The 144,179-nt window shown below is 33.7% G+C and overlaps 1 long non-coding RNA gene across 1 annotated transcript; it reads right to left on the bottom strand.

Moving 5' to 3' along the window:
• Positions 1 to 41,022: 41,022 nt before the first annotated feature.
• LOC141559529 (uncharacterized) lies at positions 41,023 to 95,116 on the bottom strand. Its single transcript, XR_012487464.1, has 4 exons — positions 95,068 to 95,116; positions 56,901 to 57,026; positions 56,010 to 56,161; positions 41,023 to 41,446 (listed from the first exon to the last, which is right to left on the bottom strand). It is a non-coding gene; the product is annotated as an uncharacterized LOC141559529 (long non-coding RNA).
• Between the last annotated feature and the right edge of the window lie 49,063 nt (positions 95,117 to 144,179).

Raw genomic sequence — 144,179 nt, 5'->3', positions numbered from 1 at the left:
TGTCATTGACTGTTCAATTTATCACATATAATATCTTCTAATTTCATGTACTTTCCTTGATTGTTCTTCATGCCTGGAATGCTCTCCTTCCCGGTTTCCAATTCCTGGCTTCCTTCAAGTGAAAGCTAAAATCCAACCCTTGTAAGAAGCCTTTGTCAGTCCCACTTAAATCAATGCCTTCTCTCTGAGATTACCACAAATTCATACTGCGTATATCACAATTGTACATGTTGTACTTAATTGTACAACAGACAGTTGTACAATGTCTTCCCCACTATATTGTGAGCTCTTTGAGCTCTATTTTTTTCTTTATGTACCGAGACCTTACCTAACACAGAGCAAGCATTTAATTAATTCTTCATGATTTCACTTTACTAAATATAGCTTCTTTATAACTTTAGCCCATTGCTCCTTATTGTGCCACATGGAACAAAGAAAACTTAGTCTGTTTTCCACATGACTCATTCAAGTAGTTGATGACAGTTATCATTTGACTCCAAGTCTTTTTTTAGCTAAACAACTTGACTTAATAGCTCCACATAAGACCTGAAATTAAGGGTTTTATCTATATCCTGGCCTCTCTAGGACAAATTCTAGTTTACCAATCTCTTTTCCAATGTGTTATCTAGTACTAAATACAATAGTCTTGATGTGGTCAAGGTAGATTGTAGAAGGATGATCAACTTCCTTTGTCTTGGAAGCCATGCCTCTCAATACAACCTTTGAGAAGGCTAATTTTTTCATTCACTTTATTGCATACTTTACACATCTTGAACTTACAACTCACTAAAACCTTGTGATCTCTTTGAGCATTCTTTGACATCTTGTACTATAAACTACTTTTTTTGTGCACAAGGATAAAATTTTACATTCATTTCCATTCAATTTAATCTTATTTAATTTAGTACACTATTCTAACTTGTCATGATTTTTTTGTTATCTTGACTATTGTTGATTTTGTTTGTCCTTCATTTTCAAAGGATGTCACAGGCCTATGTCTTCACTTGTGTGTGAATTAGATTTAAGTGAGACATAATTTCACAGAGTTCTCAGCTTCACTTGGTCTTGGTAAGATAAACATCAAGATGACTGGTGATGATCTAGTTTGTAGTGGATGACTGATATCTATCTTTCATGTCCAACCAAACTATAAATGCTTTACAGCTCTTGCTTTGACCACCTTCAAGGTCATTGGTTATATTACAATTCTTATAACAAGGCAAAAATCTTATTAGGATGCTACTTGATAAATATCTCTAGTGATTCATTTAATAGTATTCTCCTACATAAAAAGACAACATCTTGATTGACATTCAATATGTTAGCTATCTCTTCAGCTTTGCTTTAACTGAAGTTTTGATAATCTTTCTACATCCAAATTAAAAACAAAAATGGCAAATGGTATAGGACCAAAGATCTTCAGGGGTCTCACCTGGAAACTTTTCATGCTGATGTTGAACCATTCATTCAATTTTATGTTCATCTAAGCTGCCATTTCTCCCTCTTCTCCAGAAGTTAACATCACCTAAATGTTTTGATTAAATATATTCCCAAGAATTCCATTTTTCTATACTTTTAATGTTACTGTCAAAGAATGATGTAAGTCTGACATAACTTGGTCTGAATGAGTCATGTTGAATCTTTGTGATCACTACCTTGTTTTTATTCTAGATATTCACAAAGTATTCTTTAAATAATAAACTATTGAATATTCTGGGATTCAAAATCAATTTAATTGTTCTATGGTTCCTATAGTCCATTCTCTTCCTTTGGTGACAATCAAGACATTTGACTTTATCTAATCATGGAAATAACTCATTCTCCATGGTCTTTACCTTTTTCTCATCTCTAATGGTATCTGTTATGTCTCTTTCTGCATATAAGATGTCTAGGCAACATGTTGTACCCTTTTCACACATAACATAAGCCTCTCTATTTTCCTTTGGGTGATTGCTAATTTCTTTCTTCAGAGATTGTGGTATGTCAAGATAATGTTTAAAGATAGGTTTTTTCAATGAAGGAACTAGAGAATCAGATAAAATAATGAAACATTTTGGCATAAAAGTGAGGATATGCTAATATAGAATGTTTTATACATGATCAGAAAATTTTGCCTAATTGCTTTTCTTTTGTCCAGAGAAGAGGTTAATTAAAGTTTGGTTTTGTCTTCCCTCTCCCCTCTTCACCTTAGAAATGATTATATTGTAAAGACAGAATTCATCAATCAAATGAATAAGAATAAAAATTTAAATAACGTTTTGTTTTACAAAAATAAACAAACAAACAAACAAACAAATAAATAAATAAATAACTATTGTATATTTTCCCAATTCCATCACTCCTCTATTTTTTCTTCTCTCTTGCTATCATATTTGTTCAAAATTTCAGGAGTTCTAGATGATCATGTGCCAAAAATTGTCATTCTCCATCTGTTTTTTTTTTTTGTTTTGTTTTGTTTTGTTTTGTTTTGTTTTCCTGGGGTGGATGAATAGTCCAACTTTTAAAAAGTGATTGTGGATTGAATTTAGGAAACTGTAATGTTTCCAGATTTGATGCAATAAACATAATGTTAGTCACAAACAAGCTTCTGGAGGACTTTTTGATTTACAGCAAATCATTTTTCCATTTGATCTTTGTATTGACTATATTTTATGACAATGACAACATCTTTGCTGACTTCCTACATATGGCATTTGAAAATGGTTCTGGCTCTTTCAAAATATTTATTCCTTTCCTTCATTATTCTTATGACTTTTGCTAGTATTTCTAAAACTATGTCAAATATTAGAAAGGAAAGATTTTTTTATCTATCTCTTTTGGGAAATGTTTGGTATTTTTACATTGCTAGTTGTACTATCTTATTCCATTATCATAACTTTTTCAAGAAAATCCATCAATGCATCTCATTTTTATGTTTTGTAAAAAAGAGAAAGCAGTCATACTTTAATTTCTGTTAACTATAAATACTGACCTCTTTCATGCCTTTTAAAATTTATATATGATTCACTTCTATCCCTTTCTTTTGAAAAATATTATTACTATTGCTAGTAAAAATTCTCTAACATAGGTCCTGTATGAACCTTCACAGCCCAAATTAAAAGAAACACAAAATCCAAAAAAAAAAAAAAAATCTTTTCTTATCTTCATTAGCAGGTAATATGGAGAAAAGATTGGGTTTGCCAAAGTATCAAAACTATTCTTTGGAGTTTTCATTCTCCCTGATTTCTAGTTTTAACCCTATACCTGGTGATGTATCCTGAAATGAAACAGAAATTGTTTTCCTCTTTTAAGCTCTCCTATTTCTCAATTTGACTACTTCTTTTGCAGATACTCCCATTCAGCCACACATTTACAACCCTGGATTTCACTCCTATCTCTCCCTCACCCTTCACAATGAATTAGTTGCCAAGTCTTGTAGTTTTTTTTTTTTTTCCTAAGCAACTTCTCCCACATCTGTCTCATTCTTTCTTAACTAACTCATACAAAATCTAGCCTATTTCAAACTTTTATTACCTTGCACCTGAATTACTCTAAAAGCTTCCTAATTGATCTTTTTTTTTTTTTTCTTTTTTTTTTTTTTAGTCTCTTCCATTCCTCTATGGCACCACAGGCAAGTTAACATTTTTAAAGCAAAGTTCTGATCACATTAGTCTTCTACACATGAAGCCCAGAGGCTCCCTGTTTCTGTTAGGTAAAATATAAACATCTGATTCTTGTTTATCTTCCAAATTTGTTGTATATTATTTTCCCACAAACACTGACAATTAGCCAAATGGACTGCTACTCTGCACACAACGTTCTGTATTCCTTTTTTTTTTTTTTTTTGTCTTTGTACAAATTGACCTTCATACTTGGAATGAATGTATTCTTTCCTTACCTCTGCTTATTAGATGGAAGGCTAACCTTGGTGTCAAGAGGTTCTTAATAGCTGTGATATTAGACAAATTCCTTCACTTCTTTTAAACTCAAAACATAATAGTAGTATTTATTTCACTTAATGGTTGTGGAGATCACATGAGATAAGGAAAATGAGATAAAAAGCAATTTTAAAGCACTATGTAATTGTAAGTTATTATTAAAATCCTTTAAATCTTTCAAAGCTCAGATCAAATCCCATCTTGTTTAGGGAATTGATCCTAATCTCTCCACCTTCTAATATCCTGCTTGTACATGTTGTACAATGATAAAATACTATTGTATTTTACTTTATTTTTTAATTTTTGTTTTTATTTTTCTATGTGTATGGCATTCCCTTTCCCACACATGATATAGCACATATCTTTGAAATCATGGATTATTTAAAAAAAATAATTTCCTACATGTAGAACAGGGTTTGTCTCATAGTTTACACTTAATATGTTAAATGAATGAGAAAGATGAATCAGACCCTAGTCAAAAGATTTCCCTACAACTTAGATTTTAAAAATAAAAATAAAATTGAGCCCTTCCTTCATGGGAAAAACAAAAACAAAAATAAAAACAAAAAACTATGAGGCAACATAAAGATGGTAGCCAGTTAGTTTCACAGGGTCACTAGAAATTAGCAAGGCAGGACTTTTTCAGAAGTGCACATACTTCTCATTTCTCAGAAGGGTTGAGCTCACTGGGATAGGGTAGGGCCAGAGAGAAGATATATGACATTCATTGAGGTTGGGATGGACTGCTGACTAGTCACTGAGTTGAGTAGGGTCATATGTCATTGAGAAGCAGGTGGGGACTGAGGTTCAATGCTAATAAGTCCTGCTCATGCATTCAAGAGCAAGTATCTAGCCAAAATGTCACATAGCATAATTTCAGGGAGTGGCAACTCTGACTCCAAAAGCCCAACTTGGGTCATTGGGACAAAAAAAGAAACAGAAAGGAAAAAAAAAAAAAAAAAAAAAAAGGAAAAGTTATAGAATAAAGATGATTTCATCAAACAACTGTAATTTAATGGAATTATTTATTTTTGGAGCATCCAATTTTTTCTCCTTATATATTTAACAACTAAACTTTTGATTAATAATTGTGTTACCTAAATAGTCTTAGTTACCAAAGTGTATTCATGATACCCATGATAATCAGTAATTATTATCATTCTTACTAGCATCATCATCACTGTCTTCATCATTATTGTTGTCAACATCATTGTCCCAGCTGTTACATTGGCCCTTTAAGCTTTGAAAGGTGTTTAGAACACATTATTATTAATTTTGTCATTTAACCATTCTGTGAGGTAGGTATTATAAGTATTATTATTCCCCAATTTTACAAAGGAAGAAACTAAAGCTGAGAGAACTTCAAGATTTGCCAATCTCACATAAGCTAAGAGGTGTCAAAAGCAGGGTTTAAATTTAGATCTCACCTGACTTCAAAGCCAGAACTCTTTTTACTATCTTGTCTTCATTCTCTAGAAAGAGGAACTGTACTCAGGCCCAGGAAGATATGAGTTCTGTTCCTGCCTTAGAGACTTTTTAGATATAGCTATCTGATCTTGAGCATTGTCATGATTTCTTCATCTTTAAATTTAGAGTTGTTGTGAAGATAAAATGAGATTCATAGTGTTTAAGTCCTCTAAAATGATAGCTATTACATAATCGATAAATTTGATTTTATAGAAATTAAAATAAACTCTCCTAAATAAAGTAAGTCCTCAGTTCTCGCAGAAAATAAGATCGGCAAAAGTCTCCATTTTCAAATTAAGAAAGGATGACATTTACTGGTGATGGTTTACAAGAAGTTATATTTGCTGTATGGGATTTATCTGCTTAAGGAATACCTTTATAGTTATCTAGTGTGATTTGGAAATAGATTCTTGATAAAATTAGAGAATTTAAATGTTCTGAGAACCATGGAAATATAGGATTTAGAACTGAAGGAAATATTAATGGTTATATAATTCATGTTTTTAAGTGTATAATAGACATGTTTACAATCTAATAAAGCCTATATAACACCTTACTATAATTTTAAAAATAATAGTCTTTTATTTTCAAAATACATGCAAAGATAGTTTTTAGCATTTACCCTTACAAAATCTTGTGTTCCAAATTTTTCTTCCTCTCTTCCCCTTTCCCTCCCCTAGGCTCAGTATAATTTTTAAGTCAAAATTTAGTAAAACAAAATATATAGTATTACAAAGGAAAACAATTGTCATTCTTGCTTTCTCCATATATACATATATATGCATGCATGTATATATATGATATGTATATATGCATTTACCTGTATATACAATATACTCTATATATAAGCATATATGTGTTTATATGCATGTGTATGGGTATATATATGCATATATGTGTATATATCCACATAGACACATTCACATATTTAAAATTGACAGACCCCTGGTTAAAAACTCCTGAAGATTTTGTCTAAGGGTATTTTTTTAACAGATGGGAAAACTGAGGTCCAAAAAATTAAGTGATTTGCTTAGTGTCAGAATATGTATCAGAATTAGGAGGCAAAATCTAATATTCTGACTGCAAATATAAAAAATTTCTTTGTTCTGTGGAAATTTCTCATAGAAATAATCCATGTACATGTAGGACCTCTACAACCAGACTCTGACATGGAATGTCATACATTTATGGCTCCTCATTGTAGGGCCTTTTATTACCTGATAGAGGAGTTGGGATCAGATGCTAATCAATCCACATGCTTAGACAATAAAGGGTCCTCATGGGGCTGTGAAATGAAATCTCCTCCATGTGTCAATATCCCATTTCATTATGTAGGCACATGAGTGCTACGTGGAGACCTACAGAAAATTTAGCCCAATGAAGGAAGGAATTAAGGAGATAAGTAATGCTACATGAGCCTTTATCATCAATAGTTTAATTTGCAACTAGTGACCAAATCTTTAGGAAAAAATTGTAGATAGCTATAAGACAACCATAAAATTTTCTGAGTGTTATTTTAGTCATGTATGTATAATTGTGACATTTATATTAATTTCATTTACTTTTTTCTTAATTATATGAAAACATGCTTATAAAAATTTGGGGAGATTGTGCTTTTAAATTTCAAATAAACAAAAAAAAGTTACCCAACAAAAATTTTAGTGGGGCATAATAAGCTATTTATTTAGAGGCTATGTGGTCTTGTTGACAGGGCTATGGACAGGGAATCATGAAGATCTACATTCTGATCCTGATTCTGACAGTTTAGAGCTGTGTGATGACAGGCAAATAGTTTATCCTTTCATAGGCTAAGGAAACACCTTAGAATTTATCTATTAAATAATAAATTATGATTTACTTTAGAAAAGGAAATTCCCACATTGAAACAGTCCAAATTGGTGAAGCCACATATCTTTATCATATTCTGTAATCTTTATTTGGGGATATTTCCCCATTCTCCCTCCCCCATTCCCCATTCTCCCTGAGCCTGATTATATGCAGTTTTTTCTGGTCATCTAATGGGGAGGGAGTTGAAGGAGCAATTCCACCAAGAAGAAGATAACAGCAGACTAGTGATTCTATTTTAAGCCCCTGACTATGAAGGAACTGGTGACCGCTAGGGAAGGGCATGGATGCAGAGGCCTGCTTGCTTTGTTTCTGTGTTGGCAGAAGTGGATTTTTGCTGACCTCATCTAGGCTTTGGAATCTCTAATTAAAGCAGCATGGCTTCTGCAAAACCAATGGAGGTCATGCTAGTTGCTGGGAGACAGTGTCAGACATACATGATCTCTTGTCTTCTGGCTCCCTTGAAAGGAAATGGGCACTGTCTCCGTGGTGTTAGGACTGGCTAACCCAGAGAAGTATCCATCACCATTTTTAGGTACTTGAAGAAATTAAGCAACTTATTTGCACTAATAGAGGAGAAAAAAAAAATCTTAAAATGATCCGTCATACAAAATTTACTTATTCCTTCTTCCCAACTTAAACTGTAGCTTGAAGATTGTGTGCTTTCTAGTCTTCTATCTTTATCTTGTCCTTTTTTTAGCTTATAAAAAAAATTACTGTCCCCAAAACATGTAATTTATGAGTGTTTCAACCTCATGGATTAGCACCTGGAAAACATTCCTGGGAGTTCTTTCTCTCAAAAAAGTTTCATAGTTGTTTTGTTTTTATTTTTTTATTTTGAAGGAAACTGAGAGATTATATAGATATAGTTCAGCCTTTTGATTTTAAAGATCAGGAAATTGAGGCTCAGAGAGGCCATTGACTTGTCTCAGGCCCTACAGGTCATAAACAGTGAAACTCAGAGTGAAACCCAGCTTATCTGATTTCATAGCTCCTGTTCTGATCACTCAGATACAGCTGTCTCCTCCAGCCCCTGTTTCTTTCTCATCAGTGACCTGTCTTATATCAGCCTAGCAAGCCAACAAGTCAGCAAGCTTTCATCATGTGATCACTATATGCTAGGGATTAAGGATACAAATAAAAGCACAAAGAAATATAGCCTCTGCCTTTGAAGTACTTGTACTATAAAGGAGGAAAACTGCACATAAAAGGGAAAATAAAAAATTACGTGGCTGTGTGTGTGTGTGTGTGTGTGTGTGTGTGTGTGTGTGTGTGTATGTGTGTAGCAGGCAAAATTTCAGGGAGATACCCAGAAAGGAACATGCTGGAAAAGTTGAGAAAATAAATGATGGCTGGGCAGGACTTTCTCTTCCAAAGGGTAATTTGATGAAGAACTCATTTATGGGACTGAGAGAGCCTCAAAGACAGAAAGAAAAGGTAGCTGAAGTGGCAAAGTCCAAAGAGGGAAGCATGACTGGTCTGGGCTGTTTCTCAAATTAGAGGTTCCAACAAAACCTCACCTGTGAGAGAAGGGGCTTGTAGGTACAGTGAGAGAAGGAATCCACAACAGTGGTAGCCAAACTGGAGAGAGAAGTCAGTTTTATAAATGTCTATTACAATGTGCTGAGTATTGAGTTAGGTGCAATACATATGAGGGAATCCAAATTAAGGATGAATGAAGATAGAGGGGAGAGGGAAAAAGACAGATAGGCAGATAAAGAGACAGACAGAAGCAAAGACAGAGACACAGAGAAACAGAGAGAGACAGAAGAAGAGAGGGAGGGACAGAGATAGACAGAGAGACAGAGATAGAGAGACAGAAACAGACAGAAAAAGGGAGGGAGAGGGAGATGGAGAGAGGGAGACGAGAGAGATATAGAAAGGCACAGAGACAGAGAGACAGACACAGAGAGAGACAGAGACAGAGGAGGAAGGGAGGGAGACAACAAGATGGAGACACAGAGACAGAGAGGAGAGAAGGAGGGAGAGAGAGAGAGACAGAGAGAGATAGAGAAACAGAGAGAACAGAGACGGACAGAAACAAAGAAACAGAAAAACACACATAAAGCTTCAAAGAGATAAGACAGACAGAGACAGAAATAGAGAGACACTGAAAGACAGAGAAATAGAGACAGACAGACAATGACAACGACACAGAGAGATAGAGACAGAGAGACAAAGAAAGACAGACAAAAAGAAAAAGAGAGACAGAGAGAAACAGAGACAGAGACAGAGAGACAAGAGTTTCATCTGAAGGAGTAAGGAAGGTGTTCTAGGCCTTTACATTGCAGGCCTCTGTCTGAAATACTATCGTTTCTCTTGGAAGTACCATATAACCCTGTACTGGCTGAAGATGATTAGTTCAGCTGTGTTCTAAGCTTCCTTTAGTGCTTGATGTGCTCCAGCAGTGGTTCTGTTGGTTGTCCACTTGCTTGTCCACTCCTGGAATGCTTCTGATAGTATGTCTATACAGAAGAGGTAGAGAGAAAATGGTATTTCTGTGTGGGGAACACTAATGTGCTACTTCCAGGAGAATCACAATGACATTTAAGGGAAGCAGCATGGAGAGACAGATTGTGGGACATGTGTGAACATTCTGTAACTGATTCCAGTTGACTAACCCTGTATTGAAGACAAGGATCTTTAATTGACTGTGGAAACAGATCTATTAGCTTCGGTTACAGCCTCCCTTCCTCTTTTGTTCCTGAGTGATCTCTGATTTCTTCACTAATAGCATTCTTTGAAGGGAGTGAAACTTTGGACCTTGAGAGTTTTAAAAGTGAGCCACAGGCATCTAGGAGTCAGAGACTAGCCTTGTTTTTTCAGAAGATACATCGTTGGTTCTAGTGGGAGCAAGTAGCAATATTGGTGAGTGACCTCTGGGCCACTAGCCCACTGAAAAGATCCAGTTGTTCAGTTGTGCTGCCATCTGGACGTGAACTTGTTAGGACCAAGGCTATATAGGAAATGAGTTAAGATTTGAACTTTCTTTCCAGATACCTACAAGGAATAGCAGAGAGTATAACCTAATGATAATTGGGATAATGTGTATACATTTGTTTTAATAAATCTATAAGTAAATATCCTGTGTTAAAGCTATCCAAAATTAAGTGGTTAAATGGAAATGGAAGCATTAACCATTGCTCTAACAAATTAGGGAACACAATAAGCAGTGGCTTGAGCTGGTGCTCCAGAGCAAGGGTTCTCAAATTATGGCCCGAGAGCCAGATGCAGCCCGCTGAGGATCTTTATGCTGCAGGCTGGGTTATGGCAAATGGGCTGAGGGGCGGAGACAGAATGTGAGTTTTTGTTTTTACTATAGTCTGGCCCTTCAACAGTCTGAGGGACACTGAACTGGCCCCCTATTTAAAAGTTTGAGGACCACTGCCAGAGTTTCTCAGGTGGACATTTAGTTGCTGAAAGAGTATGGCTAGAGAACGTAGTCACTATACTTATATGGAGTTTGCTTTATTATTTCTTGGCTATAATCCCCTTTCTTTATTTGGCTTCTTTAATTTTGATCCTATCTCTATGCTATAAGTCCCATTTGTGGGACCAGCCATTCAGAGCAGGGTTATTCCTTGATTTGTGTTCCACTCTTTATTTTTGAATACCAAGATATCTTATGAGATAATACCTTTCCTCTTTACCTCACAGAACAGGTATGGAATTTGATACATATCAATTCAATTCAACACTCATTGTTTAAATCCCCATGAGTGCCCAGCCCTGTGTGAAACCCAGAGGATATAAATACAAAATCAGAACCATCTGATTCTGAGCTTACTGTGGGGAGTCCACTGAGCACTGGGGTAAGGTTATGGATGGATGGTTAGTGCACAATGGAATAAGCAGTAGCTTGAGAGTTAGAAGACCTGGTTTTGGATCCTACTTCTGACTCTACCTATGTGACCTTAGGCAGGCTTTTTAAACTCCGTGGACCTGTTTTCTCATTTATAAAATAGTACAGTTCAGCTGAATGACCTCTGAGGCCCTTATATCTCTCAATCTATGATCCTATAATTTATCCAAAGAAATCTTATTTCAATTGAAAATTGTATTAAGACTCTAAAGCTTTATATAAATGGATTATTATTAATTTACCATATCATTATTCATTTCTTAATTTTTAAAAAAGAAAGGCCACATGACATAGTGTATAGAAAGTTGCCTTTTAGTTAGGAAAACCTGATTTTAAATCTAGTCTATATCCTTTGGGATCTTGGGCAACCCACAACTTTTCAGATCAGTATCTAAGATGATTAGTTGCAGCACAGGTGGTCCATATTCTAATAAAAGTTGACATATGTCCAGTCTCAGTAAGGAAACATGGAGCAGACAGAATCTAAAATCATTCACTTGGCTTAGAAGTTATTTATTCTTCTCAAAAAAAATCAGAAACTGAAAAAGGAGATGATTTTAAATTTCATAAAGACTTTTATTCTACCGATCCTTTATCTGGGATTTAAACCAACATTCTAAACACATTCTGCACAACTCTATCATAGGTAATGAACTAGTTGGCTGTTTAATGAATCTAAACCATTTCCCTCCAATCTTTATATTGTGCCATTACCTTGTTTACTCATTGGGATCAGATCAGTATTTCAGTAGTGTTTTTACAAACCATTCTGTTATATCCTTATGTTAAAGAGTACAAAAGTACAAATGTAAAGTAGGAAATAAGTACAAGCATGTAAATGTATAAATAACAAAGGAAAAGTCCCTTTTAGATGCTGCTCTCACATTTATGTGTTACATTGGCTATGAACAGATTCAAAATATGAGACTATCTGCCCCCCACCCATACTAGAGTAGATGATTCTCTTTTAGTAATCATGCAAATCCATGAAACAGTGCTTTCATTTGGATGTTCCATCACTTGAGCTATCTTCGCAGTTTTTCAGGGAAATATTATTTCATCAGAGAATCTGTGTGGCAGTCTGGAAGATATTTTTACCCCCCAATAAAGGTCTAACTATCAAATGTTCTCCTGAGCCATGTCTTAATATTACTGAACAAACAGCAGTTATGACTATCATTCTGAGCTGAAAGTATTCCAGATTTTAAACATTACCACTAACAGTCTTCTTAATTAACCTTCTGGCCTTTTCAATAATCAAATGGAATTTATTGTATAAGTATTATTCCCCTTTCTCTCTCAGTGTTCCTGCAACTAGAAGCCCTAGAGAGTTTAGCAAATGGGTGTAATAAACAGGCATTTAGCAACATCTTTTAGGAGGGGGCATTTCCAGGGGAAATTTAAGGATTGTAATTTTACCTGAGATATGGGAGATTCAGATTTGTTCAAGGATTGAAGGGATTTTTGCAGCCTGATATCCCTTCTCTCCCACACCTATCATTTGTGTTAATTGCAATGTGATCTCCTTAACTAAGAAGCTGAAGAATATGAGGAATATTCCTATCTACCCCATGATTTATTAGAAGGAATAATTACTTCGTTGGTTGGTTGTTGTCCTTTGTACTTGAATAGGACCAAAATGACATCCCTATGTAGGAGTCAAGGTAGAATGTGTTTGACTATGGCTGATAAGATTAATTCAAGCTCAGAAGACTCTACCATAAGTGAACAATATAGTTTATTTGAACATTTGGTGTAGTGATATCTCAAAATTTGCGTGTCTCATGTTTCTTTTAAGCTACTGAAATTCTGCTTTGCTTATAGTGCATGGAAATTTGTTCTACTAATTCAGGTTGGTATAAACTCTACAATTTAGTTTTATCCCATTTTAAAATTCTTTTAGAGATCTTAAAGGAGGGACAGTGACCCACATGTGCAAAAATGTTTGTGGCAGCTCTTTTCGTATTAGCAAGAAACTGGAAACTGAGTGGATGCCTATCAGTTGGAGAATGACTGAACAAATTATGGTATATGAATGCTATGGAATATTATTGTTCTATAAAAAAAAAAAGATGAGCAGAATGATTTCAGAAAGGGCTGAAGAGACTTACGTGAATTGATGCTGAATGAAATGAGCAGAACCAGGAGATCATTGTACATAGCAACAAGATTATATGATGATCAATTCTGATGAGCGTGGCTCTCTTCAACAATGAGATGATTCAGGAGCATTCCAATGATCTTGTGGTAAAGAAAGCCATATGCATGCAGAGAGAAGACTGTGGGAAATGAATGTGGTTTACACAACATAGCATTTTCACTCTTTTTGTTGTTGTTTGCTTGCATTTTATTTCCTTTTTCATTTTTTATTTGAGCTTTCTTGTGCAGCAAGATACTTGTATAAATATGTATGCATATATTGGATTTAACATACATTTCTACCATGTTTAACCTATATTAGACTACTTAACATCTAGGGGAGAGGGTGGACTAAAAAGCTTTAATAAAAAAAAAAAAAGAAACATGCTTAGGATACAATCGGTATGCTATTAAAATTATTTTAAGATATTTTTATTAAATTAATGAAAATCTGACTTTTCTTTCTTCCATTTTCCTCCCCAGCTAAGAAAACAGGCAAGCAAAATTCCTATCATAAGCATGTATATAGTTGAGCAAAACAAATCTTCACATTGGTAAAGTTCCCTCAAATATATCTCAGTTTGAACTCTATGTCCTTTAAGATTTTATTAAGAAGTGAGAAGCATTATTTATTATATGTCCTCTGCAATTTTGTAATTTTGTTAATCATTTTGTTGATCAGAGTTCTTAAGTCTTTCAAAGTTGTCTTTACAGTATTATTATCGTATAATTTGTTCTCTTGATTCTGCTCACTTCATATCAATTCATAGAATTTTTCCTTCTGAAATCATCCTTTCATCACTTCTTATAGCACAATAGTATTCTATCACATTCATATATCATAATTTGTTCATACATTCCTCACTTAATATAAATCCTTCCTCAGTTTTTAATACTTTGACATCACAAAAAGATACAATAGAAATTATTTATAATACAGGGATTCTTTTCCTTTTTCTTTGATCTCTTTGGAGTATAAGCCTACTAGTAGAATCACTGGTTCAAAGGATCTGTACATTTGGCAATCCTCTGGGCATTATTTTATATTGCTTTTTAGAAAGGTTGGATAAATTCACAGCTCCTCTAATGATGCACTGATGGGTCAGCTTTTCCTCATACTTTTCAACATTTTTCATTTCTATTTCCTTCTAATTTTGCTAATCTTATGGATACGAAGCTGAATTGCAGATTTGATTAAATTTATATTTTACTAATTTTTAGTGATTAGGGATATTTTATATAGTTCTTGCCCATTAACAATTTCTTTGAGGAGAAATATTTCTTATGTTTTTATTTTTTTATTATTTTTTAAAAATAATAGCTTTTTATTTTCAAAACATATGCAAAGATGGTCCTCAACATATTTCCTTGCAAAACCTTGTGTTCCAAAATTTTCTCCCTCTCCTTCCTTCACCATTCTCCCCTGGACAGCAAGTAATGCAATATATTTTAAGCATGTTCAGTTCTTCTATGCATATTTCCACATTTATCATGCTGAACAAAAAAAAAATCAAATCAAAAAATAAAAGATGAAAAAGAGAAAAAAAAGCAAACAGCAAAAAAAAAAAAAAAAAAAAAAAGTGAAAATATGTTGAAAATAAGTGAAAAGTGAAAATATAGATCACTATGTTGTGGTCCACATTCAGTCCCCACAGTCCTCTCTCTGGATGCAGATAACTCTCTCTCATATGTCTATTGATATTAGCCTGAATCATCTCACTGCTGAAAAAACCTATGTCCATCAGTCTTGTCTTGTGTCTTGTGAACCTGACCTATTCCACTGATGTACTACTCTATTTCTTAATCATTACCGAATGGTTTTGATAACTGCTGCTTTATCACGTAGATTTAAGTCTGGTACAGGTAGGCCATCTTCATTTGCAATTTTTTTTCCCATTAATTCCCTTGAAATTCTTGACCTTTTGCTATTCCAGATGAACTTTATTATTATCTTTTCTAGTTTTGTAAAAACAAAAACAAAAACAAAAAAACAAACAAAAAAAATCTTTCCAGAGATATTGCACATTGTTCTCCTTCATACACTCTATATTTTGATCATACTAGATCACTTTACTGTTCCATGTGAATTCCATGTTCAGTCTTTGCCCCATTCCTGGATTACATCCCCTTTTCACTTCTACTTCCCAGAATCCCTACATTTCTTTAAAAACTAAGCTCAATTGCCACATCCTATGAGGATGGCATAAAATTTATATTCATTTCCATTTCTTCTGGTTTTGATTGTTCTCTCTCTCCTCAAATGACAAAATATGCTGAACTATTTACTTGTTATACTTTTCTCCAATTAGAAAGTAAGTTTTTTTAGGTCAAATACTTCTTTATTTTATTTTCATATCTTCAATGCCTAGTAATGCCTTGAATATAGCATTATAATTTATTATAATTATAATTATTTATTATAATTTATAAATAATTATAAAATTGGATTGAACCTTAAAAGGTCAATCAATTTACATGTATTTATTAAGGTCTTGCTATGTTCCAGACATTAGGCATTGAAAGGTATAAAGACAAGTAGAAAGCAATTTCTGCTCTCTGGTGAGTTGCATTTTATTTTAAGCTAAAGGAAGACAATAAGTGCATCAAATAGTAAATGTATAATATTCCAATTGAAATTAAGATAATTTTGAGATGGAAAAGTATAGTAACTGGAAGTATCAGGAAAACTTCATCTTAAAAAGTTGATATTGAGCTGAATCTGGAAAGGAAGCAAGAATTCTAAGAGGTAGAGGTGAGGAGGGAGTTGATTCCAGGCATTTGGAATAGCAGTGCAATTGCATAGAGAGCAGAGATAAAGTGCTATGTATATAGATCAATAATTATTCCAGTAAGACTAGATTGCAGGGTATAAAGAGGACAGTGACATGTAAAACTGAAAATATAGGAAGGGGCCAGGTTGTAAAAAAAATATATTTCAAAATCAAATAGAATAAATTGGATGCAGTAAGGTATTATTGGAGTTTAAGAATAATGTTCAAGTACTTTTTAAAGAAGTTCAGATTTTTAAAAGGGTATGAATAAGAAATATGAGGAAGGGTCACAAGTCAAGGATTAATGTAAAATCAAACACAGGCCTGTATAAATGGTGTCAGGGAGACTAACATCTCCCTATGTTGAGGCTTGTGAAAAAGTCCACTGATAACTACAGAAAAAAAAAAAAAAAAAAAAAAAAAAAAGACATATTTAAAGAACAAGAAATGGATACGCCTATTGCTTGGGGGTAGATTGCACAATGCTAAACATGTCACAGAGCAAAAGAGGAATTGTCAAACTCCTGTTTTTCTTCTTTCTTCATTATTAAAGATGATCAACTTTTAGAGTAGGGGTGGAAAGTTTTTTTTGTGTGTGTGTGTGTGTGTGCCGAGGGCCATTTGGATGTTTGTAACATCCATATAAAACCATAAAAAAATTATAGAATTCAAGTAGTGGGAGGTTGTTGTACCTAGTTTTTAGCTCATCATCATCATTTGATTATGCAGATAATTTCACCAGTTTATATGATCCATAGGCTGGATATTCCCCACCCCTGTTTTAGTGAGAGAAAAGTAATAGAGGAAAAATACTTGAGGAAATTGAATACCAAGATATTTTAAGCCTCAGCTTTTTAAACTGTGGTTTGTGACTCCATAAGGAATCTCATAACTGAATGTGGGGGTTGAAAAATTATGATTTATTATCAGTAAATGTTTTATTTATATATCTATTTTATAGAAGGAACACAAATATTTCTTGGGCAAAAAAGAGTCACAAATGAAAAAAAATTAAGAAACATTTATTTGGGGAATACTAAGAAAATCTCTAGTTATTTAAATGAGCTGAAATCACTTGTTCCATATTATCTCAGGATTCTGGAAGTGATCAAACAACTCTTTTCAAGGATAATTGGGAACCCCAGAGAAAAAGGAATGGTGCTAGAAAACTGAAGTTAGGCAAATGTACCAATCTTTTAAAAAGGGAAAAAATAACAGATTTTCGAGGATTTACCAGTGAATTGGTATTCTTCTCTGATAAAGGTTATAAAGCAGATTATTAGCCAAATGATGTTTGAACTCTTAGAAAGGAAAGTTGTGATTACATATGGACAGCAGAGGTTTATTAAGAATAAATTATGTTTATGGTGGTGACCCATGTCTTCAATTTCTCTTACTGGGGAGCCTGAGCCAGTTCATTGACTTCAGTAGTTCTGAGTTGAAGAGTTAAAGTCTACTGAATGTCCACATTAATTTCAGCAGCAATATAATGAGCTCTACAGAACAAATTCACCTGCGAGGCTGCCTAAGGAGAGACAAACTAAACCAGAGCTGAAATCGAGCTATTCAAAGCTCTCTAGAAGCAGGGTTGGATTTGTGAATGACTGCTATATTTCCAAACTAAGCAAACTAGGGAAAAGCAATCTCAAGAAATTAAAAACATTAAGAAAAATAAAAGAATGAGCTATGTTAAGATGGTTTTGGTTTTGACAACTTAAATTGTGTATCAGTAAAGTGCTATAAAGGAAGTAGATCTGAATTTTAGGAAGTCATTTGACAAATATTTCATTATATCCTTATGTCCAAATTGTGGATGGTGAACATTGTTAGGTGGCCTTATAGCTCTTTGGATGATATATCTAAAAAGAATTAGATAAGTGATTCATTTATAGATAACAAATCTGTATAAGTTGGAGTAATGAATAGTTTAGGCAATAGAATCAAAATATCCATATATCCTGATTGTGTATTTACAAAATTGTATGATATACAAGAATCAACAGTTCTCAAAGTTATTAGGTTCAGGACCTTTTTTTATCCTTAAAATTATCGAGGATTCCATCAATAACTTTTGTTTACTGTTAGAAATCAAAATATCAGTATTACTTTGATGATGGTGTTGACTTTGTATACCTTCTGACATAAACCACACTTTGAGGACTGCTGATGTAGAATAATGAGCTAAATATAAAAAAGATAAAATTTATAAAGGAAAACAATTCATAGCTATGTTCAAAGAATAAATTCTAAAGATGAAAAATAGGCCAAAATGGTCTCAACAGAAGATTAGGTTAAAAAAAAAATAATCACACTTCTCCTATTCAGGTGATCTCTGCTCTCAGTTTTGTGGATAGATATGAACAAACAGATAAATGGTTTAGCCTTTATTAACCACTTTGTTCCAGGTTCTGTTAAAGATAGTGAGGGTATAAATCTGCCTACATCTCTTACCTTCTTTTTTTTCAGGTGGTATTTTCTCCCCTCCTAAGATATTAATTCCAATTTCTTTTTGTTTTTTTTTTTTCTGAGCATTTACATATAACCAAAAAGAAGATTCTGTAATGACATTAGGCTTGTTGTTTATGAACTTCATTTTCTTCTCTTCAGTTAAAAGAAAATGTTTGATTGATGTGGGAGCTCATATTCTAATAGGGGGATTTAACACATCTTGGGGATTGAATGGAACCCATTTTGGTGAGAAATTTGGGTTGGGCAATCAGAAGGATCATGGATGAAGCAACAGAGATAGTTATACTGATTCTAACATCAGTGGTAGTACTAATTTGATTATAATTTCTACAGTAAGAGCAAGCAATTGAAAGGGGTGTGTGTGTGTGTGTGTGTGTGTGTGTGTGTGTGTGTGTGTGTGTGTGTGTGTGTGTGTGTGTGTTTGTAGGAAGGAAAGAAATACCACAAAGACAGACACAGAGAAAGAGTTAGAAAGACAGAAAAACAGAGAAAGGGATATAAACACACACAGATAGAGAGTTAGAGGAAGAGAGAAACAGAGACAGAGAGATTTAGAAATCCAGATCTGGATAATTGCTGTTTCTGGTAGTAAGGAGAAAAGAAGCAAGGAAGATTTTTAAGATTCTCATGACCGTTAATATTAGTTTCCCAAGCTGAGTGATTGGGATTTGAAGTATGTTGAAGTTGGTTAGATATAGTGGGTTGGGTAAATTTGCACTCATTTGACCAAAACGAGGATAGCTAACACCCAGGAATGCTAAATCGAAAGATGGGTGGCTTAACTGCTGGGTTAGGGGTGGAGTTTGGTTTCTGGGGTTCCAAGTTAAATTATATTATCATCTTCTCAACCACATTTTGCAAGAGAACTTATTTTTTTCATTCTTTGTTCTTCTTCTTTATCCTTAAATAGCCAAAATGCTAAAATACAATAAAGATCAAAATCAGCAAGTTTGTAAAGCATTCTTCCAAAAGCATTTTCTCATCTGATCTGTCAGCCTAGAGTACATTCAGTTTAAAGAATTTGTGAAGCTTGCTTATACGGCTCCAAACCTCAGGCTAGAATGAGTTTCATTGTTTACCTCATTCTATACAGGTGTCTATAAAGCTGACTAAGTTTTATTTCAAGGACATTATCAATCTGAAATATGCCTCTGCAAACCACATCCCCTCCCTCCCACCATCTTTTGAAGCCAAGAACAAATCTGTTCCTTCTTTTGTGTGAAAGCCCATCAAATATTTAAAGATGATTTTATTTTTTATTGCTCCATCCCAACCAATAGCTCCCTATCACTTCCAAATGAAATAAAAAAAAAAATGCTCTTTTTTAGAGTTCAAAGTCCTTTAAGTCTTTGTCTCCCTTACCTATATCTTCTTATACTTTTATACACTACAATACCAATGACACTGACTTCCTTGCCATTCTTTTCATCCAAGACTCAATCTTAAAACTCTGGGCATATTCACTTGTTCTTCTGGGCATTTTTGAACTGAGCATTTATATATCACCAACAAAATGCAACAGCAAGAGATACAAAGAGAAATTCCATTCCAAACAAATATAGAGAGTATAAAATATTTGGGAATCCATCTACCAAAGAATAGTCAGGAATTATATGAGAAAAATTACAAAACGCTTGCCACAAAAATAAAGTCAGATTTAAATAATTGGAAAGACATTCAGTGCTTTTGCATAGGCCGGGCGAATATAATAAAGATGACAATACTCCCCAAACTAATCTATTTATGTAGTGCTATACCAATCAGACTCCCAAGAAACTAGAAAAAATAACAACAAAATTCATATGGAAGAATAAAAGGTAGAGAATTGCAAGGGAACTAATGAAAAAAAAGTCAGATGAAGGTGGTCTAGGTGTACCTGATCTAAAGCTATATTATATAGCACCAGTCACCAAAACCATTTGGTATTGGCTAAGAAATAGACCAGTAGATCAGTGGAACAGATTAGATACAAAGAACAAAAAAGGGTACATCTGTAGCAATTTAATCTTTGACAAACCCAAAGATACCAACATTAGGGATACAAATTCATTATTTGGAAAAAACTGTTGGGAAAACTGGAAATGAGTATGGCAGAAATTAGATATGGATCCACACTTAACACCATATACCAAGATAAGATCAAAATGGGTCCATGACTTAGGCATAAAGAATGAGATCGTAAATAGATTAGAGGAACAGAGAATAGTCTACCTCTCAGACCTGTGGAGGAGGAAGGAATTTATGACGAGAGCAGAACTAGAGATCATTATTGATCACAAAATAGAAGATTTTGATTACATCAAACTAAAAAGTTTCAGTACAAACAATATTAATGCAAACAAGATTAGAAGGGAAGTAACAAATTGGGAAAATATTTTTAAAGTTAAAGGTTCTGATAAAGGTCTCATTTCCAAAATATATAGCGAACTGATCCTAATTTATAAGAAATCAAACCATTCTCCAATTGATAAATGGTCAAGGGATATGAACAGACAATTCTCAGATGATGAAATTGAAATTATATCCACTCATATGAAAGAGTGTTCCAAATCACTACTGATCAGAGAAATGCAAATTAAGACAACTCTGAGATACCACTATACACCTGTCAGATTGGCTAAGATGACAGGAACAAATAATGATGAATGTTGGAGGGGATGTGGGAAAACTGGGACACTAATACATTGTTGGTGGAGTTGTGAAAGAATCCAGCCATTCTGGAGAGCAATTTGGAACTATGCCCCAAAAGTTATCAAACTGTGCATACCCTTTGATCCAGCATTGCTGCTACTGGGCTTATATCCCAAAGAAATACTGAGAAGGGGAAAGGGACCTGTATGTGCCAAAATGTTTGTGGCAGATCTTTTCATAGTGGCTAGAAACTGGAAGATGAATGGATGTCCATCAATGGAGAATGGTTGGGTAAATTATGGTATATGAAGGTTATGGAATATTATTGCTCTGTAAGAAATGACCAGCAGGAGGAATACAGAGAGGCTTGGAGAGACTTACATCAACTGATGCTGAGTGAAATGAGCAGAACCAGACGATCTCTGTACACTTCAATGCTGTATGAAGAGGTATTCTGATGGAAGTGGATATCTTCAACATAAAGAAGATCCAACTCACTTCCAGCTGATCAATGATGGACAGAAATAACTACACCCAGAAAAGGAACACTGGGAAGTGAATGTAAATTGTTAGCACTACTGTCTATCTACCCAGGCTGCTTATACCTTCGGAATCTAATACTTAATGTGCAACAAGAAAATGGTATTTACACACATATATTGTATCTAGGTTATATTGTAACACATGTAAAATGTATGGGATTGCCTGTCATCAAGGGGAGGGAGTAAAGGGAGGGAGGGGATAATGGAAAAATGAATACAAGGGATAATGTTAAAAAAAAATTACTCATGCATATATACTGTCAAAAAATTATAAATAAAAAAAGAAAAGAAACTGGGAGAAAAAAAACTTTTTAGTCATAAGATTCATAAGTTGTTAGATTTGAAAGAGATCTTAGAATTCATCTCATTCACTTCCATCTCCATTGTAAAGGTGGGGTGACTTATATAATATTAAATATTAATGAAAGAATTGAGACTTGAACTCAGGTTTCCTGACTCCTAATCTAAATCACAGTGAGACTACATTAGTACAACAGAAATAGGTTTTCCATGATTGTATATGAATACCAAATTGTTTGTCTCAGGGAGAGGGTAAGTAAAGGAGGGAAGGAGAGAGAAAATTTGGAACTCAAAGTTTTGAAAAACAAGTGTTAAAAATATTTTTACATTGCAATTGGAAAAGACATTTTAAAAAGGTTCTGAGTCACATTATCTTGTGTAGATCTTATCAGAATTCTCCTATAAATCCTCAATAATGGACCCATCTACTCCTGTTGATAGTATATTGTTAATAATGGAACACATGGGCTGTCAATTTGGTATTTCTTGCTCTTGCTATAATGAGCTAAATATAAAAAGATACAATTTATAAAAGAAAACAACCTATAGCTATGTTCAAAGAATACATTCTAAAGATAAAAAATAGGCCAAAATGGTCTTAACAGAAGATTAAGTTAAAAAAAAAATACACTTCTCCTATTCATATTTCTCCCTATTTGGGAAAGACTTCAAACCAAGGAGTCTAAGAAGCAGAAATAAAGAAAGAAACCATTCCAAAAATGCCCAGAATACAAGGGAAGATGCCCAAAGTTTTAACATTGAGTCTCTGATGAAAAAATATGCTATAATCAATCAACTTCCTTTTCCTTTGATTTTCTAGTTCTCTTTGATTCCATCTTTTATTTCCCATGGGATGGCAAGGCAGAAAGAACAGAAAGTAGGAGTGCTATTTACACTTCCCCCTTTCCCATTTCTCTGACATTCAGGTCAATCAAAGTCCATGGAACCAACTTTCCCCTTCCATTGCCTCTCTTTTCTCCTGATTTCCCCTCGGTCTTGTATAGCTGAGCAGAAAGAGCAACATATGTTCCTACGGAAACTATTTGTATAATCTCGATTTTACCAACCAAAATTCTTCTAGTGAAATCAAATACCCCACTCTGATCATAAGCCCTGCCATTGCCTTAAACTGATGTGGTTCTTATCAGTTGTCCTGTTGCTAAGACCTCCAGATTCCTAGGCACTGCCTTCTGACCTGTTAATGAACCTTTTGCCCCTCAGGGGTCTTTCCATCATCCATCCTGCATCTGCATTTTTTTTTTTATGTGTCTTTTCCAATTATAGTGCAAGCTGCTTCAGATCCAGGAATATCTCATGTTTTCTATTTTTGCACCCACTGCATAGGACAGTGATTAACACCTGGTAAGTACTTAATACATGTTTTATCACTCATTAATTCATTCATTTACACTATTTCTTGTGAATAATTCTTTATCAATCATATGCTTCTACCTATTTAACCACACTGCCTTTGGGTGACCTTTAACTTTTATTCTTTAAAAATCGTTCAAAGTTATGTGCTATCACAGATATAAAAAAAAAATGATAGCTTTTAATGTTTCAGGAGAAGATTAGGGACAGGAAATTGGTGTAAAATTTACCAAATGCAGATGTAGCTCTCTCACTTTCTCTTTAATTCTTTTTGCAGCCTATTGTCCACCTACTTTGTCCCTCTAAGATATAAATGCTTATGGGGCAGCTCTCTGGGTTCATCTGCACAATAAGCATTGGTCATCCATTTGTTGTGGTTGCTGTTGTTTCCTTTTGGATAGTCTGAAATCTTTTAAATGATTATGAAGATAAATTAGGAGGCTCTTTAGTGTTCCAAGGTTTGATGCAATCAGCCACAAATAGGAACATTGTCATCTACGAGAGAATTGATCTTCTATTGGTAATTATTTTTGGACAATTTTTTCTAATAGAGCGGCAAATGTCTTGGTTGAGTATGCAGCTTATTTTATGCTTTGATACCAATAAAGGATTAGTAAGTTTATTTCTATTGTTAATGATCAACACTTAATTAGAAAACAGTACAACAAGTAAAATGCTTTTTTAAAATCAACAAGTTAACAAGTCAAGTCAGCAAATGTTTATTAAATATCTACTATGTACCAGAAACTGTGCTAAATTTTAGGGATGCAAAGAAAGGCAGAAATAATCACTGCAATGAAGGAACTCACAAACCAATGGAGGACAAAACCTTCAAATAACTATATAAAACAAACATCAAGATAATTGGTTGGAGAGCCAGAGGCAATATGGGCCATATGAATCAAACCATGACCTGTATCACCATTTCTCCTCAAACATTAATGGGGACAGCTCAGTATCCTGGTCTTCCAGAACCTTTGGAACAGTAGTGTCTCCACGCCACCAGATCTGTTCTGTATTACTCACCCTCATAATCATCAGTAAAAAAATCATTTTATCAGTGGAAATGACATTTAAAAAAGACATTACCAACTACTTTGTGGCTGTACTGCAAGGATCAATACCTTTTCTATCTGATGTAGCTGAAATCTTCCATTTGTATTATCTTTTCTACTCTACTATGAGCTCAGCTTTAACTGTACACTATTTGTACACTTAGTACTTAGCATAATGCTTTGCATGTAGGAAGCATTTAATAAATCCTTCTTTCCTTCTTTCATTCCTATATTCATTTATTCATTCAAATTATATATATAGGATAAATTGAAGATAATCTCAGAGGAAAGACTCTTGCATTCTAGGTATCTGGGGAAGACTTAAAACCAAGGAGTCTAGAAAGTAGACATTTCAAAAATGCCCAGAATACAAGTGAAGATGCCCAGAGTTTTAAGATTGAGTTTCTGATGAAAAGAATGAAAAGGAAATCAGTGTCATTGGTATTGTGATGTGTAAAAGTGTAAGAAGACATAGGTAAGTGGAGAAAAGGCTTAAAGAGCTTTGAACTCCAAAAAAGAGCATTTTATATTTTGTATGGAAGTGATAGGGAGGTATTAGTTGGGGTGGGACAATAATATAGTGAAATATGTGCTTTAGGAATATCATTTTTATTGTTGAGGATAGGATGGACTTTAGTGGGGAAAGAATTGAAATAGTAAGACCAACCAAAATTTTATTGCAAATAGTTTAGGTGTGAGGCAATCAAGGGTCTGTATTGAGATGGTCAGTGTCAGAAAAGAGAAGAGTCTACATATGAAAGAAGTTCCTCCATGGATTTTGAGGAAAACCACTGAGTTCAAGTATCTTTTCTAGGCCTTTGACTTTCAGACATTTAATTTGTCTCCTGAATGCTAATACACCATCATCTACTGCCTAACATTTCAAACTAGATATTTCAAGACATTTCAAAGTCAATGTATTTAAATCATAAATCATTGCTGTTCTCCCCAAATCCATTCCTCTTCTGAATTTTCTTATTTCTGCCTAGAGCACCTAGTTATTCAAGTTTGAAACTTTGAATCATCCTTAACTATTTACTCTTCTTATCCTTCATGCACAATCAATTGCCAAGTCTTACCTTTATTATCAAAGAAAAACTCTCCGGTTCAACACTTAAAATTCCTCAGGATTTGGCTCCAAGAGATTGTATGAGACTTATTATATACATATCATGCACTCTATGGCACAGCCAAATTGTACAGATTTTTTTTTTCTTGAATATACATTCTATTTTTCATCTCAATGTCTTTGCATTGGCTATCTCTTTCCCATTACTGCAATACTCTCCCTTTTTATTTCTGTTCCTTATAAACTATACCTTACTTCAAAATCCAGCTCAAATTGCCAGAACAATTGATTAACAAATGTTTCACCAATCTTAATGGCCAGACTAAAAAGATAGTGAGCCTCTTTAAATTAAATTTTTTTCCTCCTTTGAGTTAATTGAAAAGAAAGGCAAACTATGTAGTAGATAAAAACCTGTCCTCAAAGCAAGGACATGATCTGATATTCCTTTGACACATCCTGCCTGTATGGTCCTAGAGAGGTCTCTGAATCTCTCATAGCATTGTTCCCTAGGCAATTCTCAAAGGCTATGTGTTTCAGAAAATGCATTACTTAAGAATTTCCTCTACTAGCAAAATCACAGGGTCATAATATCTCCCTATCCCTTTATTGGTCAGTCAATAAGTAATTATTAAATGTCTGTTGTGTGCCAACCACTCTACTGTAATGCCAGAGAAACTGAGGCCAGATAGAGATGAGAGTTTTTAATATTTTATTTAAAATGGAGAGATTGTGCTGGGGGCATGATGCCCTCAAGGCTGATATCCAAAGCATCCAGCAGCTAATGGTTGCTTCCTATGAAGTATATGCAAGTGGCTCAGCTACTGGTTAGACTGAGGCAGAGACAGAGTCAGAGCACTGAGGGGGGAATGGACTATCAATCTGGTTCTGACAGGGTGGGGGGAGGCACCAGACATTCTGATGATGTCTAAGACAGAAGGTCTTCTTATCTGGATCATCATGATTAGGAGGGAGGGGTGGTGTTGCAGGACTGTAGGATTTGAGCAGAACAATTAGGAACTGAGGCAGAACAATTCAGGGAAACTGAGTCAGGACAATTAGTGAAACTGTGTCAGGACAATTAGTGAAACTGTGTCAGGACAATAAAAGGGAACTGTGGCACAGCATACTAAGTAATGAGTTTATGAACAAAAGACAAATCCCCATACTCTTAGAATTTATAATATAAGGGAGGAAGATATCACATAAAAGAATGATGAAAAATAGGGAGGAAGAATAAATGGTAATATGGAATAGAAATATGAAGTAGATTTGTGAGAACATAATGGTTAGCAACATGAAACAATCAAGTCAGATATTTACCATAGGTAATGACTAGGCAGTGCAGAATTACAGGTAATTAAGTGACATGCTTTTGGAAGAAACAACTTTGAAAGTCTCAGGGGATATGCAGGATCTACAGAGTAAGGAGAGAAAAGGAGGGAGAGTTTGATTGTCTGAAGGTATGCTAATCAAATCAGTCTCAGAGATTTGAAGACAGGATGAATGGATTAAGAATAGACTGTTCCCTGCCATAATTGCCTCAGGAAAAAAAAAATGTACTGTGGTTTCATATCATTCCATGCTAACAAGACAGTCTGGGGAAACTGACCTGATTATGGTTGATAATACAAAGAAGATGGGCTCATTTTAGCAATTTTTGAAAAAAAGCTGGTTTAGAGTTCACATCATGAAGATAGTCTCAATGGTGCAGCTGGTGGAAGATGAAAAGCTGTTCTGTCTGTGAGCCCCTTTTTAAATGTAGGTTTTGCAGGGAATACTTTGTTCTGCTCTCCTGTAAGAAGGGCAGAAGGTACTGAGGTACCAGATATGTGAGTACTGAAGGTGATGAAATCTTGTGGGATAATATATAAGAGATTTCTGTGACCATGATGATGGTGAATGCCCTGACAATACTATTGAAGTCTAACTCTCTTCCTCATCATCCTTAGCTTCCACACTATCTCTTGCTCAGCTGCTGCCTGTGCTGCTGCCTTGTTAATACCTACTGACTTAAAGAGCTCCTGTTGGTTTTCTTCCTTTTCTTTTGTCTCATTCTACCTTTATCATTAGTCTCCTATCTCAGGAGACTATGGCCCAGGAAACAGAGCTTTGGACTTAAAGTCAGGCAGACCTGAGTTCAAATCCTTCTCAGATACTTACTAGCTTTTTAACCTTGTATGATATAGTTAGTGTAATACTCTCAATTTCCTCATCTATAAAATCAGGATAATAATAATAATGATTACCACTTAAGCCTATTGTGAAGATTAAGTAAATGGATACTTGTAAAGAATTTTGCAAATTTTAAAGCACTATGTAAATGCTAACTATTCTGTCTCTTTGGGTCCAGCTCTTTTATCCACTTTATATTTCAGAGGCAGGGTGGTGATATAGGTGGGTGTGGTTGTTAGGATTCTTACAAGTGCTTAATCTCTGGAATGGATATAATTATCTAATTCAGCCTGGTACTTAACAATTCTCTAGTTCAGTAATATATTTATTATAATTCCATTAGATTCACACCTTTAAGAGAACATACTTTTAAGGAGCTCCCACAAGCCCTGGGAATAGCCACAAGCCCATTCTCTGGGAGGAGAAGGAGGATTGAGTCAAGGAGAGAACTTCCCAGGAGAACTTCAGGGAAGCTCGAGGAGATTCAGAGAGCCAGGATTTCAGTGGGGAGATTCGCAAGTCCAGGAAATTCACAAATCTAAAGAAAAAGCCTGCTCATGGACTTCTGGGAGATTCACAACTAGGATTGATTTCCAGGAAGCCCACAATCCCACACTCTTGGAGGCAGAGTCTGATTCATTCTCATGTCTACTTTCGTGTTGATTGGAGACACTCGGACAAGAGCTCTCGGGAACCAAAGAGAGCAAGAGGTCTCTAAGAAAGCTAGCTGAGCCCCAAGTGAAGGAGACAAGACTTGAAAGAGAAAAGAAAGGATCTGGAGATAAGATTTGGAAAGAGACAGTAAAGGACTTTAATTCCTGGCTGTATTTTGGGATTATTGAACTGAACTGAAAGGAAGGCTGCCTCCAGAAGTTCCCCAAAAGATCTGCACCTGGAGAAGGACTATGACTTAGAGAAACAGAGAATTACATGTGGTAGGTAAGATCTCTTTGGAGAGCAATCAGAATTTGCCATTTGCCCCTTTGAAGACTTCCTAGTTTGTTGTGAAAGCCCTTTTTTATAGTGGCAGGAAACTGGAAACTGAATGAATTCCCATCAATTGGAGAATAGCTGAATAAATTATGGCATATGAATGCTATGGAATATTATTGTTCTGTAAGAAACGACCAGCAGGATGATTTCAGAGAGACCTAGACAAACCTACGTGAACTGATGTGAAATGAGGAGAACCAGGAGATCATTGTACACAAAAACAATAAGATTATGTGATGATCAACTGATGGACGTGACTCTCTTCAACAATGAGATAATTCAAACCAGTTCCACTTGTGCAGTGATGAAGAGAGCCATATACATCCAGAGAGAGAACAGTGGGAACAGAGGGTGAAACACAACACAACATTCTCACTCTCCTTGTCATTTGCTTGCATTTTTTTTTCCTGTTTTTCTTTTTCTTCCTTCTTGATCTAATTTTTCTTGTGCAACCAGATAACTTATAAACATGTATACAGATATTGGATCTAATATATATTTCAACATATTTAACATGTATTAGACTACCTGCAAGATGGGGAAGGGGATGGGGAGAAAAAGGGAAAATTTTGCAACAAAAGATTATGCAAGGGTCACTGTTGGAAAAATTACTCATGCATATACTTTGTGAATAAAAAGCTTTAATTAAAAAAAAAGAAAGACTTCCTACTTTAGAATTAAAGAAAAGCTTTGCTTTTCAAGAATAGTAATTATTAGTAGTATTATTTTTGTCTTTTTAACCCTGGTATCTAGAGCATATAGTGGTACTTTAAAAATGCCTGCTAATTGCTTGTTTGATCAATTAGTGGAGCTGATATTCATTCCACAGTTGCTACAAAAATTTTATAAGTTAATCCTAGGAAATGTTTTTTCCCCCAAGTCTTGTGGTTGGGGAAGGAGGAAGAGGGGGATAAGGAGGAGAAGAGAGGAGAGGAGGAGGGAGAGGAAAAGAAAGGAGAGGTGAAGAGAGGAGAGAAGAGTAGGGAAGGATAGGTAAAGGGAGCAGAAGACTGAAGAGAGGGTGAGGGAATGGGAGAGGAGGGAAGATTCAAGAAATGAGGTGAGGGCAATTAAGGAGAGAATGATAGAAGAGGAAATACTTTAAAAACAGAATATAAAGTGATTTTTGCATACACTTATTCTAATATAACTCAATGTATCCTACTTGTCAAGGAAAATCCTGTGCAGGTTTCATTCAGAACAGGCTACAGCAGCTAACTTTTTCAGGATCCCTAATTGCACTAAGTAGACTAAACAATCCCAAGCTGTCTATCCTCATTTGTGAGTATTTTATAAAGGTGTTAATTTGTATTTTAAGACAAGACAAATTTAGGTGAGGGTATAGTTTTCTCCAAAGTCTAAAATAATTTCTATGATTCCCCTACAACAGCTCCTTAGCCTATTCTTTTAAGAAAAGCAGAAAGTGTTTCCTACTGAGACATCTTGCTTTTAAGTTTTCACTCCTTCTCTAGCTTAGTCATAATAAAACATTGCATTTTTATGGCTTTTTTTTATCCATTACTTCAATATCTGACATTGTCTCCTTTGATGCTTACTACAGCATTTTTAGGTAAGGTAGACTAAGGTAAAATTATTCCCAATTTACAGATGAGGAAACTGAAACTCAGAAAAGGGTGAGGGACTTTCCAGGATCACTTAGCTAATAAATAGCAACACTCAAGCTAGGTTCTTTGATTCTCAAACCAATTTTCAGAGTCATAACATGCCAATTTGGCTGCTAGAGAGAGCAACCTACAGCATGATTAAGGTGAACAGGCGGAAATGTACCCTGAAATAAACTATCATTCAAAATGTGAAAAGCAATTCAGACCAACTTGCTTGAACAACAGAAGAAATTAGTTGCTATAATGACAAATGCTGAATAACTGCAGGTAATTAACATTTACAAACACTAAATTTTGGTGCCTTGGGGCAAAACTTCAATTACCCCATCCTAGTTATGGTCTTGCCAAGGGGCTTTCTGTGCACTGCGAACTGTCAGTCACTTAGCTGTCAAGTAATGTTACAAATTATTACTTTTAAGATTGATTATTTTTCTATTAAGTTCTCTATGTGATATATCGTTGCAGGTCACAGAAATTGTGCTATGGATATGGGGTGTGTGTGTGTGTGTGTGTGTGTGTGTGTGTGTGTGTATGTGTGTGTGTGTAGTAGTAGCAGCAGTAAAGGGTTGTTAGCCTAAATTCTCTAGGAACTTGCGGACAACTTTTGCAGTTGAAGAACCTTCCAATATTTATTATTTGGGTGATCATGAGCAACTAAATTAAAGCCTTTGTTTCTTTACCTGTAACATGATAATATTGGAGTAGATGATCACTAAATTCTCTTCCAGCTATAGTTATTATCATTGTATCTGAATTGTCACTATTCTGCATTGAAATAATAAATCCAAAAGGGATGGAAAAGTTTATAAATGAAGAAATGAAATAAACTGCCTTTTACAGATAATGTATGGAGAATGAAAGCACATCTAAAAACAATGAAGTCATTTCAAATATAGCTTATTACAAGTTTTAATATTTTATGATTATATTTTCACTTTATTCATAAATGATTTAAAGATTTACAACTATGTCAAAACTGAATATATTTTGTACACTTAAAAATACATTAACTATCACTAATTAAATTTATTTAATCAAGCTTAACAATGTTACATGCTATTACTCATTAGAAAGTAAGTACCAGATAACTCAAGTTTCTGAGATGTAGCACCAAAGGATTTTTTTTTTTTTGTATCTAAGGGCATAACCACTTGTAATTTATTTTAATTTGTATAAAATATATTATTCATCTTTATTGCTTATCATTTGCCCTGAAAACAAAAGACATATTATTATTACCACTTTAACTTTAGTACAGCCAAGTACACACAAAGGAAAACGGTTTGTGTTAAATTGCAAAATATTAATGTTTGCAAGTGGTTCAGCTTCAGTAGCACAAAGACATATTATGGGGCAACATTAAACAGAAGCTTCATTATTTCAAATTATACACAGGACACTTAATCACTTTGCCCTCTCCTAGGACCTACTGCTTTCAGCATTATAAATTTTTTTTCTACTCTCCCCTCTTTCCTCCCTACTCCTGCCTCAAAGAAAACAATAGTAATCAACTCTTAATACCTTAAACCATAAAACAGGAACTTTTCTTTTTTAATGGTTGTGTTTTGCCCCTGTTTGTGATAAAATGGATGGAATCTTGGAAATTAAAGTGAGACAGAACCTGGGTTCCACTCTCACCTCTGCCTTTTACTAGTTGTATGACCATGAGATCTTTTTTCCTCATTCCTATTGTATCCAGTAGAGTCAATGGTCAACAATTTCCAAATAATTTCAGTATTGTTGAATGACAACATTAACCCAGTGCCTTACCTTTTTCTTCTATGCTAACACAGAGATCATCAATATCTAGGTAGCGTCATTGAAGCAATGGGACTGGTAGTTAATAAGTTATTTAAGTTCTCAAAGCCTCATTTTAAAAATTGTTAAATGGGGATAATTTAAAAAAAATGTTAAATGGGGATAACCTGTAGGTTCTACCTTGGAAGGTTGTTGAAAGAATAAATAAATGAAAAAAAAGTATTCTTAAGTTCTACCTACCTTCTGGCAGCTAAATGACACAGTGGATGGATTGCCATACCTGGATTCAGGAAGATTCATCTTCCTGAGTTCAAATCTGATTTCAAACACATGATAGCTGTGTGACCTTTATCAAGTTCCTTAATTCTGTTTGCCTCAGTTTCTTCACCTTTAAAATGAGCTGAAGAAGGAAATAGCAAACCACTCCAGTATTTTTGCCAGGAAAACCCATGGGGTTATGAAGAGTCAGCCATGACTGAAACAATTGAATAACAATACTATGTTCTCAGAACTGGGGATACAAATACAAAAAAATATAGCTAGTTCTTGCCCTCAACAAGGGGACCCAACTTAGAAAGGAAATGAGTTCTGGGGAAGAGGAGAGAGTGCTATTTTGGTTGAAAAGTTACATACATAGATGTTGACTGAAGTGATGTTGAATGAAGCCATGTAGGGATACATAGTTGCATTCTTTCCAGGAATAATGACAGAGTTCATTTGAATATAGATTTAGAATTGTAAATTGGGAAGGTTACAGGGTATGTGTAAGGTGGCAAGGAGTAGAGAAGATGACCAAGTAGTAAAATGATATGGATTGAAGTAAAGCCTGACTGGAAAAGGTCTGGTGAGAGTAGATGATATGAAGCAAGAAGTGATCAAGAAAATGCATGACCAAAGTGGAACTTCAGGAGGCAAAAAAGTTGAGTCTCCTAGAGAGTGGTTTCTGGTCTTGGTGACAAGGACACTGGCAAGAAGATTACTAGAGAGTCAGGTGAAGCTAGGACTAGATCTAGATTTTGTGTGCAGTATGAAAGCACCATAAATCAGGTTTATAGGGCTCTGGATATAAGGAATTAAGTATTCTAGAAAACAGTTTCTGGTCCAGGCAGCAAAGCAATTGATGGGAAACCAGACTGAGAGTAGGGTGAGGATAAAATAAAATGATGTAAATAAAGCACTTTGCAAACCTCAAAGAACTGTATAATTGTTAGCTGTTTAGTCATAGCAAATAATGTCTTGCCTAATTTAACCTAGACCCCATGGTTTTGTAATAAATCACATCTGATTCATCAAAACAAAATTCTTTTTGATAAAATTGGCTTCTGGGTATAATGACTACAAAAGAAAATAAATTGGGATGAGTGGGAGTGGTGAACAGTGGTCTTCAAGAATTAGGATCACTTTTTTGATGTTAAATAATTTCTTCAAACCTGTATATAGAAGTAGCTATATTAGTAATAGTTCCAAATTAAGAAAATGCATATTGACAAAAAAGCTGCTATAAATTTGGTAAAGCTTTTAAATGAATTTGTACTTTAGCAAATATAATAGACATTTGAAAAAAATGCCTATATGTTTGAGATGCAGTATTCAGTCTGCAGAAAATTCTTTTTCCAAATAAAAACAAGATAACAATGGTTGGTGCTCATATGATTCCATGAATCTTTCTAAAGAACTCCATAATCACTTGAGTGCCCATAGTAATACATTATGTTGTTGAATCCTGTTTGAAATCTTTCTGACAGAATGTGCTTGTGAGCATTTATTGGTTAGAATTTCTTTTGAATGAGGGAAATAAATACTTGTCTTATGCCTAATTCACATTTTATATTGAATACCTTTTTACTTCCCACCTTTGAGAGACCCACAACATTAGCTAATACCTTCTAAGCTTTAAGTAACCAACAAGTAAGTCATTCTTGTCTTTCCATGGTAGGTTGTTTATAAATCAAAGTAAATGAGAAAAAGGTACCTAATTCTTTTCTTTAAAGTTTGGGCTCTCCTAGAATTTAACCTGGTCCTAATTTATGCCCTAAATAACTAGTATCTTCTCTCCATTCTCATATAATTCAATATATTAAATCACTACTCTGACAGCCTAAGCATTATTGATTTTAAGGTCACATCTTTACTCAGGCCTAAGGTGTCCTTAGCAGGAAGTTTTAGAAAGATATTCAATGTACAAAATGAAACAAGGAATGGAACAGGCATTTATTTACTTCTTACATGATAAAGGAGCACAAAGCCCCTCAAAATCATTAAGTACTCATTAACTGAATGACAATGTATGAGAATTACATTCTCCTGAGGTGCTAATATTTAACCTTATCTAAATAGAAGACATTTTATGGGACTTTTATTTGGATACTTTATATTTCAGAGGATTTTATAGTACAAAAGACCCAGAACTGTCCTCTTCTTGGTAGGTAACTTCTGGCAAACTAGACTAGAGATTGGGCTCAATCTTCTAATTGATAATAATATGACTAATAGCTGAATGGATGAATGAGAAATAATTTATTGTGCTTCCTATATACCAAATGCTGTGTTAAATTACGAATACAAAAAAGCAAAGCAGTCTTTGATCTCAAGGAACTTACATTTTTAATAGGGAAAACAATACATTTTTTTCTGTTACTCATTTATTTGTATGTTTGTTTATTTTTTCCTGGTTATACATGGATATTAACTTTTTAAATATACATTTCTTTATGAATCATGTTGGGGGAGAAAAATCAGAACAAAATGGGAAAACCATGAAAGAAAGAAAAAAATCAGAAAAAAGAAGTGAATGTAGTTGATTTATATTCAGTCTCCAAAGTACTTTTCCTGGATGCTGATGTCATGATGTCATTTTCTATCCAAAGTCTGTTGGGATTGCCTTGTATCACTGGAGAAGAACCAAATCTTTTATAGCTGATCATTGCACAATCTTGTTGTTATTGTATGCAATATATTCCTGGGTCTGTTTGTTTCACTCAGTATCAATCCATGTAAATCTTTCCAGGCCTTTCTAAAGGCAGCTTGTTCCATAATTTTTTTATAGAGCAATAACATTCTATTACCTTCATATACTATCACTTTTTCAGCCATTCCCCAAATGATGGGCATCTATTCATTTTCCAATTCTTTTTTATCACAAAAAGAGTGGCTACAACATTTTTGCACATGTGGGTCCTTTTCCTTCCTTTATGATTTCTTTGGGATACAGACCCAGTAATGGCACTGTTGGATCAAAGGATATGCACAGTTCCATAGCCCTTTGGGCATAGTTCCAAATTGCTCTCCAGAATGATTGGATTGTTTCACAAATCTATCACAAGTCTACCCACAATGCATTAGTATTCCAATTTTTCCACATCCCCTGCAACATTTGCTTTTGTCTTTTCCTGTCATCTTAGCCAATCTGGGAGATGTGAGGTGAGAATTCAGAGTTTATTCACATTGCTGTTCTCTAATCAATAGTGATTTAGAGCATTTTTTCATATGATTATAGACGGCTTTAATGGGAAGACAGTACATTTGAGGGAGTTCAGTCACAGGTGATATGGATCTACACATGCTAAAGGTTCAGTAGCAAGGTTGGTGGCAAGACCTTGCAGATTTTTGTGTGAAGTGGAAGATCAAATGATAATTCCTAGGAATTTGGAGAGCATTGAGTCAAGGCAGATATTTAAAACTGTTGGTCCTCAATCTCAACAGAAGGATTATAGTTGAAGACTCCCAGTCCATCAAAGTGGAATAAACAGCCATGGGAGTCCTGATCACTCCATGGGAGTTCAGGCATCCCAGAAACATGAAACTGAGAAAGGAAGAAGCAAGTGAATTTTCAATTGTAACTTTTCTTTTGGTCTGTCCACCTTCATGTTATAAGAAATTGTATGATTTTTTAGAAATTCTTTTGGTTGATAGTCAATTCCAACTACATAATTGAGGACCTCCAGATGTTTAAACCCATACAATATTCTCAAAGCCTGGACATGTCATTTTAGGATTAATACTCTCTCACCTAAGGAACATATACTCTTTTGTCTCAATAAGAGAACTCCTGGTAGAGTGGATAGAGCACTGGACCCAGAGTCAGGAAGACCTGAATTAAAATGTGACCTCAGATACTTATGAGCTATATGACCCTAAGCAAATCTCTTCATCTTGGTTTTCCTCATTTATAAAATCTGGATAATAATAACATCTACTTCCCAAGGTTGTTTTGAGAATCAATTGAGATAATAATTATAATGTATTTAGCATAGTTTATGGAATATAGTAGTTACCATTAGTCTCTTTCCTTTTTTTCTCCCAACCAAAGATCAGAATTGCCTGAACAGAGTGAGATTTGTCTCCCATATGTTCATAGATGCTGTGACAACTGTTTCCTTCACAAGAAGTTCCAGAATTATACTAGGTCTATACCTCTAAAATCTTTTTATATTTCAATCCCCTTTCCACATACTCTCTGATTCAGAGATACTGGCTCCTTAATGTTCCTCAAACAAAAGTTTATGTCACTATTTCCCTGGTTTCCCAGCATCCTTGAAATTTCTTCCCTTCTTAAAAGCCATTCCCCAGTTGATATGAACAAAGGATATGAACAGATAATTTTCAGATAAAGAAATTAGAAGCATCCATACACATATGGGAAAATGTTCTAAATCACTATTTATTAAAGAAATGCAAATTAAAACAAGTCTGAGGTAATACTGCATACTTCTCAGATTGCTTAAGATAGAGTGAAAAGATAATGATAAATTTTGGAGGGTATGTAAGAAAACTGAGACACTAATGTGTTGTTGGTGGATTTGTGAACTGGTTCAACCATTTTGGAGAGCAAATTAGAACTATGCTCAAAGGGCTTATAAAACTGCATATATACTCTTTCATCCAGGGGTGCCATTACTGAGCCTGTATCCCAGAAAAATAGTAAAAGAGAATAAAACCTAGATATGCAAAAATGTTTGTACCAGGTTTGTTTTTGTTTTTGTTTTTGTTATTGTGTTTTTTGTTTGTTTGTTTGTTTGTTTGTGATGGCAAAGAATTGGAAAATGAATAGATGCCCATTAATTGGAGAATGGCTGAATAAGACAATATTTTTCTGTAAAAAATGATGAACAGGCTGGTTTTAGAAAGCTTTGGAAAGATTTACATCAGCGTGAAGCAAGCAGAAACAGGAAACAGGAAAAATGTTGGAAACAGCAACAGCAAGAATATGTGACTATCAACTATGATAGATTTTGGCTCTTCTCAGGGATTCAGTGAACCAAAGCAATCCCATTAAACTTTGGATGTAAAATGCCATCTGCATCCAGAGAGAGAACCATGGATACTGAATGTGGATCAACACATACTATTTTCACCAATTTTTTTCCTTCTAGTTTTTCCCTTTCTGATTCTTCTCTCCTAAAATGATACATATGGAAAAAAAAAAAATATATATATATATATAAGAAGAATTGATTTTCAAATTTTCTTTTTTTTTTTGGTTCCTTTCCCTATTTTCTCACTCCCCAAGACAGCAAGCAATCTGATATAGGCTTTACATGTATAATCATTTATTTATTTATTTTAATAGTTTTAATTTACCAGATATATGCATGGGTAATTTTACAACATTAACAATTGCCAAACCTTTTGTTCTAATTTTTTCCCTCCTTCCCCCCCTCCAGATGGCAGGTTGACCAATACATGTTAAATATGTTAGAGTATAAATTAAATACAATATATGTATACATGTATAATCATTTAAAATATATTTCCATATTAAACAAAAAGAAAAAAAAAACACAAGAAAGAAAGAACAAACAAATTTTTAAAAGGTGAAAATAATATGCTTCAATTTACAGGCTCTGTAGTTCTCTCTATAGTTTTAGCTGGCATTTTTCATTCTAGGTCTAATAGAATTGTCTTGGATCAATGTATTGCTGAGAAGAGCTTAGTTTATTGTAGCTGATCATCACATAATCTTGCTGTTACTGTGTATAATGTTCTCCTGGTTCTACTCATCTCATTTAGCATCAGTTCATCTAAGTCTTTTCTGTTTTGTCTGAAATCATTCTTCTCATCATTTCTTATAGAACAATAATATTCCATTACATTCATATACCATAAATTATTCTGCCATTTCCCACTTGATAGGTATTTACTCAATTTTCAATTTCTTGTCACCACAAAAAGAGCTGCTACAAACATTTTTGCACATCCTCCACATTCTTAAAAAAAAAAAAAAAATGAATTTTTCACTCACAAACACTGGAGCCCAATCCAAATTAATCCATTCTGATTTCCTTATTTTCCACACCCATCTCTACTCAAATATCCCAAGTTCAGGAAATTGACTAAATTCCAAATTGCAGTAATTGAGGGATTAGACAAGTTAATTCAGAAGTGAAGAAGAAAAAAACCACCACTGATTAAATATATCATCAACACATGTGTGCTGGCTGACAGGCTTCTGCTAACCAGAGCAAAATTTTTTACATAGTTCTAGTGTTAATGAATAGACAATACATACACACACACACTGAGGAAAGTGTACCAAAGCATCTGTCTTAATGTGCTCCAAGTGGAGGGGAAATAATGAGACTCTTATCAGTTGTCTTCTTATCTGAATATGAGAGTCTGGGTACCTGAGGAATCAGAGACCCAAAAGGCAGATCACAGAGAGGGCAGTATTTGTTTTTGATCTCTGTGAGGACAAAATCTTTGCTTTTCTCCCTGTGTAGCAGCCAGCATGATAAGGACAAGAATCCATCTTTCAATGGGGGATGGGAATGTTGTTATACTTCTGCTACAAGTATGCTGTTATACTTCTTTCTTTCCTGACCTCCAGGAAGGGAAAACAATCTTTTTCTCAGAATTCAACCTTTAAGGGTTTCTTTATATTATATATGACAATTCTCTTTCATTTGTCTAAGTGTCCTTTGCAATCTAGAAGGGCAAATGACAGAATTCAGTACTTCTTCACAGAGTAGTATCATTAGTTCTCTTTCCTGGAAGAGTAGAAAAATGTCAGTTGCACTTCAATGACATTGCTATATTCTGCCTCTGACTTTCTAGACCCTGGCTTCTATGACCACTATAATTTTTTAGTTGCTTTGCCTTAGTCCCAGGCAGGCAACAGTTTTATCCAAAAAGTTCAATTCAAGGATCCTGTTAATTTGGGATGTTAGAGGATTGAGTTTTTTTTTTTTTTTTTTTTTAAACAAAGATGTGCCTCATCATGGTTGATTTCTTTTGAATTGCTTAACTTGTTTCACGAGGAGTTTGGGGGTGCTGTGAGGCTGAAAGCTGTAAGAAAGAGAAAAGGACATGACTTTTAGGAGTTTTCCACCTCAATTTCTTCTACTCTGGGGCCAACTGCCACAGGAAGGTAATGTTTGAGATTCTCTAGTCTGATCTGAGTGAGTGCCCATCAGTTGGAGAATGGATGAATAAGTTATGATATATGAATATTTTGATTTCAGAGAGCCCTGGGGAGACTTACATGAACTGATGCTGAGTGAAATAAGTAGGACCACATCATTGTGCACGGCAACAAGATTATACAATGATCAATTCTGATGGACATGGAGCTTTTCAACAGCAAGATAATTCAGGCCAGCTCCAATGGTCTTGTGATGGAGAGAGCCATCTGTACCCAGAGAGAGGACTGTGGGTACAGAGTGTGAATCACAGCATAGTATTTTCACCTTTTTTTGTTGTTTTCTTGCATTTTATTTTCTTTCTCATTTTATTCTTTTTGATCTAATTTTTCTTGTGCAACATGATAATTGTGGAAATATGCAATGAAGAATTGCACATGTTTAAGCATATATTGGATTACTTGCTGTCTAGGGGAGGGAGTGGTAGGAAGGGAGTGAAAAATTTTGGACATATGATTTTGTAAGGGTGAATGTTGAAAACTATCTATGCATGTGTTTTGAAAATAAAAATCTTTGTTAAAAAGAATAGAAAAAATAAAAGTAAAAAAGTAATCTTATCTGGAAAAAAAAAAAAAAAAAGAAATTGTCCAGGTTATTTGGAAGCATTAAGAAGATAGCTGAATGTTGTTGATTGGACTGAGTAAATGGCCTGGGAATTGGGAGAATAATAGTTGAAAAGATCAGGTTTGTTTTGGGACTGGGTTCTGGATGTATGTTCAGTGAGAGAATCTGAGCCTGGTGTGAGATAAGAAATTATTTAAGAAGAGTTAGGGTGAGTCCAGTGAGTTTACATTTGGGAATGATTTGAGATAGTCAGTAAGTTTAAAGGTATGTCCGGATAAGGGATAGTGATAGGATAGGACTGCAGGTATACAAGGGATGGTATGCCCCAGTTATTGAATGGACCTTAAAAGCTTGTGACCTGCTTCTTCTCTAAATTTTCTCTCTACTTATCCGTCCTATGTAAAGCAAGAGGCAGTGAAATATTGGATTCTGTCTAGTAGGGCATATCTGAATTGTGGGTTGCAGAGTTCCTTCAAATTTCTATTTCACAGGAAGAAGAGAAGGGGGATTTTTTAAAAAAGTAATTGTCAGATAAAGATCTCTTTTCTGAAATTTATAAAGAACTTTGTCAAATCTATAAAAATATGAGTTATTCCCCAATTGATAAGTGATCAAAGGATAGGAATTGTGAGTTTTCTGATGAAGAAATAAAAACAGTTTATAGTCATATGAAAAAAAAATGTTCTAACTTATTGTTGCGTAAAGAAACAAATGAAAATTAAAACCAACCTTATGGTATCATTTTATACATATGAGATTGGCAAAAATGATTGAAGAGGAATTAGCAAGGTAGTTTTATGAACAAGTGCATTGAGGTCAAGAGAGGGAAGTAAATCACTGTTTGCTTGGAAGAAATAGTGTACCAAGAGAGAGTATATATGAATTTACAATTGAGAATATATTGGAGTAAGACTGATGAGTGCTTTGAATATCAAGATACATAATGTTTATTTATTTATTTATTTATTTGTTTATTTTATAAAAAGTAACAACTGACAGATTTCAAGTAAGGAAGCAGCATAATCAGACTTAGATATACATAATTTTGCCAGTAAGCAATTGATTTAACTGATATTCAAGAGCTATTTTTGAATAGAATTTAAATCAAATGAAGCATTTAAAATGAGTCAATCTTATTTTCTTATTAATATTATAATAAGATCATCGTTATTGAGGACTTCTGGCCAACATGGCAGCGTGAAGGCAGACAGCTGCTTGAGCTCTGCATTTTCTCTCAGAATTTATTTCATGACAAGCCTTGGAGTTAATACTTGACCAGAAAAGAAACCCACAAATAATCACCAATAGAAGATATCATTGAAATTCGCCAGAGAAGGTCTGTGTTTGCTTGGGGGAGGTGACGAGAAGACTGGGCACAGACTGAGGCCAGGCAGCGAGAGCGGGACAGGCAGCGAGAACGGGGCAGGCAGCTCACACTGCTCAGACAGGAGAGGGGAGGAGTGCGATCTCTTCCGTTTCTGCAAAAAGAATTTTATCCCGGTTGCGATACTCCATCTTGGCAGCAAGCCAGGAGCAGCAGAGAAGGTGTAAACACCAAGAGGTAAAGAATAAAACCCTGGAAAGCTAGCATCTCTCAGGACCGGGCCACCCTCACCCAGAGTGACTCAGCACATTCTTAGAGCCTCAGAGCACAGACACAGCACAGCCATCGCTGTCCTGGTAAGGCCTCGCTGCTGTCTCCCAAAGTCTGTAGAGTAAGCTCGGTAACACCATCCAACCCCAAACCACCCAGAAACAGACCAATTGTTTCTCTTGTCAATTTGTTTTCTTCCATTCCCGCTCTGACAAAATGAACAAAAAATTTAAAAGGGCTCTAACCATTGACAGCTTCTGTATGGAGAGAGATCAGTCTTCAAACCTTGAGGAGACTAAAAGCAGACTGTCTCCAGAGGAATCGCCTAAGGGGGATATGAGCTGCTCCTCAATACAAAAGACTCTGATAGAGGAAATCAAAAAGGCTCTCACAAGACAGCTAGAAGAGAAATGGGAAAAGTAAAGGGAAGCTTGGCAAGAGAGTCTGGAGAAGACATCTAGAGTGGATAAAGAGATCAAATCATTGAGAAATAAAATTAGTGAATTAGAAAAGGTAAACAACTCCAAGGAAAACAGGATTAGTGAGCTGGAAAAAGAAAACAGCTCTCTAAAAAATAAAATGGATGAAATGGAAAAAAATTCCATAGAAGAAAAAAATTCACTTAAAAACTCAATTGGACAATTACAAAAAAATATAAAAAAAGTGAGTGAAGAAAATACATCATTGAAAATTAGACTTGAACAAGTAGAAATGAATGACTCAAGGAGAAACCAAGAAGTAGTCAAGCAAAACCAGAAAAACAAAACAATTGAAAAGAATGTCAAATACCTTATTGGAAAGACAACAGACCTGGAAAACATATCCAGGAGAGACAATATGAGAATAATTGGATTCCCTGAAAAATGTGAGGAAAAAAAGAACCTGGACACTATTTTCCAGGAAATTATCAAAGAGAACTGCCCAGACGTTTTGGAAACAGAGGGTAAAATAGACATTGAAAAAATTCATCATTCACCTACTGAAAGGGACCCTAAAAACAGAACACCAAGAAATATACTGGCCAAGGTAAAAAACCATCAGACAAAGGAAAAAAACCTGGAAGCTGCTAGAAAAAAAGCAATTCAGATGTGGAGGAGCCACAAGGATCTAGCAGCATCCACATTAAAAGAACGAAGGGCCTGGAACATGATATTCCAAAAGGCTAAGGAACTTGGTATGCAGCCAAGAATAACTTACCCAGCAAGAATGAGCATCGTTTTCCAGGGAAGAAGATGGATATTTAACAAAATAAATGAATTCCATCTATTCTTGACAAAAAAAACAGACCTACACAAAATGTTTGATCTTCAAATACAGAACTCAAGAGACTTCTAAAAAGGTAAAAAGAAATCTTGAGAACTATACTTATGCCATAAAAATATGTAAAGAACATATGTAGAATTTGTCCTAGAAACTAGAGGTGGAAAGGAAATTATATCATAAAAAAAGATAAAGTGGTGGTACTACATCTCACAAAGAGGCAAAGGTAACCTATTATATCTGAGAGAAAGAAAAGAGGGGGATGAACATAGTGTGTATCAAGAGACATACTCAATTTATGGTGAAACTTCTTCCACTTCATTGAAAAGTGAGAGGGAAGGAGGAAGCTAAGGGGAAGGGAATACGGAAATTGTGAGGAAAAGGTAAAATAAGGGGAGGAACTTTAAGGTGGGGGAGGGATACTAAAAAGGCTGTGAAAAACAAGTGGTGCTCACAAGTTTAATACTGGGTAGGGGGGTAAGAGGGAAGGAAAGGAGAAAAACATAAGCAGGGGTTAACAGGATGGAAAGCAATATAGAATTAGTCATTCTAACCATAAATGTGAATGGGGCAAACTGCCTCATAAAGAGGAAGCAGTTAACAGACTGGATTAAAAGTCAGAATCCTACTATATGTTGTTTACAGGAAATATACCTGAAACAGGGTGATACATTCAAAATAAAAGTAAAAGGGTGGAGCAGAATCTACTATGCTTCAGATAAAGCCAAAAAAGCAGGGGTAGCCATCCTCATCTCAGATCAAGCAAAAACAAAAATTGATCTAATTAAAAGAGATAAGGAAGGGCATTATATTCTGCTAAAGGGTAACATACATAATGAAGCAGTACCAATATTAAACATATATGCACCAAGTGTTGCAGCATCTAAATTCTTAAAAGAGAACTTAAGAGAGCTGCAAAAAAGAAATAGACAGTAAAACTATAATAGTGGGAGATCTCAACCTTGCACTCTCAGAATTACATAAATCAAACCACAAAATAAATAAGAAAGAAGTCAAAGAGGTAAATAGAATACTAGAAAAGTTTGATATGATAGATCTTTGGTGAAAGCTAAATGGAGACAGAAAGGAGTATACTTTCTTCTCAGCAGTTCATGGAACCTATACAAAAATTGATCATATATATACTAGGACATAAAGACCTCAAAATCAAATGCAGTAAGGCAGAAATAGTAAATGCATCCTTTTCAGACCACAATGCAATTAAAATTACATTTAATAAAAACCAGGGGAAAATAGACCAAAAAATAATTGGAAACTAAATAATCTTATACTAAAGAATGATTGGGTAAAACAGCAAATCATAGACATAATTAATAACTTCACCCAAGAAAATGACAATAATGAGACATCATACCAAAATGTGTGGGATACAGCCAAAGCAATAATAAGGGGAAGTTTTATATCTCTAGAGGCCTACTTGCATAAAATAGAGAGGGTCAACGAATTGGGCTTACAACTAAAATTGCTAATTAAGGAACAAATTAAAAACCCCAGACAAACATGAAACTTGAAATTCTAAAAATAAAAGATTAATAAAATTGAAACTAAAAAAAAAAAAAAAAAAAAACTATTGAATTAATTAATAAAGCTAAGAGTTGGTTCTATGAAAAAACCAACAACAACAACAAAAAAGATCATCATTATTGCCAAAAGGTTATGATATTAAGAGTTACACTGGACTTATAGTCAGGATGATCTGCGTATAAATCCCTGTCCAGAAACTTACTGCCTGGTTTCTTTGTTCTCAGTTTTTCTCATGAAAATCTTAGGGCTTGAACTAAATAACCCCTAAATTTCATTCTACCTACCTATCTAGAATCCTATAATTCACAAGATTTTCTAAAAAAAAAAAAAAAAAAAATCTATCAGGTTACCTGGAATGGTTCTTATTACTATATATTAAATGTCTTCACATTTAGATAATTTTATGAGTTTGCCTTAGTTTTCTTTTATAAGAGAAAATTTCTCCACAGAGCTGCTTTCCTCAGAATCAGAGATTCATGCAAGATTAAGATTCAAACCAGAAGCTATCTGCTTTTGCTTATAATTGAACCAGAATTATCTTTGTATCATACCTGATAAGTCTTGAGGCAACTTGTTCAACTTGGGATTTGCTCTCCTTTTTCTGGAAGTTTACTTAAACCAGGCCAAAATTTGCTTTTTTTGCAACTTTTACCCACTCCCCCTAGTCCTGTATTCTGGAACCAAGTATAACCAATCTGATCCTTCTTTTTCCTGATAGCCCAAAAACTAACCAATAAATTGACCAATTTCTATAGCAAATATATTCAGTTCTTTCAATTGATCATTATATAACATAATGCTAGAACACTTCACTTCTATTTTCTTCTGAATGTTCTCCTGCTTAACAATGTCTTTTCTAAAATGTGATTCCTAGAATCTCATGATATATAAGAGATCTTCTGACACTATCCCACGTCTTGAAAGTACAGATGACACTGCAGATTACCTGCTTGAAGACTAACAGGGTCAATGGAAATCTGAAAGAAGCATATTTTGCTGAGGGTTCTATTATATTCTAAATAACTAGTCACTTTTCACCTTATGTTTCATTGTGTCTGTACAAATCTCAATAAATGAACAAGGATCATTTTCGCTTTGTACATAGTAAGGTCAGTTGTTGCCATGTCAGAATGGATTATCATCTTAAGACTTTATATGCCCATGACAATTGTACCTCCTCCCACAATGTTCCACAATTGGATTTTTCTCCTTTCTACCTATTTAGGCTCTTTCCCTCCTTTTCTCAATTATTTATGACATTTCTTCCCACAACTTGGTCAAAGGTTGTTCTGTTACAAGAAGCAAGAGATCTCTTCCTTTTAAAATCTGTACCTGGAGCAGGAAGGTGTTGCAGTGTATAGATCACTAGCCCTAAAGTCAAGAGGACCTGAGTTCAAATGTGATCTCAGATACTTATGAGTTTTGTGACCCTGAGCAAATCATTTAATCATGATTGCCTTTAAAAAAGCACAAAAATGGAAAAAGAGGTACAAAAGATCCACTGTAGTTAAGAACTCTTTAAAATTAGCCAAATGGAAAAGGATATATTAAAAATCACTGAAAAATAATGCCTTAAAAATTAGAATTAGACAAGTGGAAACTAATGACTTTATGAGACACTAAAAAGAACAAAACAAAATCAAAAGAATGAAAACAAAGAAGAAAAAGTGAAATTTCTCATTGGAAATAAAACAACTGACCTAGGATAATTTAAGAATTATTGGCTGAAAAAAAAGAACCTGTTACACATCATCCTGAAAAAACAAAAACAAAAACAAAAACAAAAACAAAAAAACTATAAGAGAAAATTCCCCTGATATTCTAGAACTAGAGGGAAAAATAGAAATGAAAGAATCTACCAATAACCTCCTTAAATATATATCCAAATGAAAATTCTCAGGAATATTACAGCCATATTCCAGATCAAGGAGAAATTATTTCAAATAGCCGGAAAAACATTTTAAATGTTGTGGAGTTACAGTCAGGATAGCAAAGATTCATCAATTTCTACATTTCAGGATTAGAGAATCTACAATGTAATATTCCAGAGGGCAAAAGATCCAGAATTACAACCAATAATCACCTACCCAGCAAAACTGAGTATTTTCCTTCTAGGGTAAAAAAAAAAAGATATTCAATGAAGAAGGGGATTTTCAAGCATTCTTCATGAAAAGACTAGGGCTGAATAAAAAAATTTTGACTTTCAAATATAGAACTCAAGAGAAGGATAAAAAGTTAATAAGGAAAGAGAAATTACAAGAAGCTTAATAAAGTTTATATTCCTACATGGGAAAGAGAAATCATAGGGCATTTGATAAAGTTGTATTCTTACACTGGAAAATATTTATGACTCTTAAAAAGTTCTCATTGTTAAGGCAGTTAGAAAAAAATATAGATAGAGGGAATAGGTGTGAGTTGATTATGAAGAGATGCTTATATAAAAAATAAAATTAAGGTAAGAGAAAGAGAAAGGGATATGTAGAATGGGGTAAATTTTCTGCTATAAAAGAGGCCTAAAATTTTATAATGTAGTGGAAGATGAAGGAAGAGTGAAGAGGCAGAGCACATAAATTATACTTTCCTCAGAATTGCCTCAAAGAGGAAATGACTTGCACACTCAGTTTGGTGTAGAAACCTATCTTACTACATAGCAGAGTAGGGGAGAAGGGAATAAGAGAAGGAAATGTGAGGATAGAAAGTAGAATTGATTAGGAGAGGTAAAAGTCAGAAGTAAAACACTTTTGAGAATGTGCGAGGTGACAGGAGAGAGAGAGAAAGAAGGGTAAAAGGGAAAAAATAGGATGGAGTGGAATACATAGTAATCATTACTATGGGGAAAAATTTATAGCGATTTTCTCTGATAGAGATTTCAATTTTCAAATATATAGAAAACAGAGTCAAATTTATAGAAATAAGATCCATTCTCAATTGATAAATGATCAAAAGATGTGAACAGGTAGTTTTCAGACAAAATAATCAAAACAATATAATCATATGAAAATGCTCTAAATCACTATTATAGAGAAATGCAAATTAAAGCACTCAGAGCTACCATCACATATCTATTACTTGGCTAACAGTGACAGAAAAGGAACATGACAATGTTGGAGGGGGACATGGGGAAACTAAAACATTGATTCACTCTTGGTAAAATTGTATACTGAATCAACCATTCTGTAGAGTAGATTTGGAATTATGCCAAGGGACCATACCATGCATACCCAGGAGTATACTCACCAACATCTAAGTCTATATCCCAAAGAGATAAAAAAACAAAAACAAAAAACAAAACAAAACAAAACAACAACAACAACAACAACAACAAAAAACCATGGAGGCAGGGGGGCAGCTAGGTGGCGCAGTGGATAGAGCACCAGCCTTGAATTCAGGAGGACCTGAGTTTCAAATCTGGTCTCAGACACTTAACACTTCCTAGCTGTGTGACCCTGGGCAAGTCACTTAACCCCAGCCTCAAAAAAACAAAAAACAAAAAACAAAAAAACAAAAAAAAACATGGAGGCAGCTAGGTGGCACAGTGAATTGAGCACCAGCCCTTAAAAAAAAAGAAAAAAAAAAAAAGAGAAAGATATAAAAAACAAGAAAGGAAAATGCCAATAGACACAAAAATATTTATAGCGGTTCTTTAGGGGTGGCAAAGAATTAGAAATTGAGGGGCTGTCCAGCAAATGGGAAAGGACTGAATATTTTGTTGTTTATTATTATAATGGAATTTTATAAGAAATGATGAGTAGTATGCTCTCAGAAAACCTGAGATTTATATGAACTAACGCAAAGTGAAATCAATAGACCAAGAGAACATTATATAGTGAGAACAATATCTTATAATGACCTATTGTGAATCACAGGTATTTTCAGCAATATAGGATCCAAAACAATTATAAGGACTTTTGATGAAAGGTACTATCCATCTTTGGAGAAAAACCAGGAGAATCTGGATACATAGTAAAGATGTTTCTTTTTTTTTTTTTTTTTTAATTTTTTTTTTATTTTACTTTTTTTCTTTCTTTTTCTTTTTCTTTCTTTTTTTTTTGTCTGTTTTCTTTTACAACATGATTTATATGGAAATGTGTTTTACATGATTACACATGCATAAGCTATGCAAAATAGCTTGCCTTGTAAATGTGGGGGGGAGAATTTCTAATTCAAAATTTAAAAAGGAAAGTTAAAAAATTATTTTTATATGTTAATGGAAGGAAATAAAATGTTAATTTTTTTTTTTTTTGCTAGCTAAAATGAATAATGAAACTTCCTTCTTCTTTAATTATCCTCATACCTCATCTTGTTCAAAGGGACATCTGTCAAGTTCTTGTTTTTTTCTATTAGCTAGTTCTTCTTATATAGTTATTTTCTTTTATAAAAAGAAGACCTCAATGATACAGAATTCAAGGAATGAGTCTCCTGTTACTTCATTGACTAAAGTACTTTTTGCTTCATTGAAATAACTGGACTGATCTCTTTCTCTTTGCCTTTTTGTCCTACCCCATTGAGACCACCACATAGTGCAGTAGTTGAACTAGGAAATTCAGGAACACTTGGCTTTGAAGCTTTCTAAGAATTATCCTCAGGCACTTCAGGCTTTTATATTCTACCTTTCTGTGTCCCTGAAGTAACATTCTGGAGGGCTTGAAAGAAGAAAAATATCATCAGTTCCTGTCTCATACATGGTCACCTTCAGGAAAAAATGTAAAGCAGAAAAATTTGTCTTTTGCCCAATAGAAGTCCTCTTTACATGGTTTTCCCCTCCCATCCTTAATGATGCCTGACCTTTAAGCCTTCATTTTCTCCTCATTCCTTTCAAAAAATTTCTGATAAAGAAATGCACATTTCAAAGAAAATGCTTTATGAAGTCTAATATGTCATCTCTCCTGTTTTGTTTTGTTTTGTTTTTTCATTTCTTTTGGACAAACAAAGTTATAATGTTAATATTTCTGACATGATCAGGGAGAGGCATATGGGATAGTTAGGTGCAATAGATAGATAAAGTATGTGACTTGGAATCAGGAATACCAAGGTTCAAGTCTAGCCTTAGACACTTTCTGGTTATGTGCTCGGGACAAATCACTTAAAAATACCTCTTAGCTCCAACTTTCTCATCTGGAAAATAGGGATAATAATAACATTTATCTTACAGGTTGCTTTAAGGAGCAAATAAGATAACATGAAAAACACTTTGAAAATCTGAAAGTACAATGCCAAACTTTACCTATTGGTAGTAATGCTATTAGGAGTAAGACTTTTCAAAGCCTTTAAGTCATGTGCTTATGTAAAGGCATTACACTGGCTACTCATAAGATGGACCTAGATCCATAGATAGAATTGAGTCACAATATATACCCATTTATTTTAACATTAGTTCTACTATACGCATTTGGGAGGAAGAAAGAGACAGAGAAATAAAAAACAATTTAAATCAAAAGTTCATAACCTCAGATTTACTTTTTTACATTTTGAAAAAATAGATTTAGATATAATTGTTTTCCTTTGTAATCCTATGCATTTTATCTTACTTAAAAGAATCTAGATTTTGAGGTGGGTTGTGATCCCTTTAAGAAACTAGTTCTTTCATATTCATTTATTCCTTTCTGATTCCCAACCCCTCCTAGCAGATGCATTATCAATTCAAGAAGCTAGGACCTTTGAATCACAAATCCTGTCAAAAGCATCCCTTTGAATTCCAATAGGAGATATCCAGGCTCTCATAACCCCCACCCAGATCTGAGCCAACTAGGGACTCCACCCATGGGCCCCTTTAGCTAAATCTCTCATTATAAAAGAGCCAAGCTGGAGTCCTCACTTTGCAGAGGTTCCAAACATAGCAGACTTATGCCTGGGATGCCCAGGATCTCTGCTCACTGGAACCCTGGTTCCAGTGCCCTCTTATCTCTACCTTCACTTTTTACTAACTAGACTTTAACCTTACTTCCAAACCCCATAATAAACCTCTTTTATCAATCTAGGTTTTTAGGTCTGTAAATTCCTTTACAGGGGACTCTTGCGTGCCAGTAGACCTCATTTAACTCTATAACCTTGCGCCCAATCCAAAGGGGTTGCAGGGGAGCTCTATTTGACTCCCTGTGCCCCCAATTCTAGACCTTATCAATTTCATCAAACTTCTGAAGGAATTCATAACACAAAACAGGTTAAGGATCTTGGAATTAAATGGTGCTTATAATTCTTTTGGGCAATTCCATTCATTGTATATATGCCCTAAAATGATCATGAATTAGTAGGCCTTCCAGTCCTTAACAGGTCACAGATCCCACTCTTCTCTCTATCCAGGAGGGGATGCAGAACATTTCATCTCATCTCTGAGCATTTGTCCCAACTGATCCCCTTGCCTGAAATACACTCTCTACTCTCTCCTTCACCTCATAAAATCCCTTTAAACATTCCCAAAATGCCTTGTATTTAGTCTTTCTATATTTATTCTCTTTAAACTAATTTGTAAACTTGTATTTTCATTAGAATGTAAGCTACTTGAGAACAGGGATTGTTTTACTCATTATATTTGTAGCTCCAGGTCTCAGCTGAAAAAATGCTTGTTGATTGATTGGACTAGGATTTTAAGGAAAATTTTGACCGAAATTTTGAGATCATAGCCAAACATCACAGCTGATATCCTGAGGCTTGGGTTCCTCCTAATGTGGTACTTCTGTTCAAACTGGTCATTGCAGGGATTGGTTGAATGGGGCCAGGAAACTGTTCCAAACAACTGGACTAATGAACATTTCCAACCAGCAATTTAATCATTTTAAAAGGTTCATAAACTGTTAATTAAAGACCAACACTGAATTCTCTCCAGGTCTGGAGATTTACTTCCTTCTAAATTGCAGAGGGCATGGTATGTGGAAGCATTATGAACAATTGGGGACTACTATGTAAACAAAGCAGCTTTCCTCCCTCCCTCCCTTCCTCCCTCCCTCCCTCCCTCCCTCCCTCTCTTCCTTCCTTGCTTTCTTTTCCTTCCTTCCTTTCTTCTTTCCTTCCTCTTTCCCTTTCTTTCTTTCTTTTTTTTTCCTTTTCTTCCTCCCTTTCTCTCTTTCCTTCTTCACTCCCTACTTTTTCTCTATCTTCTTTTTTCTCTTCCTCATTGTCCTCCTCCTGCTGCTGCTTCCCATCTTTCTCCTCTTTAGGAGAGCCTACCTTCTGAAAGATCACTGATACCTCACAAAAAGATATGATTTAACTAAGAGACAGGATGTTAAAATCAAAGATCATGGTTCAATTCAACTTCTGTTTCTGACCTAACTGTGTGATCTTGGACAACTCAATCATTTGGAGCCTCAGTTTTCTCAGTAGTAAAAAGAGAGTTTTGGATTAGATGATCCCTAAGGTCCTTTCTAGAACTAAAACTATAATTCTATGAACTCATTGATTCAGAGAACTCCATGTCAGTTCAGATGGGACATCTTGTTAAGTATCATAAAGTCCCTCCCTCCTCCCACCCCTCTAGCACATCCCTTCATAAAAAAAAATCCAAGTTAATAACATTAGGAAATTTAAGGTAAGACATAGAGCTTATTTGTTTTGCAGCATACATCAGTTGCTTTAAATCACACTGGAACACTTTCAAGGTTGGATTAAAGTAACATTTGATATAGCAGTCAAAGAATCTTCCCACTTTATTACCTACTTCATAAAAATGAAACTTGGAATAATTACCCAGTGTGCAGTTAGCTCTCTTTGTTAATTATTGTTCAAGACCAGGGCAACCGTTTGCTAAAGCTGAATTTATGGTAATTCAGAGGTCTGTTCTGTTTCCACTGACATTTCAAATAAAGTGGAAACTAAGAGTCTTTGTGTATTTGTTTCTGTTGTATACTTCTAAATGATTTTCAGATGTCCTGGAAACTTCAATATACCAAACATTTATTAAGCTCCTACTATATGCCTAGTACAACATTAAGCTTGTATTCAATAATGTGAGGAGCTTGAAAATACCAGGCTTTGAAGGTTAACAATTAATTTCTTATAAAACAAAAATACTTTGGTTTAAGCAGAGATTTTAATACATTTTCATACCTAGTCTCAAATTTATGCCCTCTTCTTTATTTCTTCTGTAATAGGTATATGTATACACACACACACACACACACACACACACACACACACACACCTATAATATTCTCCAATTTACCTTTTCTCAATTTTCTTACTATATTCCTTTACTTGATGCTATCTTCTTGTAAAATCACATATGCATACATGTATACATGCATATATATATAAGCATATCTGTAGAGCATCCTTAGATGACACCCTAGAACAAATGTTAGCATACTGAGTTTCTCATCTCCTACTGAACAGAGCATGGGTTCTGAAAAAAGGCTGCAAGAATCTGGGCTAAGCAACTTCCATCTGCCCCAGAGCAATAACTTTCATCAGAACTACCACAAGGAAGCTTTTATTTTATAAAGCTTTTTACTTTCAAAACACATGCATAGATCATTTTCATCATTCACCCTTGATGGCAAGTAATTTAATATATGTTTAACATGTGCAATTTTTCCATCCACATTTCCACAATTATTATGCTGCATAAGAAAAATCAGATCAAATAGGGAAAAAATGAAAAAGAAAACAAAATGCAAGCAAGCAACAACAGTGAAAATACTATGTTATGCTCCACACTCAGTTCCCACAGTCCTCCTGTCCCACAGATGGCTCTCTTCATCACAAGACCATTGGTAACTGGCATTGCAAAAAAGTCATGACTGTTAGAATTGATTATTACTAATCTTGCTGTTACTGTATATAATGATCTCCTGGTTTTACTCATTTCACTTAGCATCAGTTCATGTAAGTCTTTCCAGGCCTTTCTGAAATCATCCTGTGGATCATTTCCTATGGAACAATAATATTCCATTACATTCGCATACCATAATTTAGTCAGCAATTCTCTGATGGGCATTTTCCATTTTCTTGCCACTACAAAAGGACTGCTACAAACATTTTTGCACATGTGGGCTCAGTAGAGACACTGATGGGTCAAAGGGTACATACAGTTTGATAGCCAACAAGGAAAGTTTTACATCTTGCTGCCAATTCCATCTCCCAACAGGGATGTGGAAAGCCTCCAATTAAAAAAAGAGCACCTTTATCTTTGACTTTAGGTCTCCCATCTCCTACTGAATCTCTCCTTTAGAAGGAAGAGGAAGAGGAAAGTTGGTAGGAAATGGGACTTTTCCCTCCTTGCTTTGCAGATTGAATTTTCATCTTCAGCATTACTCTTTTCCTGCCCAATTTCAGCCTTTAGCGGATTAGGTCAAGAAATGAAGCCTCCATTCTGACCTTTTGACTATTTACTTCTCATTTCATATTGCCCTTACCTTCAGCCTAATCTCTGACCTCCTTTGGGTAAGAAATGTTGCATCTCACTCAATGTGGAAAATTCTCACATCTGTACATACTCTTCATATCCCAGTGACTCAGAACTCTTGTAGATTATCTTCAAAAAACTTACTGCTCATCCCCAACACTTGATTTCTCCTTCCCACTTCTACTAGTCCCCATTCATTACAAAGTTTCAACCTAAATCTACCCAACCCTCCACTGTATTTGGAATTCCTGTTCCATAAATAAAAAACTTCCTTTCTTCTTAGATTGTGTCTTTTTCCACTCTTTCCACCTACTAATTCTTACTGAATCACAACTTCCTCCCCAACCCTGATGACATAGCTTCCTTATTACCCTTTCTAGTATTGGCTTGCTGATTGAAGTGGTGGAGTTAGAATATTCCTTCCTTCCATTTTCCTTGCCAGTTTCTCTCCCTTTCTCCATTAATGTCAACTCTCTTCCTTTAAACCTCTATATGTTCTTCATATGTACTACCCAATTCTTGTCTATATAGCATTATTGTCACCTTATTCCAGTTCATTCCCCTTCTTACTAAATGAGTGCCTACCACTGAAAGATCCTGACACACCCATAACTGCAAAGGCCTGTGTAAGGAATTCAGTGACTATTCACACTGTCTCTTTTGCTGCTGGTATTGCAAAGGTAAATCGTGAGGGTAGCTAGGTGGTGCAGTGGATAGAGCACCAGTCCTGAAGTCACAAGGGTCCGAGTTCAAATTTGGTCTCAGACACTTAACACTTCTTGGCTGTGTGACCCTAGGCAAATCACTTAACCCCAATTGCCTCAGCAAGAAAAAAAAAAAATCCTGAAAAGGTGTCTGCTACAACATGGATAAAAGACAGATTTGTAATTTATAATGGGTCACATCCATTTGCCAAATTTCATTGGGTCTCAAACCATGAGGAATCTTCTCTGGAGGGAACATAAGAGTGTGGAAAGGAAGGCAAGCTATACAGGCTTTTACTATACTCCTAGCTTCTCTTGTTATTCCAAATTGTAAACGTAAAGCTCAAGCAGCTTGATGATATTTAGAATAAGATTCTTGGGCTGCCTGAAATAAAGCAGTATTGGCTAACATGGTGAGAAGCTAATCTGCCTTTGAATTTCCATGGAAGTCCTGTATGAGAGTATCTGTGCAAGATATAATACTTACCTGGGCATTTTCTCACTTGCTCCTGAAGTTCCTTTAAAAGCTGATATATATTATAAGCAACAAAGTTTATTTGGGTTGTGGTAATTCTTTGTACTGCATCTACTGTATAAGCTGCATCAGATATTATATTTATATCTCTTGGATAATAAGTAAAAGCTAGCATAATTGCATACAATTCATTCTGCTGAGTGGACTGAAAGGAAGTTCTGACTACTCTTTATAGTTAAGTCAGGAGAACATAATGGTATGTTATGTTTGGATGAATATGTAAAGATGGTTGGTCCTTTAAGAGGAATCTTAGAAATTACAAAGTCAAAAATTCTCAATGTAATGCCAAATGCAGTAAAAAGTCTCTTTTCTTTTGCCTTGCCTCAGACAAAGGAAGGAAAAACTGTGCTAGAAGGCTGATGGTGTCACCCACCACCCCTCCTGTTCTTCCTTCTTCTGCCCCTGGAGGCAGAATTGAGGGAGGAGGATCTGGAAGCAGAAGATGCCCCAAGGGCACATGCAGGGATTTAGTTGGAAGTGAAGGTGGACTGAGAAATTGAAAAGCTCCACATCCCTCAAACCTTCCAGAGTAGTCCTTATCTCCCTTCTTGCCCAACTCCCCATGCCTCTCAAATCTTCTAGAGCAGTAACAAACAATATAAATCAAAAAAATACTAAAAAAAGACTTCCTTAGCTCCTTCCTAGGTGCTGTACCTTCCGGGGCTATTGGTGCCAACCCTCTGCTTGTTTTTCTCCTCATACTTCCTGGTTTGACACCCCAAGCTAAAAGCTTTCTTTTTCTTTTTCTTATATGTGAGATTTCTCTAAGCCAATTTTACTCCATTGTATTCAGTTAGTTGTTCTCCTATTACCATCCACATTTCTGGCTCCAAACTCTCTTCCTTAGAAAGCCATGGAGACAAGTACTCCAGAGCATCTGAGAACTCAGTAATCTGTTTCTGAGTTACCAACAGAACTTGCTTCTTTACTAACCAACTAAGCATGCTTCATACTTCCCTGGGAGGGAGGCTCTTTTGTTAGCAGTTGCCCCATTTTGGCTGAACAACTAAAGTGATTAGATTAGCACTTACCAAATCTTCCTGATTCCTGTCTTTATACTTACCCTATGTGGATCATGGAGACTCCTCAACCCAACTGATGATTGTGTCAGTTGGGCTACTTTGTGCCCTGCTTTGCAAGGCCTCCCATTGAATACCAAATGTTGTGCCCAGACTAGCTCTCTGGAGGACCGCCAGACCAGCCCAAGTCCTAGGTCTTAGAGGAAGAATGAAGAGGCAGAAGGGTCAAAGATGGAGTCCATTTATTGCAAATTCTCTTAGCCTTATATACCCTAATATCCTTACATAACTATAGCACACTGCACATATGCTAACTATATACTGCAAATGCAGAACCATATAAACAACTTGCTATTGTATGTAGATGACTCTTCTCCACTTGGTATCATTCTGCTTCAATCACAACACAGGTGGTCATCACTCCTTGACTTCTCAGGAAGGCTGAGAGCCCTTAGGGGAGATGGGGAACTGAACCAGACATTGTCAGCAGGTTCCATCTGGGTTGAAGGGTCTTATACCTCACCCAGAGTTCCTCCACTATCTGTGGTCCCCTACACTTGATGATATGAAATGATATTCCCCAATTTACTTTTTCTCGCTTTTCATAGTGTATTTTTTTCCCTCATCCTCCAGGCCTTCCATTTTACCTCCCTCTATGGCTCTTGATAATATTAGGAGGGAATGCTGGCATTAGAATGAAAGCAACTTATCTTTGTTTAGTCCCTTCTGCATAATTATCTTTTTAGATTTCCCTTAACTCTTATATTTGTATTTCAAATTTCTACTCAGTTCTTGCCTTTCATCAAGAATTTTTTGAAGTTCTCTATTTAGTTGAAGATCCATTTCCCCTTTACCTAACTCCTTTGCAACCCCTGTGGAATTATAGTTAAGTCCGCTGGGTAAATTATTTTTATATGTAACCCTATATCTCTCACCTTTTGGAATATCATATCTAAGTTTTCTTCCTTGAAATATTATTTGCTAAATCTTGTGTTATCCGAACTGTTGTTCCTCAGTGTTGAATTTTTACCTCTTGGCTGCTTGTAGTATTTATTTAGGATCTGAAAGAAAAATATTTTAGCTGTGATATCTTGGGAGTTTTCATTTTCCGATTTTTTTCCAGATATAATTGGTGGATTCTTTCTCTTTTTATTCACTTTTTCCTTTCTTCTTCTAATCTGTTTTCTTTCATGGTTTCTTAAAATATGATGCTAAGGCTTTTTTTTTTTTGCAATTATGTCAGATTATACAATGAATTTTTTTGTTCTCTTTTTTTTCTTTATTAAAATTTTTATTTTTAAAAAAACATATTCATGGATAATTCTTCAACATTAATCCTTGCAAAACATTCTATTCCAATCTCGCCCCTTACTTCCCCCCCACTTCCCCTAAAAGGCAAGTCATCCAATATAGGTTAAACATAGTAGAAATATATGTTAAATTATATATATATATATATATATATATATATATATATATACACATGTATATACACACATATTCATATTATCTTGCCACATAAGAAAAATTAAATCAAACCAGGAAAAAAAAAAGAAAGAAAATAAAATGCAAACAAACAATAACAAAAAAAGTGAAAATGCTATGGTGTGAAACACACTCAGTTACCACACTCCTTTCTCTGGGTTTAAATGGCCCTCTTCATCACAAGACCATTGTAACTGTTTTGAATCATCTCATTGTTGAAGAGAGCCACATCCATCAGAATTGATCATTTGTATAATCTTGCTGTTGCTGTGTACAATAATCTCCTAGTTCTGCTCATTTCACTTCACATTAATTATGTAAGTCTTTCTAGGCCTCTCTGAAATCATTGTGCTGATTGTTTCTTACAAAACACTAATATTCCATACCATCCACATACCATAATTTATTCAGCCATTCTCCAACTGATGGGTATCTATTCAGTTTTAAATTTATTGCCACTATAAAAAAATGGCTGCCACAAACATTTTTGCATATGTGGGTCCCTTTCCTTCTTTAAGATCTCTTTGGGATATAAGCCTAGTAGAAATACTGTTGGATCAATGAGTATGCACAGTTTGATAACTCTTTGAACATAGTTCTAAATTGCTTTCCAGAATGGTTGGATCCATTCATAATTCCACCAACAATGTATTAGTGTATCAGTTTTCCCACAATCCCTCCAACATTCACCATTATCTTTTTCTGTCATCTTAGCCAATCTGAAAGGTGTGAAGTACAATGATTCTTAAGTTATTTCTCCTTAATTTTTTTTCCCCATTTGTTTTTGATAAGTGAAACACCTTTCTTCTCCCACACGCAGGTTTTTGAGTTCATTTGTATTATGGAGTTATTGAGTTCTGTTTGTTCCATTTTAATTTTCAAGAATCCTGTTGCTTTGATAAGATTTCTTATCTTAAACTAATAATTTTTCTTTCCAAATCTTTTCTCAACAGTTTTCATTTTTTCCAGTTTGCTTTCTCTAACTCTCACTTCATTTGTGAAATAATTTTAAACTCCTGTCTTTTTTTTTTTTTTCTTGTGAATTCTTGTTGAATTTGTATATCTCTTTGCTGGTAGAAACTTTAGGGTCATCATTTTTATCTGAGCTTTTTGTTTTTCTTGGATATCTGTCTCACCATAATACCTCTTTATGGTAGGGTTCTTTTTGTTTATTTACTTTTACCTTCCTAAATCAGGACTTGTTAAGGAAAGGCTTTAAGCACTGTGATATTAAAAAAAAAAAAAAAAAAAAAAAATCTAGGTCTTGCCTAAAATGGTTTAGGATTCTTTTGGATCCTCTTACTTTCTCTAAATATTGAGTGCTTTGCTCTTTAAAGATCTTAGAGTTAGCTTATAGTGTGTATTTGCTAGTTTTCTGTGTTCTCAGAGCTTTCTCACAAAGATGAAGTTTGATTGCTATCCTCCTGGTCTGAGTTTTGCAAAGTTTTGATACAGGTTTAGGTCTGGGTAATAGAACTATGGTTCGAACGACCTAGAAAAAATAACAACAAAATTCATATGGAAGAATAAAAGGTCGAGAATTGCAAGGGAACTAATGAAAAAAAAGTCAGAGGAAGGTGGTCTAAGTGTACCTGATCTAAAGCTATATTATATAGCACCAGTCACCAAAACCATTTGGTACTGGCTAAGAAATAGACAGGTAGATCAGTGGAACAGATTAGATAGATACAAAGGACAAAAAAGGGTACATCTATAGCAATCAGATCTTTGACAAACCCAAAGATACCAACATTAGGGACAAAAATTCATTATTCAGAAGAAACTGTTGGGAAAACTGGAAATTAATATGGCAGAAATTAGATATAGATCCACACTTAACACCATATACCAAGATAAGATCAAAATGGGTCCATGATTTAGGCATAAAGAATGAGATCATAAATAGATTAGAGGAACAGAGAATAGTCTACCTCTCAGACCTGTGGAGGAGGAAGGAATTTATGACCAGAGGAGAATTAGAGATCATTATTGATCACAAAATAGAAGATTTTGCTTACATCAAACTAAAAAGTTTCTGTACAAACAATACTAATGCAAACAAGATTAGAAGGGAAGTAACAAATTGGGAAAATATTTTTAAAAGGAAAGGTTCTGACAAAGGTCTCATTTCCAAAATATATAGAGAACTAACCCTGATTTATAGGAAACCAAACCATTCTACAATTGATAAATGGTCAAGGGATATGAACAGACAATTCTCAGATGATGAAATTGAAACTATTTCCACTCATATGAAAGAGTGTTCCAAATCACTACTGATCAGAGAAATGCAAATTAAGACAACTCTGAGATACCACTACACACCTGTCAGATTGGCTAAAATGACAGGAACAAATAATGATGAATGTTGGAGGGGATGTGGAAAAACTGGGACACTGATACATTGTTGGTGGAGTTGTGAAAGAATCCAGCCATTCTGGAGAGCAATTTGGAACTATGCCCAAAAAGTTGTCAAACTGTGCATACCCTTTGACCCAGCATTGCTGTTATTGGGATTATATCCCAAAGAAATACTAAAGAGTGGAAAGGGACTTGTATGTGCCAAAATGTTTGTGGCAGCTCTTTTTGTTGTAGCTAGGGACTGGAAGTTGAATGGATGTCCATCAATTGGAGAATGGTTGGGTAAATTGTGGTATATGAAGGTTATGGAATATTATTGCTCTGTAAGAAATGACCAGCAGGAGGAATACAGAGAGGCTTGGAGAGACTTAAATCAACTGTTGCTGAGTGAAATGAGCAGAACCAGAAGATCACTATACACTTCAACAACAATACTGTATGAGGATATATTCTGATGGAAGTGGAAATCTTCAACATAAAGAAGATCCAACTCACTTCCAGTTGATCAATGATGGACAGAAATAACTATACCCAGAGAAGGAACACTGGGAAGCGAATGTAAATTGTTAGCACTACTGTCTATCTACCCAGGTTACTTATACCTTCGGAAGCTAATAATTAATGTGCAACAAGAAAATGGTATTTACACACATATATTGTATCTAGGTTATAGTGTAACACATGTAAAATGTATGGGATTACCTTGCCATTGGGGGGAGGGAGTGGAGGGAGGGAGGGGATAATTTGGAAAAATGAATAAAAAAAAAAAAAAAAAAAAAAAAAAAAAAAAAAAAAAAAAGAACTATGGTTCGCCTCTGGTTGGAACTCCAGTAGACTGCTACAGGATATAATAATTGCTATATATCTAGAAGGCTTTTTAGTTTGAGAGTGATAGAATTGCACATTTCTGTCTGAGTTCCATGTACTGATTGTTCATATCTGGGCTTCGAAATAGGGCTGAGGGCTGAATTTGAGACATTGCTTAAGGGTCACACCCACACATTGTTATTGTCTGCTTTTGTTCATGATCCTTGTTCAAAACAGAGTTTCAGGACTTCATCTTTGACTTGGTTTGCTACAAGTTCTTTGTCCTTTTAAACTTCCTCTGTCACCTGGAATATATTAGAATATTGGAAAAACAATTTTCTATTCTTTCCCTATTAGAATGCAAATATTTACATTTATAGATTTTACTTGACTATTGTATTTGCATTTTAAAGTTTCTGCCCATCTCTGTTCCTTTTATCAGGAATATTTGAAAGTCTTCTCCTCTATTAAGTATGTATTCCCTTTTACCCTCATAATATTATCCTCAATCATGCAGAATAGATTATACTTCACTGCAAGCTTTTATCTTTTAGGATATTATATTACAAGAATTTTTCTTATTTATAATTGTTGCCTTTGAATGTGGGAAAATTGGGGCATTAATACATGGTTGGTGGAGTTGTAAACTGATCCAATCATTCTGGAGAGCAATTTGGAATTATTACCAAAGGTTATCAAACACTGTGTACTCTTTGATTTAGCAGTATCTCTACTCAGTCTGCATCCCAAAGAGATCATAAATAATAGAAAAGGACTCACATGTGTAAAAATGTTTGTAGTGGTCCTTTTTGTATTGGTAGGGAACTGAAAACTGAGTGGATGCCCAACAATTGAAGAATTCCTGAATAAGTTATTGTATATAAATGTAATGGAATACTATTGTTCTATAAGAAGTTATCAGCAGGTTGATTTCAGAAAAACCTGAAGAGAGTTACATGAATTGAAGCTAAGTAAAATGAGTAGAACTAAGGCAATATTGTACACAGCAACAAAGAGATTATCAGTGATCAATACATTGTATGATTTGCTTCAGATTATGCCAGATTTTAAAAGCAGTAAATCATAGAACTTGAAAAAAGGTTACATTTTATCAAGCAATTAACAAAGTTTTATTAAATGCCTACTATGTGTCAGGCTACATGCTATAAGCACTAGGGATACAAAAAGACACAAAAGAGGGGGCAGAGTCAACATGATGGAGAGGACACGTTTTCTTCTGATCTTCTCCTACAACCCTCAGACTAACTAGCAAATCCTGCCTCTGATTTAGTTCTGGACTGATGGAATCCACAAATATTTGGAGTGTAATAAATTACAAGCAGAGGATAATTTTGAAGATTTCCAGTAAAGGTCTGTTTCAATCAGGCATAGAGGAAGGTAGCCAAGAGCAAGCAAGCTGAAGACAGATTCTAGCTAGGGCAGGCAGTGCACAGACATGGGGTAGTATGAGCTCCACAGGCTGGAGCTGGGAGGAATCAACATCAATGTTGGCTACTCTGCCCTGGATGCAATCCAGTAGATCAGCAGAGAATTATAAAACATTCAACACAAACACAATATGTAAACAGTGAACATAAAATGCCAGAATTCCATGAGATCTAGCCACAACTCTGCACCTGAAGTCAGTCAGCATAGCTGCTCCCACTTGTAATGGAAGCTTAGACAATCTCCCTTACCTTAAAAGCAGATCTCAACTTAAAAAAAAAAAAAAAAAAAAAAAGTAAGAAAGCAAAAAGAACTCTGACTACAGATAATTTTTATGATGAAAGAAAACAACAAATTTCAAATCCTGAGGAGACTTAAAAGCAGATCATCTCCAGATGAAGTCCCAAAGGATGATATAAATAAGCCCCCATGACAGAAGGCTCACCTAGAAGAAATTATAAAATATCTTAAAAGAGAGCTGGAAGAAAAATGGGGAAAGGAAATGAGAACTTTACAAGTGGGTTTGAAAAAGGAAACTGAAATTATCTGAAGAAAATTCATTACAAAATAGATACAGTGAAATGGAAAAAGCATATAATTCCTTGAAAAAAATGAGTTGATAAAATGGAAAAAGAAAACAACTCCCTGAAAAACAGAATTTGTGAAATGGAAAAAGAAAATAGTTCCTTAAAAAACTCAAAATTTTTGAGATGTAAAAAGAAAATAACTCCTTATAAACCAGGATTTGTGAAATAGAAAAAAAAAAAAAAAGTCCATAGAATAAAACAACTCTTTAAAAAATTTAATTGGACAAATAGAATTTTTTTTTAAAGTAAATGTAGAAAATAATTCACTAAAAATCAGAACTGAGCAAAAGGAAATGAATGGTTCAATGAGATATACAAAATCAGTCAAGGAAAACCAAAAAAGTGAAAAAAATAGAAGAAAATGTAAAAAACTACTTGCGAAAGCAACTGACCTGGAAAATAGATCTAGGAGAGACAATCTAAGGATTATCAGACTCCCTGAAAACCATAATTAACAAAGGAGCCTAGACATTATTTTTCAGAAAATTATCAAAGAGACAACTGTTCTATGCTATAGAATCAGAAGATAAAACAGCTATTGCACCAAAAACTACCTGAAAAAACCCCAAAATTAAAACTCCAAGGAATATCAGATTAAATTTCAAAACTATTGGACCAAGGAAAAAATATTGCATGGAGCCAGAAGAAAACAATTTAAACACACAAACAAATCCAAAATAAGGATTACCCAGGACCTAGCAGCTTCCACCTTAAGGGACTGAAGGGCCTGGAATCTGATATTTCAAAAGGCAAAGGAACTTGGAATGTAGCCAAGAATAAACTATCCTACTAAACTGACCATTTTCTTGCAGGGAAGATGGACATTCAATGAAACTGATAAATTTCATTTATTTCTGATTAAAAGACCAGAGCTAAACAAAACATTTGACCTCCAAAGCTTAAAAAGGTAAAAAGAGATCTTGAGAACTGTTATGGGTATACATAGACAATGCATGTATAATTTGATTTTACTGTTATAATACAAAAAAAAAAAAAAAAGAAAGAAAGAAGAAAAGAAATAAAGAAATGAAAGGTATACCAGAAAAGGGGGAAAGTGGAAGTAAAATGTGGGATATTACATATCAGGAAGAGGCAAAGAAAAACTATTGTAATTGAGGGAAAGAAGGGAAAGAGATGAGCATTATGTGAATCTTACTCTCATCAGATTTGGCTCAAAAAGAGAATATTAGACATATTTGGTTTCCCAGAGATACTTCTCTCATCTTATAGGAAAATAGGAGAGGAAAGAGGAAAAAGGAAAGGGTAAGCTATTAGAAGGGAAAACAGAAATAGTAGGGGAAAAGTAAAAAGAAAGGGAGAGGGACTCTAAAGGGAAAGGCCTGCTTGAGGCAAGTGGTTCTCATAACTAAAATACTGAGGAAGAGAGAAAGGAGAAAAGGAAAGAGAAAAGCATAATTTGAGGTAAATAAGATGGTGGGAAATACAGATTTAGTAGTTTTAACCATAAATATGAATGAGGTGAAATCTCCCAGAAATCAGAAATGTATAGCAGACTGGATTAAAAGCCAGAACACTAAAATAAGTTGTTTACAAGAAACACATTTAAAGCAGAGTGATGCATAGAGACTAAAGGTAAAAGGCTGGAACAGAATTTATTATGCTTCAGGTGAAGTAAAAAAAGCAGGAGTACTCATTCTGATCTCAGATGAAGCAAAAGCAAAAATTGATCTAATTAATAGAGATAAGGAAGGAAACTATATCCTGCTAAAGGGTACCTAGATAATGAAGCAATATCAGTACTAAACATATATGCACCAAATGGTATAATATCTAAATTCATAAATAATAAGTTAAGAGAGCTGCAAGAAGAAAAAGACAGCAAAATGTAAGAGTGGGAGATCTCACCTTGCTCTCTCAGAACTAGATAGATCCAACTACAAGATAAATAAGAAAGAAGTTAAGGAGGTAACGAGAATACTAGAAAAGTTAGGTATGATAGATCTTTGGAGAAAACTGAATGGAGACAGAAAGGAGTACACTTTCTTCTTGAAAGTTTATGTAACCTATACAAAAACTGACTATATATTATAACATAAAGACCTTAAAATCAAATGTAAAAAAGCAAAAATAGTAAATACATTTTTTTTTTCAGATCACAATGCAATAAAAATTACATTCAAAAGAAGGCCAGGGGAAAATAGACCAAAAAGTAATCAGAAACTAAATAATCTCATCCTAACGAACAAATGAATGAAACAGCAAATCATAGACACAATTACTAATTTCATCCAAGAGAATGACAGTAATGAGACAATATAACACAATTTATGGGATGCAGCAAAGTGATAATAGGGGGAAATTTTATCTTTAGATGCTTACTTGCATAAAAGAGAGAAAGAAAAGATCAACGAATTGGGCTTGCACCTAAAAAAGCTGAGAAAAGAGCAAATTAAAAACTCCCGATCAAATATCAAATTTGAAATTCTAAAAATAAAAAGAGAGATTAATAAAACTGAAAGAAAAAAAACTATTGAATTCATAAATAAAGCTAAGAGTTATTTTGCCCAATCTTATGCCAATAAATTTGATAACTTAAGTGAAATGGAGGAATACCTACAAAAATATTGATTGCTCAGATTAACAGAAGAGGAAATTAATTATGTACATAGTCCCAATTTAGAAAAAGAAATAGAACAAGGTATTATTAATTGACCCCCTAAGAAAAAATCTCCAGGGCCAGATGGATTTACATGTGAATTACATCAAACATTTAAAGAATGAGTAACTGCAATACTATATAAACTATTTGAAAAAATAGAGAAAGAAGGACTCCTACCAAATTCCTTTTTATGACACATACATGGTACTTATATTTAAATCAAGTAGGATGAAAAAAAGAGAAAGGAAATTACAGACAAGTTTCCTTGATGAATATTGATACAAAAATCTTACATAAAATATTAGCAAAGAGATTACAGAAAGTCATTCCCATGATAATACATCATGATCAAGTAGGATTTATAGCAGGAATGCAGGGCTGGTTCAATAATAGGAAAACTATTAGCATAAGTGACTATGTCAATAACTAAACTAACAAAAAATATGATTATCTCAATAGATGCAGAAAAAGCATTTGATAAAATCCAACACCAATTCCTATTAAAGACCCTAGAGACTATAGGTCTCTATTTAAAACTATTTGAAAAAATAGAGAAAGAAGGACTCCTACCAAATTCCTTTTTATGACACATACATGTTACTTATATTTAAATCAAGTAGGATGAAAAAAAGAGAAAGGAAATTACAGACAAGTTTCCTTGATGAATATTGATACAAAAATCTTACATAAAATATTAGCAAAGAGATTACAGAAAGTCATTCCCATGATTTATTTAAAACATCAGTAACCATCATATGTAATGGGGATAAAGTGGAACCATTCCCAGTATGATCAAAGGTGAAACAATGTTGTTCACTATCACTATTACTATTCAATATTGTATTAGAAATGCTAGTTTTGGCAATAGAAGAAAAAAGAGATTAAAGGAATTATAGTAGGTAAAGAGGAAACCAAATTATCACTCTTTGTAGATGATTTGATGATATACTTAGAGAACCCTAAAGAATCAACTAAAAAAAATTAGAAATAGTCCATAACTTTAGCAAAGTTGCAGCATCCAAAATCACTAAGAAAATCAAACAGCAAGAGATATAAAGAAATTCCATTAAAAAAACAAAAAATCAAAAAAACTTGATAATACAAAATAATTGGGAATCTATCTGCCAAGGGAAGAGTCGGGAATTATATGAGAAAACACAAAACACTTTCCATACAAATCAAGTCAGATCTAAATAATTGTAATAATGTCAAATGCTCTTGGATAAAGTTGAGCAAATATAATAAAGATGACAATACTACCTAAACTAATCTATTTATTTAGTGCTATACCAATTAAACTCCCACAAAATTGTTTTATTGACTTAGGAAAAACAACAACAAAATTCATCTGTGTTAGGATTCTTACAAGGTGTTAAATCACTGGAATTAATAGAGATAATAATTATCTAATTTAGTATGATTGATCTGACCCTACAAGGAGATGTTATGGGCCAGAACTTGAGACAAGGTAAAGTACTTGGTTCACACTTTTAAAGGAGTTCATACATTAAAAGAAGTTTACACCTTTAAAGGAGTTCGTTCATTGGTTCACACATTAGACTTCACACCTTTAGAGAGCATATAAAAGAACAAGCCCACTGGAAGGAGATTCAGAACCAAGATTCAGTGGGGATTCACAAATCCAAGAGATTCACAAGTCTAAAGGAAAAGCCTGCTCATGGACTTCCAGGAGATTAAGGGCCAAAGAGGACTTTGGAAGATTCACAACTAGGATTGACTTCTGGGAGATTCACAAGGCAGAAAACCACAATCCAACACTCTTGGAGGCAGAGTCAGATTCATTCCATTTTCCACTGTTGTGCTGGCTGGAGGGATTTGGACAAGACCTCTAGGGAACCAAGGAGAAAGGAAGGAAAAACCTTTGGATTTGGAGACATTTGGAGGGAGCTCTTGGAACCAAGGAGAGAGATAGGCCTCTAAGAAAGTTAACCGGGCCCAGGAAAAGATTCAAGACTTTGAAAGACACAATAAAAGATCTGGACTTTAATTCCTGGCTGCATTTTGGGATTATTGAACTAAACAGAAACTAAGGTTGCCTCCAGAAGCTCCCCAAGAAACCTGCCCCCAAGAGAACAATTATAGTGTAGAGAAAAAGAACATTACACATCTGGAAGAAAAAAAGGCCAAGAATTTCAAGGAAATTAAGTAAAAAAAAAGTAAATGAAGGTAGCCTAGCAGTACCAGATCTAAAATTATATTATAAAGCAGCAGTCATAAAAACCACTTGGTACTGGTTAAGAAATAGTATAGTCAATCAGTGGAATAGATTAGGTTTACTGGACAAAATGGTCAATGTAGGATTATTACTAGGTGCTAAATCAATTGTCTGATATTTAACAATTCTCTAGCTCAAAGTTCACATCTTTAAAGGAGTTCACTCATTGGTTCCTTAAGGAGTTCCCACAAGCCCATGGAGTACCCACAAGCCTATTCTCTGGGAGGATATAAGGAGCCAACATTGAGTGGGGTCAGTCAGTCTGATGTGAATCAAGGGGAGAACTTCAGGGAAGCTGGAGGAGATTCAGAGAGCCAGGATTCAATGGATTCGCAAGTCCATTTCCAAGTCTAAAGGAAAAGCCTGCTCATGGACTTCCAAGAGATTCACAACTAGGATTGCCTTCTGGGAAACCCACAATCCCACACTCTCAGAGGCGAGGGAGCTAGAGACTGAAGCTGGTTGGAGACATTCTGACACGAAAAGATTCAAGACTTTGAAGGACACAATATAGGATCTGGACTTTAACTCCTGGGTGAATTTTGGGATTATTGAACTGAAACTAAAACTAAGGCTGGCTCCAGAAGCTCCCCAAGAGATCTGCCCCCAGAAAACGATTATAATCTAGAGATGACAGAACATTATGTTTTGGTGCCCAACATGGAGCAAGGACTTTTGTTTATCCTGACTCTGGCTGATTCTGAGCTTTTCAGGGAGCTAGCCTGGACTTTACAGGTCAATCTAATGTTTGAAAAACCCAAAGACTCAAGCTTTTGGGATAAGAACTTACTATTTGACATAAACAGCTGGAAAAATTAGAAACTAATATGGCAGAAACTAGGCATTGATCCACACCCAACATCGTATACCAAAATAATGTTGAAATGGGTTCATGATCTAAATATAAAGAGTGATATTATAACAAATTAAAAGAACATATGATAGTTTACCTCTCAGATCTGTGGAGGAGGAAGGAATTTGCAACCAAAGAATAACTGGAGATCATTTATTGATCACAAAATAGGTAATTTTGGTTATATTAAGTTAAACATTAGATATATTTGTACAAAAATTAATGCAGACAAGATTAGAAAGGAAGCAATAAATTGGGAAAACATTTTTACATTCAAAGATTCTGATAAAGGCCTCATTTCTAAAATATATAGAGAATTGACTCAAATTTATAAGAATTCAAACCATTCTCCAATTGATAAATGGTCAAAGGGTATGAACAGACAATTTTCAGATGAAGAAATTGAAATTAACTACAGTCATATGAAAAGATGTTCTAAATCATTATTGATCAGAGAAATGAAAATTAAGTTAACTCTGAGATACCATTACATACTTATCAGAGTGACTAAGATGAAATGAAAAAGATAAGCACAAATGTTGGAGGGGATGTGGGAAAACTGAGACACTGATACACTGTTGGTGAAACTGTGAATGTATCCAAGCATTCTGGAGATCAATTTGGAACTATGCTCAAAAAGTTACCAAACTGTGCGTACCCTTTGATCCATCAGTGTTGCTACTGGTCTTATATCTCAAAGAGATCTTAAAGGAGGGGAAGGGACCCATATTTATTTGTGGTAACCCATTTTTTTGTAGTGGCAGGAAACTAGAAACTAAATGGATACCCATCAATTAGAGAATGGCTGAATAAATTGTAGTATATGAATGTTATGGAATATTATTATATTGTGTAAGAAATGAGCAATAGGATGATTTCAGAGAGGCCTGGAAAGACTTATATGAAGTGATGCAAAGTGAAATAAATAGAATCAGGAGATCATTGTACATAGCAATAGCAAGATTATGATGATCAATTCTGATGGATGTGGCTCTCTTCAACAATGGGATGATTCAAACCAATTCCAATTTTCAGTGATTATGAGAGCCATCTACACTCAGAGAGAGGACTGTGGGAACCAAGTGTGGTTCACAACATAGCATTTTCACTCTTTTCGTTGTTGTTTGCTTACATTTTATTTTGATTCATTTTTTCTCTTGTGCAACATGATAATTGTATAAATATATGCATATATTGAATTTAACATGTATTTCTACCACATTTAACATATGTTGGACTACTTATTATCTAGGGGAGAATGTGGGAGAAGGGAAAAGGAAAAAGAGCTAATGTTGAAGAATTGTCCATGCATATGCTTTTTTTCCCCCTTTATTTTATTTATTTATTTTTAATTAAAACTTTTTATTTACAAAACATATGCATGGTAATTTTTCAACATTGACCCTTGCAAAACCTACTGCTTCAAATTTTCCCCTTGTTCCCCCCACTCCTTCCCCTAGATGGCAGGTAGTACAATACATGCTATATGTTAAAATAAACATTAAGTGTAATATATGTATACATATTTATACAGTTATCTTGCTTTACAAGAAAAGTTGGATCAAGAAGAAAAAAAAAAGATCTGATAACAAAATAAAATGAAAGCAAACAACAACAGAAAAAGTGAAAATGCTCTGTAGTGGTCCACACTCAGTTTGCAGTCTTCTTTCTTGGTGTAGATGGCTCTCTTTATCACTGAACAATTGAAACTGGATTGAATCATCTCACTGTTAAAAGAGAGCCACATCCATCAGAATGTCATAGAGTATTGTTGTTGCTGTGTATAATGATCTCTTGGTTCTGCTCATTTCATTTAGCATCAGTTCATGCAAGTCTCTCCAAGCCTCTCTGAAATCATCCTGTTAGTTATTTTTTACAGAACAATAACATTCCATAACATTCATATACCATAATATATTCAGCCATTCTCCAATTGATGGGCATCCACTCAGTTTCCAGTTTCTTGCCACTACATAAAGGGCTGCCACCAAAATTTTTGCACACATGGGTCCTTTTCCCTCCTTTAAGATCTCTTTGGGATATAAGCCCATTAGAAACACTGCTGGAGCAATGGGTATGCACAGTTTGATAACTTTTTGAGCATAGTTCTAGAATGGTTGGATCCATTCACAGTTTGACCAACAATGTATCAGTGTCCCAGTTTCCCTCCAACATTTGTCCTTATCTTTTCCTCTAATCTTAGTCAATCTGAAAGGTGTGTAGTGATATCTCAGAGTAGTCTTAATTTCACACATGTTTTGAAAAAAAACTTTAATAATTAAAAAAAATAAACAAAAAGATGTGAAGAATATTTCTGACCTCAAGGAGTTTACAATCTAATGAGTTTGAAGATAAGATAGACAAACTGTATATAACAAACTGTTATGTCCAGGCTAGCTTTCTGAAGGTCTCCTGACGGGCCTTGGTCTCAGCAGAATTGACACCATGAGGATTGACAGGAATAGAGTTTAAAGTCTTTATTGTCTCCTTCACAGTCTGTGTCCTTCACAGTCTGTGTATGTCACAGTCTGATGCAGTCTGATACAATCTGACTCCTCCACAGGTTCTATCCCAGTTTGACTCTGTCCCCACTTCTCTCAACCCTTAAATACTCTATTATAATTACATCAGTGCAGCATACTGAGTATGTGCCAACTGTAGAACTATTACTAAGTTCTAAGTATATATGAACTATATAACCAGCATCTCATCAATTACATTGAGTTAACACCCTGCTTTAAGTACCTTGCTTCAAGTATATTTTTCTCAGAGTTCCCCAACATCTGTGGTCCTCTACAACAAATAAAATAGTTTGGGAAAGAAGCTTAAGGAATAAAGGAAAAGTTAGGTAGAAAATATTATTTGCACTGAAATAGTGTATTGTTGTTTCAATTGGGGCCTTCTAAAATCATAACCATTTAAACCAAAATAATGATTGTAACAGTTGAAAACTGCTGAATTCACAGTCAAAAGATATATATATATATATATATTCAAATTCTACCTCTGTGGTACTGCTTAAGTCAACTACTGCTACAAATTTATTAGTTATGCAATTAGATAAACCACTTTATTTCTCTGGGTCTAAATTTCTTTATCTTTAAAATGAAGGTATTGGACTATATGATTCCTAAATTCCCATTTAATTCTAAATCTATGGTTCTATAACTGTAATTGTAAGCATTCCAGATGCCCTGAGTGTAGAGGCCAGTGTGGAGATTTTTGGGGACTCCTCAACTCGCATAGTGTACAAGTGGATCAGTCCTAAGGAAGCAGGATGAGTTAAGGGCTGTTCTATTGAATGAATGGGAAGCCAACACAGCCATTTTGAAAAAAAAAATGTTCTATTAGAACAGCCAAAAATGGATCTATTTATACAGGACTGTTACTTTTTTCTTTTCTTTTTTTTTTTTTGGAAAGTGGGTAAGTGGGTATATCATGAAAGATATGGAGTGTGGGATCTGATAGTCATCAAAAATAACTTTAATTATGACACCAGAGTGAAAAAGACTGGGTACTTGTAACATCATATCAGGTCACTGTGAATCTCCCTCTACCCAGAGGGAAGTAGCAGAGATCAGTGTACTATAGAGGCTATTAGAGATAAATTTTGCAACATGACCACTTTTTACAGAATCTGTGTCTCAAGAGGCTGAATAATACTTCCTAATCAAGTAGCCCTTTCCAATATGTTTGACAAATATTTATTCTTATCTTCCTTGAATATCTATAATGAAGGAGAACTTATTACCTCTCAGAGCATCAGCACATCACATATGGTAAGGATTTTTCTTCACATTAATTCTAAATTTTCTGCTTTGTATCTTCCATTCACTGAGTTAAGCTTTGGGTTCAAAACTTTAGAGTAGACTAAATCTAATTACTTTGCCAGGTGTATATTCTTCAACTACTCAAAGAAACTTTTTTTCCCTCTCACTCCCACCTCAATCTTCTCTTCTGGGCTAAATATTTGTAATACCTTCAAGCTATTCTCATATGCCAAGATTTCCATATCCTAGTTTATCCACATTTTTTTTTTCTTTTTTTTTCTGAAACATAGCACCTAAAACTAAACACAGCATTGTAGATAAGACCTGACTAGGCAGAATCACAATACAACAGGATTATTATCTTTCACATTAGGGCCAAAATACCTCTCCATGTAACTTAAACAAGCTTTCAGAAATAAGTCTAGCGACTTGATCAGTTTAGATAAGGAACATTCAAAGTTTAGTACTTAAGAAAGTGGGGATATACACCTTTTCTTAAGTAATTCTTCAGTATATATTTGAATGAATAATCGGAAAACAGAATGGCAGCCCAATTTTCTTTGAGCTGAGGGATAATTTCACACAGTGTCCTGCTATTTAAAGGGCTATATTCACAGTATTGAAGAATATAGTAGGAAGGAATAAATGGCGTTTCCACTTGATTTACTGCCTAAGCCAACCTAAGGCATTTTTATTAAAAATCTACCGTGTATTCAGACATCATAAACATGTTTCTGATTAGATGACAAGATAAAGTTGTTAGAAGCTAAAATAGAGAAGAAAATATATTATTTTAGTTTATGGCTTATTTGAAAGCTACTCTTTCCTGGATTTCTTAAGCAGGCAACGGTGATGCTGTTTACATTCTTACTATTTGATGATCTTTTGCATGGGTCTGGAAAAGATCTTTGCTATACTAGCTATCCACAAAGCACATGCGGGAATGTCAGTTCTTTTTTGCTGCAAGCAAGCAATCTGCTGCAGACATCCTGACTTCTGGTTTACCAGCACAATCAAAACCCTAGAATATATTTTCAAGGGAAAAAAATCATCTAACAAAACCCAACCCAAACCAAACAAACAAAAAACCAAAACTCTTCTTCTTCTTTTTTTTTTTTTAATTGTAAAATTTGGGGCCCTCTTTGCCTTTTTGTCAAACATCTTTGTCATATTCCAGAGCTAAATTGGCATTTGCACTAAAATGAATAAAATAAAATAAAATAAATTTGTCTTTTTTTATTCAGAAGGAAATTTTCTTAGTCTTATTTTAATATCATCATTAAATTAATTGCAAAGTCTCCTAAGATGTTCTTTCTTCCTTTCCTCTCTCTGTAGTCATAGTGGGAATGACAATTTAGAATGTGATTATTTTACAAAAAGTATCAGCTATTTCACTACATTTCGTTTGTTGTACATTTGTCTCTGATTGATAATGATGTGTATATGTGTGTGTGCGTGCATGTGTGTGTGTGTGGGGGGGGGGGTTGGTGTTTTCAAGTGAGAATTATGGAAATATCAACCAGACAATTTACTTCAATACAAAACTAATTGTTTTCTGCTTTTCATTATTCAGGATCAAATTTTAGTTTCAGTTTTGTGATTGAAATAACTATTAAATTCTATATAAACAGGGTAAATCAGATACACTAAAGCACAAAACTGAAGACTAGAAAGCCAAAAATGAATTTCTAATTTTAACTTCAAATTTTCTTGTATTTCAATTTCTCATATAGAATGCCTTTATTGTGTGGAAGAAGCTTTTGTTGTTATTGTTTTTGTTTTAGCAATTCATGCTGTATTCCAAAGATTCTTAAATAATCATAGCATATATAGAAAGGTGAGACAAATTTGCAAGAATAAGAACCATTCCTCAATTAACAAATGGTCAAAAGATATGAACATTTTTCTAAAGAAGAAACCAAAGTTATCAACAGTCACATGAAAAAATGCTCTAAATCATTAATAATTTAAAAAAATGCAAATTAAAGCAACACTGAGATATCACCTGGTACACATCAAATGGCCTTAGCTGACAGAAAAGAAAAAAATTACAGATTCCAGAGAAAATAAGGAAACTAATGTTGTGTTGGAGGAACTCAGAATTTGTCTAATCATTTGGTAAGCATTTCAAAAATCTATTCAAGTGTGAGCCAGTGATACCCCTATTAGGTTAATACTCAAAAGAGATCAAATAAAGAAAAAAATTGATCCCATAAAATTATAGCAGTTCTCTTTGTGATAGTAAAGAATAGGAAACTGAAGGGATATTCATCATTTAGGGAAAGGCTGAACAATTTCTAACTTACAAATATGATGGGATATTACTATTGTGTTATAAGAAAAGACAAAAAAGATGGTTTTAAAAAAATTGGGGAAGACATATGAACTGATACAAAGTGAAGTGAACAGAATGAGAGGAATGACTTACATAATAACAACAATATTGTAAAATAATAAACAATGAAATTTAGTAACTCTGCTCAACACAATAACCCATGCAATTTGAAAGGATTCATGATGAAACAGACTATTTCTCTCCAGATAGTGAACTCAGAGTACAGATTAAAACATAGTTTTCTTCTTTCTTTCATCTTTTTCCCCTTCCCACCCATAACCTATCCATAACATGGATAAATATATGTTTTATTTGACTTCACATGTATACATTTAAAAAAAAAAAATTCCCTTGGGAAGAGTTGGAGAAGAGTGGAGATGGAAATACTTTGGAACTGAAAATAAAATAATAAAAAAATACTATTTGTTACATGGAATGAGTTTATGGGATGGGGAGTGAAGAAGGATACATGGAATAACTATGATGATACAATAAATGGAGATATTAATAAAACTACTTTAAAACAAATAAATAAAAAGAAAAATATTATTAATTTACAGAAATAACTAAAAAGTAGATGTTGCTTCCATAATTGTTGGGGGGCTTGGCTAAGAGTTACATTCTTCTTATAGAGTTAAAGAAGTGAGGCTTTAGATATGCTTCACAAGAAAGGTTTAAAGGTACCCAGAATTGTCATCTTTTGAATGATTTTTCCATGAAAACTCAGGGCTTCATCGAATGTTTCCAGGAAATTGTTCTTCACCTCTTATATTCTCTACCAAAGAACACCTGAAAAATATGGAAAATCTGCATCTCCCAAAATTAGAAAATCTCTGTCCCAGAGCAGTAGAGACTGAAGGTCTTTGCTAAGTCATATGAAGATCATATTCTAATTAGGAGAGAAAACAAGAAGTTTAGCAAGGAAGATGTCTTAAAAGATGTATGGTGGGATAATGGCAAGGTCTAGAGGATAGCCATATATATCAAGAACCATTGGACCAAAAGAGTAATGTTGAACAGAGTTCATATGAGACCAGGAAGAAACTATGACTATTAGAAACACCATGATAATATTACTAAGAAGCATTGGCAGTCCTGTTGTGTCAGAGGCACAAGTTGCCATTCCATACATATATTCTGGTTAAATGTACTCTTTCATATGGAGTCTGCCATAGATGTTCCTTAGGATTATGTGTTCTCTAAAAGTAGTTATTTTTTTCTTTTATTGATAATGTTTTCATTTGTGAGAGAATGCGTTCTATGTTCCCAAGAAGTTTTCTTTCTATTATTTTTACTGTGCTTTTACTTAAATTGTTTTGAATTGTATTCTCTAGTTCGTCAGAAAAGCACACAGACTATTAAGATTTGTGAACTAGAATTTTGAGCAGAGTCGATAGCATACCTTGAACCTGTGGTAGCCTTATTTAGGGCATCCACCATTAAGGCTGACTGATGAAAAGTGGCAGCCTTTCAAGAGTCCAAGACTAGTCTTTCATTTGCTATATCCTGCTACCTTTTATTTTTTCTCTCTACTTAATTCAGTTAAAATTCATATCAAACATATATTTAAATGCTGCTCTGACATCCACAAAGTCATGTTTACATGTCTTATCATAGTGGGAAGGCAGCCTTTCATTCTAAAATATTATGGTACTAGAACAAAAATTCTGGCAGGATTTATTTTCCTATAAAGATTTCTAGTATTGACTTAGTGAGAAATTATTCCTGTTTTTCTAAGAACAGCCTAATAAGGCGGCTATTTGGTGATAAATTCTTTGGCTATAGCTACCCATGCAGCAAAGTAAACTAAAAACTGTCCCTCAGTTTTATGTTTAACTTACATGCTTTGCCAGTGACCATGGAAAAGTGGTAGAAAAAAAAAGATAGAAGAAACAAAGAATCACACAGTTTTTGAATCATGTACAATAATGAATCATTTCAGTCTTGACATTCTGACTGAGAATGAAACCATGTGATTATGGTGGGAGGTTGATGTAATAAAGGACACTATCAAAGAAATATATGACCAAAAAGTCAATCACCAAGTGAAACCAAGTTTTAGCTGATGAGTAACTACTATACTCTGTTGATATCCTCTGAATCAACAGAATGTAAGGAAGGCCTCATTATATTGGGTAGACTCTGTGATGAGCTAATGCTAACTTATTCAGAATGAGAAGGAATAAAGGGGATGTAGTCTTTGTTGTTGAAGGAATTACCCACATTGATGAGATCACAGATTCATAAGAATATTAGATTTTGAAGACCTATGCTTATGTGAATCATTTGAAATAAAAAAAAAAGATTTTTTTTCTAGTTTTTAGGAGGCTCCTAGGACCTTCCTAAGAATTCTGATACTATCTCATCTTTCTATGTAACTTTTCTAACCATTCATTAAAATCAAAAGAGCAAAATATATTAGTTAAAGTCACTCATAGAAAGTTAAGCATGGATTTTAGTTTTTAATTATTATTGTCTTATTATTACTATTATATGTAAATATAATAGCACCACTAGATTCTGACTCTCTATTCTCACACTGAGAGCAAGGTTACTATCTTTTAAAGTACCCACTCTAACAGGCAGAGTAAAGAAAATGATGTCCTGTTACCCTGGCAACTGGATGCTAGAAAAATCTGGTGGTGGGGTAAAGGGCTAACAACAGGATATAAGGAGTTTGCCCCATATGCTGAATTTCCTCTTGTATTTGGTTGCTGAGGCAACAAGCTTCTGCCCTCTCTTATCCCTACCATCACAGGAACTGTGGAGGAATCATTGTGACACTTTTAGGAATTTGTCTTCAATTAGTTGGCCATTCTATGTTCTTTTTTGGTATTATTCATGTTTTACCCTTATTCTTTTAAGAGATTTCAGTTTCTGTGTGTATATCCATTTTTCCTAATTGAAGCATCTTTGAGAGTAATGTTATTAAAGAATGATGAATTGTACCATGATCAGGGCTTACAGATTCTTAATTGTCACTCATATGCCACAGGCCATTTTAATAATACTCAATATTGATTGTCAGAGGGAATTTGTGTCAATGGATCCTATGGGATTATGGGACATTTGGGGTTTTAGGCTATCCTAAAATGTAACTCAGTTGATACTAGATTTGAAAAGCTGCTTTAAGAACCTGAGTTTTAAAAATGGGTATGATTTCTCTTCTACAATTCTGCATTGGAATAGATACTGGATAGGGACCTTTCTCTGAGATCCTTAAAAAGTATGGCAAATTCTTACTTACTTGAATGGTGGTTTGATTCTCTTCAAGAGAAGAAAGTCAAATATATGTTTTCTAGGTTGGAACATGTCAAATAGAACTTTATGGATTGACAAGTAGAATTTCCAATTTAAATTTTTAAAAAAAAGTTAAGGAAAAAAGCTTCTTGCTCATGAAAATGTCCCATTATTACCAACTTTCTATTTATTACTCCTTTATTTCTTCCATATGAGAGTTTATTTATAGTGAATATATAAAGATTAGGAAGGTGCAGATTTTTTCTCTCTCTGGTGATCTTATAGGAAAAGAGTGTTATACTATCACAGAATCTTTCTTTTTCAATAAGATAAAACAATGATAAATGTTGGATGAATAAGTAAGATCAATATATAGAGATTTTGTTGCTTCTAGTTTTCCTAGGGAAAATAGATCTAGAGGCTAAAGTAATCTTGGAGGATATCTAGTTTACCTCTTCATTTTACAGATGATATTACTATATAAGAAGGTTAAATGATATGTTACATCACATTGACATCAAATGATGGGATTTGGCTCAATATCTTCTGACTTAAGAGCAAGTGCTTTCTCTTTGTCTCTTTCTGTTTCTCTCAATTTCTCTGTTTTTCTGTCTCTCTGTCTAGATAGCTCTTTGCAGGCAGGGAAAAAAAAGTCCATATATGTTTGACAATGCAGATTTAACAACTTTATGATCCTATATTTTCATGGTTCCATGTGTTGGAAATGTGTTGACTTTTCCTTTTCCCTCCTCTTATTTGAAATAGAAATGCTAAGGTGTCAATCATACATGCCATTAGAAGTCTTTCTTAAGTCCATTACTAGTTTGTATCCTTCTTGATAGAAAAGAAAGCAGAAACCTGGCTTTGAGTGATTTTAGAGTTCTGTGGCTACAATTACAAATAAGTATATTTTAATGCTTAAAGACAGCCTCCTTTAAAGGAAAATGTTTCATATATTCTTTCATTTAGGTTCTTAATTTAAAAAGTGAAAGTATGCCCATTTGAGAGATTTTCTATTGCCATAGTCAACCATTGGCCAAATGAGAATTCATGTTCTCTGACTTAATTCAGTTTTCTGCTAGCTATATCTTATTGGGTCTTATGTGGAAAAAATACAGAAGGCAGTATAGTAATAATATACAACTTCAAAGATCATTTTATTAATTAATAATTATAATTGTTATTAATCCATAAAATAATTACATCATTATAAAATACTCTTCTCTGCTAAATTTTTATGTCAATGTCACATAATGGCATGGAACATCTGCTTTCTTGAATGATATTTTAAGCAAGGTACATAATGCTCAAAACCTGTAATAAAACCTGCTTTGAATATTGTCTGGTGACATCTCAGGTGAAAACCAGAGTAGCTGATTCCAGAAAAGTTTACCACTACAGGACTGTCTATCAGGTCATGTATTAGTATTAGCCATGAAAAGCCAAGTCAATGAATAAGTCCTACTATTCAGAATATAGCATCTTTCTTAATTCAGGGCTATCTGTTCTAGGTGAGTTTGGATGGATAATTAATTGGTAGAGAATTTAATAAGAGAAGAAATTCTAGCAAACTTTACAATGCTTTTAGTGGCAATGGACTTCTCACTGAAATGAGAGTTTATTTTTTATTATCAGCATTTTTATGAAGGCATGTTATTTAATATTTTTATAGAAATAGAAAAGTGTGTATGTGTGTGTTAGTACTTACTGATATTCTTTTGATAGCTCTTTTTTTGGGGGAAGGATGTGACAGATTTTGGAGCTTACCCCCTTATACTTTTAGTATCTTCCCCTCCTTTAATATGAGAATTAGGTCTTCAAAGTTATTAAAATTGCATTATCTCAAACACAGAACTTTATGTTTAGTCTATTTCAGTTGATATTCCATTATTTGCTTTTTTTTGGTGACTTTCAGAAATGAAAATGGCAGTGAAGAAAAAAATCTCAAAGAATTGTTCTTAGCAAATTGTATAATTAATAATATCTCAGAGTTTCCCCCAAAACAAAGACTCATTTTATTTCAATGATGTTTTATGTCAGTGAGTCACAAAGTAATACTATATCCAAAGGACTCAAATTAAAGATTACATTGAGAGCAATAAAAAATGTATTGTGGATATGAAGAGGTTTCATTGAAGTAGGGATTGTATAGTAAAAGTGGTATAAAATATCATGAGAGGAAAAATATGAGATTAGGGATTAGATCTTTGATTTTCTTTTAGAAGGCAACTCATAGACGAAAAACAACTCTTTTTATCAATGTTGTTCTGCACCTTCTCTATAACTTAGTTTTAGAAGTGACTAACTCATATTAGCTTTGCCCCACAGCATTCCAAGTGCAATCTGAAGAAGATTAAAATACAATTGGAGAATGTAAAACAAAATACATAAAAAAATAGAACATTGATGATGTTAACATGAGTTTTCTAAGTCAATACGTAGCTCATAGGGATCCCTTTATACAGTCTAGTGACCTCAATTTCTATTTGAATTTGACATTATTTTAGAACATTAAAAAATTAAGTGACTAGCCTGATTTCACTTAACCAGGGTATATAAGAGGCGGAATTTGAATTCTGCCTCTTATATACCCTGGCTAAATAAATAAATAGAAATTGAGGTCACTAGACTGTATAAAGGAATCCCTGTGAGTTACGTATTGACCTAGAAAACTCATGTTAACTTCATCAATGTTCTATTATGTTTTTTTATGTATTTTGTTTCACATTTTATTTTATTTATCATTCTCTTTTCAGGAACACTTGTGAATGTCATATTGTGATTAAGGATTATGTACTAATGAATTGACAGGGATTTAGAGATCATTTCTGGTTTGTATAGATTTATAAATCTATAAGACTAACTCTACCTAGACCTTGGTTAGTTGGTCACCCCATTCACATTCTCACATGCTGCTGATTATAGATAAGCATAGTAATGAATAAGCACAAATTCATCACTATTATTAGGTAATTAGAGTGCAGTCTAAAATACCTACTTAAAATGTGTCTTACTTGATAGGTCATCTTTGAAATGAAAAACTATATTAAAATTAATATGGCTATAGTCATACTCAGAAAATTCATCTATTCCTCTTTTTTCTAGATAGAATGAAAAGCTAGATTGGGTCAGGGAAAAAAAAATAAAAAGGCTTCCAAACTTCATGGAAGACTATTTGAGCTGTCACACATTGCTAACTAACAGTAAATGCTGTGTAGAATCTAATGAATCTTGCTACAATAGACAATCTATCCCACAATGGAAATAATACTGACTTGGTGGATAAATCCATTTCTTTTTGGTGCAGAGAACAGATTGGTGATTAATGCTATTGAATATGAATGTCTTCATTTGACCATACATATCTATTTGTCTTATTAAAAAAAAAAGAGCCATATCATCTGCAAAAATCTCAATGATTTTTCCCCCATCCTCCCCCCACCCAACTCCCTAGTAATTAGCTGAACATTAAAAAAAAAGATATTGTTTCTATAGTCTTTAAGAATGTGGCTAAATCCTGACAATTTTCCTTTCCTTGTGTTTCATTAAAGTTTAAAAATCATACAAAATGATTGGTGTTAAGAGTGAGAGAAGGAAAAAATAGTGAAAGGACAGAATCAGGGTTAATTAGTTAATAGACATTTATTGACCTCTTACTATGTATAAGAAACCATGGAACAAATGAGATGTCAGATATAGTTATTGATTTCAAAGAGATTGCAATCAGTTTAGAGAGATAAAATATGAACTCAGAAAAAAAAATCACTGGAGAAAGAGTGATACAGAGACATAACATGAGGGTAATCAATGGAATTCCTAGTTAATTTGATGAAGTTTTCTCAATCAGCATAATGATGAAATCTAAGATATGGACCTTGCTATAAGCATGGGAAGAACACCTCAGACTACTTATAAAACTAGATTTGCCTACTAACATCTTGCTTATTGGGTTTCAAAGAATATTGCTTCCTTCTTGTAAATGGTTAACCAAAGTCAGAAAAGTATACTCTTGTCAGAGGAAATAATCCCTATGTGGACTATAAAAGGGATCTGGAAAATGAGTCAAATTCTCTCTTTTTTTTTTCCATGTTGTTTCTTCCCTTAGACTTGGATTGAAGCAAGGAAGAGAAATGACTTTCTTCTTCTCCTAACCCTTAATACACAACAATAGTAAAACATATGGCCAATCACCTATTCTCTCCTCAATCCCAGGAACTTCCATTTCAACACCTGTCCCTTCTGTTGTTTTGTTCTGGGCATAAGAAATAAACTGGTTATCCTGAAAATAGACTTCCATGTAATTTTAAGTATTTCTAGGAAATTGAGTACTTTTGAGTTGGGTACCAGCCTCTTAGAAGAAGATAATTTCATCAGGATCATAATTTGAAGGAAGATAAGGGTAATCCTCATCCTCAAGTAGTAAAGCTTGCCATTAGGATCAAGATGATCTGAACCTTGCTTGCCCTCTGTGATATTAATGTGATAATGTTATCCATGATAATAATACAGTTCCTCAAATGATACAGACCCAAAGTGATGGAAAAAGTAAAGCACTCCTAGACTGTGTCTTTATTTTGTAGGAGTTGCTTAATGAGTCTAATTTTATTGCTTTATGTTACTATATTTGTTAATAAGCATAAGAATATCCTTTGTATCCTGAGCATTGTTTGGTGGTGGGTGAATTAAAGGCTGTCTTGTACTACTTAATTCTTAAATTTGGTGAAGTTGATACATGAGACATACTTATGCTTTATATGAAGATTTTTTTTTTTAGTTTCCTGCATGGGGGTATGGTCCAAACAGCAAAACCACACTTTTTGGGATTAGGTCCTCAAGATCAAATCCAATTCATATCCTTCCAGAACACATGGGAAATCATGTCACCAAATATAGGTAAATTTTGTAGAATTGGGTTATTAGCAATAATTACGAGCACACAAAATTTAAACAGAGGAAATGACTTTCCACCTTTTCCTACTAGTGTCAATAGCTGTCTGAGCTGTCAATATACTTCAGGTCAATCCACAAAGATTTATCATGGCTATTAGACTCTCAGTTGACAATGTAATGCCGATTTACTGCTCAGCCTCTCAGTGAAATGGAATAGAACCAAAAACAAAACAAAACAAATTAAACAAAACCTTGCATAGCTCCCTCCTCTCCTCTTAGTGAACAAGAAGAATTCTGGTCCTGGAATGTACAAATGCCTGCTACTTCTCTCTGAAAATACTAGAGCAGTTGGTATAGCCAGTTTTTTTTTTTTTTTTTTCCCTGAGTCAATTGGGGTTAAGTGACTTGTCCAATGTCACACAGCTAGGAAGTGTTAAGTTTATGAAGATCAGATTTGAACTCAGGTCCTGCTGACTTCAGGGCTGGTGCTCTATGCACTGCATCACCCAGCTGCCCCCAGTATAGCCAACTTTTTAGACTGCTTTTTCGGATTTTTTCTTGAAATCTTATAAACAGCCATACAGAGGACACTCAGATTGGAAGTGGATGGGACTTCAAATGAAACAATGAACTAAATTAACTCAGTGCAGTTATGGGTCTAACCATATTACAATATAATATAATAAGTGCAAGTAAATGTTCTAGATAAAATGTGTCATGAGAGATCTTAGGAAGTAAAGAAATAAATTGAGGTTTCATGGAAGAAATGTGGCTTGAACTAAGCCTTAAAGGGTAGGTAAAATAAGAGAGAAATCAGGAAGCATTCCAAACCAAGAGGGAAAAAAATCAGGTAAAGACATAGATGAGAGAAATCTTAAAAGGGTTCAAGACAGAGTAAATAAAGCCAATCAGGCTGTAATGAGAACAAAAGGTGAGCAAGAATAAATTATTGCAAATGTTGTATGCCAAGCAAAATAATTTGAACTTTATCTTTATACTGCTGGAAACAAAGGTGCTTTAAAGATTTTAAAGCAGATTCATAGCATGGCGAACAATGTAGTTTTTAAGAAGATCAAATTCTGTGTCCAGGAGGTGTGCTAAGGGTAAGGAAAGAAAAAAAAAAAAAACAAAAACTAATGTACAAAGCTTATGCACTGAGAAAGTTTGGTTCTAGGAACAATTGTTGGGCACGAGAATAGGCTGAGGAATAGATATTCAAGTGGGACCCTAGAATGCTATTTTTTTCAGCTTATTGTTTTATGAGCATTTTTAAAAGTGTTATGTTGCTGTTGTTCTTTTGTTATATTATGATCTGATGAAGTACTCATTTCACAAATTCCATATAACTGGGAACATGTGGAATGTGAATAAATGCCAATGAGATACTTAATATAGAGGCTAATATTTGCTTTGACATCTGTTTTAAAGTTTAAAATTATCATGTAAGAGTAAGCAGATCATGTCTAAAACCATGATGATCCATGTTTGGAAACTTCCATATATTGTCAAGATTTATCTTTTCTCCAGTGATATACAGAAGTCAAATTTTGTCAATTTTTTTTAATGTAGGAAAAAATGTTCGTTTTAAAAAAAAATATATATATATATATTCACAGTTACACATACACATATATACACTTTTGCTCATCTCCAAAAGAATGGAGAGAGGATATTGTTGATATTGTCAGTAGATCCACCATAGCACTGGGGCCCCAGAAAGAGGGATACTCTTTTCATTGGAGATTGTTATTTTTCAATGAAGAACAATAATAGCAAATAATGAATGTCCTTTTGTTTTTGCAGGGACAAGTAGGGATATCTATCTATCTATCATCTATCTATCTATCTATCTATCTATCTATCTATCTATCTATCTATCTATCTATCTATCTATCTATCTGTGACAAGCCTGGGAGCTGTACCTGACAGTGAGGGGTAATAGCATCAAGGAGAAAAGTTCAATTCAGAGCAGGACCTCATAAATAGAAGATAGGTACAGCAGATACTTATCCAAGCTCTGAGACCATTTGATGTTGGTATGAAGCAATTCTAGGATTTTGCTGCAGCTGAGTTAATTCAGAGGGTGAAGACAGGATTTTTGCTATATCAAGCTATACCAAGCTTGCTTGCTAGATCTTAATCCTAGAAAACAGGTGACTCCTAATAGTAAAAAGAAAGAGGTGGTCTTGATAAAGGGATCCTAATGGCCCCAAGTAGCTGTTCCTATTTAATTTTACTGGTATATCTTCCTCTATGACAGGGGTTCTCAAACTATGGCTTGAGGGCCAGATGCTGCCCGCTGAGGATGTTTATGCAGCCCACTGGGTTATGGCAAATGGACTGAGGGATGGAGACAGAGTGTGAGTTTTTGTTTTTACTATAGTCTAAGGGACAGTGAACTGGTCCCCTATTTTAAAAGTCTGAGGACCATTGCTTTATGGGAACAAGGAATTTTCAGACTTCTGATCAATTGGCACTAAATCAGATTATTTTTATTAAAGTTTTTTTTTTCAAAATACATGCAAAAATAATTTTTAACATTCACCCTTATAAAAATCTTGTGTTCCAGTTTTTTTTTCTCTCTCCCTTACCTCCACTCCCAACACTAGATGGAAAACAATCTAATGTATGTTAAACAAGGGCAATTATCCTACATATATATATATATATATATATTTATATATCATGCTGCACAATAAAAAAAATCAGATCAATAAGGAAAAATGAAAAAGAAAACGAAATGCAAACAAACAACAACAAAAAAAGTGAAAATACTATGAAGTGATCCACACTATCTTCTCTGGGTGTAAATGGCTCTCTCCTTCACAAGCCTATTGGGATTGGCCTAAATTACCTCACTTTTGAAAAATCACATCCACCAGAACTGATCATCACATATTCTTGTTGGTGTTGGGTACAAAGTTCTCTTGGTTTCTATTCCTATTCAAAACACTAGAGAATATAGGAATAAATGGACTTTCCTTAAAGTGATCAGTAACATCTTTTTAAAACTATCACCAAGCATCATATATAATGGGGACAAACTAGAATTATTCCCAATAAGATCAGGGGTAAAACAATGTTGCTATCACCATTACTATTCAATATCATATTAGAAATGTTATCTTTGCCATCTATACCCAGAGAGAGGACTGTGAATACTGAGTGTGGTTCACAACATAGCATTATCACTCTTTTCATTGTTTGCTTGCATTTTCTTTTCTTCATCATTTTCTTTTCTGTTTTGATTTGATTTTTCTTGTACAACAGAAAATTGTATAAATATGTATGCATATATTGGATTTAACACATATCCCTATCATGTTTAATGTAAAAAAATGTTAGCTTTGTCAATAAGAGAAGAAAGAGATTAAGGGAATTAGAGTAGGTAATGAGGAAGACACATAATCATTCTTTGCAGATGATATGATGATATGCTTAGAAAACCCTAGAGAATCAACTAAAAAACTACTAGAAACAATTCACAACTTTAGCAAAGTTGTAGGACATAAAATAAATCTATATAAATCATCAGCATTTCTATATGTTACCAACAAAGCCTGGTGGCAAGTGATACAAAGAGAAATTAGATTTAAACTAACTATAATTAATGTAAAATATTTGGGAGTCTATCTGCCAAGACAAAGTCAGAAACTATACAATTATAAAACACTTTCTACATTAATAAAGTCAGATCTAAACAATTAGAAAAATATCAATTGCTTTTGGATAGGCCAAGTAAATATAATAAAAATGACAATACTAACTAGATTATTCTACTTATTTAGTGCCATACCAATCACAATCCCAAGAAAGTATTTTATAGATCTAGAAAAAAATAATAATAAAGTTCATCTGGAAGAACAAAAGGTCAAGAATTTCAAGGAAATTAATGAAAAAATACATATGAAGGTGACCTAGCTGTGCCAGATCTAAAACAATATTATAATGCAGTGGTCATCAAAACCATGTGGTATTAGCTAAGAAATAGAGTATTCAATCAGGGGAAATAGGTTAGGTTCACAGGACAAACTAGTCAATGACTACAATCATCTAGTGTTTTACATATGCAAAGACCCCAGCTTTGGGGATAAGAAGTCACTATTTGAAAAAAAAATTTTTCTGGGAAAATGGAAAGCTAGTATGGCATAAACTAGGCATGGATCCACACCTAACACCTTATACCAAGATAAGATCAAAATTGGTTCATGCTTGAGACATAGAGTGTTATAAGGAAATTAGAAGAAAATAGGTTAGTTACTTCTCAGATATATGGAGGAGGAAGGGATTTGTGACCAAAGAAGAAACAGAGATCACTGTTGAATGAAAAATAGATAATTTTGATTATATTAAGTTAAAAACTAAATCAGAAAAAATTAGAAGGGAAGCAATAAACTGGGAAAACATGTTTACATTCAAGAATTCTGATAAAAGCCTCATTTCTAAAATATATAGAGAATTGATTCAAATTTATAAAAATTCAAGCCATTCTTCAATTGATAAATGGTCAAAGGATATGAACAGACAAAGGAAACCACAGGAAACCACTTCTATTCATATGAAAAGGTGCTCTAAATTACTATTGATCAGAGAAATACAAATTAAGACAACTCTGAGATACCATTACACATCTATCAGGGTAACTAAGATGAAAAGAAAAGATAAGGACAAATGTTGGAGGGAATGTGGGAAAACTGAGACACTGATACATTGTTGGTGGAATAGTGAATGAATCCAACCATTCTGGAGAGCAATATGAAACTATGCCCAAAGAGTTATCAAACTGTGCATGCCCTTTGACCCAGCAGTGTTACTACTGGGCTTATATCCCAAAGAAATCTTAAAGGAGGAAAAGGGACCCACATGTACAAAAATGTTTGTTATAGCCCTCTTCATAGTGGCAAGAAACTAGAAAATGAATGGATGCCCCTCAATTGGAGAATGGCTGAATAAATTATGATATATGAATGTTATGAAATATTATTGTTCTATAAGAAATGATGGGCAGGATGATTTCAGAGAGTCCTGGAGAGACTTGCATGAAATGATGCTGAGTGAAATGAGCAGAACCAGGAGATTATTGTACATGGCAACAACAAGATTATACAATGATCACTTCTGATAGACGTCACTCTCTCCAGCAATGAGATGATTCAGACCAGTTCCACTGATCTTGAGATGAAGAGAGTCATCTATAACTAGAGTGAGAACTGTAGGAACTAAATGTGGTTCACAGCATAGCATTTTTACTGTTTTTGTTGTTTGCTTGCATTTTATTTTCTTTATCATTTTTTCCTTGTTTGATTTATATTTTCTTGTGCAGCAAGATAATTATACAAATATGTATTGAATTTAACACATATTTCTACCATGTTTAACATTAAAAAAAAGACTCAATGGTATAAAAAGTTAAAGAGGAAAGAGAAAGCACAAGAGATTCAGTAAGTTTGAACTGTTTATATTCCTTCAAGAGAAGATTATTGTTGTTTTGTCTTTCGTGCTTGTAGAGGATTCTGATATGGGGGAGGGGTGATGCCATGACATACAAGTGAGTTGTGTTGGAGAGAGAGTTGTGCAAAGTCACCTCTCTCACTTTCCCCTCCAGAGCCATCTAGGTCCAGTGGTCAGATAGAGATCAGGATGCTTGGAGATGGCCCTGGATGTAGTACGAAACCTTGACCTTTTTAAGTTAAAGTTTTCAGCAGGTCTCAGTTTGACTGAGTCTATAGCCATTCAATGAGTAAGGCTAGGCAGCAACTGAGGAAATAATCTCCTCTTTCACCTGGTTCAAAAAAAATCTGAATGAATGACTATGGGAGGAAAAAGTATTCCTTCCTTCCTTCCTTCCTTCCTTCCTTCCTTCCTTCCTTCCTTCCTTCCTTCCTTCCTTCCTTCCTTCCTTCCTTCCTTCTTTCTTCCCTCCTTCCTTCCTTCCTTTCCTTCCTTCCTTACCTCCCTTCATTTCTTTCCTCTCTCCTTCCTTCCCTCCTTCCTTTCTTTTGTTCCTCCTTCTGTGCACATAGGGTACCATACCCTTACCTACTGATGGTCTTTTTTTTTTTTATTAAATTTTTTTATTTTATAATTATAACTTTTTTTTGACAGTACATATGTATGGGTAATTTTTTTTTACAACATTATCCCTTGCACTCCCTTCTGTTCCGATATTTCCCTTCATTCCCTCCACCTCTTCCCCTAGATGACAGGCAGTCTCATAAATATTAACTATGTGATAGTATATCCTAGATACAATATATGTGTGCAGAATCAAATTTCTTGTTGCACAGGAAGAATTGGATTCAGAAGGTAAGAATAACCTGGGAAGAAAAACAAAAATGCAAACAGTTTACACTCATTTCCCAGTGTTCATTCTCTGAGTGTAACTGATTCAATTGGAACTGAATTAGATCTTCTCTTGGTTGAAGATATTCACTTCCATCAGAATACATCCTCATACAGTATTGTTGTTGAAGTGTACAATGATCTCCTGATTCTGCCCATTTCACTCAGCATGAGTTCATGTAAGTCTCTCCAAGCCTCTCTCTATTCATCCTGCTGGTCTTTTTTTTTTTTTTTTTTTTTTCCAGAACAATAATATTCCACAACATTCATATACCACAATTTACCCAACCATTCTCCAATTGATGGGCATCCATTCATTTTCCAGTTTCTAGCCATTACAAAAGGGCTGCCACAAACATTTTGACATATACAGGTCCCTTTCCTTTCTTTAGTATTTTGTTGGATTATAAACCCAGTATTAGCACTATTGGATTAAAGGGTATGCACAGTTTGATAACTTTTTGGGCATAATTCCAGATTGCTCTCCAGAACAGTTGGATTCATTCACAACTCCATCAACAATGCCTTAGTGACCCAATTTTCCCACATCCCCTCCAACATTCATCCTTATTTTTTTCTGTCACCTTAGCCAATCTGACAGGTGTATAGTGGTATCTCAGAGTTGTCTTAATTTGCATTTTTCTGGTCAATAGTGATTTGGAACACTCTTTCATATGAGTGGAAATAGTTTCAATTTTATCATCTGAAGATTGTCTGTTCATATCCTTTGACCATTTATCAATTGGAGAATGGCTTGATTTCTGATAAATTAGAGTCAGTTCTCTATATATTTTAGAAATGAGGCCTTTAACAGAACCTTTAACTGTAAAAATGTTTTCCCAGTCTGTTGCTTCCCTTTTAATCTTGTTTGCATTAATTTTGTTTGTACAAAGGCTTTTTAATTTGATGTTATCAAAATTTTCTATTTTGTGGTCAATAATGATCTCTAGTTTTTCTTTAGTCACAAATTCCTTCCTCCTCCATATGTCTGAGAGGCAAACTATCCTATATTCCTCTAATTTATTTGTGATCTCGTTCTTTATGCCTAAATCATGGACCCATTTTGATCTCATCTTGGTATGTGGTGTTAAGTGTGGGTCCATACCTAATTTCTGCCATACTAATTTCTGGTTTTCCCAGCAGTTTTTGTCAAATAATGAATTTTTATTCCAAAAGTTGGGATCTTTGGGTTTGCCAAACACTAGATTGCTATAGTTATTGACTATTTTGTCTTGTGAACCTAACTTATTCCACTGATCAACTAATCTATTGCTTAGCCAATACTAAATGGTTTTGGTGCCTGCTGCTTTATAATATAGTTTTAGATCAGGTACACCTAGGCTACCTTTATTTGAGTTTTTTTTCATTAATTTCCTTGACATTCTTGACCTTTTATTCTTCTATATGAATTTTGTTGTTATTTCTTCTAAGTCATTAAAATTGTTTCTTGGGAGTCTGATTGGTATGGCACTAAATAAATAGATTAGTTTAGGGAGTATTGTCATCTTTATTATTCGCTTGGCCTATTCAAGAGCGCTTAATATTTTTCCAATTATTTAATTCTGATGTTATTTGTGTGGCAAGTGTTTTGTAATTTTGCTCATATAATTCCTCACTTTCCTTTAGTAGATAGATTCCCAAATATTTTATGCTATTGACAGTTATTTTGAATGGAATTTCTTTTTGTATTGCTTGCTGATGAATTTTGTTTGTGATGTATAAAAATGCTAAGGATTTATATAGACTTATTTTGTATCCCTACAGATGCTCTTAAAAGCATTTTTTTCTCTTTTGCACATGGCTAAATTTGTTTCTTAAGGGCCAAGCCTTACACCAAAACAAATCTGATTATAATTGGCCACTAATAGGTTCTATTCCAAACCCCATTTGGTCTTGATTGACTCAGATTGAATGTAAAATACAGTCTTTTCTGCTTTGGTCAGAAACAGAGGGTCTTCCTATTCCAGGAGGGAAGAGATACATTTAACTCCTACAAATTTTCTCATTATTAGGGAAGTTAGAAAAAGTATCTCAACAGAGATTCTGAGCATGTGTTGAATATGATAAAATGATTATCACAAATAAGGGGAGGTTCAGTGAGGAATGCAATGGAAGAAGGTGGAAAAAGAAGAGCTGGAATGAGGTAATTTATCTCACATAAAAGAGGTATGGAAGAACTTTACAATAGAGAAGATGATAGGGAAGGTGTGTGTGAATGCTTGACACTTTCTGTTATCAGAATTGGGAATGACCTCAATTGGGCATAGATTTCTATGCCTTCAGGAAAGTAGGAGGAGAAGGCAATAAAAGAAGATAAAAGAAGGGGGAACCTGATGGAAGGGAAAGGTGATTGGGGGATGTTAGTAAAAAACAAAAAAAACAAAAAAACAAAAACAAACTTTTTTTTTTTTTTTTTTTTTGAGGAGGGACAGGGAAGAAAAAACAGGGGGAAACAGGATAGAGGGACATAAAATTAATTATCATAACTGTGTAAATACTTTATAGCAATTTTCTCAGATAAAGACTTCATTTTTTCATATATAGAAATAAGTCATAGTTATAAAAATAAGAACTATTCCCCAATTGATAAATGATCAAAAGATTTGAATGGCAATTTTCAGATGAAATAATCAAAGCTATCTATAACTATATGAATAAATCAAATCACTATTGATTAGATGCCATTAAAACAATATTGAGGTATTACTTCATACCTATCAGATTAACTAAAATGATAGAAACAGAAAATGAAATGTTGGAGAAGATATTGGAATATTAAGACCTTAATGTATTATTGGTGGAGCTGTGAATTGATTAAATGGTTCTGGAGAGTGAAGAGCTTTTTATAGCCCAAAGATCTTAAAACCATGCATACCCTTTGATCTAACAATATTACTACTACTATCCTAAATATTTTTAAAAAGAAAAAGAAAAATGATCTCTATATAAAAATATATAGAGAATCTCTTTTTGTGGTGTCAAAGAATTGGCTATGGGAAATTGGAGAATGATTGGTTTAACATTCTTTTAAACCATTTTTTGAAGGGGGGTGTCTAATCTTTTTTTTTTTTTACAATCTGTTTTATATAGAAATATGTTTTACATGACTGCACATCATAATTGATATCAAATTGCTTACTTTCTCGATGAGATGCAAGGGTGTAGAGGAAGACAATTTAGAACTCAACATTAAAAATAAAAGAATGTCAAAATTATTTTTACATGTAATTGGGGAAATATAAAATACTAAATAAATAAATATTTGGAAAGAGAGAGAGAGAGAGAGAGAGAGAGAGAGAGAGAGAGAGAGAGAGAGAGAGAGAGAGAGAGAGAGAGAAAGAGAGAGAGAGAGAGAGAGAGAGAGAAGGAGATCGGGAGGGAGGGAAGGAGGGAAGGAGGGAGACACAGTACTTCTTTACCTGTAATAAATATTTGTTGAATGGGTGATAAATGAATTAACTGGTTGGTAGATCCACCTTTCCCTAAAGCTCTAATTCTTTAATTCCTCTTCTTCCTCATCTTAATCTCATGTAATTGTTATCATTTTGGAAGGTCCAGAAATCAAAACATTTAAGGAATCAGGTAAGGGGAAGATTAAATACATTATATGAGAGGGAAAAATAAAGAAGAGGAAAAAAAGCTGAAGTAGGAATCAGATAGACCTAAGTCACTTCAATTCAATTCAATTCTCAAGACACCAGTCAAATTTCTAATAGTAAAAATTACAGATAAATTGTTGGTTGTCATGAGTGGTCAGAATTATTTCAACACTGGGAATTCTTATACTGATGAAATTGCAGATTGGAGACCTTCAGTTTCTTCCCAATCTTCAATTCTAAATCAGAATAATCCTGATATTAATGAATTCTTGATAAATAAATTAATGCATCAAATTAAATTGCTTGTCTCTGAGAATGATCCTGAGTGGCAGAAGAAGGCTGGAACACATAGGACAAAACCCAGTTTAGGAAAAAGGATACATCAAAGAAAGAACTTTCTATTTCTTTCTAGCCTCTCTATGTTTCACTGGGATCTTCACTAAAGAATACATTGCTTCTGTGGAAAGAAAAGCTTTGGCTTAAGTAAAATATTCAAAAAAAAAAAATCCAACAGGTCCATACAGAGTGATTGTATTACTGAAAAAAATTATCTCCCAGGGTTCATTTTTAAATATTAAAGAAATAAATCTCGAAGGAAAAGGAATATTATGGTTTACTCAAAATGAAGCAAATTGTGCCCATTGTTCTAAAACTCCTTGCAATCTGAAGGAATCACAGATTCATAAAATATTATTACTAGAAGGCAGCTTACAGATCACTGTCTATTCTTCCCACCTAAAGATAAAGAAACTGAGATCTATAGAAGTGAAATGATTTAGGTAATTATCTATTTATTTTGAAACCATGAGGAGCAACCAAACATATTTTTATTTCTGGAAAATGAACAAACAAGGAAATCAGGGCTCTGGACTGGTTGTAACCATGCTTCAGTTGCCTTCTCCCTCCACCTTTGTGGTTCCTTTTTTTTTTTTTTTCAAACCTGAGTTCCTCTTTAAATCTCCATTTTGAAGAAGGATTATAACAATCACTTTTCATCCTCTCAAGTTCTCTGCCTTCACTCTTATTTATGCCTTTACCTTATCATCCCAACCTCCAATCCTTCCACTTTCTTTTCATTACTCTTTTTTATATCTTCCCCAATTAGTATGTTAAGTTCCTTTCGACTGGACACTGCTTTTCTCTTTTCCTATTCCCAGCACATGAAAAGAATCTCAGTTTTTTAGCTATAAAATGGGAATAATCATAACTATAACATATCAGAGTATTGTATAAGGCTCAATTGAGATAAAGTATATTAAAGTGCTTTATAAAATTCAAAGCAGAATATAAATGTCAGCAATCATTGTTTCTTCCTTAGGTCCTTTCCAGAAACAAAGTTTAGGAATCTATAAAAATAGATTTTTTTCTAACTTCATTCACTCATAAAATTATCAACTTGACTTATTAAGTTTAAGGATAGTCTAGTCAGACAACTACAAAATTAATTTAATTTACTTTTAATTTTTTTTCCTTTTTGTTACAAATGGAGCTGCAAGCTGCTGACCTTCAAGGAATATGGCATCTCTTAGTTTTTGCCAATTTATTAAAAGGAGGCTAATTTCAAGAACAGAAGAAACAGTCAACATTATGCTAAAACAAAGACAATCACCATATTTTTTTCTGGACACTGTGTCCTCCATTCTGTTAAGCAGATGTCTGAAAAGGAGACAAAGAAGAAAAACAAAAAGAAAAATCCCAAACTCATTGAATATTTCCAAGATAGAATTTTGTCCAATGTATGCAATTTTTGATCTCGCTTTGTTAACTATTCTTGATTTTTTTGATAGTTTTATTTACCAAAGTCCACCTGTTAAGGATCTTTGGTTTAGGGATGTTGAACTTCATTCTTCACTCCCACAAATGAACATATTGAGAAAAATAATTTATATTAAATGCTGTTCAAAATCCTGAGAGACAAGCAAAGTTAAAAAAGGCAGAACTTCTGTCTTCAAGGAGCTAATAATCAGATAGACAATATATTACGCACACAAACAAATGTAATAAGAGAAGGGAATACTTCTTAATAAGAGGTGATCTAACCTTGCTATTCAGACAAATAGCAGATACAGTGCTAAATCCAGAATAAGGAGGATCTAGAATTTGAATTCTGTCATTTTTTTCACACACAATTCATTAAACATCTCTCAGGCTTTTTGATATGATATGAAATGATGCAGCTAATATTATTTAAAGTAAAACTCTCACAGAAATGCTGTAAGAATGAGTTCATGTTAAACCATTTGCCAATCTTAAACATTTTAAATAAATATATATTACTGCTCCAAAAACATGGACAGTAACAATCTATTTAAACTGTAAATAAATTATTTAGACTAAATAGCATCTTCATTTGGGGATTTATATATCACCAGCCTCATTGAACACAAAATGTTTTTTATATGTCTTTATTGCCCTGGATTTTTGTGATTCAAGAACACAAAGACATTACAATTTTCTTAAAATCCAAGTCAAATCTTTGAACCAAAATAAATTTGGGGAAATAGAGGAAATTATTTAAACTTGTTTCTTACCTCACATTGTTGAAAGCTCAGAGTCAAGTGTAAACCTAGAATCTGGAATATGTAGTTAGTTAGTGGAAAATATCTTAGAGAGTACAGCAAATACAGAGCAAGCATTCTTCACATACTTAGCAATGACATCCAAATGGGTTATTAGCATGCCTGTGTTAATGAGTGCTTCAGAAGGATTCCAGGGCATAAGAACTGCAGTGATGGAACCTAAAAAGCATTCTTTTTGATTTAGTGCCAGTGCCCTGAAGCTTGGGGTGACTTGGGGTATTTATTTTTGAATCAGGTGGTGAACATTACTGAGAGTTTCAAGGGCATGTAGTTCACCCTTCCCCTCTCTTCTTTTTGCTAATGCCATTTTAAAACTTGGAATATTTCCCCTCCTTACATTCTTGTTTCAATCTTACTTATTTTTCAAGGTTCAGATCAAATGTTATATCCCTCATGAAACCTTTATTGATTCCTTTTAGTTCATAGGGATCTTCAACTGAACTCTTAAAAAAAAAAGCTTTTTGTTTTCAAAATATATACATAGTTTTCAATATTCACTCTTGCAAAATCTTGTGTTCCAAATTTTTTCTCCCTCCCTTCCCCCCACTCTTCCTTAGCAAGTAATCCAATATATGTTAAACACATCACAAGTCCACTGAAACTGACATGAATCATCTCTCTATTGAAAAATAGCAATGTCCATCAGAACTAATCATCATATAATCTTGTTATATACAATGTTCTCTTATTTTTATGACTATAGATTTATTAAAACCTTGAAGTTCTTTGTTTACATTTTAAAAATTTATTTTTAACACACATTGTTTTATGAATCATGTTGGAAGAAAAAATCAGAGCAAAAAGGAAAAACCATGAGAGAGATTAAAAAAAAAAAAACAGAAAAAAGAAGTGAACATAGCATGTGTAGCATATGTTAATTTACATTCAGTCTTCTTAGTTCTTTTTCTGGGTGCAGATGGCATTTTCTGTACAAAGTCTACTAGGATTTCTTTGGATCACTGAACTACTGAGAAGAACCAAGTCTATGTTGATCATCATACATTCATGCTGTTATTGTGTGCAATGTATTCCTGCCATTGCTTATTTCGTGTACAATGTTCTCTCCGTTCTATTCACTTCACTTAACATCACTGAACTGCTTATACAATAATATATTATGTCCCCTCATATGTTTTATATGCTCCTTAAGGACTGCAAATGTGTTTTATTTCTCTTTAATATGAACACTATCATTAAAATAATAGTAATCATGATAATTATAATAATGGATGACATAGAAATAGTGCTTTAAGATTTGTATACATCATCTAATTTGACACTATTAGTAAACTCTATGAAATAGTTTACATGATTCCTCCAATTTTACACACAGGATAATTGAACCAAAAATTGATCAATTAATTTTAGGCAGAATTTGATCCCAGGTATGCCTTATTGTAAATTCAGAGCTCTGTTCACAGTATCATGTTGATGTCTTTTTATAACTGTAAAAAATGAAGTAAAACATTTTCTAGCCAAAAGCAATTTAGAAGATCAGCAGAAAAGATCCTACCAGATGGGAGTCAATTAGGCAATCTCACTTCAGGGTGTCAGCTCAGCCTATGACATAGGAAGAAAAAATAGAAAAAAAGAATTGAGAGTATTGTAAAAGGAAAAAAAAAAGCTAATGAGGAGAAAAATGCCTTAAAAAAAGAAATTGTTCAATTGGGAAAGAAGGTACAAAAACTCACTGAGGAAAATAATTCCTTGAAAAACAGAATTGAGCAAACAGAACCTAATGACTTTATGAGAAATCAAGATACAGCAAAACAAAACAAAAAAAAAATCTTTCCAGTGAATGAATGAATGAATGAATTGAGAATGTAGTGTAGGGAGAATACCTTACATGTTTCCTTCTTTAATAATTTGGGTACTCAGATCATAGTTTTTCTCTTCTTCTCAATTTCTGCCTTCAAAATAGTACTTTTCAGATTGATTCTCCATCCCAAACCCTAACCACTCTGTTCCTCAACTTAACTCCCTATGAACTATCCCCCACTTCACCCTAGTTACACAAAAAAGATGATCATATTCTTGATTTTGTCATCAATCATAAATTTACTACTTCTTCTATGTTCAAGAATTTTGAAAACTCTTCATCTCTTCATACTTCATGGGCTTTTCTCTTCTCCTTTTATCTTTCATTAGAAAACTTTACTCTTTTACTTGCAATATGACCTTTAAATCTATGATCACTCAATCTCCTCCTAGACTATCTCCCTTTCATTAATCACTCTCTCTTCTTCTCCCCATCTTGACCTTTTAGTGAATCAATTAAACTCTATATTGTCCTCTTCTCTTAAATTCCCTAGCTGCTTTTATCATATTGCTACCTATGCCTAGTCAAGTCTCAGCTTTGAATCACTCCTACTAATCATCAATTTTGCTCCTACACATATGCTGCTGAATGAAGATGGAGAAAATAATGCACCTATTCTGACTCTACTCCAAATTTATGTTGCATAATCTCAATTGGTTGTTGCAAGATAATCATACTATACCTCCCTTGTTAACTGATCATATGCTCCACAGTGGTTTTTCCTAACCTTTGCATTTCCTCTCAAACCTCTTATGACTTCCCTTCCCACTCTCTCATTCAAAAATATTTCTTTGTATTTTACAGAAAAATATAAAGTTGAGGCTATTCACTCACTCTTGAAATCATTCTTTTTTTTTTTTCCTATCACTCAAATGCCTTCTGCTAAATTTTCCTCCTTTACCACATCTGACAATGAAATGGCCTTAACCCTTACCACAGCTGATTCCTCTACTTGTTCAAGTTGCAATCTGTCAAAAATAGATTTCTATCTCCCATCCTTACTCTGTTTAGGATAGGAGAATAAGTCTGCTAGTTATTTTTAATCTGTTTTTTTTTTTTTTCTTACCGCATACAAACATGTTCTCAAATTTATCTATTCTGTATGCCCAAAAAGTTATCAAACTGTGCATACCCTTTGACCCAGCAGCGCTACTACTGGGATTATATCCCAAAGAAATACTAAAGAGCGGAAAGAGACATATATGTGCCAAAATGTTTGTGGCAGCTCTTTTTGTTGTAGCTAGAAACTGGAAGATGAATGGATGTCCATCAGTTGGAGAATGGTTGGGTAAATTGTGGTATATGAAAGTTATGGAATATTATTGCTCAGTAAGAAATGACCAGCAGGAGGAATACAGAAAGGGTTGGAGAGACTTAAATCAACTGATGCTGAGTGAAATGAGCAGAACCAGAAGATCACTGTATACTTCAACAACGATACTGTATGAGGATGTATTCTGATGGAAGTGGAAATCTTTAACATAAAGAAGATCCAACTCACTTCCAGTTGATCAATGATGGACAGAGGTAGATACACCCAGAGAAGAAACACTGGGAGGGGAATGTAAATTGTTAGCACTAATATCTGTCTGCCCAGGTTGCATGTACCTTCGGATTCTAATGTTTATTGTGCAACAAGAAAATGATATTCACACACATGTATTGTACTTAGACTATATTGTAACACATGTAAAATGTATGGTATTGCCTGTCGTCGGGGGGAGGGAATAAGGGAGGGGGGGTAATTTGGAAAAATGAATACAAGGGATAATATTATAAAATATATATATATATATAATAAAAAAAATTAAAAAAAAAAATTTATCTATTCTGTCCCAAACTTCTGCTGCTCTACAATCTCAGATGTCCAATTACTCTTCAGAAACTACAAATTGGATATCCAATAGACATCTTAGGCTCAATACATCTAAAAAGGCACTCATTATTTCCTTCCTTAAATCCTTTGCTCTCTTACCTTTCCAGTACTGTATAGAGCAAAATCATCCACTCAGTCTCTTAGTCTTACAATCTAGGAGTCATTCCTCACTATTTATTTCCCCTCCACCCCCAGTTCTACTTTGATGTCAAGGTCTGTCAATTTAATGTTTATAACATCTCTTCTTTCCTCTGATGGTCACCACTCTTTAAAGGTGCTCATCACCTCACACCTGGATTATGACAATAGTCTACTAGCCGATTTACTTCAACTCTCTTTTCACTCCAATCAATTTTTCATTCAGCCACTAGGATTATTTTGCAAAAGTGTAGGTCTGATGACTTTATTCAATAAATTCTAATGGTTCCCCATTGACTCTATTGATAAAATAAATAATGTTCTGAAGGGTCCTCAAAGCTTTTTATAAGATATTCCTTCCTACTTTTATTGTCTTCCTTACACCTTGCTCCCTGACGTGTACTATTCAATCTAGTGACACTGTTCTCTCAACTGTTCCATAAGTAAGACACTAGATTCATCTCTCAGTTCCAGGCATTTTCTCTAACTATTTCCATTCCTGGAATACTCTTCTTCTGTTCTATCTAATGACCTCCTTGACTTGCCTTAAGTCCTAACTAAAATCCACCTCCAAAGGAAACCTCCTATAAACACTCCTTTCATTTTTCTTGTATATAAAGAGAGCTATATACATATTTGTTTGCATGTTGTTTCCCATATTTGATTGTAAGTACATCGAAAGCCTGGGATATAGTTTGCCTTATTTTTTTAAAATCTCCAATGCTTAGTATAGCGTTTACTATATGCCTGACATATTATAAGCACTTAATAAATTGTTTTTGCTTTTGTTTTTTGTCCTTTATTCTCAAAGAGGACCATGACATTGGGGAAGTGATGCCATGCTATGCAAAGGAATTGGATTTAAGTGAGGGAGGCTGGGCAAGATCACCCACCTGACTTTCTTCCTCAGAACCATCTGGGTCCAGTGGCAAGAAATAGATCAAGATGACTGGAGATGGTCCTGGATACAGTGGGAAACCTTGGTATTTTTAAGCTTTTTGTTTCACTGAGGCTGTATCCTCCAGATATAAGTGAGTTAGATTTAAGTGAGAGAGGGCCATGCAAGGTTACCTCGCTCACTTTCTCCTCCAGATACATCTGGGTTCAGTGGGAAGATACTTCATCCAGAGGTTAATAAATATTTATATGAACAAATAAATATGGATGTTGATTGATTATTATTGCTCAGTGAAAAATACTATGGATTTGACTAAACATTTAAGATACATTTTATAAACCAGGGACAAGTCCAAATGATCTCTAAACTTATTGTACAGTGAAAAAAAGTAATGAGGGCTTAGATTCAAATCCTACATCTGATATTTATTAACTTTTTAATCTCAACCAAGTTACTTAACCTCCTTTAGTCTCAGTTTCCTCATGTAGAAAAATGAAGTGGTTTGATTTAGTGGCCTATAAGATTCTCTTCTCTCTATTTCTGATCATATTATGAATAAAAAAATAAAAATGATTATCTTATCAATTATATAGGTATTGATGATGACCAAGTGTTGTCTATGTATGAGGACAGAATAAGAATAGAAATGGACATAAGCTAAAAGAAAAGTATGGAGTATTCAAATAAAAATTAATTGATTTTTCATTCATTCAACAAATTGTATTAAGACTGTTATTAGGAGCCTTGTGCTATGTATCAAATTCTAGAAATTGTTGTTGCTGTTTTGGGATGGAGTAAACTTACAGATTATTATTATTATTAATTCTATTGTTATAAAGAGCTACTCATGACAAAACTCTCTGTGTCAAAGCAGACACCTGATATGAAGATAATATCATTTTCTAAAGAAATCTATTATTGATCTAAAATAGAATTATTTAAAATTGTTGTTACTGTAGGAAAGCAATCTGGGCTCAGAATTAATTAAGTAGTAATATGTTTATTTTTTTCCCCAGAATGATCAGTGTCACAAAATTATTCTTTTCAACAGTATTCTTCCAGAGATGTTATATGGCAATAAATTATGATACAAAACAATTTCTGAAAAATCAGTTTTATGTGAAACACAGTATATCCAAAGCATTCAAAATGGCCACCATGATAGATGAACTATAATTTGCATACAAGAATTCAGTTAGTGAACACATAATTATTGAGCTGTGTGCCTGGCACTGTGCTAAGTATTAACTTCTAGGAATACAAGGAAAGGTAAAAATCAGACCCTGCCCTCAAGAAGCTTAGAGTTTAAGGTGTAAGAGACTGGAAGGGAAAAGACTATAAAGGTCACACATAGTGGAAAAAGGAAGATAAATGAGTCATGTAGCAAGTTAGAAAGATAGCTTGAGTCCTGCATTAGTAACCTTGACATAGCTTTTAAAAACAGAATAAACCTTGATTCATGGATAGATCTTTTATGGAGAATTAATCTCGCATAGATGAGGATCATGCAAAATAAGAAATAGATTGGTGCTACTTCTAGTAGTAGAAGTCATATAGAGAATATCAAAACCTATGTAGCTTTTAACATAATTATAACAATTGATATTTAAATATTTCTTTAAGTTAGAAAAAAAAACTTTATAAATATTCTCATTGAGTTCTCATAGCTGACTCAAAAGGAAAATATGGTTTTACATTAAAATGACATTATTAAGGTACAGAGAGGTCAAATATCTTGTCCAAGATCTCAGATTTTGTTGGTTAAGAAATCCAGTTCTTTTAATTCCAAATCCAGATCTACATATTTAGAGCATAAGCCCAAACTTTTTTCATTGTCTTTTACTTTGTTTCAAATTTGCAAATGCCAAGAGACTAATGGGAAGGATTTCTGCAGAAGAAGGGTTTTTGTTTTCATACATTAGAGGTCTAGAGAAAAAAATATGGCATTTTTCATTTGGAAGGAAAAATAATTTTCATCAAAGCATGATGATAAGCAAGATCATAATTTTATTAAGAAAGGCAATCAAGAAGGAGTACAGACGTAGGTGCTAGTGGTATATTAATTACCGATAACAGTAATAGCTTATTGTATATCTCATGATGAATACTAATGAGGTTTGGATTATAAACAGAAACATAAATTTGATTTTGAAGGACTATTTATTTTCCAAATGATCAAAATGCTTTTGAAAGCCATACTTAATAAAGAGTGGTATTTATCTTTGAGGGTCTAGAAATCCCTAATGTTTCTTTTCAATAATGTTTCTCTGTAAAATAGGTACTTGAGGATCAAGTTGCTTATCAGTTGAGCATCTTTTTGTGAAGTATTCACAGATTACCTATCTATTTATTGCAGACATGATGCTGACTTGTATTGGATTCTAAACCAGTGAAATCATTAATCAATCATTTTCCTTATACATGATGTGGTAGACATTGTGCCAAATAATGGAGTTACAAAGACAAAAAAGAGGAAGAAAGAAAGGAAGGAAGAAAAGAAGGGGGAGGAAGAAAGGAAGGAACAAAGGGAAAAATGAAGGAACAAAAGAAAGGAACATGAAAGGAAAGAAAGAAAGAAAGAAAAGAGAGAGGAAGCAAAGAAGGAAGGAAGGGGCAGAGGGAGGAAGAAAGGAAGAAACAATCTCGACTCTTGAGGAATTTACTTCCTACATGTATTAGTTCCTAATTTACCTTTTGAAAGTACATAGATAAGCAATATCTGATTGACAATAAATTTATGAAATTTCATATGTAATCTTTTTATGTAATGTGTGAAGTATTTAAATATAAAAATGAAATTAAATTTGCAAATCCTGCATTTAAATGATTGTATGTTCTTAAAAGAACAGATGTGAAAGAGCATTCTTTTTCCTACTCTGAGTTTTCCATGTCAGTGAAGCACTTATAAATCAATATCATATATATTTATTTATATATGTATACAAATTTATATCTGCATACACACATGCCTTTTTGTAAGTATGCATGTATATACTCAAATGCCTATATACACGCATATCCATATATCCATATACATACATACATACTATATATATATATATATATATATACATACTATATATATATATATATATATATATATATATATATATATATATATATATATATATATATGAAAACTAGGCACTTCCTACTTTCTTATATTGTCTCTCTATAATTATTCACTGTCTTTTTCTCCTGGACAAATTCAGTTTCTTAATGTGAAATCGAACATGCAGGTAGATCAGTTTTTTACTTCATGAAACATTTTATACAATAATTTTACTTTACACATATTATTAATTTATGTACAAATTTGTACAATTTGCTAAATAAAACAAAAAACAAAACAATGACAAATAACTACAATTTTAAGGGTGATAGTTCTTGGAATGATTCTTGTTGAATCTTCCTCCTATTCAAGTTATTCTCCAAAAGGACTTTCTAGAAAGTTTGACAGTATTTATGCTGGTGTAGTACAGAAGAATGTTTCAAGATAAATTTAAATTTGTTCCATTTATCACAAGTCCCCAAATCCTTAATGAAATTAGTCTAATAGTTCTCTACTGTTTGTTTGTTTGGTTTTTGTTTTGTTTTTGTTTTTGTTTTGTTTTGTTTTGTTTTACAACCAAATCTAGTCACAGCTATTGGAAGATTTGGCAGATATCATAACTTCACTAACACATCATCTAGTTTCCCTTCCTGTTCATTACACAAACTATATTAAACACTGCTTGTTCCAATACCAGGCCCTAAGGTATTTAATTAACTTTGTTCTGAGCTACAGTTGTTCCACACTAACTGGTTTCTCTATGTTCACTTGCATTTTTAAAAACTTAATTTCCCCCCCAAAAAATACATGTCAGTAGGCTGCCCTTTGTCCTTTGGTCATTGGTTTTTTCTTTAATAGTCTGTTAGGAGGAATTATATCAAAAAGCTTTTGAAAAATCCAGGCAAATTATATCCACTGGGCCACTTATCTCATATGCTATTATCTTACTTAAAGAGGCACAAAAAAGAGATTAGAGACTTTTTTCTTGTAGAATTGTTGCTTTGACTCTATCGGGAAAACTTGGCCAATTGGCTTACTGTTTCTCCCTTAATTAAATTCTCAATTGACTTCCCAGGACTTGAAATTAGGTTTATTGGTTTGTGATTCCTAGATTCTCCTATGGGAATATCTTAATTTTGATGATATGCACTATATTAATGGTAATTTTCAGGCAGAGGGACTATGTACTTGAGTTAAACCTTATATTACCTGTTCTCTGAGTTCCAGGAGCTAGGTTTCTTGATCATGAAAAACAGAGAAAATAGAATTAGAGTATACTCTTTCTTTACCAGAATGATGATCACTTCTCTAACTTAAGGTAACAAATCCAATGCTATTCATCTTTGTTGCGGTGGTTATATAAAATGATTTATATGAAATTTTGTGTATATTTGTGAAGCAAATGCAAAATTTGATGGGAAAAGGAGGAACAAGATTAGGAAATGAGAAAGAAAGAAGGACTTATATCTTAAATGGTTGCAATCAAAGTCAGTGTGAGAGTTGTAGAGTTGTCAAAAGTAGGTGGCATAGTAAACTAGAGTGTTGAATTTAGAATCAAGAACTTAGGAGGCTAGATGGAAGAATTAGGAGAGATACAATTCACTTTCCTCCTTAATTGATGCAGTTGAGATCTAAGTGAAGTAGTACAAGATCATACAGCTGACTCATATGTAAATAATCAAAGCAAGAATAAGATTAGTTCGGATTCATGGCTCCATAATATGGTCTCAGAACAGTGCCTTAGCCCTATTTCTCTGACTCTGAAAGGGGATCACAAATGCATTGGCTGGTAACATTATACTCTGAACCTGAGAGAGGACTGGTAATAAGAAAAAGTCAAACTCAAAAGAGGTACCTCTGACCCAGAAATGGGATAATAGATATATCACATAAGCAAGGAAGCAAAAAAAAAACTAACCCCTTCTCCCCATAAAAGAAACAAGTGATGGATTAAACAGGCAATGCTGTCATTCTGAAGCTCAGACTGACCTGACTGGCTGATAAGGGGGACCAACTCTTATAATAACTTTATCCTGGAGCAAGTCTGCAGCTGTGTTGCCTAGATTCAAAAGAGACTCTGGAGTTGGGAAGTCTAGGAGTGATTAAAAAACACCCTTAATCACACCATATAGGACCAATTGAAAGTGTGCAGTTCCTTGGTCCAGGCATTCCTATGACCCTTGAAGATAATATAAGGGCAAAAGCAAAGAAAAGAGAAGCCAGCAATGTATAAGGATATGACAGTAGCATCAAAAGTGCCCAAAGTAGAACACTAACACAAGTCCCAATTCAAGAAGTAAGACTATAATAATAAACAAATAAAAAATAAAGAGCAATTGTGATAACAGAGATGCCCAAGACAAACTCTGAAAATGATAACAAATTAAATATTTGTAAGAAAAGACTGAAAGAAAATCGCATGTTGCTCAGAAATTCAATTAGAATTCCTAGATTAAATGAAGCAAGAAACTGAAAAAAAATTAGTTAAAATTAGTTTACTAAAGAAATGAGAGCATTAGAAAAAAATAATTAGAAAAGAAATGAGAGATATTGTAACATGCTGTTGTCTCCAGAAGCTGTCGATTGCTCTCTTGGAGGAGATCTGCTATGTCAACTCAAATCTCTCAGACAGATTCTTCTTCCTGTAGAGAACCATTGTCTCCAGACAGTTGCCGTTAACTGTAGTCCAGAGAAGTGACTTCCCTTCCTGCAAAGAGTTGTGTCAAGCCTGGTCTAAAGCAGAGACTGACTTTTTTCCTCCTGAGCCCTCTTTATCCTCCCAGAGAATGGGCTTGGGATATTGCAAGGGCTTCTGGGAAGAACCACTTCAACCAATGAGCTTGCTCCTCCCAAGCATGCAAGCTCTTCCCCAGGAATTCACAAGTCAAACTACCAGGAAAGGCCTGAACTAGAAAATTGTCAAGTACCAACTTAGCACTTAGTAAGAACCTAACAAGATATTGAGGAAAAAAAAAAAAAAAACTTATAAAAAGAATCCATAGTTTAGTACAAGGAGTAGAAAATTTTACCCAAGTAATAAACTCCCTGGACGTTATAATGGGTCACATAGAAACTAGTGACTTAATGAGACAAAAAGAAATGTGAAAAAAATAGGAAAAATGGAAGCATAGTAGAAAATCTTAAGTAGGTAAGTAGATAGATAAATAGACAGACAGACAGATATACAGACAGACAGATAGATAGATACCAGGAAAACTGATCATGGAGAAAGAATTCAATATGACTGATTGCATGAAAGCTTGGCCTCAAAAGAATTTGGATATCATATATCAGGAAATCATATAAAAAGTCTGACTAGATATTTAGAACAAAAGGGAGAGATTAAAAAAAAAGTTTGAATCCACTGATTGATTTCTGAATGAAACTACAAAATAAAAACTCCATAAATGCATAGCTTTCAGGTCAAAGTAAAAGCTATTACAATTAGTTAGCAAGAAAGCATTCAAGTATCAATGAACCACAGTCAGGATTATAAAAGATTTAACATCTCCCATTTTAATAGAAAGAAGGTCATGGACTAAAATATTCCAAAAGATAAAATATTTTTGCCTTATAACAAAAATAGAATCTAGTAAAACTTTGCATAATACAACAGAGGAAAAATGAATTTTTAATGAATTAGAAAATTTATAAAGATTCCTAATGAAAAGAATATAGAGATGAATAAAAAATTTAAAAGGTTAGTGGTATCATAGATATAATTCTGGACTTTGAGTAAGAAAGATGTGAGTTCAATCCAGCTTCTAATACTCACTGTGTGATTTCAAGTCACTGCTGTGTATCTCAGTTTCCTCCTTCATAAAATGGGAATAATATAACATTACTTCCCAGGGTTGTTATAGGGATAAAAAAAGATAATCTTTCTAAAGAAATTTGCAAACCTGAAAGGGCTATGTGACTTTCTACATTACTATTATTGTTATTATGCTACCATCCAATAAAAAGTAATGAAACAAATGATCAAAACAAAGAGTAAAGACGGTAAAATAAATTGCTTTATTATATAGTTAAAATTTTAAATTTGTATTAAAGTCATTAAAAAACCAAACCAAAACAAAACATGTTGCTACAGGAGATACTATTTTTTGATAGAATATAAAGTCCTTGAAGTTAAGGATTGTTGCATTTTTGTCTTTGTAGCACCTGGAACAAACAATGTATGGCCACAGAGGGATCCTAGTAAATGTTTGCTTGCTTTATGAATTGAGTGGTATGAAATAGTTGAGATCATAGAATACTGAGTTAGAAGATGCCTCAGAGGAAGCAACATTAGGGAAATAGAGTCCTGAAAATGGAATCAAAGGATGTGAATTTTAAAATCAAAGATATATTATCAATTTTAAAAAATTAGATATTTTGTAAAGGTCAACTATGTGATTATAACTGTACTAAGCATGAGTGAATAAGAGACAAAGAAGAAACAATCTCTTTGCTGAAGGAATTTAGGACTTATTGCAGGAAATAACATATATGCACACACACACACACACACACACACACACACACACACACACACATGGATAAATAATTGGACCTAGCCTTCACCCACAAAATAAAGATACTTGATTAGATAATGTTGGGGTATTGGGGATGTGTTGCAGGGTCACTTCTGAAGGAATTTAGACTCAGACAATCTCCACCCCAAGGCAGAGCATTTATTTGGGCTTTTACTTGGGATAGATAAGGGCATGACAAACCCTGTGGGCTCTTCTTAAGGGAGGCAATAATCCTCAGCAGAATAAGGTAATGCTCTATATAGAGAAAGAAGAGTAAGGAGGGAAAAACAGGAGAATTGGGCAAAGCAGGAAAATTGGATAATGTCTGATGAGATTTTGCATAAATTTGGACAATCTTTGGTAAGGCATGTTTGGGAAAAGTCCCTGTGATTGAATTTATTTCAATAAGATATATATGTAATTTTGAGGTAGAAACAGCTGCTAAGATTCCATCAATATCTACGATCTTTTGGGGGCTTAATATTCTGTGTTAAGCTAATGATTTGGAAAATGAGATTATTTTTGATGCTATCCTAAATCTCAGTCCCTGAAGTTCAGAATGTTATCCAAAATTTAAAGGAAATCTCAATAATGAGAATTTATGTGTTTAGATAATTTCGTTAATTTTGTTTTCTTCATGTTATTGTTGTTCAGTCATGTCCTCATTGTTTCATTGGGGACTTTCTTGGAAAAGATACTGCAGTGGTTTGCCATTTCTTTCTACAGTTCATTTTACGAGTGAGGAAGCTGAGGCAAACTCAGTTAATTTGATTTGCTCAGGGTTACACAGCTGATAGGTAGCTAGGGCCTAAACTCATGAGGGTTAATCTTTCTGAATTTAGGCCCAACAATCTACCCACCATACCACCTAGCTGCCCTGTTTTCTTCATAGACTTTCCATTAAACCTTTTTTCATTTAAAATAATAATCTTCCTTCTAGATGAATAGTATCAAACAAATAGAAATGGGCCATTAAATTGTATCGAAGATTTCTTGTAGGCTATATATTTACTTGAAAAACTATTCTTCCTCACTGAAATTTCTTTATTTTAAATAATATTTGCCAATTTAATTTAAAATAGATTTGGGCTACACTTGAGAATATAGTGGGCCAGATGTTTGAGACTTCTCCTCTAGGTAACTACTTTCTAAATGTGTTTTCTTTAGATGTTGGGTCCTTGTTAACCATTTTAAACTTAGTGTTAAAATGCCTTCCCAGAGCTCACTACTCTACTTTTCATATGAAAAGTTACTCTTTATAATTCTTTATAGTTATGCACTTAATGTGCTGAATAATAATAATAATAATAAATTTAATTATGCACATATCACAAGCTGCTCCATGGAGGGAGGGGTCTAGTATTAATTTCCTTATCAGTAATTTCACTGTGAAATTCTTTGCAGAAAGAAGAGAGGAAAATTCTTGTACATCAAATATCTCCCAGCTACAAACTATGGTAAAAAGGGTTTTTAATAGGCAGAAAATGAATATGCAACCTGTAATCTTCAGAGAAATAAGAATTTAGAGGAAATAGATTTTCTGTTTATAATGTTTAGAACCAAGGAGAAAAATACTAAAGGCACAGGAGAAAGTAACAGCTTAAAATAAAACAAGTTTAAATTCAATCATTTCTCCTCTTTTTTCCCCTACAAGATTCTGTCACCTCTCCATTGCTTCTTACATTTTAACTTTTTTTGTTTCTTTCTTTCTTTCTTTCTTTCTTTTTTTTTTTTTTTGGCAGGGGAGGGCGGGGGGAGAAGCAGGGTCTGTTGTTTCTTTGTAGAAGGAAATCATCATAAGGCTACTCCCCATACCAGTGCAGCTTAATACTTGCTTTTAACTTAGTTTTAGGGAGTGTCTAGGCAAACATCCATTAAATGAATATAGCAAGCTCATAAAGATAGTATATGTTGAAGCTAGGCTTGAATCCAGGAGTTAAGGAATCACAGCTTCACTCTGGAACAATTATATCTACTTGCGACTATGTTACATAAAATAAACAAGACATTCAGATAAGCTGCCCTTTGTTTAATCATCCATCATTTTCTAATTGCCTTGACCTATTCCCCTATTTGTAAATTACAGTGTTTTTTTTTTTTTTTTTTATCTGTGATAACGACTTGCAAACAATAGGAAATCACTGCTTTACACATTGTCAAGTTTTCTTTCTCCACAACTTTCTTTGAAAGAGGAGATCTGACCAGTGGCATAGACACTACAGAATAAATATTACACTCACTTGGAATTTATTGCAAACATTATCTTATTCTCTAGTGTTCTGTCCAGAAGGAGGACTTCAGCAATTCTTTATGCTTCAGCAGAAATGAATTATCAGGAGAAATTCCTTCATCTTATATGTTCTTGTGATGAATATGAGAGATGTGATTCTGAAGTAGTAGGATAAGGGTTAGTAGAATTTAGATTCAGAAAATCTATATAGAGATATATATGTATCTTTGGATTTCTCTCTCAAAGCCTAGATTTGCTAACACATTAATTTATGAGACTTTTGCCAAATATGGGCTTCAATTTTCCCATCTTCAAAAGGAAGATATAGGATCAAATGAACTTTTATTTCATGTCCTCCTGTAGTGGAATCTCTTGTTCTTTTAGGTAAACTGCCATGTCATTGACAAATACTGATAATTTCATTCCCTCTTTGTATATGCTTTTCATCTTATTCTTGTCTTACTACTATAGCTAGCATTTCTAGAATAATAATATGGTCACAATGGACATCTTTGCTTTATGCCTCTTCTCATTATAAAGGCCTCTAGTATTTCTGTAATATGGAAACACTTGGTATTTCATACATAGCTTTTAATCATTTTGAGGAAAAGTCTACTTATTTTTATGCTTTCATATGTGAGAATGTCTGCATGTATGTATATTGCATTTTCAAAAGTTTTTTTTGGCATCTTTTGCTAAAATCATAGATTGACATTACTGTAAATCTTAATATGTTTATTATATTTGTAGTTTTCTTAATGTTGAACTATTCTTAAGTTCCTACATAAATTTTCCCTAATTATAACAAATTATCACTTGATAACTTTTTGGCTAATATAATGTAGCCTTTTAAATAGTTTACTCAAAATTTTTGCATCAATAGTCACATACAAAAAAGTTGATTATTGTTTCTGTGTTTTGCCTTTCTCAAGTCAAAGTCCAAAAAATTATACATACTTACATATATATATATATATGTATATATATATATATATATATATATATATATATATATGCAAAGTAAATGTGATAAAATATCTTTATACTTAATTTTACAAAAAAATTATTTTATAGAGTTCATTTGAAACTTATCTTGTGGTTGATTTCTTTGTAATTTCACTTATGGATTTTCAAGTTTTTGTTCTATGATCAAGTTATTTAAATTTTCTATTTGTTACTTGGTTGATCGAGAGTATTTATACATTGCAGGTATGTATATATGGAATTCGCCTATTTTTTTTTAAGTTATTGGTCTTATTTACGAGAAACCGGGTAAGATTACTCATAATAATTTCCATTATTAAGTTTTTATCTGTTCTGGTTTGTCCTTTTTAATTTTTGATATTGGTGATTTGATTTTTCTCTCTTTTGAATTAATTAGATATTTTTCTAGTTTATTATCTTTAATAACTTGACTTAATTTTATTTATTAATGTAATGACTTTTGCATTAATTGTATTTCTTATTTATTTATATATTTTCTATTTTTATATTGAATTTTTAGGTGTTGCTTTTCTAGTTTTTAAGTTGGGTGGCCAATTTGTTGATCTCTTCCTTCTCTCTTTTGTTAATTAATATAGTTAAACCTAGACATTTTATCCCTAGAAATTCTTTGGTTGAACTCTACAAGTTTGGGGATAGTGTCTGATTATCACCATTTAAAAAATTTGTCTGTCATTCCTATAATTTGTTCTTTGCAAAATATATTTTAAACATTTATTTAAATTTGAATCTTTTCTTCAAATTGCTTTTTGTGTTATAATTACATTTTATTTAAATTGATAAAGAGAATGTTTAATATCTGCTTCTGTATTTTTATGAGTTTTTATGGCCTATTAAGTAGTAATATTTTTAAAGATGTCATGTGAAGCTGAGAAATATATATATACCTTTTATTATTTCCATTTAATAGTTCTCAGACATTTATCACTTCTAACTTAGCTTTAAGTAATCATTTCCCTACTTGTTTATTACCATATTTTTTAAACTGCTTTGTGTGAAATCCTGATTTTTCAGCCATGCCTGAATAGTAGATTCTTTTCCAATACTTCATGTTAATTATTAATATTCATATTGAAAGTCCTAGTAAACAATATACTGTTTAATTATGCATTATTTGATCATTCTTCATTTTATGGATGTTTGACCATAAATATTTAAGCCCAAAAAGAATGGAAATTACTTAACTTCAAAATCATTGTGTCTGTCCATCTGCCTATCTCTCTTTTTGTCTCTGTCTCTCTCCATCTCTTTCTATTTGTCTGTCTGTCTCTTTTTGTTTCTCCCCATAGCAGATATAGTGCTGGAAATGAACTTAAAAATAGCTGAATTCAAATCTGATCTCAGACACTTGTTAGCCATATGACTCTGGGCAAATCACTTAACCTCTATTAACCTTAGTTTCTTCATTTACAAAACCAGTATCCTCATAGCACCTCCTTTCCTGGGTTGTTAGAGGATCAAATGAGATAATAACTTTAAAGAGCTTAGTATATAGCCTGTACCATAGTAAGCACTATATAAATATTAGCTATTATATACAAGAGATTGAATAGAAAATAGAAAAATTTTGTCAATTAAAAATCACCCTGAACAACAGTATATAAATATTTTATAGAAACACATTACTTCAAATCTTATTCTTACTCTCTTCTTCTAAATCTTTTTCTTTGTCCCTTCTCCTTTCACCTTCCATCTCTCTCTCTCTCTCTCTCTCTCTCTCTCTCTCTCTCTCTCTCTCTCTCTCTCTCTCTCTCTCTCTCTCTCTCTCCCCTGAGATTTCTGACAATCTTGATATAGGTTAAATCCTACTTTCAATTCCAGATAAAGATGATAGTTAATAGCTAGGTCACAGAAAACATGCCCTGTTTGTATATACCAAAAGTATAAAGTCCATAAGTATCTTATAGATATTTCCTGGGCAAGCACTGATATGAGTTAACTGATAACTTTACTGGTATGAGTTAACTAATAACTTTCAAGTTATAGCTTTTAACATATGTTATTTCTTTTGAGAGGCATCATGTTGTAGTACACAATATGTAGAATATAGAGTCATGAAAGTCAGGAATCAAATCCTGTTTCTAATAGTGGTGGGACCTTGGAAATATTATTTAACATTTCTGAGTCTCAGTTTCTCAATCTCTAAGATGGGAATAATTATACTATAATAACTACCTCATAGATGAGGTTCAAATGCATATATGCATGTTTATATTTATATGTGCATATACATGTATAAATATATATGTTGTATTGAAAATTTCAAATGATTATAAATACCAATTGTTATTTTATTATTAAGATCATTGCCCAAGAAATTTAGCTGTAATATAATGAGAGTAGATTTACTCTACATTAAATAAAGTGCTCTGTGCTTTATGAATAGAGTCACATATTTTCATTAAGTAGTGTCTGCATTTGGTCTTATAAAATGTTGCTATTCTGATTCAAACTGTCTTTCCATTAATTTTAAAGTAATTTATTCTGTTTCTTTTTTACTTCTTCTTTATTTTTTTTCCTCCTGGATATTCATTGGAGAATTAGATTTTTTATAAGATTTATCTCATTTTCTAATGATATCTGTGCTATTCTTGGGCAACAGGAATTTGGCTCAAAATAGAAATGCAATTCTCTTTATAATTTTTTTTTACCTAGAGAAGGTTTTAGAGCAAGGTGACTTTTGGCCTCTTTGGGGGAGCAAGGGATTTAGTAATAATTAACTTCTTTAATAACTCATAAGGAAGCAAGAACTCTGAAGGCCACAAAACCTGTTAGGCAATGTTGCCAGTTGTGCCATTTCTTCTTTTGGAGGAAAAAATATAATTAAAAAGAGTTCAGTTCTCATTTATTTTTGAAGAGATGCTACACTTTTTGAGCAGATTCGTGAGACTGGGTCAGATAAGATACAACTAGGGTTTGGGGGATAACTTGCACCCAGATACACAGGTTTCACTCTGAGCCTATTCCTTAAAATATAATTTTATCACCCTTCATGATGAGAATGATGGGAAAGAGATGAAAGAGGTGAGTGTGTGTCTGTGTGAAAGAGAGAGAGAGAGAGAGAGAGAGAGAGAGAGAGAGAGAGAGAGAGAGAGAGAGAGAGAGAGAGAGAGAGAGAGAGAGAGAAGAAAAAGAGGGAGGGAAGGAGGAAGGAGGGAGATCGAGAATATTTTCCTTATAAAATAATAAGTGCTTTGATCTGTAAATTATAGACAGCTTTGGAATGGTTAATTTATATAATTTTAATTCCCTATTTGCTTTTTACAACTGTTTTCTGATTTACCCTGCATATTTAGAGTGGCATAATGGGAATCAATTTATAATTTGACACATGTAGGTTTATATGCAAAATCTCATATCCGAATTTGTAGTGAGAAGTATCATTAGATTGAGCATAGGGATAAGGTCAATAAGGAAGGGAAAGATCAGGTGATCATAGTGGAAACTATAGTTTCATGTGTTTGCCACTCTTGGGGCCAAAAACATTCACCAACTCCAAGAAATTAAATCCTTGATACAATGTACATGTTAAATAACCAGATACATGGGGCTGTTTCCTGACTTCTAGGTAGAAGAACAGGAGTGATATTAACTATCTCAGGACTGCATGAGAAGCCATCTACTCTAACCTAATATTTTCTAACAGTGAACATTGCTTCCTCAAGAAAACAAAACAAAACTATCTTCTTTCCACTGAGTTGATAGAAAAATGCCACAATAACACCAATTGCTATTTAAATCTTCTCAAAGTATAAACTCATGGAGTGGGCTAGGATTTGGGGATAAAATGAACAAAATAAAATAAGTTTTATTTTTTCAAAGTTTAGCTTTTACCAGGAAAAGAACTAAACCATAGACTTTTCCCTCAGTCAATCAACTATAGCATTTATTAATATGTGGTAAATTCTATGAATACAAAAATAGATGTCTCCTCTCCTCAACCAAAAATGAGAAAAACACCCAGAAAAACAAAAACAACAAAAAAAAAACTTCCTGCTTCCAAAGAACTCATAGTATAATGGGTCAAACAACACACAAGCAGTGCTGGGCAAGCAAGATGTAAACAAAATAAATTGAAGGGGCAGCTAATAGTCTCAGAGGAAAGGCACTGAGGTAAAGAAGAACTTGGAAAGGTTTCTTATAGAAATTTTGGCTCAGACTTGATGGAAGTCAAGAAGCAAAGACTAGGAAGGGGAGAGTGCCAAACATAATGGGCAATAATTGAAATATATGAAGTATCTTTAGGTAGTAACAACAAGGAAGCCAATGTTGTTGGATTAGAGAAAAATGGAAGAAGTTGGAAAAAATAGTTGGAGTCAAGCTGGGAAGGGCTGTGGGACCTTCATAAAGTACTTTATATATTGGTCCTGGAGGTTATAGGGAATCATTAGAGTATATTGAAGTGAGAATGGGAGATGGGGGTAGAGGTGGGGTATGGAAGGGGAAGATGATATGGTGAAAACTCTGCTTTTGAAAGATTAATTTGATTGCTGGAGTGGAGAATGAATTAGAACAGGGAAAGATGAGGTAGTGAGACAAACTAGAATTTTATCTTAGTAGCTCAAGGTGTGAACATGAGGTAGTGAGATAAACCAGAATGGTATTTTAGTAGCTTAAGGTGTAAAGTGAGAAGGGCTTGCACCAGAGTGATGGCAGTGTCAGAATGAAAGATAACACAGTGATAGAATAGATAAGACTTGGTGATAGATTGGAAATGGTGAGAGTGAGCAATCAAGAGTACCTACGTAAATTGTGAACCTGAATTTTGGGGAGAAAGTTAGAAAGTAATAAGAAAGTTAGTAAAAGGGAAAAGTCTAATAGAAAGTTGAATTAAGTTTTGGACATGTTGTGTTTAGGATGTCCATGAGAGATCCAGTTTGAAATGGAAAATAAGCAGTTGGAGAAATAAAATTGCAGATTAGGAGAAAATTTGGACCTAGATAGATTTGGGAATCATTAAGTGATAAATAATAAGTGAGCTGATGAGATCAGCAATTGACATAGTATATAGGGAGAAAAGAAGATTTCCCTATATTCCTTTCATCTTGTCACTAATAGAGCCCTCACTTTCTGCTTGTCTATTCCTAGAGTTCCCTTCAAATACTAAGAGGATCATATTTTCTTTCAACATTTGAGGTATCATTGGAATGCTTAGTTGTTTTACTTTGCCATTTCTAGACTCTTTGTTTTTTCTACTCAGCAACTTCTTTTCCACTCTCTTCAAGTTATTATCCAACTCAGATCCTGATAGCTTTTATATACTGGCTTTCAGATAATTTTCCATTTTTCTCAAGGATTTCTGTGCCAGGCTTCCTGTCTTTCACTCAAAAAATCTTGCTTTTATAGGATTTCACTGTACCTTAAACTCCCACTATATCAGCTTCTAATTCCCAAAAAATAGGCTATAATCCTTCAGCTACACACAATGATGGCCATATTCTTGGTCTTGGCATAACTAATAAATATTCCTCTTTCAAGAGCAAAAACTGAACATAACTCTTTCTTTCCATCAGTCTTTCTGCCTTATTCCTCCCAAACGCATGTTTTGTCCTTACCATGACCTCTAATCCCTCTACTCCTCAGTGCTTTTGACCTCATTTATCATTCTCTCTTCCTTTACTCCAGTTTCTGATAGAGAGGTGATCCTTTTCTTTACCACATGGTTTACATTGCCTATGCTATTCTTTTTTTTTTTTTCAAGCATACTTTTCAGTCACTTTCATCTTCACAAGATTTGCCAGGTCCCCACCAGGGAACCCTTTCTCCATCCTCTCCTGTTTTCCAACCACATAGGTGATTGATATATTGGACAACTTCACCAAAGGTCAGAGCTCTGTGGACAATGATTATCTGAACTCATTCTTCAATAATTAAGATATATCCACTTACCCAAATCATCTCAGTCATTCAATCACTTGTCTTTGTACAAATCTTGTCCTTTATCCTAAATGACCACTATCTTACTACTGTCTCCCTCAAATCAACCTCCTCAATAACCTAATCTAAAAATACCCTGTCTTTCAAGTATGTTATTCTCTAGAGGTTCCATAGATAACAAATTAGATTTTCTTTTAACATATTCCTTCCCTTTCTCCCCTTCCTTCACTTTCTCGCAATCATTGAGAGCTGACATTATCTTGAAGACATGTTATCTTTATCTACTCTTTCCAGTACTAGATGAACTTAAATGCCTACTCCATAACTTACTAGTATAAGTGGGAGTATTATGTTACTTCCCCTTCATTCCAACTCCTTTTCACTTTTAGAATTTTCTTCCATCATCAGTAACTACCACTTTTTTGGACTTCAGTATAAATATGCATGCTCCTTTAAATAGCTTAATATCTCAATTAATATTTTGATTTATTCATTTCCCATGACCTACTTCTTCAACCCACCATAGTTGTACAGAGATAGAGTCATGTTCATCTTTTCATTAGCCAAGTGTTGCTAAGTTCTTAACTTCCTTTTTTCTAATTACAATCTATTGTTAAACCAGCTCTCCTGCTTAAAATTCCAAATCTTGTTCATCTTCACTGTGACATCCAATGTATCTAACCCTCAGTTCTTTCTCAAAGCATCACCTTATTTGCTAACTGTACTCTTCCCTTCTCAGTCTTCACCTCTTAGTGAACCAGTTTAACTCTCACTATAGTCTTCTCTCAAATCCCCTTTTTTCCTTATTCTATTCAATTCTTTCCCTTCCATTCATCAGTCTTGGGTTACTTCCACGATTTGCTGCCCTTTTACTCATGTGTCATGGAACAAAGACAAAAATAACAAAACTGTGCTGAATGTTCACTAGAAATTTGCATAATATAATCTCAACTGGGTCTTCTTCAGTCTTTGACACTACTGTTTACTCTCTTTCCTTTGATAATTTCTTTTAAGTTTTCTTGATACTACTGTCTCCTGATTCTTTTACATATCTTAATCTCCTTTGCTGGATATTTATTTAAGTCATACTTGCTAACTTTTGGGAACCCAAAGAGTTCTCTGTCCTGGGCTATCTTACTTCTTTCTCTATACTGCTTCACTTGATGATATCATCAACTCCCATGAGTTCAAATATCATTGCTGATAATTCTTTAGTCTAATTTCTCCAACTTCCTTTTGGACATCTCTAATAGGATGCTCTATAGATATCTCAATGTGACCAAAGCTTAATTCGTTATCTTTTTCCAAATCTTTCCCCTTTCCTATCTTCCCTTTTATTGTTGGGGACACCACCATCTTTCCCATTATCAACATTTGTAGTTTCACTATCCAAATTCAATAAATTGCTGGATCCTGTCATTTCTATGATTATAATATATTTTTCTATGATCCATTCTCTGTTTTGATACTTTTTACCCTATACCTGGACTGCAGTAATAGCCTTACTCTATCTTCCTTCCCATTCCAGTTCATCTTCTACTCTTCTTTCAAATTAATCTTCTTAAAATCTGATTTGTCAGCCCTCAATTCTCAGTTTGATAAATTTCAGTGTCCCCCCTATTGTTTCCAGAATTAATTTTTTAAAATCCCAATTGGCTTTAATAGTTCTTCATAATCTATCTTCTACCTTTTTTTAGTTTTTTTCATAACTTTCTCCCCTCCACACATTCCGTGATCCAGTAATATTGGTCTTCTTGCTGTTCCTGGCACTACATATTTCATCTCAAAACTTAACATTTTCACTTGCTGACCCCTTACCATAAATATTCTCAATCTTGATCTCTGTCTCTTAGTTTCACTAGTTTCCTTCAAATCTCAGTTAAAGTCTCACTATCTGCAGAAATCTTTTCCCAGTCTTCCTTAATTTAAGTACTTTTCCTCTGAAACCTTGTAGCTGTTTCATTTGTACACACAGCTTGCATGTTAATTCCCCCATTCAACTGTAAGCTCTTTGAAAATAGATCCTGCTATTTTTTGTGCTTTTTTTTTTTTTTTTGCATCTCTAGAATTTAATACAATTGCCTGTAAACAGTAGGTATTTAAATGATAGTTGACTTAATGCCTTGTCAAAATCAGTCTTTATCCCATCCTCTTCCTCTTTTCTAACAAATTGCCCCTTCAACCAACCTCTGTCTTTTATTGTCAATCTGTATCTACTGACTGCTTTCTTGCTGTCTATAAACATGATCAAGGCTTACTTATTCTAATAAAATCTTCCCTAGAATCTGCAAGGCTCTCAATCTATCATCTGAAATCTCTCTTCCTTATCTCTGTCAAACTACCAGAAAAATATTTTTATACTCATTTTCCCCTACTTCCTTTCTTTACATCATCTTTTTAAAGCTTCTGTGGTCTCAATTCTGACCTCATTATTTAAATGACATTTCTCTTCCCAAAGTTACCAGTTTTCCTAATTGCCAAATCTGATTGTATTTTCTCAGGCCTCATAGTTGTCCACTTTTTCACCCCATTTTATATAACTAGTATACCTTTTTTCTTTCCTGAATGCTCTCCCTTTTCTGGGTTTCTATAATATTCTCTTTTGGTTTTCTTCCCATAAATATGACCATTCTTCCTCAGTCTTTTCTCTTAGATTACTATCTACACTAGGAACTTTAACTGTAGGTGTGTACTGAAAATTTTTGCCTTTGGTCTTCTTCTCTTACCTTTATAAAAACACAATCTCGGGGCAGCTAGGTGGCGCAGTGGATAGAGCACCATCCCTGAATTCAGGAGCACCCAAGTTCAAATCTGGTCTCAGACAGACACTTAACACTTCCTAGCTGTGTGACCCTGGGCAAGTCACTTAACCCCAGCGGGGGGGGGGGGAAATCTCTTTTTGTACAATTTACTGGACACATATTCTTCAGTCTAGTGATCATGCCATCTTGGTTGTTCCATGAACAAGACACTATCTCTTAGCTCTGGTTGTTCTTTGTGCCTGGGATTCTCTCTCTTTGCCTTTATGACTATTGACATCCTTGGCTTTCTTTAAATCTCATCTAAAATGCTACCTTTTATAGGAAACCTTCCTTAACCTCTCTTAATTCCAGTGTTTTTCTTCTTTTAATTTTAATTCTAATAATTTTAATTAATTAATTACATTTTAAGTTATTAATAAAATAATTTTAATTATTTCCTATTTATTCTATTTATCTTGCTTTGCATATATTTCTTTGCATGTTGCCTTCCCCATTAGATTGTAAGTTCCTTGCTTTTTGATACTTTTTATATCTCTACCATTTATCACGGTGTCTAACACATAAGTGCTTAATAAAAATTAATTGGTTGACTGATTTTCCCATCAGTTTACAGAGTTTAATTATTGTCTCTAAGATAATAATTCTAGTGTCTATATATCTAATTCTAGGCTCTCTTCTGAATTCTAGAAATACAAATTTCAAATTGAATGTCCTGGATGTATCTCAACATGCCCCCATCACAATTTCTCTCATTCTCATAATTCACCCTCCTTCCAAACTCCTTTTGATGATGATGTCACTCTTCTTTCAATCATTTGAGTTCACAACCTGGATATCACCTTTAACTACTTACCCTCATTCATTCTACATATTGAAACAGTTGTAGTTTCTATGTGTTATGTATTTGAGTTCTGCATAGTCATATTGTCATCATCTCAATTCAGGACCTCATCATACCTTACATTGATTATTGCAATAATTTCTAAATTATCTCTCTGCTCAAATAATTACCCTTCACACAGCTGCCAAAGTGGTGTTTTCTTATGTATGAATCTAATTATGTACCTTTTAAATGTAATGAACTTAAGCCTAACCTGTCTTTCTAATTTCAATATACTTTATTCCCTTCTTGCTTTTTAAATCCAAATGGTTTTCTTTCATTTCTCATACATGGCACTTCATCTCTCAGTTGCATGACTTGATGTTGTATATTGCTAAGAATAATAAAGCAACTTTCTATCACAGGAAGTAAGGTATATTAAGGTGGTATATTATTTGGAATATGGATAACATGATGAAGTGGAAAGATGTACAGAACTTAGAGTTAGACTTTAATCTGCAGGTGACTTTATCAACCAAATCCTGCGTGACTTTGGGCAAATCACTCCTCTGGGTCTCAGTTTACTTATATGTAAAACAAGGGATTTGAAGTAGATGGTCTCTAAGTATACCTAGAATTCTAGCTTTATGGTTATTATTCTTTTTTAATGATTTGATTTTGATTTTTACTATAATATAGTCATTGGTATTATGAACATAGGAAATGATAATGCTCTAATTTCAGTAACTTTTCAAAAGTTGGTTGAGAAGTTGCTTCTTTATTGTGTGATATCATTCAACATAAATCATCTCCCATATTCAAAGTGGTTTTGAAGAAAATATTCATGATAGGCAATTATATAAAAAAAAAACTTTGACTTCTTTTTTTTTCATACTTTAACTGTATTTACAAAATCTTTCTTTTCTCTCCTTTCCTAACATTGCCTTGAAATGACTGAGTATTAATGCATGCTGATACCATGCAAACATTGTCTTCATTTGGAGGATCTTCTCAAGGATTTCCCTGGCATCTTTGAAAACAAATATTGGTACAGAGTTTATAATTATCTTCTTGTAACTGTTTAGGTTTTTCATGAGTCCTATAACATGATCTAATTATGTATCTCTTCAGTGCAATGGACTTGAGCCCAACTTGTCTTTGCAATCTCATTATAAATTACTGAAAATATCACCTTTCAGCTATTGTTCCTTACTGCATTGGGATACCAAGAAAGCAACTGCTATCAACTCTATTCATTTCTTTGCTTACTTACAGAGGGAAAACTTACAAATTATTTTCGATTTTGTTGGAATTTTCTTTTGTATTCTGGTTTCATTGATTTTTCTTTCCCAAGAATTAAAAAAAATAACATGGCTTAGTTCTTTCAATTAATTTATCTTGATTTATTGGACTTTTGGATAACAACAACTAAATTCATCAATCATTTATTAAGTGCCTGTTATATTCCAGGTACTATGCAAGGAATTGGGGATATAAACACAAAAGCATTATATTTATTTCCCTGAAAGGCTTTAGTTAAATTAGAAACTGTATCTTTCTTTAATTGACTTATTATGATTTTGTTTCATTGTATTTAGTAATTGTATATTGTAATAATTACAGATCATCAATGTTTGAGTTATAAGTAAAGTCTTTAATTCTTTTTTTATCTTTGTTATTTTCTCTAATAAGACAATTTGATGGGTATTTTTTTACTTGAAATAATTTGGATTCTTCCTTCCTTCTTTTTTTTTTTTAAAGCAAAGATTGAAATGCTCATTTTAAATGCTGTTAGTCCTATTCTAATGTGGATACTATTCTAATTCATAGGATTTACTTCAGAGTGCTGGGTATTAATCAATCAACAAGCATTTACTCCAAAATGCCAGACATTTTGGAATAAAAAATTAAAATGGAAAAAATCAAATTTCAAAAAAGATCATATTAAATTAGTGGGGAATATGCATTTTTATGTAAAATACAGATTATTATGGAAATGGATAAAAAACAAAAAAGGTTGGGAGACCTGTTGAGTATCACTCTTTCTAGATCTGATACTTGTTGATCAAACCTCAAACATTTATTACAGGTAAGTGACATTTAAGTAGCAATTGAAAATTTGCAAACCCCTTATTATATGTTTATATTTAAATCCATATTGATCAGGATCCTGATAGATACTTTAAAACCCAATAAGGATATGCCATTTTGCCCTAATGTCATAAGCAAAGGAGAAAGAAAAAAATGAGAAAAAGGAGAGAAGGAAAAAATGAAAGGAGTACAAAAATTGGGATGGAAGATAAAGGCAAAATTTTTGGTTTGGCTGTATTCCATATTTTCTATCCTGGATACAGAGAACATAGGTCACACTGTACTTATTATCCTGGTAGAAAGAAGATTCCTTTTCCTCGGGGCTCCAAGTCCAACATAAATTCATTTACAAAATTAAATTATGAAAGAGAAGCAAGATTCCTCCAAAGGGCTTGGAGGTCAGAACAATCTGGATTTAAAATTTATAATAATAATAATAATTATTATTATTATTATTTATTTTTTATTAATAGTTTTTATTTACCAGATATTTGCATAGGTAATTTTACAACACTGACAGTTGCCAAACCTTTTGTTCCAATCTCTTCCCTCCCTCCCCCCCCATGATAGGTCTACCAATACATGTTAAATATGTTAGAGTATAAATTAAATACCATATATGTATACATGACCAAACAGTTGTTTTGCTGAACAAAGAGAATCGAACTTTGAAATAATGTACATTTAGCCTGTGAAGGAAATCCAAAAGGCAGGCAGACAAAATTAGAGGGATTTGAATTTCTATGTAGTGGTTCATAGTCATCTCCCAGAGTTCTTTCGCTGGGTATAGCTGGTTCAGTTCATTACTACTCTATTGGAACTGATTTGGTTCATTTCATTTCTGGAGAGAGCCACGTCCATCAGAATTGATCATCCTACAGTATTGTTGTTGAAGTATATAATGATCTCCTGGTCCTGATCATTTCACTCAGCATCAGTTCATGTAAGTCCCTCCAGGCCTTTCTGAAATCATCCTGTTGGTCATTTCTTACAGAACAATAATATTCCATACTATTCATATTCAGCCAATCTCCAATTTATGGGCATCCATGTAGTTTCCAGTTTCTGGCCACCACAAAGAGGGCTGCCACAAACATTCTTGCACATACAGGTCCCTTTCCGTTCTTTAAGATCTCTTTGGGATACAAACCCAATAGCAACACTGCTGGGTCAAAGGGTATGCACAGTTTGATAACTTTTTGAGCATAGTTCCAAATTGCTCTCCAAAATGGCTGGATGTATTCACAATTCCACCAACAATGTAGCAGTGTCCCTGTTTTCCCACCCCTCCAATATTGCGCATTATCTTTCCCTGTCATTCTAGACAATCTGCCAGGTGTGTAGTGGTATCTCAGAGTTGCTTTAATTTGCATTTCACTGATTAATAATGATTTGGAGCATCTTTTCATATGACTAGAAATAGTTTCAATTTCTTTATCCAAGAATTGTTTGTTCATATCCTTTGACCATTTATCAATTGGAGATTGGCTTGATTTCTTATATATTAGAGTCATTTCTCTATATATTTTGGAAATGAGGCCTTTATCTGAACCTTTGACTGTAAAAATGTTTTCCCAGTTTATTGTTTCCCTTCTAATCATATCTGCATTGATTTTGTTTGTACAAAAACTTTTCAATTTGATATAATCAAAGCTTTCTACTGTGTGATCAATAATGATCTCTGGTTCCTCCTTGGACATGAATTCATTCCTCTTCCACAGGTCTGAGAGGTAAACTATCCTATGTTCCTCTAATTTATCTATATTCTCATTCTTTATTACTAGGTCATGAATCTATTTTGACCTGACCTTAGTGAATGGTGTTAAGTGTGGATCAATGCCTATTTTCTGCCATATTAATTTCCAATTTTCCCAGCAATTTTTGTCAAACATTGAGTTCTTATCCCAAAGGCTGGGGTCCTTGGGTTTGTCAAACACTAGGTTGTTAGAGTTGTTGATTATTTTGTCCTTTGTACCTAACCTATTCCACTGATCAATTGGTTTATTTATCAGCCAATACCAAATGGTTTTGATAACCGCTGCTTTAAAATATAATTTTAGATCTGGTACAGCTAGTCCACCTTTATCTGATTTTTTTTTTTTTTCATTAATTCACTTGAAATTCTTGACCTTTTGTTTTTCCATATGAACTTTGTTGTTATTTTTTTGTTATTTTTTCTAGGTCACTAAATAGTTTTTTGGGAGTCTGATTGGTATAGCACTAAATAAATAGATTAGTTTAGGTAACATTGTCATCTTTATTATATTTGCTTGCCCTATCCAAGAGCATTTAATATTTTCCCAATTGGTTATATCGGACTTAATTTCTGTAGAAAGTGTTTTGTAGTTTTGCTCATATAGTTTCTGATTTTCCCTTGGCAGATAGATTCCTAAATATTTTATAGTATCAGTAGTTACTTTAAATGGGATTTCTCTCTGTAACTCTAACTGTTGGACTTTGTTAGTGACATGTAGGAATGCTAATGATTTATGTGGATTTATTTTGTATCCTGCAACTTTGCTAAAGGTGTGGATTATTTCTAATAGCTTTTTAGTTGAATCTTTGGGATTCTCTCTATATACCATCATATCATCAGCAAAGAGTGATAATTTGGTTTCCTTATTACCTACTCTAATTCCTTTAATCTCTTTCTCCACTCTTATTGCCAAAGCTAGCGTTTCTAATACAATATTGAATAGTAATGGTGATAGTGGACAACCTTGTTTCACCCCTGATCTTAATGGGAATGGTTGCAATCTTTCTCCATTACATATGATGCTTATTGATGGTTTTAAATAAATACTACTGATTATTTTAAGGAATAGTCCATTTATTCCTATACTCTCAAGTGTTTTTAATAGGAATGAATGTTGGATTTCATCAAATGCTTTTTATGCATCTATTGAGATGATCATATGATTTTTGTTAATTTGATTATTAATATGGCCAATTATACTGATAGTTTTCCTAATATTGAATCAGCCCTGCATACCTGGTATAAATCCTACTTGATCATGGTGTATTATCCTGGGGATGATTTTCTGTAGTCTTTTTGCTAATATCTTATTTAAGATTTTAGCATCAATATTCATTAGGGAGATTGGTCTATAGTTTTCTTTCTTCATTTTCAACCTACCTGGTTTGGGTATCAGTACCATATCTGTGTCATAAAAGGAATTTGTTAGGACTCCTTCATTCCTTATTTTTTCAAATAGTTTATATAACATTGGAGCTAATTGTTCTTTGAATGTTTGGTAGAATTCACATGTAAATCCATCTGGGGATTTTTTCTTAGGGAGTTGATTAATAGCTTGCTTTATTTCTTTTTCTGAAATGGGACTATTTAAGCAATTTACTTCCTCCTCTGTTAATCTGGAAAGCCTATATTTTTGGAGGTAGTCCTCCATTTCGTTTAGGTTATCAAACTTATTGGCAAAAAGTTGGGCAAAGTAAGTCCTTATTATTTCTCTAATTTCCTCCTCATTGATGGACAGTTCCCCATTTTTATTTTTAAGACTAACAATTTGATTTTCCTCTCTCCTTTTTCTAATCAGATTTACTAAAGGTTTATCTATTTTATTGGTTTTTTCATAAAACCAACTCTTAGTTTTATTTATTAGTTCAATAGTATTTTTACTTTCAATATTATTAATTTCTCCTTTTAATTTTAGAATGTCAAGTTTAGTATTTGATTGGAGGTTTTTAATTTGGTCTTTGTCTAGCTTTTTAAGTTGCAAGCCCAATTCACTGATCTTCTCTTTCTCTATTTTCTTCAAGTAAGCTTCTAAAGATATAAAATTTTTCCTTATTACTGCTTTGGCTGCATCCCACACATTTTTGTATGATGTCTCATCATTGTCATTATCTTGAGTGAAATTATTAATTGTGTTTATAATTTGCTGTTTCAACCAATCATTCTTTTAGACGAGATTATTTAGCTTCCAATTACTTTTTGATCTATTTACCCCTAACTTTTTGGTGAATGTAGTTTTTATTACATCGTGATCTGAAAAGAAAGCCTTTACTATTTCTGCCTTCCTGCATTTAATTTTGAGATCTTTATGTCTTAATATATGGTGAATTTTTGTATAGGTTCCATGAACTGCTGAGGAGAAAATATACTCCTTTCTGTCACCATTCAGTTTTCTCCAAAGATCTATCATACCTAATTTTCCTAATATTCGATTTACCTCTTTAATTCCTTTCTTATTTGTTTTGTGGTTTGATTTATCTAATTCTGAGAGTGCAAGGTTGAGATCTCCCATTATTATAGTTTTGTTGTCTATTTCTTCTTGCAACTCTCTTAACTTCTCCTTCAGGAAGTTAGATGCTATACCACTTGGTGCGTATATGTTTAGTATTGATATGTCTTCATTGTCTATACTACCCTTTAACAAGATATAATTTCCTTTCTTATCTCTTTTGATTAGATCAATTTTTGCTTTTGCTTGATCTGAGATAAGGATAACTACCCCTGCTTTTTTGACTTCACTTCAAGCATAATAGATTCTGCTCCAGCCTTTTACCTTTACTTTGTATGTATCTCCCTGCTTTAAATGTGTTTCCTGTAAACAACATATTGTAGGGTTCTGTCTTTGATCCAGTCTGCTATCCGTCTCCGCTTAATGGGAGAGTTCATCCCGTTCACATTTACAGTTAAAATTACTAATTCTGTATTTCCTGCCATCATAATATCCCCTGATTATGCTTTTTTCCCTTTCCCACCCCAACCCCTTCCCCAGTATTAAACTTATGAGCCCTACTTGTGTCATGCAGCCCTCCCTCTTTAATATCCCTCCCCCCTCCCTTTAAATCCCTTTCCCTTTCTTATTCCCTTTCCTTATTGCTCTTTTCCTTATCCCTTTTCCTTTTCCTCTTTTTAATGAGGTGAGAAAGAATTTTCTGTAAAACTAATATGTCAATTATTTTCTCTTTGAGCCAATTCTGATGGGAGTAAGGTTCACACAATGTTTCTCCCCCTCTCTAACTTCCCTCAGATATGATATATTTTATTTGCCTCTTTTGGGATGTAGTTTCCCTCTTTTTATCTCCCCTTTCCCCTTTTTCTTACACTATCCCCTTTCCATTTCTACTTCCCCCTTTTTTTTTTGTTATATCCTTAAAACCAAATTATACATATAGTCTTAATGTATCTCCACAACAGAAATACAGTTCTCAAGAGTCCCTTTTACCTTTTTCTGCTTCTCTTGAATCCTACAATTGGAGATCAAATTTTTTCTTTAGATATGGTTTTTTACTTAGAAACATATGGAATTCATCTGTTTCATTAAATGTCCATCTTCTTCCATGGAAGAAAATGCTCAACTTAGCTGGGTAGTTTATTCTTGGCTGCATTCCACCTTCTTTTGCCTTTCAGAATATCAGATTCCAGGCTCTTCAATCCTTTAATGTAGAGGCAGCCAGATCTTGAGTGACCCTTATTGTGGCACATTGGTATTTGTATTTGAATTGTTTTTTCCTGGCTGTTTGTAATATTTTTTCCTTAGTCAGATAGTTCTGAAATTTGGCCATGATGTTCCGTGGAGTTTTTTATTCATTTACTTTTTTTTAGGGTTTCTTTCAGAAGGTGTTTGATAAATTTTTTCAATGCCTATTTTACCATCTAGATCTATTAAATCTGTGCAGTTCTCTTTGATGATTTCCTGTAAAATAGTATCTAGGCTCTTTTTTTCATTATAATTTTCAGGAAGTCCAATAACCCTCAGATTGTCTCTCCTAGATCTATTTTCCAGGTATGTTGTTTTGGCAAGTAGATAGCTGAAATTTTTCTGCAGATTTTCTTTCTTTTTTTTTTTTTTTTCTTTTTCTTTTTTTTTTTTTTTGGCTTTGCTTGACTGATTCTTGGTGTCTCAGTGAATCAGTCATTTCTATTTGTTTAGTTCTGATTTTTAATGAGTTATTTTCTTCATTAGCCTTTTTAAATTCTTTTTGTATGTGTCCAATTGAGTTTTTAAATGAGTTGTTTTGCTCCATGGAATTTTTTTCCATTTCACTAATTTTGTTTTTTAGTGAGTTATTTTCTTTTTCCAATTCACAAATCCTACTTTCTTAGGAGTTCTTTATCTTTTCCAACTCCTTAATTGTGTTTTCCTGTACATCCTGTGAATTCTTTACCTTTTCCAATTCACATTTCAGGAATTTGTTTACCTTTTCTAATTCACATTTCAGGACATTGTTATTCTCTAGCATAGCTTCTCTTTCCTTTCCCCATTTTTCTTCTAATTCTCTCTTCAGATTTTTAATAGTTTCTTCTAGGAGAGCATTATTTGGGGAATTTTCTGGAGGTTGTCTGCTATTAGCCTCTTCAGGTTTGGAAGCCAGCTCTTTTTCTGCATAGAAACTTTCAATCCTTTTCTTCATTTTTTTACTCTATTTTTTTTAAGCCTTCAGGGTCTGCCCTCAGGCAAGGAGATTACCAGATTCCTCAGCAAAGCAAGGATGAGTTTAAGGACAGTATTTGCCCTCTCAATGGGCTGCAAGGAACAGCGGGCCAAGCTGAGGGAAGGCTCTGGGAAGAATTCCACAGGAAGTGATTATGCCTGGGTATCATGGCTGGGCTATGTAAATGCTCTTAGAGGAGCCCCACTGTGAGGATTAGTGACTGCCTTGGGGCTAGTGGTTAAGGAGCAAAGGTATCATAACCACCACCCCCTCACAAAAGCCCATTTTGAGTATTTGTGATTGCCTTGTCCCTCACCGCACAGGAAGTGTCCCTGTCTGGGGGAGCGCAGTTGGGCTGGGGAAATTCCACTACCACCGGTGAGCCCCTCACTATACAGATGAAAGGCTGCCCTGGGTTGTGCCCCTGCTGTGTGTGACTGTCCCCTACCATGAGCCCCTCACTGCCGAATGCTGCAAAGAGCTGTGTTATGGTCTGTGCTAGGTCACTTCAGGTCCTGGGTGAGCAAAGTCAGATCCTCTCAGGCTCTGGCGTCCCTCAGAGCACCTACTACCCCAGGCTCCAACTTCTGCTGATCCCCTACTCCTCCACCCAATCAAAGCAGTCAGGCTACAGCAGAGAGCTCTTTGTAAACCTTCCAACTGCAGATGCCGCCCCACTCCCTTTCTCTCCCTGCTCAGTGCTGGTCTGTTCCCTCCACCTCAGGTCAAACATTTTCTGGCAATATTCCAGATTCTCTTCCACTGGTAAATTTTTGTATTTCCAATCTTACTCATCAAGCACTGTTTTTGAAGCTGAATTAAATACTTGGTAGAAAGGGAATTAGAGAGCTTAGAAAGTTCTTTCTAGCTTCTCCTCCATCTTGGCTATGCCCCTGGATTTATATTAATTGCTTAACAAAAAAAAGTCTGTGAACAATTTTGATACATTGCTAAAACCAGCAGGTGTTTATAACTCTTTAAATGAATTAAGTTGATAGTTACTAATATGAATTATGTCAAAGTAGAAATCATAAGAGAAAATCGCAAAGCTAAATATTATTCTTAGTTTTTTTTTTTTTTTATCAGTTCATAATTAGTGATGAATTATTCTTTCCTAATGGAAATTTCTGCTTTGGAAGTGGGAAGCATTGTATTCTTGCCCTAGTTGGTATACTAATTCACTAACTTACCTTAGGCAAACTGGTCATTCTTGTTTGGAGTAAAATGAGAAGGCCAAATTAAATTATCTCTGAAATATTCTTCTAGACCAAACATCTTATGGTCTTAAGGTTGTTTCTAATCTATTATAGCCTATTTAATGAATGGTTAGTACTTGATTATCCTGTATTATTTTCTAATAATTTTCTGTGTTTATCTCATTCCCTTTTCCCAGCCCCCTATTAGATGAACTCCCTGTTATCAGAATTTATATTACCATCATTTCCCTCTCCAACATTGTTCAACCCAGGACTGAATAGGTAAAGTGAAAGATACTTAGACAGTTAAGGTATTATAGCAGAGGAAGAACTGGACTTGTTTTCAAGATGTTTAATATTACCTTAAATACTTCAGAGCTGTGTGATCCTGGCCATAGTATCGCTTCAACTGATAATAAAGAGCATTTATCTTTTGTGGTTGGATCTCTTATATCTGTTGCTATAGAATTGTTGTAAGTATCAAATGAATAATAATAATAATAATAATATTAATTGTAATATTTTTATCATTTATAATAAAATAACAAGCATTTATTTAGCACCTGTTATGTGTCAGGTGCTTGACAAATATTATTTCCTTTGATCTTCACAATAATATATGAATCATTTTCCAAATTAAAAAAGTTATACAATAATAAAACTATTATTTTATATTCACATGTTACAGAAGCATACTTTATGAACAACCTACTTATTTTCTGTGCTTCAGTTTCCTTTATCTCTATATAAGATTGAAGTACAAAGAAATCCCCCATATTAACTAGATGAAATTATACCTCAGCCAATAAAACCTTAGACTAAGTGTGAAAAGTCTTTGGAAACCACTTGAAGAAGAAAAATGACACACAATAAGAGTTCTATTTCATTTGTCTCTGAGTCCTGTATATAAAAATATCCAGTTAACTAGAATAATTGGATTTTCAGTAAATGGGGCATGTGGCTTTTCAGTACTCTGTTGAGGAAGAACTTCCTGGGAAAGGAAAGTCCTTAGCTTCATTCTTGGCTATATTTCCTTCTGGCCCCATTTCCACCCAATCTTTTGACTAGAAGAGGACCTTGACTATTTCAAAGAGTCTGGAACACAGTGAACCTCACCCTTCTATTGTTGTCTTAGTACTGTATACTCAGGGCAACAATGGCTTCCATCTTTCTATCAGTGTCTTCATGTCTCCAAATTCTAGAGCAGTTGGTGGTAGTATTTGCATTGGGAGTCAGCATATAAAGAAAAATTTGATTATATTATGAATTAGAGAAAAGGACTTACAGAAAAGAGAAATTAATAGGTATACTTTCTAAGCTTAAGCCTGCTTTCCTTTTGACTCTGTATGAACATGTGGGATCCCATGTAAAAAAGTAAAATTAAATTCCAGAGAATGTAAACTTCTTGAGGAGAGGGATTGTTTTGTTTCTGTCTTTGCACTGTCACTCCCTTGGTACTGAACCTGGCACATAGCTGGTGTTTAAAAAAATGGGTGTTGAAAGAATGAAAATGAAGGGAAAAAAAGTTGACATACTACCCTATTCCAAAGGGTGCCCATTGATAATCTGAAGAGACATCATGTATCAGTGAAAAGAATGTTTAGGTAGCCTGATCTTAACAATATGACTGTTTTCATAGATCTGTGGGGAGAAATTGTATAGTGTTTTTAATTTACCATCTTAGTAAATAACCCTTTCTAACAGCCACTTAAGATTGGCCCACTAAATGATTCTCAACTAGTAATCTTGCAGTGGTGAAGCATGTTTACTATGCTTGATAATGATAGAATTAGATAATAATTCCCAATTTCTGAGGGGCACCTTACAACCCTGAGAGTGAGTTGTAGCCAGCCAAGCTTTAGAAATCCAAGCCCTCACTAGGTATGAGTTTTAAGGTGAATACATTTCTGGGTTTGTCTGATTGATTTGTTTGTAAAATAAAAGGATTGGATTCTATCAATAAAAAATTATTTTTATGTTTACCATATTGTAAATATTGTGTAAGCAATATGGATGCACAGAAAAATAAATTTTGAAAAATATCTCTCCATAAGGAAGTATTAGTGTAATGTGGAAGTCACTACAAAGGAAACAAGTACAAAATAGATTGAAGATAACTTTAAGGGATATGACCCTAGCAGGAGTGAGATATAAAAAAGAGATGGAATTTAAGCTAATCTTTAAAAGAATCCAGGCATTTTGATAGTCTGAGATTGGGAGGAAGAATATTCCAGGCATGGGGAGCCACATAAATGGTAAATGGAGCATCAGATTCCTGAAACAGCAAGTAGGGCATAAAGGCTATATTGTTGATTCCATGTAAGGTAACAAAAATAAGAAGAACGGGATGGGAACAGGTAGACAGGTTGGTAAGATATCCAAACACCAAAAAAAAAAAAAAAAACCCAACAACAACAAAACTATACATTTGATCCTTTAAATAAAATAAAAATGAAATGCCACTGGAGCTTATAAAATGGTGTGTGTGTGTGTGTGTGTGTGTGTGTGTGTGTGTGTGTGTGTGTGTGTGTGTATGACTTAGTCAGATCTGCACTTTAGAAAATCATTTTGGACTGAAGTAGAGAGAAAAATGAGACAGGAAGACTACTAATTAGGAAGTTGCATAAGAACAGCTAGGTGGCACAGAGAATAGAGCCTGGAGTCAGGAGCACCTGAGTTCAAATTTGGCCTCTGACACTCATTGTTTGACCCTAAGTAAGTCACCTAACCCCAATGGCCTTACAGAACAAAACAAAACAAAAGACATTTGTTACAGTAGTTTAAGTGACAGTTATTGATAATCTCTAAGGTCCCGTCTCTCAGTCTATGATCCCATGTAAAAAAGTAAAATTAAATTCCAGAGAATGTAAACTTCTTGAGGAGAGGGATTGTTTTGTTTCTGTCTTTGCACTGTCACTCCCTTGGTACTGAACCTGGCACATAGCTGGTGTTTAAAAAATGGGTGTTGAAAGAATGAAAATGAAGGGAAAAAAAGTTGACATACTACCCTATTCCAAAGGGTGCCCATTGATAATCTGAAGAGACATCATGTATCAGTGAAAAGAATGTTTAGGTAGCCTGATCTTAACAATATGACTATTTTCTTTTGTCTCTATTGATTTCACTACTACATTAAAAAAAAGTCTCACCTTAAATAATTGTTATGCCTGAAAGTAGATTAAGATCATAGGTCTCCATCAGTCTAATCATTTTCTGTTACCTTGATACACTGCAAAGTGTTTTGTCCATGACTTGTTTACAAAAACAGCCCAAATCACACACCACAGCTACATTACAACCTCCCCTATTTCCAATAAAAATATGCATTATCATGTTTACTATGCTGAAACTGTTTTTCAGTTATAAGAATATTCATCCAGATTTTTTGTGGGTTATAAGTCTTTGAATAATTCTGCAGTTTGTAAATGTCAAATTCACAAATCTTGACTACATCTCTCATCTCTCCGTGATCACTGTAAACAACTGCTCACATTTCCTAAGTGCTCATTTGAATTTTAAGGTGGTGTGCTGCATATAATAAAAATATTTGACATTTATATTGCACATTACTGTTACAGAGAACTCTATATACATTACCTCATATGATATGTATAATAATCATAGGAGACTGGTGATACAAATATTTGTATTACTACAAAAAAAACCCCAGAAAAATATGGGAATTGCTCAATGTCACCCATCCAGTGACTGGCAGAGGTAGAATTCATGTCCAAGTCCATTGATCATAAGGCCATGTTATTTTTAAACCACCATGATAACATTGTACAGAGAGTAGAATCACATCTCTTGCTTTCATCACTTCATTTGCAAATAAAATCCCCTGAATAGTGTGGCATTAAAAAAAAATCAAGAAACACAATTTCTGGATAATTTAATCATTTTATTAATGAGGCTAGCATTAATAGGTAAAATAGGTAAAAATAGAAAAGTAAATAAAATGAAATAGGTCAGTGACAGTCTTATGTGTCAAAGGTAAATCATGGTGATGTGCTTACAGTATATATGCCCTTGGAAGAGTGACTGTTCCTGAGGGTGGTAATGAATTCTGATTGGTTAACAATCAATGAGTGAATGAAAGATGAGTTATATTGCAATATGAATCTTGAGGGTTCTATGACTTGAATCACCCTAGTCTTGGCCAAAGGGACTTATCAATTTCCATGTCACCTGTCTGACAAAAGGGAAAATCCATATTTTCTCAGACCCATTTGAGAAAACAAAATGAGCAAGAATCTACTCATTACCCTAAACTTATAATTTTGGTTTTTAATAGATCATTAGTCTGGGTAAGTCTTTGAGAAAGATTTACTAAATTAGTTGATTTCTGAATAAAAAAGTAGGAAAGAAGAAAAATATTGTCCTGATTCAATAATTAGTTATTAATGTGGAGAGAAATATTCTCTCAACAGAGAATTGAAAACTGAGCCAGAAAGAACTAAGTTCAACCCCAGCTTCTGATGTGAAAATTAGCTCTGTGATCTTGAAAACGTCATTTACTTTATCAGTGTTTCTTAAAGCTCCCTATGAGTCTAGGTTGAAGAACCAGATTCAATATGATTCCCTTCAACAATGAAATCACAAATCCAATCCTTACTCTTGTATCATAATGAAATTGTCATGATTAGGCTGTAGATTATAGTTATATTAAATCAGTAAGAGATTATTGGGAACTAGCATTATATATATTACTAGGTACTCTCTTAAATATAGAAGTTAGAGTAATAATTCTTACTAAAAGTGAATATAAAATTAATTTAAGGAAACAAAACATCACCCTACAAGGTAATGTGAAATTAATTATAAAATAACAACTTGATCATAGATAGACTATTGCTGGTCATAACAGTTTAAAGTGCTTATCTCTTATGTTACTTTTGTTTTCTGAGAAAGAAGTGTGATTTTTGGAATGAGAATAATCAAACAGACAAAGCAAATTTAACAGGGAATTAAAATTGAAAATGAGCAAAAAGATAACAAGAGAATACATTGCTACCCTAAAGGAGCCCAAGTCAATAAGCCTAGGTAAACCATTGTCCATAGTACTAGGAGAACTGGAAAAGAGTGATCAGTGATGATCTTGGAAATTCATGGAGATTGGGAAAAGTTCTATAGGAGTGCAGGACTAGAGTGAATAGCAAATATCTTAGCATTCAGAAAAAGGAAGAGGATGACAAAATTGTGGCAAAATTATAAGATCTCTCATAAAAAGAATGAGCTGTGAAGATGAAGAGATTTAGGCTAGGTGATAGAAGAGTACAAAAACTGACTGAATAACCAAACTTAAGGAGTAGTAATTAGTAAATCAATGTCATTAAGGAAGTAATCTTAGGTGCTATTCAGTTATTTATTTTTTGTTTTGTATCCAATGATACAATGAAAAATATTAAAATAATAGTTATTGTAAACAACATTCTATATCAATGCAAGTAATTAAACATGCTTTATGATGATTAACAGTTAATTGATTTCATACACTTGTTAAGAAGAAATATTCAAAGTTCTGATGTCTTTCCAAGTTGTTTCTTCTTATGTTACTCTCTTACAATGCAAATTGTCATCCTGATCCAATTTGATTGAATTTTTATTACTTCAAATTTTTCCTGCATTTAAAAAAATAGATTTGTCACTTTCCTCAATATGCTTATTGTATGAAAAAAATTCTGTTGTATTTCATATTTGTTCAATTCAATGGACACATTTTATTTTTAATTCTTTGTAATAACAATAAAGTGATGCTATAAATATTCTTTTGTAGATAAGTCCTTTTCTTCTGTTCCTGACTCTTTTGGGGTATATGTCAAAAAATAGTATTTCTGGATCAAAGGTAATGTGCAACTTATAGAACTTTTAAGTATAATTTAAAATTATCTAAATGGTTGAATTAATTCACTACTTCAGTAATAAAGCATTTGTGTGCCTGTCCATTTATAACACCTCTAACAACTTCTATTTTATCCTTTTGTTATTCTTTGTGAGGAATTTAGGTAGATGAACAGTAGATCTGGGTTCAGAAATAGCTGAGTTCAATGTGATCTTAGACAATGGCTGTATAAGTTTGGACAAATCACATAATATTTATCTCATCTGTAAAAAAAAGAATAATAACATTTGAGTTATTGTGTGAATTAAATGAGTTAATATATAAAGAAGTTTGCGACTCTTATAAGGTGATAGCTGTGTTAAACAGTTATTTTGTTCACTATTTCCTTTATTCCTAGTAATTTAAAGCATTTTTCATTTTTGTCAATAACTTGCAGTTTTTCACTTTAAATCTGTAAAACTATACCATTCACTTATCAATTAAATATAATTTATCTATTGGGAGAATGACTTTTGCTAATATGCATTTGTATTAGTTCTTTGCATATAAGTGCCTTTTAGAAAAATATGATGGGGGATTTCTTATTCTGAAATAATTATTTCCCTTTGGATTTTTGATACACTATTTTTCCTTGTTCAAAAGCTTTTTTTTATTATATTGCAATGATAGCACTGAATAAATTAATACTTGTGACTATGTGTACTCTTGCTTTAAAACTTTTTAAGGTCATAGTGTTTCAACATTAAATACAAAATTAATTCTCAGTTTTGGGTAAATTGTTTACCATTTTGAAGAATGACCTATTTGTTTCTCTGATATATGGTGTTTTTTTTTAAACCGATAAGTTCTATGGTTTATGAAAAGCTTTTTCAGCATTTTCTAATATAATCATGTATGTTGCATATTATATTATTTTTAGGTTATTATGTTTTTATTAATAGCTTTTAAATGTTGAGACATTCTTTAATTACTGCTATAAATTTAACCTTACACAATGTACAATCCTTTGAAAAGGCTTCTGTATTTTTTGGTAATATTTTCTTTAATATTTTCACATCAATAGCTATTAGACATATTAGAGATAAAGCTATGTCTTTCTCTTCTTCTGTTTGTAGATATCAGGAACGTATTTGTTTCATTAAAATAATTTGGTAGGATGTTTTCTCTCTTTCTCTGTTTCTGCCTCTCTCTCTCTCTCTCTCTCTCTCTCTCTCTCTCTCTCTCTCTCTCTCTGTCTCTCTCTCTCTCTCCCTCCCTCCATGCCCTTTTATTCCATGCCCCTCTCTCTTTTTCTGTCTCTGACTAAATTTCTCTCCTTCTTTCCCTCTGTAGAATTTTTATGTCAACTCAACTAGGCCAGAAGTTTCTTTTGCTGTTGCTGTTTGTTTGTTTTGTTTTTTGTTTTAGGAGTTGAACTTTTTTATGGTTTATTTAATTTCTTGTTCTGAAATGGTGTTCCTTAATTTCTCTATTTCTTGTTCTGTTACTATTATTTTTATAAATATCACTAAATTTTTTAATATTACTAATTTTTTCCAGCAAAATTTATATTTTATCTTCATTTATTGTTATTTTTCTTTTCTTGGTACAATTTAGGTTTTCTATTTTTTAAATGAAACCTATTAAAGGTATCTTTCCTTATTGATAATTAGCATGCATATCATACCGGGTAGAGAGTCACTTTCAGAACCAGAACCAATTTGGATTCATAGTTATCTCTGCTAGCCACATAACCCTCTCAATTATATCATCAGTTACAACTCTCTAGGCATCTCTCTAAGCCTATAAATTTCTGATAATGTTGTTCCCTCTTCTACATCAAAATAAATACTTGGTTTATCCTAAACCAGTGAAATCAGAAATCAGGTCTTTGTTCTCATCTATTACTAATATTTTCTAAGAACCAACTCCTACTTTATTTGTTAATTTATTTGCTTCTCTTTGCATTTAATTTTATCTCTTCTATTTTTCAAATACATAGTGTTAGGATTACTAAGTGAGAACTAGGGTTGTCTGGATAGTGACAAGGTGAGAATTCAGGTTGGACAATTACAAGGTGAGAACTCAGGTTGACTTGATGGAAGGAGCAGGCTCATTGGCTGAGGTGGTTCTTCCCAGAAGCCCTTGCATTATCCCACGCCCATTCTCTGGGAGAATAAAAGAGATGACTCCCAGAGACAAAATGAAGATTCTCTGCATTACATCAGGCTTGACGGGGCTCTCTGCAGGAAGGGAAGTCACTTCTTTGGACAAGAGTTAACAGCAACTGCCTGGAGACAACGGTTCCTTACAGGAAGAAGAATCTGTTGGAGAGATTTGAGTAGACACAGCAGATCTCTTCCCAGAGAGCGATCCGGCAGCTTCTGGAGACGACAGCTCGCTACAACATAGGAACTTTTTGATATGTTTCTATTTTAGCCTTTATTTACATTCATTGCATATCCAATGCATTAATACATTGCTTCTACTTTTATTTGTTGAACATGTTTAGTGATATCAATTTTATCCCAAATAATATTTTGAGTGACATTTATATTTTAAAAGTTTTGGTATGCTTTAACTCTGTTAACATTTATTGATGGAAATTTTTATTGTATCAAATGCAAATTCTATGGTTCTTTGATGCATTTTTAGAATATTTTCTAAACTCCATTTAAGCATTATTCTTTTCTTCAAATTATCTTTATAGTTATAGTTTTTACTACATTATGGTCAATAGGAATTCATTTAATAATTTTGATTTTCTCATTTTTCTTATAAATATTCTAATGCTATATTATGTTGACATTTTTATAAAAAGTATAAAATACATTTCAAGAATACTATATTTCTTGTTGTCATAAATAATCACCTGGAATTTTCCACATTTAACTTTTATAAAATTTTATCCAAATTGTTTTTCTTTGAATAGATATGAATTTGTCTGAATCAGACATGCTAAAATCTCTAGCAATTACTGTTCTTAATTTGCTTTGAAGATCAATTAGTTTTTCCTTTAAGTAATTAGGTAGTTCATTTCCTGCTTACAATATTGTTGTTGTTCAGTCATGTCTTAGTCTTTATGACCTATTAGATCATAGTATGTCAATACTATCTATACAAAATTCTTGGCAAAGTTACTGGAATGATTTGCCATTTCTTTCTCTGGTAGATTAAAGCAAGCAGAAGTTAAATAATTTGCTCAGGGTCACATAGCTAGTAAGAATCTGAGGCAGGATTTGAACTCAGATATTCCTGACTCCAGGCTAAACATTCTACCCATTGAGTCACCCAGCTACCTCCATATTCAATACCATATCGACAATATTTATCTAACAGGCATTTTAAAATAGTTTTGCTTTTGGTGTCACCTCTTATTTTTGAAGCCATTAGAGTATATACTGATTTACTTCTTCATCTTAACTATGAATCTTTATGTTGAAGGTGTAGTTATTATAATTGAAGATTCTTTTACTAATTCATCCTTCTAGTCTTTTCTATTTTATAAGTAAGTTCATTCCATTTAGGTTTATTTTTTGTGATTATTAATTATTGATGATTCTCATCTTTTTCATTGTATTTCATTATCGATTTTTTTCTCTTTTTTTGTTCCTCCTCATAATTATCTGTTTTCAGGGGATAAGGTTATGAAGAAAGCAATTGGAATGAATAATAATTATAATTTGAGTGAACTCTCATAGTTTCCAAGTGAGTCTAATGATTATAAAAGAGCAGGTAGGTGGTGCAGTGGATAGAGCACTGGGCTTGGAATAAAGAAGTTTTGTCTTCATGAGTTCAAATCTGTCCTTAGACATTAATAGCAGTGTGAACCTAGTTAAGTCATTTAATCCTGCTTGCCTCAGTTTTATCATTTATAAAAGGAACTGCAGAAGGAAATGTGAAGTCATTCCACTACCTTCTTCAAAATAAATCTTAAATGGGGTCACAAAGTTAGACACTACTGAAACAATTCAACAAAAACAACAAAATGATCTTAAACTACATTTATATTTATTTCATATAATTGTCTTGTTTTCCAAGTTGGTTATTTTGTATATAGCTGTTATTATTATTGTTAGAAATACATTCATGACACTAAAAATCACATATCAAGGAAACTTTATTAAAATTAATCTTAAGGATTCATCTTAATGTTTTTGGCCAGAAGCAGGCCCCATTCCTCTTTGGGAAGAGGGAACCCCAAGCACAGAAGTGAGAGAAGCTTTATCCTTGTTAGTTTGGTTCAGTCTTTTTTTTTTTTTTTTTTCAGAGATTGATCAGTTCCTTCTGGGTTACAATCTTTCTGATACACCCATGACATGTTTTCCCCTAATTATGTAAAATCATTTTCCCCTTCATTTATCCTACATCCCATGTTCAAAAATGGAGGGAAACTCCTACACGGTATGTTTAATATTCAATTAGCTTTTTAAGAAGGTGCAATAGTGATTTGGCCAAGTCAGATCATTGACTCCAACTTGTTAGGACTGGATTGACCATTATCTTAAGTTTGTGGTTTTTCTCAAACCATGAAACTCTTTTTGATTATTTGAATCTATCTGTGCCTTTCTAACTCCCCAATTCCTTGTTTGCTCAAGACTTCTAATCACTTAATTGTTCTGTGGAATCTTAACCTTCCTTATTCTCTCACATTTTGAAAACCTCTTGGTCAATGGTACTCACTATCACACACTACCTTGAAGCTTGCAACACTCTGTGGAAACCCAACTTTTCAGCATTTCTCACATTATTGTTACAATTATGAATAAATGGAAGAATGTGGAAAAGAGTCACACAGGAAGGGTACAAAAAGATGAATTATAATGCCCATTGTCAGAAGGAACTCCCAAATGGATGAGAACAAATAATTTGAGTGTGTGAGTATACTTATCTGCAGAAATAGCTTCTCTCACTTCTAGAACTGAACCACCACAAAGTAGAAACTGAGTCTTATCTAAGCTTTCTACCTTCTCAAGGTATAGGAAAGTACCCTGAACAATTTATCATTAGTTGAATTGAATTGTGTACTGAGTCTAACTGTAAGTAATCAATAGAAGTGATGATAAGAAGGATTTGACCACAGGAGCTGATTTCCAAAGGAAGAAATGAAATTTATACTTGTTTTTTTCCTTTTATTTTTAATATTTTCCCATCAAGTTTTCCCCCACAATCTTCTTTTCTTTTCCAGTATCCCAACTTGACACAGAAAATAGCCTTTGTTAGCTATCAATCCTTCTTCTCAGTGGATGGTCTCCTGTTTTTCTTTAGACATCTGTTTAGTTCCTGTGAAATTCCTTGTCCTTTACTGTTTCTTTGGACTTGTGATCATTTGTTTCAAGTCATAGAATGAAAAGGTATTACAAAGTTATAAGGATCTCACATTCTATTTTCTGGTTTTATACACTCCACTCCTACCCTCCCACTTAATTCCTGACTTGATTTTTAGAGCCAGTTCAAAGACATAGAGACAGATGATTATGTGTTGTGGTAGAGGAACTGCAAGAAGTCCAGGGTAATGGGAGGAGAAATGTGTAAGAAAATAGAAACAATAGGAAGGAACTAGGTTGTGAACTGACTTCAGTGCTCAATACAGTAGAACAATTGGGTGGTTTTGTGGATAGGGACATGGACTCACAAGGATCTATGTTCAAATTTGTTCTCAAACTCTTAATAGGTCTTCAACCTAGGATTAGCACCTAATTTCAAGTATGGTTGGGAGGATCAAAGGAATTAATACTTGCAAATACTTACATAGTATCTAGAAAAGATTAAAGACTGTATAGACATTTTTGTTATCATTATTATTTATATTTAATATAGACTACGAAAGTGAGTCACTAAAGCTAATTGAACATAGAGAGAATAAATATCCCTTCTTTTAAGCTTGTAGGAACTTGTGCTAAAACTTTTAGATTTATGTTAGTTAGAGGAATATTAGTTTGTGGTCCTAAGTCTGGATAAAATAAAGTCAATCAATGGACCCAGAGATTCTAGTCTATACAGTAGGGAGATGATAAAAATATGAGAACAGAAGTGAGGATGATTCATATCTACTAAACATTGTATCCAAATTTGGCCCAAAGTTCCTATAAAAGTAATTGTTTTTAGACACATCCTCAAAATATTTGTAGCAATGAGAGAAATATTTATGAGTATCTATGAAATAAAATTCATTTATCCATCACTTTTTGTTCTTAGTGACCTTTTCATGAAAACTGAAGATGTTTTTATAACAAAGTGAATACCAGTGTAGAACTCAAAATAGATTAAATAAATTGAAGAACATCTGGATTATTCAATTTTATTAAAGTTTGAAAGTCACAGATTATTAATATTTATAATTTGATAAAATGCATTTGAATGATGACTGTCATTATAAAATGTGATTATATTTGATCACTGAATAAATATTTTGATCTGGGTTTTTAACGCCTATTTTTTTTGTTTTAATGTTTTACTCTTTGAAATTGAAAAAAAAATCAATTTATTATTTATAAAATTTTTCCCATGGAATAGCAACTCTTCATTTACAGACTATGAATATATTTATGTAATGTATGAAGTTGTGATTATAGTAAAAGTTTAGAGGTCAGTCTTGCTTATACATAATCATAGAACTCAGTGTAAAATTTAGTTTTATAAATGAAGCTAAGATGCAGTATAGGGGAGTGTTTATTATATCACTACTGTGTGTCAGGCACTGTGCTAATCACTTTTATAAATATCATCTCATTATATTCTCCCAAAAACTCTGAGAGGTACTATTATTATTTTCATTTTACAGTTGAGGAAACCAAGATAAATAGAGTTTAAATGACTTATTCAGGGTCATACAGCTAGTAATTATCTGAGGCTGAATCTGAAGTTAGGCCTTCCTGACTCCAGACCCCATGCACTGGGCCATTATTTTCCTCAGTAAAGATTTATTTATTTTTCTATTTTTTCTTATTATAGCTTTTTATTTACAAAACATATGCATGGATAACTTTTCAACAATTACCTTGCAAAACCTTCTGTTCCAATTTTCCCTCTCCTTCCTCTCACCCCTTCCCCTTGATGGCAGGTTGTCCAATACATGTTAAATATGTTGAAATACATGTTAGATCCACTATATGTATACATATTTATATAGTTATCTTGTTGTATAAGAAAAATCTGATCAAAAAGGAAGAAAAAGAGAAACTGAGAAAGAAAACAATGCAAGCAAATAAAAACAGAAAAAGTGACAATGTTATGTTGTGATTCACACTCATTTCCAATAGTTCTCTCTCTGGGTGTAGCTTATTCTCTTCATTACTGAACAATTGGAACTGGTTTGAATCATCTCATTGTTGAAGACAGCCACATCCATCATAATTGATCATCATATAATATTGTTGTTGAAGTACATAATGATCTTCTGGTCCTGCTCATTTCACTCAGCATCAGTTCATATAGGCCTCTCCAAGCCTTCTGAAATAATTTTGCTGGTCATTTTTTACCGAACAATAGTATTCCATTACATTCACATACAATAATTTATTCAGCCATTCTCCAATTGATGAGCATCTACTCAGTTTCCAGTTTCTTGCCATTACAAAAAGGGCTGCCACAAACATTTTTGCACATGTGGGTCCCTTTCCCTTCAAGATCTCTCAGTAAAGATTTAAAGAATAAACATTAGAAAAATTAAAAGATTAAGAAAAAAAGAATAAACATTTGACTGGAAAATAGAAGACCTTCCTGTTTTGCTCAGAATTGAAGAATGGCATTTCTCTATCCTCCCAGTCCCATTGTCATATCATCCTCTTCAGGGCAGGGACTACAGTGATTCTTTATTTCTATAGTATATCCATGTGTGACAAAAAGGAAACCCTAAATCAATACTTGTTGGATTGCCTTGGTCACCCTATACAAATCCCTCCCATCATTTAGGATCTAATTCATTCATTTCCTCCCAAGTTCAGCCTTGATTCTCATCTGGTACTCAGCTTTATACTATCTTATGTATCTCCTTCTCCATTCAACTTAAGCCACATAATTCTGGTAGTCCCCTGTTATGCTTTGTCATTTTGCAGAACAACAGCACTTTTATGATTCTGAAGTGTAAAACACCACTCTGTCTATACAACTTTTATTGATTCCATTCATGGTACAGTTTATATTTAAAATATGGCATGTTGAAGAGTGTGCAAGATTTGAAATGAGGAAGATTTGACTTCAAATACTGATTTAGAAACTTCCTATATGACTGGAAAAATCATTTAATTTCACTCAGCCTCAATTTCTTCCTCTTATCACTATAGATGATAACATAGGATTTTTGATAACTATGAATAAATTTCTTCTAGTTGTTATAACAAGCAATTATATCCAGCAATATAATTCATCCTCTAATGTGGAGGCTTGGTCAGAATCACAAACTATTGTTGATAGTTTTCTTTTTACTTTCAAGAAATAGGGTATTTTGTGATGCTTTGATCAAGTCTTCAGTCAATTGGTCAATAAACATTAAATATCTAGTACTTTACATTAGGCTCTGTGCTAAGATATGAAGGAATATATAAATATTAACTCCCAGGGA

This window comes from Sminthopsis crassicaudata, chromosome 3 (genome assembly GCF_048593235.1).
Source record: "Sminthopsis crassicaudata isolate SCR6 chromosome 3, ASM4859323v1, whole genome shotgun sequence".
Taxonomy (NCBI): Eukaryota; Metazoa; Chordata; class Mammalia; order Dasyuromorphia; family Dasyuridae; genus Sminthopsis; species Sminthopsis crassicaudata.
Note: the sequence above shows the minus strand (reverse complement) of the source record. Positions and strands in the feature narration are given on the sequence as shown.